This window comes from Hirundo rustica, chromosome 1 (assembly GCF_015227805.2).
Source record: "Hirundo rustica isolate bHirRus1 chromosome 1, bHirRus1.pri.v3, whole genome shotgun sequence".
Taxonomy (NCBI): Eukaryota; Metazoa; Chordata; class Aves; order Passeriformes; family Hirundinidae; genus Hirundo; species Hirundo rustica.
In genome coordinates, this window is record NC_053450.1 from 71865917 (window position 1) to 71989267 (window position 123351).

The window sequence follows — 123351 nt, forward strand, 5'->3', positions numbered from 1 at the left end:
CAAAATCTCTTGTAGTGGGAAAAAAATGTAGGATTCAAAACCTACTATCTTCCCCCAGGTGTTTAAACATTTACATAGTTTATGGTGAATTAATATCTTTGCTGGGTTTGTGTGGCCAGATTTTGGTGAGGGAGGCTACAGGGGTGGCTTCTGTAAGAAGCTGCTAGAAGCTTCCCCCATGCCTGGCAAAACCAATGCCAGCTTGTCCCAGGGCCAACCTGCTCCTGACCAAGGCTGAGCCCATCAGGAAGGATGGTAATGTCTTTGTTTTCCTTCTTAAATATGTTATTACAAAGACATTCTTGGGCAGAGCACCATCTATGCAGACAGGGAGTGGAGAAGTGGGAGGAGGTGCTTTAGGTGCTGGAGCTGAGATTCCCCTGCTGGAGCTGTGCCCATGGAGGACCATGGGGATGCAGAGATCCACCTGCAGCCTGTGGAGGATCCTCATTCCCAAAGAGGTGGCTGTCTGAGATGAGGCTGTGAATCCATAGGAAGCCTGTGCTGGAGCAGGGTTGTGTGTGACAGGGATGTTTGGGGAGAGGAGCCCACGCTAGGGCAGGTTACATGTTGAAGCTTCTGATCCTGTGTGGAACCCAAACTGGAGCAGGCTCTGCCTGAATGCCTGCAGCCTGGGGAAGAGAATCCATGTTGGAGCAGTTCATGGAGAACTGTTGCCCTTGGATGCATTCAGATTGGAGGAGTTCATGGAGAACTGTCACCCATGGGAGGGACTCCATGTTGGAGCAGAGGAAGGCCTCCTTTCCTTGAGCAGCAGGAGAAACCACAGGTGAACTGCCCATAGCCCTCATTTCCTGTCTCACTGCACCTCCCTGGGAGAGGAGGTAGAGCTTGGTAAGAAGAGAAAGGTGGAGGGAAGGTGTTTTTAAGGTGTATTTTACTTTTCATTATCCTGCTCTGATTTTGTTAGTAATAAATTCAGTTAATATCCCCAATTTGATTCTGTTTTGTCTGTGGTAATATTTGATGACTGATCTCTCCTGGTCCTTATCTCAACCCATGAAGCTTAGGCTTTGTTTTCATCCCCCTGTCCAATTGTGGAGAGGAGTGACAGAGTGGCTTTGGTGGACACCGGGCATTCAGCCAGGTCAATCCACCAAAATATACCTTCAGGGATATTTGTTTAAAAATCACTAATGGGACAACATACCAGTTAAAAACATCTTTCTGCAGCACTTTAGACTCTAACACTTTTTTCTTTTTTCTTTCTTTGCCTTTTTTGAAAAGACAAGTATTCTTTTAATACTAAACAGTGGAAGAAAGGTCAGTGTTTATTATATCTCTCTATTCAAGAGCTGTAGCTCTCTGGTCAGTAGTCTTTTATCACAGTTTCCAGAAAATTTGAACAGATGCCTTGATTTTGCTCTGCTACTATGCTAATAAATATTTATCTTGTCTAAAAGTTCAGTTGCTTTGCCCACATAATGTTAATTTATGGTTTGCCTACAGTGGGATGGGATTTGAAGTGCAATGGTCTGACAGCTTACCCCTGTTCTCTCTCTTGTTGTAGAAAAGGAAAAGCTAAGGTCTGTGGGCTGTGAATGTCAGTGTGTTTAGAAATTTTAGTTAATTGGATTAATAATAAAAATCCCAAACCCAAGCCAGAAAGTTTTGTTCTTTGTGTGATAATATTTTATCTTCTCATTATATTTCTAGAGCCTTCCCTGAGTAAAGCACAGATTTTATTCGAGGCAGTTCTTAGACCAAAGGTCTGATGAGAAGCAGCTGAAAGAGCTGGGACTGTTTAGCCTGGAGAAAAGAAGGCCCAGGGGGAATCTTACTAATCTCTTAACTGCCTGAAAGGAGGTTGTAGCCAGGTTGGAGTTCATCTCCTCCTAGGTAACAAGTAATAGAATGAGAGGAAATGGCCTTATGTTGTGCCAGGTGAGGTTCAGATTGGCTATTATGAAAAATTGCTTCACTGAAAGGGTTGTCAAGCCCTGGAACAGGCTGCCTGGGGAAGTGGAGTTACCATCCTTAGAGGTATTAAAAGACATGTAGTTGTAGCACTGAGGGAGGTGGTTTAGTGGTGGACTTGGTAGTGCTGGGTTAAAGGTTTGACTCAATGAACTTTGAGGTCTTTTCCAACCTAAACGACTCTATGATTCTAACATTTCAAGACCCAGGTACATTAGTAAAAGGATATGATCAACTTCGTCAAATGCTAGAATTGCCTTTTGTTTAAACAATATCCTACTTATTTGTCACTCATGATCCTTTCCCTTTTCAGTAGTTCTGGCAGATTTTTCTGTTGGAAAATATCTAATACTGAACCATTTTTCTCAAGAATATGTAATGTGAAAATGAACTCTCTTCTGCCCATTCCAGAGGGAGAAAACATGCATATTTGCTATTGGGTAAAATATCTGTAGCTATTTTTAGTAGAGACACTTCTAGTCAGATTGATACATTTCCCCCCCAAATCCCTTACTAATAAACCATGATTTGTGGTGTCTTGCTTGAATTCCACCCCCAACCCCCGCCCCCGGTTAGTAATCCCCGCTCTAACTTGTGGAGATTGTCCAAGGCTTTCGTACCAGCAATTTCATTATCGCAGCTGAGATCTTGGGGAGTGTGAAAACAAGATTGGATCCGACTGACCTAGATGCATGTGTGAACTTGATGAGATGCACTCAAAGCAGTTATTAAAAGTCACAAGGTAAATTTGTCTAGTGATACATTCTTAGTTACCTAAAACAAAGTATGTAGCTGAGATGATCTACACTCGCAGTTAGAGCAAAGATTAACAGAAGCAGAGGCTGCTCATTTGGGTTCCTGTCCTGCTGCTAGGTCACTTTCCACTTGAAAAAAGCTGTAGCACCTGCTGTTTCAACTATTTTGATTGAGTTTCAGCGCAAATACTATCTTTTGGGGGAGTGAAGATAGTGTACAAATGACTTGGATAAACCTGAATTCTTCCAGCAGGAAATCCTGAGTGCTCACCACAGTTTTTATATCCTGTTTGTGACTGAAAAATATTAATAACTTCAGTATGAGACTGTACCAGTCTGTTCTGTGCTCTTCAGTTTTACCAACAACAGTTGCAGTTGTCAGGGCAGCCTTTCATACACACATCAATTTTGTGAGGAAAGCAGATCTCAGGGTAAAATTGCACCACTTTTTACAGTGATGCAACATATCTATGTGCTCATGTGCCCACACAAAAATATGTGTGAGCAAGCAATTAAATTTCTGTTGCAGGACAACTGAAGGGCAAAGTCTTAACAAAGGTTTGCATCTGAAAGAATTGCACAACCGAAGCTTGCTCTTGAACTTCTTAAAACAACATGTTTTCTTATATCCATTGCTTGATTTACCATTTCTGCATAAAAATCAAAGCCAATACCTGATTCATTGTCGGGTACAAGTGGATAGTGGAAACAGTAGGTTATTTGCTCGCAGAGATGAAAGAAAACCTAACACTTGGTTACACTAACCTTTGGTGTAATGCTTCCCTGGAGATGATGCCTTACCAATGTGCTAGCAGGAGTGTCTCAGTGGTGTTGTTTGCCCCTGCTCCCTCTTGATTTGGAAATATCTGTCCAGTTTCTGGGAGGACATGGGTGGCTGGATCCAAAGAGATAGCACTAGCAAAGCCACATGTTCCAGCTGCTCTGGGAGGGGGCACTCCATATCTCTTGGGCTATTGAAAGGGAAAACCACCGCAAACTTAGCTAAAAACTTTCCCAGAAAAGAAAAAGCAGTATGATCTCTGAATGGTGCCTCAGACATTGAGCAGCACTGTCCGGATCAAAGGCCAGTCCAATGTAAGCAAGGAAAACCTGCTTCAGGTACCTGGTATCTTTGTGTCCTGCTGGCTGCTTCATGGGGCTGGAATTTAATCTTTTTAATCCTTATCAGTGTGTTGGTGAACAGTCCAAGAGGCTTCCAGTTATGCCCCCACTCCACATGTTGGTTTTGCTGCAGAAGACCAAGAGATATATGCTGTGCAGAGCCAGGGTCCTGCTAATGTGCAAGGAATCCCTGTGACAAAGCAGCCCAGACCAATAGTATAGGTTTGTAGGATTTTAATGTTTTGCAAAGGCAAGTATGTTTCCTCTTTCATTCTCTGCCTGTCTCTTTGAAAAAATGGTGATGGTATTGGAACATGAGAACTGCCTTGAAAATCCCAAATAGTACTGTGAAAATGTTCAAGTGTTAAGGGACAGTTATCAGGATATACTAAAATCAGTAACCAAAGATGGAAATAGTCCTTTTTATGCTTCAAATAATCCTTGCAGAATTTACTAGGCCTCAGAAATAAAGAGTATTAAACATAATATTTAGTCTAAAATAGAGCAGTATATGATAATTACTGATAGAATAAAGTAATACTAGGAAGAGTAGTTTAGAAAATATGAGTAGCTATGCAGACAGCATACAGCAGTATAGTCTTATAAATAGAAAGCCAAATGACCAAGGAAAAATGAGCTATTTCCATAAGAAAAAAGAGAACACTACTCTAGTGTGGAGTCCTCCTTGGGCTGCAGGTGGATCTCTGCTCCATTAGGGACTTCCATGGGCTGTAGGGGCACAGCGACCTCACCATGGCCTTCATCACAGACTGCAAGGGAATCTCAGCTCCAGCACCTGGAGCACCTCCTTGCCCCTCCTTCCCCGTGCACCTTGGTGTCTGCATAGCTGCTCCTCTCACATATTCTCACTCCTCTTTCCATTTGCAGTTGCAGGGGTTTTTTGCCCCTTTTAAACTGTTATCCCAGCAATGACACCACCATCACTGCTGGGTTCAGCCTTGGCCAGCAATAGGTCCATATTGGAGCTGGCTGGCATTGGTTCTGTTGGACATGGGAGAAGCTTCTGGAAGCTTCTCACAAAAGCCACCCCTGTAGCCCCCCTATTACCAAAATCTTGCCCTGCACGCCCAATAAAATGTTCGAATTTATAAAAGTTCAAAATAAAACACTTAATATGGCACTTTTAGGAAAAGTCTTTTGTCAATTGTTTTAAGTGGTTTTCCTAAATTGAAATTGCCATGCAATGTAGACATTTCAGACTTCAATGAACAATATGCTATAATTACTACTCTTTAAATGGTTATTATTAAAAGTAAAAAACCCCAAAGTAATTGTACTTTGTTTCCTAATTCTTCATACTGGATGAATTGTCATTGCAACAGCTTTTAATTTCAATTCAAAGCAGACAAAACAATCTCCTTTGCAGATGCAACCCCATCTGCTACTGTGGCTAAACCTCAGAGATCTTCTTGAATATTCTTGTTTCTGCATCATATCAAAAAAAGATAAATTGCAAGTAACACTGCAGATGACAAACCATGCCTTATTTTTCGAGTAATACTGTCACCTTCTGCCACTTTATGTCTTCATTAACACTAGGCTAATTAGAAGCATGAAATGACTATCTAACATTTTCTTACGTATAAAATCCAGTCTAACACTGTTCTCAATCGTCTTATTGTGGCTCTGCACAGATGTGGGCTTACTGGGTACCTATTGCATCATAGTGTCCAGTCCCCTCTAAGCACTGCCAAGAGCAGAAATTGTTACTCACAGCAGCAAATTCAAAGACAGTCCTCTCTTCTAGCTCAGGGACCCTGGAAGCAGACAAGAATGCACCCCCAAACAAGCATGAATAAATTACCAGCAGAGGTCTGCACCAGCCATCTGTGCTTGTGTTGCACAACACGTAGAACAACAAGGAGTGCTAACCTTCCTGCTCATGATCCTCTTCCCTCTCCAGCCCCCAACATGGTAGCCCTCAGTGAGATGCACCATCCTCTACAAAGTGACTGATAGCTAGACCAGTTCTTTGCCAGCACCTATAGACCCTCATTTGGTGTCACAGCACTCAACCAAGCAGGCCAGGAAAGATGGAAACCCACACAGAGAATTTTTTAATTCAGCCTTTCAGAGGCTTACAACTTTTGTTTGGGCTTAGAAGCTTTTTGTCCATTTCTGGGAAATAGGTCAATACAAATGTACAAAGTGGATGCCTCCAGCAGCTGGGCTCAGGCACCCAGAGCTGCCCCTGGATCTCAGTCTCTGCAGTCACTGGCAATTGGATGCACCAGCCCATGCATGCATGGAGACACAGTTTGAATCCACCATTAACTGTGCTCAGACATGGAGGGCATCCAGCAAGAGGCCCTGGGTCCTCCACCTCCACAGCTGACACCACTTGGAAATGCAAAATTTTGAGAGGCCTGCAGCTCCATCCCGGCTGCTGGTATATTTAGTCTGTTCTTGTCTCGGATTTTCACTAAACACCTTCAGTTAAAACAAACAAACAAAAAACAACACACAGGGGAAAAAAAAAATTCAATGATTTATTCATGTAACATTGTTTTACACCCAGTGAATTCACAGACTGTCTCATGAACTGATAATAAGAGGGGTTCCTGGAGACTTTCCTGTGGAGAAAAGATTGCTTGCCCAGAGCAAAGTTTTACTTTGGGGTGGGGTTTTTGTGTTTTGGGATTTTGCTGTTGTTGTTGTTTCGTGGGTGTTTTGTTTTTGTTTTGTTTTTTTTGTTGGTTGGTTGGTTGGGTTTTAGTTTGTGGTTTTTGGTTTTACTTTTAATAATATTGAAACTCTTTACCACAGAATTGTTTGTGTTTGTGGAGGTGAATTTTTGCAAAGCACTGTTTACAGGAGGAGCAGAAAGGGAAATGCTGCTACTGGCCAGTAAAAAAAAAAAAAAAGTTGGGTTCTGCATTTATTAGTTATTTGCAACCGAAATATGTTCTAAAATAGATGACTTATGCAGCATAAGATGTAGGGGGAATGCAAAATGCAAAGCACAGCTCTATTGTTTATAGAGATTGCTTTCCATAACACCATATTTTTCAGCCTAAGAACATACGTCTCAAAAGGCATTTTAGACAACAGTCTTTGAATGGGCTTTTGTTTTAAGTAAATCAGTTTCCTGAAAGGCTCTCCAGTAAGGATTTGGAATGGATAATCGTGAAGACTACAGGTAATTTTAATTTCCAGGGACGAGGCCCCTTATTTTTGTTAGCCTCTGTACAGATTCTTCCAGAGAAACATAGTGCCTTTTCCTACTCTTTGTCCAACAGCAAGGCCAGCTGTTTGGCAGCAGGGCTGGGCATTCAGCCAGAGCTCTACTTGCTCTAGAAAAGGTTTTATCTTTCCTAATGTATACTGTAAATATTTTGTTCTAGCAGATCCAATTCAAAACTTTCCAGGATGATAGATGGGATCTGCCCTGAGATACCACAGATCATTTCTTCTTCCTTGTGGTAACTGCAGATGTAATTCCTTTGAGAGCAAAACATTTTGTCTGTAATTCTTGCTGGCTCCCATGTGGCTCAAATGAGAGAGTTCAAACTGAATGAGAGTTTAAAGCAGACCCAGCAAAGAATTATGCCATGCAGTAAAAATGTCAAGAAATTGTTCTTTGCAGAAAGCTGAGGTAGAGCTGTCTATCCTACAAATGATATAATCAAGGTCAAACCACTTCCACCCTGTCTCCTAGTCCTATGCCAGAGTCATTGCTATTAGTAACAGATGGTTTCCAGGCCAGCACCAGGCAATAGAATCTTTATGGCAAAGCCAAGTAGTGTATGGTTAACTGTAACATGTCCTCAACAAGAAACATACCACACTCAGGGCAGCGAAAGGATTTCACTTGTCACAAAGATACTGAAAGCAGAAAAAAGCAGGAAGAAATACAGGACAAAAGGTGAAAAAGACAGCTTCCACATCTTCAGGACAGATCCTTGTATGTTCCCCTGTCTACCTGTAACAGATCCAGTTCAAGGGAAGACTCCGAAGGGGTCTGCACTTCACAGCCAAGAGTTAACCATAGATTTATATGATGGAACTCCTGAAGCATCTCACTGGGTACTGTGGGGTACAGACTGATACTGTGTATGGCTCTCAAAGGTAAGGTATGGAAAAGAAGGACCAAGAGAGGGTCCCCACTAGAGGGCAGAGGGACTGATCAGTCTACAGAAACAAGGAACTGTAAGGGGATGACTGTATCACACAAGAATTGGCTGAGGCCCTGGCAAAACACCCTATGAGAACACTACTCTCAGAAAGGATCACCTCAGGACAGTATGACATACACCATCAACAAGGGAAGGGATCAACAAATCTTTTTAAAATAGAATGGCAACAAAATTGTCAGAGAAGCATTTTTCAACCACTAAGTGATACAGCATGTAATTGGAAAGGGCAGTAGCATGGCTTTATGCTCAAAATCACTGCTGAGGAGTTGGCCAGTCTGATTAAGTGACGGTATGTGAGCTGAGTAAATAGCACGCAGAAATTGCAGAAGAGATTCATTCAATGAATTTTATTTCTCCCACCATGCAGAACTTGTTGGCAGTAATGATCTTAACTTCCTGCACCTGTAGCCACATGGCTTCACCAGGTTCCGAGATAATCCTAAAAAGACTGGTGTTTACATTGTGTTAATTACTGTCACCTTCTGAGTACATAATCAAGAGATTAATTCCAGCCGTCAAAAATAAGTCTTATGGACCATGTCTGTCACCACCCCATAAGGAACCAGCTGGGATAAACTCCACAGCTATCACCAGGCGACTCTGAATGAGAAAACAGTTACAGCCTGGTGGTGAAAAGAGCCCTTCCAGGTCCCACCAGGCAGGCATGGAGCCATAGCACATCTGTCTTGTGTTCAGATTAACTTATTCCCCACGAGAAGGAGGTCCATGCATCCTTGCTACCATATAGAAAGAAAAAAGCTGATTTTTTTTGTTTCTGTGTGTAGAGTGAATACCTATCTGCTTCATGGCATCATTCAATACCACACCATGAGCTTTGCGGGAGACTCTGCCAGCAAAGCCTATCCCATTGCAAATGTCATCTGTCAGCAACTACGGCAAAGATCTTCAATTTGAGCTGTAGTACTGGATGGAGACTACTCCAAGGCAGGCTCCTGGCTGCAAGACTGTCAGACCTCTCACTCAGATGAGAAGCACTAGAATCATCAATGAACTGCCTGGACAACAGGACTCAGTGGAGTGAATCACCAGCCTGTGAAGCCTCACTGCAGGAACCTGGAGCTGTTTCCAGGCTTCTGGCTGCTTTGAGCCAGTGGTGAATTTTAGGCATGGGTAAAAGCAAAGCTGCCCCATCACAAAGCTGCATGGGAGCTTCAGCTTGACACATGGCAGCAGGAATTCCAGCCTCTCCTTGCTCTGGCCCATGATCTGCCTGAAGGCAGCAACAGATACTCTGCTATCTTAAACTAAGCACGGAAATCTCAGGCAACCAGAAGTCCTAATCTGTTTCAATGCTGATATCTCACTCTTCCTTCCTCATGCCTCTTCTGCTCTCACCACAGTAAATTAATGCCGTTTCTTCAATGTTACCTGCATGTCCACAGAGCTCATGAGCCAAGGAGCTCAGAGGCATAGGTATACTGAGAAGCCCATGTTTGCTGAGATTAGAGACTGGTATGAACAGACTCCTTAACTCAGTTTGCATGGCTGTGGAATGGAAACTGCCATTGCAGGTAACTATCATGTTCTCTATGCTGGGTTCTGCCCTTGGATCACAAAAACTCCCTGCAGCACCAGAGGTTGGGGGAAAAGTGGCTGGAAAGCTGTCCATTGGAAAAGGCCCTGGGGGTGATGGTTATCAGTCAGCTAAACATGAGCCAGCTGGGCCCAGGTGGCCAAGAAGGCCAATGGCATCCTGGCCTGTACCAGCAATAGTGTGGCCAGCAGGACCAGGGCAGTGATCTTCCCCTTCTGCTTGGCACTGGTGAGTACTAAAATCCTGTGCTCAGTTCTGGGCCCCTCACTACAAGAGGGACACTGAGATGCTCGAGCAAGTCCAGAGAAGGGCAATGGACTGGGGAAGGGTCTGAAGCATAGTTTCAATGAGAAGCATCTGAGGGAGCTGGAATTACTTAACCTGGAGAAAAGGAGGCTCAGGGCTGACCTTATCACTCTCTACAGTTGCCTGAAAGGAGGGTGTAGCCAAGTGGGAGTTGGTCTCTCCTCCCAGGTAATAAGTTACAAGACAAAAGGAAATGGCCTTGATCTGCACCAGGGGAAGTTTAGATTGGCTATTAGGAAAAAAATTCACTGAAAGGGTTGTCAAGCATTGGCACAGTCTGCCTGTGGAGCTGGTAGAGTCACCAAGGGTTGACTCCCTGAAGGGATTCTTGAAGTACTTAAAAGATGTGCAGATGTGGGACACACTTAGGGAGACAGTTTAGTGGTGGACCTGGCAGTGCTGGCTTAAAGGTCAGACTCAATGTTCTAGCAGGTCTTTTCCGATCTAAACAGTTCTGTGATTCACTGCTGATACCCACAGACAGGAGATACTGGCACTGCCATCACAAGGGGGGTTTGGAGTGCCTAGGCATATTCTGTTCATCTACAGCCTTCAGGATCCCAAAGGCATGTCTGTTGGACTGCATGTGTGTAGGGTCCCAAGGTGAAATGGTACTGACAAGCTGGAGGAGTCCTGGAGAAGTCCCAGCTGATGTCTGTACACAGTCTGTCCATGCACTGGAAAGAACTAGCTTCTCAAGGAAGGCAGAGAAAGTTGTAAAGTGCTATACGATGCCGGTATTGAATCTTAGGATAGGACCCATAGGAGGATTTGGTGCAAGAAAGTTGGAGCGCTGGTAGAAAGTCTAGAGGAATGGTGCCTGAACACTCTTCTGGTTCCTGGCCTTGATTTTAGGTCCTTCAAAGAGCAAATGGACATGTGTGTGCTGACTAATGAGCCTTCATTCTGACAGTTTTCCCGGTCCCCTGGCCAACACCTGCAACTGCTCACTCCACCTCTTTGGCTCCTCTTATTCCTAGTCCAGATATTTCTCTACATCAGATAAAATTGTCAGATGTTCTCTTACCAATGCATGCTTTTCCTATCTTTGTTTCTATCCTCATTGTAAAGGACCGGCTAAACTATATTATTCTTTCTTATCAGTCCCATCTAATCTATCCTACAGCTGCAGCACATCAACTTCAGCTAAAAACCCTTCCAAAAAAATCTTACTCTCCTTTGATCTTCTGTATTTCTCTGCTAACATATCCATGGCCCAATGAAAATACAGCTAAGGTCAGCACTTTTATATTGGCAAAAAGCTGTTTCTCTTCTAGAAATCTCCTTCCTGAGATGTCCAAGTGATATAGTTGTGGCCCAAGAACAGTTAAAGATAATAGCTTTGAAGGTGGAGATGCAGGACATAGATATATATATTTAAGGAGAGGGAGGTGCATTGCAATAGAGCAGTTTCTATTTAAAGATCAAATGCGTGTAGGTATGTGCCTGTGCTGCCTATAGCTGAGGACCAGCAGGCAGGATGAACCAATGATAAATACTTAGGCAGCTGACCACGCAAGATAAATTGTCCTCTCGAAATCTCTACAAGATCAAATATGGCTTTGATCTAGCGTGGAATCTAATAAAAGTGGGGCTACATCTTTGACAATGATAGTTTTTGCTGACACCTGATGTAACCTTAATTCTAACCACAGTCGTTCCGCTATGCGTAAATGATCCTTCCAGGTTTAGTACAGAAGCAGCTGGTGCCCTGTCTGATTGCCATGTGAACATGGCAGACCAGGGTTCCAGGGCACATCCTCACTAAGCAACTTCTACATCAGCTTTTTCAAACCCTGTCCCCTCGTGCTCCCCAGCAGAAAGCTGACACCCAGCAGATATGAAGAATTTTTATTCTAATGTTTTTCCTAGGAGGAACAATGCATTACTTATAGATTCTTCTCCTAGAAGACAGTCTGGCCAGATCTACTTTTTCTTTACATATTAGTGCACATGCAACAACACTATGACTTGGGATCCCTCACCTTTGCGAGGATTCACACAACACATTCTGCATGCCCTCAGCTGTCCTCCATAGCAGCCTGGAGTGTGACAAAGATGATCCTGGGACCACCTAGATTGCAAACACAAGTAAGGCATGAATCCTGACCAGTTTATTCCTATGAACTTTCATGAGAGTTTCCTTAATTCTCAACCTGTCATTCATTCAAAGGCAAGCAATCCTTTTGACAAAAGCAACTCTTTGCAGGGCTCTGTGTTAACTAGGACAAGAAGACAGAGCATCTGATTTCATACAACTCTTTAGATCCCACTTAGAAAAGTACTTTCAAAATCTTGATAGATACTTAGTATAAACTTTGTTTGTTTATGATCTCTCGTATTTTTTAGAGCTAAATTTTTTCTTAAAACCCTCCTTGTGCTTGTTATTACAATTTAATTTCACATCTAAATAAAGCTTTGAAGAAAGAAAGTCTGTGAGATTTGTCTTCAATTAAGTGTTACTGCTGGTAGAACATCCTCTCTTATAAAAAGTGACAAGTCTCAAAGGCTGAATTCCTAATCCCTGAGTTAAAAAACAAACCTTCCAAATCTTCTTTAAATTATTAAAGGAAACAAATCAGAACACGAGAACAACTTTAGAACTTTCATAGAACATCCTTGATACAGAATAATTAAATACGTCACTGAATACTGTAAAAATACGCCGTGTTAAGTATTTAATTACTGTGTAACAAGCTAACATAAACATTCATAATTATGCAGACTTTTGAAAGTAATCCCTATCAGAGTCCCAAATATAGCAATGGAAATAGACTGTGGGAATGTCAAGGCGGCACCTTTACCTTGCCCCTGTTGTAGTATTGCACATGCATACCGTGCATAGAGTGACGAAAGGTCTCCAAGGCAGAGTTCCCGCCAGAAGCGTTGACACACATCCAGCAGTGTGAGGCAAGAATCACACCCGTCTGTCCGTGCACCCTCTCCCACTGTGATGCCACCCTGAACCAAAGAGAACGGAATGGCTTCTGAACCGCCTCCCACGCTTTCTCCATTTACCACGCAGCTATTTTGTGTAGGCAGCTAGAAAAGGATTTTCATGTGCATGAACATGCCTGGCTGGAAAGCTGCAGCTGTTCAGCTGCTGATTTATGATGTGTTCAGCTTCTGTGGCACAGGGCTGGCAACCCTTGTAAGAGCAAGGAAGAGAGGGTGGGAAGAGGAGATGGCTGGTGGTTGACAGTTGTTTCAGGCTCTATACTTTAATTGGCTCTGAACATACTCCAACAACCTAAATCTGGCTGGTGCTTACTGCTCATCAGAAGAGGACATAGTGCCTTGAAGAGATGAAGGACTGAGCCAAGTAGAAGATTTAAGGGAGAAAATATAACATGATTTAAGCCTGTTCAGGGTTACTCATGCCTGGCCTTCTTTAATGGGAGACACAAGCCAGTTTGAAGAAGGCAAAAGCCCATATTTCCAGACAACAGATGAAAAGAATGCCCCAAATCATACCTTGTAAGAATTAGTAACTGGTGTTCAGGATGTCTACTTGTGTTCCTATTGTGATCAGCTACATTTGAGACATGAAAATTGTATCTCCACTCTTCCATTCAGAAATGTATTTACTGAGAAAAAAAAAAAAAAAGTGATGATAGTGCAGCTAAGGAAACTGTCTCCCTGTTACCTCCTCCCTATCTAACACTATCTCCTGGTGACTAGCACACTCTGAAGGTCACTTGTTAGAGATGCACTTCCTTTGGAGAGGCAGCCTTTCTCTCACACCCTCATCTAGCTTGAGACCTTGACTTGTTCAGTTCTTTCCTCTTCCTGCCTTCATCGGATACAAGTGTGGTCAGATATACTGCTGAGCCGCAGTCTCTGTGCCTTCTCCATCCATCCTACCACACAACGACAGAATATTCTGAGTTGGAAGGGACCCTAAAGGATCATTGAGTCCAGCTCTTAAGTGAATAGCTATGGGCCACAAGGCCACAAAGAAGATCAGAGCCGGTGAGCATGAAGGAGGTGATGCATCAGAGGCTTGCAGTGTGTTGGTGGGTGGCCAGAATCAAGGTCATATGGGCCAAAATCCAAATTTCATGTCCAGTCTTTCCTTATACACCTTTAGGGATGGTGACTTCACCACCGTCCTGGGCAGCCCATTCCAACATCTAATCACCTCTTCTGGGAGGTAAGTTCTCCTAACCTAAACCTCCTCTGACACAGCTTGAGGCTGTGTCCTCTCATTCTGTCACTGGTTGGCTGAGAGAAGAGACCAACCACCACCTGGTTACAAACTCCTTTCAGGCTGTTGTAGAGATTGATAAGGTCCCCTCGAGCGTCTTTTTCTCCAGGCTAAACAACCTCAGCTTCTTCAGCCATTCCTTATGGAATTTGTGCTCCAGAGCCTTCATCAGTTTTGCTGCTCTTTTCTGGACTCACTCCAGCACCTCAATGTCCTTCCTGATTTAAGGGGCTCAGAACTGGACACAGGATTCAAGGTGCAGCCTCACCAGTGCCAAGTATAGAGGGAGACTTTTCATTATCCATACCCAAACAAATTTAACAAGGGGAAGGAAGCTTATTGAAAAGAAAGGATATTTTTCTTATCATCCAACTGTATTTGGCTTTCAAACATTCCGAGAATTTTACCTTCAGTGTGGAGTTTCACTCAGTAAAGGACAGCTGAATTAAATCAACCAGACTTTAAAAAAAAATAATCCTTCCAAAGGAAGTTCTCACTTGCTGATTTTAGAGGGAAATTCTCACTTTAAGGAGACAAGATTAGAAACATGCTTTATTTAGGTTTCTCACAGGAGAGGCTAGAAACAGAGGAGAAAAAAAGCTGATGTTAGAGGATGATAATTTTTCTTGTTGTTGTGCCACAGCAGACCACCTGTTATTATTTCTCCATATTGTACACACTTATGTAGGAAACATGTAATACCTCCTTTTCTGCAGAGGTATTTCAGTGATGTGCCACAAGCTTTGACAAATCATCATGAGATAAATGAATCGGTGTACTGTCAAAACCTTGCTTATTTATTTCTCAGAGATTCCCTTCTTCTCCAAGTACTTAAAATGTGGACCTTCAAGCACATCGTGCCTACCCATCCCTCCCATGTCCTCTATTACACTGACATGTATCTGCTGCCTTGAACCCACACAAAGAACTGACAAAGCACTATTGTAGCTTCAGAAACTCTGTCTAACATGGCTTACGCCAGTGAGAGAGAACTCTCTCTGTGGCTACTTCAGGAAGCAGCCTAGCCTCTTCTAAGACAGTATTTGGATTGGTGAGAGTCTCTCCTCATTTAAAAGCTGTAGTTACTGCCTCTTACAAAGGAGTGGTCTCTACTACTTAGACCTGAAAATGAAGCTGGAGATAATTTTAGCAAAGAGGGAAATCAGGCACTCTTGAAAGTGCCAACTTTTAAAAGATGGCAATGGGGCAAGGAAGGAAATAAAGAAAATATGTCACGAAACTGTTGAGTTTGGAAAGGGCTCCATAAGGTCGGCCATTGCATCTTTTTTGTTCCCCCCTCCACCTCTTTGAGGAACCTGGTCTAGTGGAAGGTGTCCCTTCCTATGGCAGAAGGGTTGGAACTAGATGATCTTTAAGGTTCCTTCCAGTACAAACCACTCTGTGATTCTATGATCCTATGAAAACACCAAACAGTATTTCTTTATTTTAAGTTTTAACTCAGCAGGTTGAAGATGTGATATTTATTGGATGCATGCAAAGTCAAAACACTGAAATAAAAATCCTGAGATGTGGGCTCCGTAGCTGCCTCAGCCTTCTCAGTATTTCTCAGTCTATCTACAAAATAACTCTTCCAACCATTGGCATACCACAGCAGCCACGCTTGCAGAAATACTGTCTATCCTCACCCCTCCTTGCTGTACCCAGGCCATCATAGAGGCAAGAATGCTTAAAGAAGAGACAGTGTAATTCTCTGGTTTATTTTTTACAGCATTTATATAAAAAGAACAAAGTCAGGGGGCCTGTTTATTTGTCTTCTTTCAAGTTCAATTAAAACCAAACCAAAACAATCAAAAATCCTTTGGAAGATGAACCATAAAACCAAGAACTGCTATCAGTAACTCAAGCTGAAATCTCTGCTGAAGATCTGAACACTTCATTGACTATGCAAGAAATTATGGTGAACATACTCCCACGTGAGACATAATTAATAGCTCTTTCATGTGGTTTGGGCTTGGTTAGTTTATTGTGTACTTTTATGTGTACTTTGGCTGTTAGTCCTGAAAACTGGGCTATTCCTTAACAAAAACAAATTAATGACCTGCTTTTTCTAAATGACTTCTGGAAATAGACATTAGGCTGTCACCCTCATATCAGTTTCCCTTGCTCTGAAGTCTAAGGGTATAGTTCAAGAATACAACTGCATCAAGTACAGCTACCCTTTGCTAACAAATCATGTTATTGAAGAACAAATGAGTCTTGTTCTCTCATCCTCTCTCCAACCCCTCCTCAGTGCCAGCTCTGATCACAAAGTAAGCTAATTCAAAATGAACTGCTGAAAACCATTACTTTTCTTCCAAGTGCGGTCTCCTCTGAATTAACAAGTTAAATTGGCTCACTGATCAATATCAGAGATTGTGCAAGGCATCAGGGAAAGGAATTACCAGGATTATGGAGAGCAGGACCTCTCCTTTTCTCACCTTCTGCAGCAGCTTGTTCATTCAAGAAGTACCATGTAACTGCATTGGGGAGCTGTTCTAACTAGGATTCCCTGAGAGTACTCGGCTTTATGCACGTACAACTCTTCTCTCTGCTGTTCTGCAATCACGTTAAGGGCTCTATTGAATGGTCTGGGGAGTCCTAGACTGCTGGAGTTTCTGGGGGTACCTCAGGAGAGGACACTTTATCCATACGCATGCTTAAGCCTCTCAAGGAGATAGGCAAATCACTGGATTAGGAAGAGAACTATTATGGACATCATTCTGGGAGGCTGGCTGCTAAAGCCTGTCTTCAGATCATGGTGCATCTGTGTCCGATCCCATTCCAACAGCAGTATGCATTTTACTTAGTGATCACTGCACACGAAACCCATCCATTAGAGATACCCCTTGGAACAGGCACTGTCTCCCTGTCCTGCCCACAGTTTCTGGACTCGAGCCCAATAAAAACTGAAGTACTCAGTGGAAACGTGGGCACTGCAGTGTTGTCTTGGTGCTACCAATCCAAGGAAAGCCTTCCCTTGATTACGAACTGCATGGTGCTGCCTGGACACATCACTCGGGCCTCTCCTTTCCCCAGTGAGCGGCCCGGCTCAGCCCTGCACTTTCCGCTGCTCAGCCTCCCCAGAGGAGATCTGCCTGCGCTTGCTTCTCCTCTGAAATGGTCCTCAAAATCCACCCTTTTATTTTTGTGGGAACTGGGCTACACTTCTCCACGGGGATGAGGTGTGGCATGGAGGGGTCAGACAACACAGCATTTGTGAGAAACAGAGGCAGGGCTGCGGCTGCACCAGCCGCTCATGGAGATGAAGGGACGACTAGAGAAAGGGAACCTTATGAATGTCTGCAAGTATCTGAAGGAAAGGTGTCAAGAGGATGGAGTCAGGCCCTTCTTGGCGGTAATAAGCAATCTGACAAGAAGCAAAGGGCAACAACTGATGCAAAGGAAGTTCTGCCTAAACATGAAGAAGAACCTCTTTTCTGTGTGAGTGACTACACGCTGAAATAGGTTGCCCGGGGAGGTTATCGAGTGTGCCTCACCGGAGATACTCAAGAAACTGCCTGGATGCAATCGCCTGCCACGTGCTCTGGGATGCGTCTGCTTGAGCAGGGAGGCTGGACCACTTCCAGCGTGACCCATTCCGAGACTCTGGGAATTACGGAGCCGCCGGCCCCGCGCCGCGGCTCTCCCCGCCCGCCGACCGGGCCGAGGCACGGCCGCCCCGGCTGAGGCACGGCCGCCCCGCTCCGCGCCGGCGCGGGCGGGCCAGCGCCGGGCGGGGGAGCATTCCCAGCTCCCGTCTCCCTCCCGCTTCCCGCGCATGTGCGGTTGCCAGGGCGGCCGTCTCCGGTGAAGGTTTAAAATCTGCGGGACATGCGCAGTGCCGGTTCTGGCCCTGGCGAGGGGGACACGCCACATTGGAACGGCGAGCGGAGCGCTCCGGGCAGCGCCGGGTACAGTTTGCGCCGCATTCGCTTCCTCCCGAGCCGCGCTCGCCTCGCCCGGCTCTGCCTCCGGCCGCCCTGCCGCCCCTCCTCGCTCCCTCCTCCCCGCGACACATGCCGCTGCTGTCGGGCCGCTCCTAGCGCCGCTGCCGGGCCGAGCGAGCGAGGGAGCGGGCGGTGAGCGGGCGGCGGCGCGGAGCTCTGGCCGGGCAGTGAGGGACGGCGGCGGGCGGGTGTGGATGGATCCCCGCGTGGCCTGGATCCAGCCCGAGCAGAAAGGACCCGCGAATGCGCTGTGGATGCAGATCTGGGAGACCTCGCAGGGCGTGGGGGGCCGGGGCGGCGCCAGCTTCCCGCACTACCTCTGCCTCAACTCCCCGGCTCTGGACTCTGCCGCCTCTCCGCCCCGCGGGCACGGCTGCGTGCGGCTCGGGGCGCCCGGCGCCTGCTGCTCCTCTTCCTCGCCGCCTTCGCCTTCTCCTTCCCCGCCGGCCTTGCTGACCGGACTGGTCCCCGCTGTCCCCGGCGGCCCCGCGGCGGTGAACGGCGGCGGCGAGGGAGGGCGGCGGCTGCAGAAGTCGCCTTCAGTGTCTTCCTCGTCCTCCTGCTCGTCGGTGGAGTCCGGCACCGAGAGCCCCGGCTTCTCCTCCTCGGGATCGTGCAGCGGCGGCGGAGGCGGCGGCTCCTCCTCTTCCTCCGGCGGCCCCCGGGCGGTGGCGGTGGCTCCTCCCGGGCTGCTGGGCAGCGGGGCCGGACCCGGGGAGTTTTTTAACTTCCACGAGAACAAAGTGAACGCTGTGAATGGGCACCACCAGCCGCCGCCGCACCCGGCGCGCAGCCCGCACCCGCCCCCGGCGTCTCCCCAGCAGCACCAGTACCACCCGGGCCGCAGGAAACGGGAGAATAAAGCCAGCACCTATGGGATGAATTACCTGCTCTCCGGCAGCCGCGGCGTCGCCGTCAACAGCTCCCCCCACCAGCAGCGGCAGCAGCCTCAGCCAGCGCTGCAGAGCCCCGGCACCCCCTGGAAGACCAGGAAATACAGCCCGGGCGTGCAGGGGTGAGCAGCCGGGGCCCCGGGGGCTGCTGCAGCCCCAGAGGGAAGGGGGGCCTCGGCCGCCTCCTGTTGGGACCGCACGGTCTCCCCTGGAGCCGGCCGTGGCAGGGAGGCCGACGGTAGGGGATGGCGAGGCACAAACCCGTGCCCTTTTGTAAATCATCTTGGTCTGTGCCGCTTGGGTGGCTCTTGGCCGAAGCAGCGATCCGCGCAGTGGCAGGGAACCCGTAGATAACGGGGGGTTAGGCCTTACCTTGTAATAGGTTGAGAGGTGAAGTCGTCAGGCCATTATCAGCGGTCACCCACAATAATTAAAGCAAAGATGTGTGCAGGATGTTTGTCAGAGCTACCAGGTGTCAATTCACATTGTAAGGGGGAAGTGGAAGGCTTCCCTTCAGAGGAACTCACCACTCTTATGTTAATTTTTAAATCCTTCTGCTTAGGCTGCAGCACGCTGGTTCGCTTGGTGAGTGTTAAAACATCACTTGAAAGGGAGGTGTCGAGTTCTGTCTGAGGTAGGCATGAAAGTCAGTGTGGTCTTCGAACATTTCTCTCAAGTGTATTTTAGCTCTAGGATAGCCTGAGCCAGCCAATACTCATACAGAAATCTTGTCTTTTTGAAAAGAATGCTTCTATGAAGCTTACGCTATGTTGTAAGCCATACTTTTCTTCTTTAAATGGGTAATTAGAAAGGCTGAGTATTCAGTTTGATGTGATTGGCATGGAGAAGGGATTAAAATTGAGCAACGTGTGTCTGGGATGCTCTATGAGGTTGATGTCAAATTTCATTCACTCAAGGGGAAATGTTACTTTCTAAAGGTTATTTTATTCTTGGAAAAGTGCTAGCTGCATTGACTGACTGTAGCAGATTTCTGATGTCACTTCAAAAATAGTTTGTTGGAATATCCTAACATCAAGACCCTTGGATGCCTGTGGAATAAAGGCACTGCATATTTGCGGAGGGGAAATAGCTAAAGATAACAGGGTATTATGAGCTGGGGATTTTGAAGTGAGAGATTTAACTTAAAGACAGAGTCTTCATTTTCTCTTTTGTGTAGTGCTGTCAGGTGCTGAGTATGTTAAAAGTTATGAAGTATTAAAATATATTTTTAAAGTTCTTTTTTTACAAACCATAAACTCAAGAGGGGAAAGACAAGACTGCAGCTGCTGCTTTTTAATTCCAGACTGACACTGAAAATTCAAATTTCTTACAGGAAGCTAGAATTTGAATCTTCTAAAGGTGTCTTGTGCTAGGAGCTTTGAGTCCTCTACTAAGAAGTTTGTATGTCTCAAGTTCCAATAGTATCTTTAAAATAGTGTGAAGGTTTTCTTTCATTTTTGTAGAGGTGTGGTAGAGCACTGAGTTAACTTCTTAATTTAAGTCAGCTCAGAGTAAGTGAGGCAGATCTCCCGGCAGGTGGAGGAAGGGGCAGGCTGAGTTCACCCAGCAGGTCTATGGCAAATGGCAGACCTGTCAATCAAATCCAAGCGTTCTAAGTTCTGTCCCGTAGTTGTTAGGCAGCACCACCTATGCCATTCACATATCTTTATTTTTCATCCTCTGTCCTTCTGTTTTCTTTTAGCTTCCCTGTAATAGTGGCTATGCCACTTTTCAAGTGTGAGTTTATAGGGAATCCATCTGCAAGAAAATTGTTTAGCTGAGGTACAGTTGGCACTGTTCAGTTCCATAATGTAGGTAGTTCTTTTGCTGATGCGTTAATGACAAATTTTTTGCTAAATATCTTCGAAATTGGAAGCTGTCTTTTTCCTGATCTTCTGTCAAGGATCTCTGTTACAAAAGTGGGACTTGATTCTGGCAGTGGTGTAGCAGTAACTGCAGCATGTGTGAACCTGTAGTTCCAGAGCATTCCTTAAAGTAGCAGGGAACTAACTAGTGCTGAAGGAGAGCATGAGTCTCGACACCATAGACCTAAATATGACAAGCAGTTTCTGCCTTAAAGTTCAAGTTCTGTTACCTGAGGTGAATCTTGGACAAGTGTATATTCCTAAACAATTTTCTGTTTAGTGTTAGTAGTTTCTTATGAAGTGCTTGCATGATTGAAATAAGTATACTGTCACTGATGGAGTGGATTTAGGTATCTCTCTTCTGCACTAATTCCTGTTTTGTGGTGAGCTTAACTTTTTTCCTGGAGCCTGGCTGGTGTGTTATTTGGCAATTCAAATAAAGATGCACTGAAAAGGCTAGGATGGGGACAGATCCCTACGGGAGTTTCTTGTGGTTCCCTTTTGTTCCTTTAGTTGCCTGCTGTTCCCTGGAACTGTCAGCTTGGTCCTGAAGTATCACTTTTATACCTCATCATCTGCTTCCAGAGCATCCTCAGGGTTGCCGTACTGGTATATGCAACTGTTGAAGAACGTGGTCCTGAAAATCTTCAGCTACAGTCTGGTTTGGGCATTGATTATGGGATGTAGGACTTGATCATAGGTGCTCTTATGCTTGCCCTGTACATGAATTGTAAAGCTTACTCTGCTGTGAATATTGTTCGTAAAAGAATGCTTTTCTACAACAGGCTGAAATTTCCAAGTGATACGCAGTGGCTCACAGTGTTACTGTATTACCTTTTGGTAACAGAGTAGGCAGGGTAATCTCTGTTAGTCCTCTCCCTGGCTGCAGTTGCACTTCAGATGAATTGCCTGCATGCTTTGAAGCAGTACTGTGCTCTCCTGCTTTCTCATTCAGAGCTGAGGATGGTCTGTAGCACTGCAAGTCATCGGTGCATTCACACTGCTCGTAGTCAGTGGCTTTGTGATGGTAGGTGTGGTGGTGTTTGGGAATACTGTATAAACACTATGTTTTCCTCTGTTTTATATACAGCATTCGTTTTTTTTCTAGTGGCCTCACGCTTCCACCACTTCGGTAGCACCATGAAAATTTTTGTAAAGGAAATTTTTCCCATAAAACACAAGTGTGAAAAGCTGTGTTTGATTAGATTTCATCCTAAAGCTGTGCTTTTGGATTCCCTAGATTGTCCTGTGTTACGCTTTTACAGAATTTTGGAAGATAAGAAGTGAGGAGATTGAAGCCATATTTATTCCTGTGCTTTAATAGAGTGATTAATATAGCAACAGTGTAAATTCCTATCTGCCTGGGTTTAGTTTAGGACTACAGATGACAAAATGGTTGGTTTCAGATGGAAGGCAGAGAAGTGTCCTTTGGTATTATGAGGTTAATTCAAATAGTTGTGACTGATCTTCAGTGCTACATGTTATTTCTTGGTACTGTAAAGTGTCCTCTTGTGTGGTTTAAAATAACATCTAGCCTCTTAGGGTCTGCATTGTTTGTTCAGCAAATACCTTCAGTTTCTGTAAAGTCAGTATCTTAAATATATCTGAGTAATTTAAGCATCCAGAGAGTTTAAAAGCACTCGAGTATTGCTTCAAAAAAACGCTTCAGGCTATTCTAAACTTTTTGCTAAGGCCTCTACTGCTTTTGTTTGGATGCACAGCTAATAGAGTGCTTTCTCTGAAGATGTAGCTTAATAGCTTGTGAATAGTATAAAATCACATCAGATTTAATTATTTTCCCGTCTTAATATGAATTTAACAAAGTAAGTAAAGAATTAAAGCATTTTTAACAACATGAGTATGTTCTGCTTAATATTTTCAGCTAAGTGTTCAGTCTAATTGTAGATGTTCAATGAGATTAGTGCTAAAATACCTGACATATCTGCTTGGCACATTACAGTGCTGTGCAGAAACAACAGAACTGGCTTGTTGAGGATTAGTTTGGATAACCAGAACTGTTATGATACATTGGAATGGTGCGCTGCCTGGACTAATTAATGTTGCATAGTGTCTGATGACTTCCTGCATTCACTTTTCCCCCTGTATAGCTGCTGTCTTTAACTCTCTCTTGATAATGACACACAAGTTCTGCCATAGAGTACAAGAGAACCAAGACCTCCAGATTTCCTTATGCTGCAGGAGGATTCAGGGCAATGTTCCCTGATGACTACAGCAGGTACTCTGGGAGAGATCTCATAAGCAAGGTAAGCTTATGGCAGTGCTTCCACAGAAGACTTGCTTCGTTGTTCACCAGTTTGCAGCTGAATGATACTGCACAAAAAGTAATGTCCAGAAATATGGTGGTGCACCTGTCTGCTAAGCCTGTATTAGGTTGTCTTTATTTCTTCACCTGTATGCAGTGTTTCTAATTCTAGTCTTACTGGGGTTTTTTTGCATTTTTTATATACTTCAGAACTTTAATTAAGATAAATTTAATTACAGTTTAGTGCAATGCACTATTAGAAATCCATTGCATTCAGGACTGTGCATAGTTCTAGTTGCATGTTTGTCAACTCTTGCTTCTTATTATCCTGCTGTCAGAGCTGTCAGATACAAATTAGCGTGTGGGCATGCCACATTGTCAGCCCCTTCTTCAAATTTTGTTTTCATGTACTTTGAGCTGAAAGAATGTAGACTTTGGAAATGCTCTGAAGGCTGTACTATCTGCAGTGAGATGTCCTGCTCTTGTAAGGGCTTTAGGGGCCTTCTTAACTCCTCCCTGTGCTTAACAGTGCTGTCTTGCTCCAACCCCTTCCAGTGAAGAATCAACGCGGTGGGCTATGCTTTCCCCACACTGCTGTCCAATCCTTGGTGTCTATCTCTGGTGCTAGGTGGACACCTGTAGTGCAGGCAGGTAGGAGGCAGGTCGTGCTGGCGTGGTACACTCAGGTCGTGTTTTGCTTGACTATAGGGTCAGGGTAGAACTAGGCAGTGTGTGCTGGAGTGTATGCAAGCAGAAGTGAGGAAGTAGTTGCCTGTTAGTCATAGTAAATTTCTGGAGAGAGCATCAGAATGTATTTAAATGGATTATATTTTCATGCCTGAAGGTTGGTGTGAAGGAAAGTTCCAGGGTAGCTGCTGGATGAATTGTCAGAACAGAACATCTCTTTCTCTGTGGTCGTGTAAGTTGCATTGGTAAAGCACAGTTTCCATGCGGAGTGGATACCTAGTGTAGAGTTAGAGACTGCTGCTTTGGGGAGTGGAATGAAAGGAATGTTTTGGCAGCAGTAGGCTCGAGAGTCACCAGAGGTACTAGAGTTCAGAAGGGCTGAGCTACAGTAGTAAAACATGAGAAGGCCTTCCATGACAGGTGCTCACATCTGTGTGTAAAGGAGAATGGGACATGTTTGGAGCAGTTTAATCCTGGCATCAGCTTCATGGTGGTTTTGCCAGTTGTTAGGCTTTGGCAGTGGAGACAGCTGGCACTAGGAACATCAACAGCTGTACTGGGCGAGACCCTTAGAGGCCAATACCAAGTATTGGGAAAAGAATATATCAACATAAGCTTGTGGTGATATTTCCTGGAAGTGTCTTCCAGCTTTAAATTATCTGTGGTTCTTGGGCTACTTGGGCTATAGATGGTGCATTGTTACTTTTATTGTAGATTTTGTCTTGCCTTGATCTTTTATGATCTGGGATTAGCAATGACCTGTGGGAAGGTGTTCTTCAGTAAAGCTGTGCATTATGTAATGATTTTTTTTTTAAATTTTATCCCGAGGCTGTCATTAGGGTTGTAGTGGCTGCCAGTTTCAGGTCTGTGTGTTACAGAGGCAGACCATGACTGCTTTTTGCAGAGGACTTGAAAAAGGAGGAGGGGGGAGGTTGAATCACCTGACAGTTACTTGTTTTCTAGTCTGATAAATCATTTCTTGTATTGAAACTGTTTCCTGCCTCTAGGTGTTTATCTCTTCTATATGCTTTGCAGGCTCTGTTTTATCTTTGGGACTCACATGAGCCACACCTGTGTGTGATAGTGTCACAGTATTCCTGTATCTTTGGCTATCTTTTTCTATCTTGTCCTTTGTCTCCTCATTACTAACATGGGACTTGCCTGGTGTTTTTGTGCTTTGAGGCTTCACCTGTGATCTTTCTTTAATACTGAAATTAAGAGTTCCCTCTGCTTGTTTCCTGTTTGAAACAATTCTTTATGTATATGAAGGGTCTTTCCCCTCATCCCATGTCAGCTTAGTTTCTTCATAAGCCTGCATAAGGGTGTATGGGGCCATTGTCAAATGCCACTTGGAAATCCAAGAAAATAATCGATTTTCTTATCTTTTTATTATAATTTTCTTAATAGAGAATCTGTGTGGTTCTCTGATTCTTCCAAGTAGCTGTGAATGTTTTTTTTTTAAGACACTACTTCCATTTATGATAGTCATGTTAGCATCTTGATATAGTCATAGCTATTCATTTATTGCATTGATTATACTTGAGGCTAATCTGGCTATTTTGAATGTCAAAGCTAATCCTTTTAAATTAGAAAAAAGAAAGATAATTGCTTACTGTTCTGGTACAAATGCAGTATCGAGTGAATTTGACTTTTGGTGAATACTGAATTACCAGGGACAGGTTTTGCTGTGAAGTATTTTCCATTAAAAATTTTGGAACAAATTCTCCCTTCATAGTTGTGGATCAGGGAAGTCTCTGAGGAATTAAAAAGAAAACATACTGGCTTCTCTACATATCATGCATTGGGATCACTTAACTTTCTCTGTACTGATCACTTAATTCACTTAACAGAAGCAGGGTTTTGGGCTCTTGAGCTAGTTTAGCCTTTCTCAGTCATAGCTTTGCATCTCGTTAAGTTGTTCCTCATAATCGTTTTTGATATCCTTAATCTTCCAATCCTCTTTCCCTGCTTTGTACATGACTTCAGGTTTTCTGAAGACATCTTCTGGTGGAATCCTATGACAAAGTAGTAAAAGCTCTTTTTTTTCCTCTAAAACCCGATTAGTGATGGACACTAAACAACTAGTGTGATATCTTTACACACAGAATCACTAGGTTGGAAAAGACCTCCAAGACCATCAGATTTAGATGTCTCTGAAACACGTTGTTCTTTTGGTTGTGATTTTAAAGGACCTTCCTCTATTATATGGCAAACTGCAGTAGTACTTAAATCCAGAAAGGACTTTTCTAGCTTTTTTTTTGCCTTGCAGAGATGCTGACTTTGAATGTGAAGTGTTGGTTGCCAGTAGTGCTTTGATGGGTGCCTTTTGAGTTAGAGTCTGCTGGTCAGGATTATGTCAAGAGTTGTTTCTCTTTAATGTCTTGGTGGCTAACCTGATGTAATGAATACCTGGTCTACATGGGCATAATTAGTCTCTCATCACTAATATGTTTCTACTGTTGCAATCTGACTTGTCTGGGACATTAATCTCTTGCTATCTTTGAGCATTTGGAAAAGAATGGAATTAAGACAGGAATTTTGGGGTTTAGTTGTTCTATTTATTAGCATAGCAAGCTTGTCCCAAGGTTTAACATACGGCATTCTCTTTCACAAAATGAAGTGCAACAAAATGGTTGTGATGTTTTCTTGGTGGTGTAGGGAAGTCCATCAGTCCAAGTGAAGAGTAATGCACTTCAGAAGCTTACACAGCGGATCTACATTGCCATGTATTAAATTGGAGGTGTACATCTGCTTATTTTAATTTTATTTTATGATGCAGCCTTTTCAAAGTCCATCCAGCCATTAATAAGGTAATTGGTTGAGTTTTATTGGAGGGACATAGTTTGCAAAAATACATTAGTTTCTGATTTTCTTCAAAATGCAGACAAATTCTGTTTACTTAGGTCTGGAAATTTGCAGGGTAAGTCAGTCCAACAAACGTAGTTCCTTGAGTGCATTGACTCAAGGTGTTTCTAAGAGGTAAAATCTGATTGGCAAGAAACTTGGTCTAAAGTTAGGATGGGCTCTGACTTGCATGACTGTAAGCTTAGAGAGGAAGTAAGAACAATATGATCTTTTGTGGAAAAGGTATAATGTATTTTATAAACTACTCTTTGTTCTGGTACAAATGCAGTATCGAGTGAGTGTGACTTTTGGTGAATACTGAATTACCAGTATTTGTGGATGAGAACAATCTCTCTTTTGTGGCTAACTTGCAAAGTGAACTCAATTCTTATTTGAGTTTGGTACTTAAGGTACCTGTTTGTAAAACATTTCACAGCTCTGATTAGTAAGTTCTATGTAGCTGAGATTTCTTTTCTTTTTTCTTTTAAACTTGGCCAGTCATTGTAGTTTGCTGCCTTCCATACAATTACACTGACAAAGATAATTGCTGTCTGATTAATGTAGTGTGAGACTGATTTGGTGCAGCAGCATGGTCTGTGAACGTAGCACTGTTTTCATAGTTTCTCTCATCTGTGAGCTTAGAACATTACACAGGGCATAGAGTAGTACTGCCTGAGCCTTACTGGTGTTGAGGAGGACTAATATGCAAAGGTAAAGGCATCTGGTGGGTGTTGTGAGTGGGAATGGAAAGAATTGTAGTTCATCTCTTCTTGGTCATAGTTGTGTTTTAGCCCCTTTTACAGAAGTCTTAATCTTAGATCATACTGGGAGAAGTCTCTTTCAGAATGCATTATTGCTTTCACACACTTTCTCTCTCTCTCTCTATGTATATATCGATGTATTTCTGTTCCTTTATTTCACTGAAGTGTGTTCCTTAGTTTTAGACTGTAAGACTGGCTGATTTCAACTGTTGAATGCATTTGATTGTTGTGGTGTGAGATTTCACCTGCATTTCCATGATAATGCAGCTGTGCTTTGCCTTAGTCATAGGTGAAGGTACAGTTCAACAGATTTCCAAAATATGTGCAGTTACTGATGTGCATTTCATCCTTTAGTCTCAAGACAGTGAAATCACACGTTTTGGAATTCGTGCCTCATTGAAGGAATGTATTCTATTATTTTTAACCTTTATTTCAACAGAGATTCTTTAGAGATGCTGCCTATACCTCCCCATTTCTTTACCTCAGTTTTCTATACATCCCTGGTGTTAGAGCCCCACGCTTTAACTCTGTCATCTCTTCTTTCCTTATGTAAGGATCCTTGGATGATGTGTTAGCCTTCACCGAGAAAAATACTTGTTTCTGTTAGTAAAGAATATGTTTCTAAAAAGTGTTACTTGTTCCACATAAAAGATGTAATCATGTGTGTCTCTGTTCCTTTAGAATAAATTAATGTGCTTAGTAACGTAGTCATGTTGAAAAGGAACCAGATGCTTACTTGAGGAAACAGTCTCTGTAGCTTTTGATTTACCTTCTGGCTTGTTGATGATGTTTGAGAATTTTGTTTCACTGCATTGAAGTTAGCCCTTGAAGTAATAAGTCAATCTTATGTATAATAATGTTTGCAGTAAATGAGTAAAATGGATGATCTCCTTTCTTAGACACCTGCCTTTGAGGAAGAACATTGCACAAGTCTGAAAATGTCACCTGAGTGGTATTTTAACCTGGAGACTAGAAGAGTGGCTGCCTTTCCTAGAACAGCAGAAGGGGTGGTTTTTTGATAAACAGATGATGTTAATTCTGTTGCAGTAGTTTAGCCTGTAAGCAGCAGATGCTTGCTGTGCTTAGCAGTAATAACATCAGTAAATGCTAGGTTCCTCCAGGCTGTTAAAATTAGCAACCTGAATCTTGTAGCAAGTTGCAAGTAGCCTCTCTTCTGCATCCCCATATTCTAATTTTTGCCATGTTATAACACTTTGGTGTTACATTACTCTTTGGTAAGAGTACAGTTGCAGCTTACCAACAAGTTTCTTTCCCCACTATTTCTATAGATACAGTAAAAACATCTTGTGAAAAAGTTGGTTAAAAAGCCTATATTTGCTAGTAAAGTAATACAATAGGCATCTTAAAATGTTACAGGAGATTGCTAGGTGCTGTGATGCTGGTGGGAATCCAATGTCTTTAAGAAGCCAGAAGAAAATTGAGAAGACTGACTTGTCTATATGTTGAAGGAAGTTCTATAAAAAAATGAATTAGGATGTTACTTGTATCGACATGTACATCATGTGCTGCAGATGGAAATTGTGTTCCTAATGGTTAAAATACTGTCACAGTCCTGACTTAAGAAGTGCTTATGAAAATCATAGAGGCTATGTGGACAAAATACTTAAGTAAAAACTATCCCTGTATTGGCTGGCTGAATATTCCACTGTTTTCTGGGTTTTTTTCAGACACTAAATTATTCTTCATTTTGTAAGAAGTTATGCTGGGATTAGTCCAGAACAGCATATGGGATCTTGTTTTATATACATGAGAGCTGGGGGTTTTTTTTGTGAAGTGTTCCAGTAACCTTATCTGAGAGAAGATGTTTACAAAAATGCAAACTACTGTAACATTAAATTTTAAAAAAAATTCTCTGTTTTGAAAAGCTTCTTCAGGTGTAAACCAGAAGGTAAAATGCTGCAGTGGTTGTTCTGCCATATGCTGACTGTGAATATAGCATTGGTTCTTATCCAGGAGGACACAGACCAAGAAGATGGTCTCTAAGAAGCAGAGACTTGAATTAAGGAAAACTGGAATAAGCAAACAAAATAGAAGTCTGTGAAGACAGAGGGTTAAGAACTGGTTTCCCAAATGCATTAAGACCTGAAAGTTTTGCACATCGAAAGCAAGAAACCTGCCAGAGTCAGTAAGGCTCAGAGAGAGACAATGAAAAGGCACCGGGGGAACACAGATCATGTAGTAGGAACTAAGTGAACTAGTTGCTTTCTGTCAGAGAAGGACTTAAGAGACTTCTCAGCAGAACTTTCTTTGATTCCAGGCAACTGCAAATTTGAATTTCAGTAAGAGTTTAAATCCAGTGAGCAGAATGATATCTGTTACAAACCCATGTCTTGTGGTATATGCCAAAGAATTTCAGAGGAATTAGCCATAAATATAACTTGAACTCTAAATGAGCTTTTATATCTAGACCTGTGATGTTGTCTGGTGCAGATTGAAGCATTAAACCAAGTTCTGCCTTGCCAATGCAAAGTAGAAAATGTGAACTTGACTTCATATTAAAGGGTAGATCAGAGAAGGAAATGTAGACCAGTGATGAGCGATACTCTTCTGAGTCTTTCATAATGTGTTCAACAATTGTGACAGTGCTGATCATCAGAAGAGAGGCTCAGTGGGGCATCACAGTGAGAGTACTTGTGTGTTGGCTGTTTTTTTGAGCCCACTGGGGCTGCTTTTGAAAAGCTCTGCTGTGTGTGATGGAGGTTGTGATGGGGACAGAGACCCCTTTTATTCTCTTCCCTAATGCAGGATAGCTACTGTAAATGTATTTTTTCCCAAAAATGTCTAGATCTGGAGTGGTTGGATGGGGCTAATACCATAAAAAAACAGAACTTCTTGCATGACCAAACATAAAGGAAGGGTCTAGTGCATATTTAGATAAAGGTAGTTGTGTCTCTCGCAGGTCTCATTTTCTTGAAGTATTCATAGTTAATCCATATTCCTGTGTTCAGTTTGATAACACAACTGCTGATATTTTTCAGAAGAGTGTTTGAGATTCTTTTTGGTAAAAACCAAACAGGTTTGCTGGGTTAGGTGCTTGGAAATAACCAAAGGAAATAATAAATTATTTACTTTAGAATAAGGGAAAGTTGCAAATAGAATTACTCAAAATTGTTGCTCGATACGTTCATAAATACCTGGAGGGAAGAAATGAGTGCAAAAAGGATAGAAAGGATAATAGAAAGCTAGAGCTGACTGCAGACAGACACAGTGGGAGTTCATTGTTCATTAGATTATAAAATTGCTGGTAAAATTAAATTCTAGTAAATATAGAATCATGACTGAAGACAAATAATTCAGGCAGAATGCACCCGGTGAGTGGGCTTTATGTTGGTGATTCTGTTCAGAAAACAGCTAGAAGCTCCTCCATTTCGGTTTCTTTTAAAGAGCAGCTGTGCACTCAGGTACCCTCAAGCATGAACAATATTCCCAAGTGCAGGGACAATAAAACGAAAACAGGTGTATGTTTTGGATTGGACTGAATGGCAGAGTTACGTGTTGACTCTGTGTGTGTTTCTGCCCACCTGGCAGAAAACGTGGTGCAAATTGAAAACAAGCCAAAGAAGGTTAGCAGTGGTCAGACTTTGGATTCGCTCTTGTGGAAGGAGACAGAAACCCATGAGGGTTAGTAGCTTGGAAAACAGCTGGTGGATAGAGATAAATGGATTGAGAGCCTGAGAAGTCTTGTGTTTTGAGATGAACTGCCAGTAACAACTTTTTTTTTTTTTTGCCCCAGGAGGAAACATCAGATAAAATCATTACCAGGCAGCAGTTAAAATAAAGTGCTCTTCATTCTGATGCTTAGTTAAATTCTCATGGAATGCCATGAATAACAAAGGTGAAATGGATTAAAAGACCTGGAGAAATCTATAGAATGGAGTACTTTAGGCTAATATGTATCATGGTTGGGATTCGCCCGAAAGTATGCCAGGTGAAATTTCTGGAGGCTTGGAAGGATAGCTGCCTCTTTGCTTTTCTTGCTTTCACCCTGTATCTGCCTACTGCAGAATATTATAGGCAGAATAGGAAGGCTTTAGGTTGTCCTTATTGCTGTTAAGCATATTCAAGTATTTTATTAATTGGTCTTTTTGTCTTGGAAAGGTAGGAAAAACCCATACTTTCTATAAACAAAACGAGCATTTTAGTTTGTATTTTCTGTCTTGCTCTAAAACTTTGGAATCAAGTGGATTCATCAGCAAATTGAAATGTTAGTTAAATCTGTGTAGTTAAATGTTCAGTTGTGGGTCCAGGCTTAGTTTAAGATAAGAGAAAGGGCAAACAGTAATTCAGAATATTTATGCTTTTTGGAAGTATCTCTGAGCTTTGCTGTGAAAATCTCTTTGTGTATGGAAAGGAATACTGACACTTAAAAAATAGGCATGTGGTCTGTTGGAAGTTATCTGTTAGCAGGGGAGTTACCTAGTAAAATGAATTGCAGAAGTCTCAGATGAAGAGTTGAGTTCTACTAGAGAGGTATTAAATCTTCTTTTTGGAAGGCTAAGTATATAAACTATAGATTGATTTTTGGGTTTAGGAGAGCATTTGGATTTCACTGCGATGCTGACTAGATACATTTGTGAGTTAGACAGAAATCTTAGAAATGTGTCAACATCAAAAAGATGTTTTGGAAAAATGTCACAGCAGTAGTTATTTGCATTTTTGTTTGGCATGGCTTGATGCTTTTCCATTGGAGGCAAACGTGGCATCCACCTGAAAACTCAAATTTGGCAGCAAGAGTTCTGTAGTACTGGTAGATGTGAAATGGAAGGGCTTAATAGGTGTATAAGGTTCCAGTGTTAGGACCCCTCACGTAACATTGGTATAAAAATACTTCACACTTGAGAATATATTTAACATTTCTCACTTAGAGTTCAGTTGGAAGGTCACTTTCTATATGAATGAATGGGTAATGAAGGGCTTGAGTGTCAAAGTGGGTGTTTTTACTTCAAGAAATACTCAAATGTCCTTTTTATTGTCCTCCGTAAAACCTGACTTATGCCAGTGGCCTGTTTGCAGTCTGTATAAACTGCCACATACACAGAAGTAAGAACTGCTGAAAGAATAAACCTGCCTGAAGACTTTGGTTGGTCTTGGTGCTTCTTCACATTTGCATCATTAAGTAGTTTTTAAGATTCAGCTTTGTTTTTTTAAAGAAAATAATCATTAAGGATAAGGATCAGGAATTGAATTTGGCCTTCACTGTTAAGCAGCAAGAAATTCAGTAAATGTCTACTAGAGATGGTGTTCTGAGCTTTTTGGTGTTAAAGGATCATATTAAATAAAGCCTACGGCCTGTTTATTGTAAAATTTATTGTAATAATTAAATAGTTCAGTTGTCACTTTAACTGATCCTACTTTCTCCATTAGACTACATGAAGAAATTATTGACTTCTATGACTTCATGTCCCCTCGTCCTGAAGAAGCAGCTATGAGAAGAGAAGTGGTAAAAAGGATAGAAACAGTCATCAAAGATCTCTGGCCTACTGCTGATGTGAGTGTAGCTTCAGTTGTGATTTGCTTCTCTAGTAGATTGTAGAGCTTGATTCACTTAACCTTGCTGTTACATTTCTTTTAGAAATTAACACATAACTCTTCAAGTTTAAGGCAATTGACTTAATATCGAAGTTCTTGCAGTATTTGGAAATTTATATAAAAAAGCGGGGAAATTTCAAATCTGGATTTTGGGTTAATGAATTCTACTGAATGCTTTTTTCATTTTGAGAACAGGGAATGTGAAGAATTGTCAGCTTTTGATAGTGCATTTCTTAAAGTAAAAGCTTAGGAAATTGATTATCTCTATATAATTTAATTTTGAATATTAAAGTGAGACTATCTATGTATCCATTTGTGCAAGGAGTCCTGAATGTGTAGATATTTTTAAATCAAAATATTTTATGAAAGAGCAATTAAATGCAGGGGTTTTTTTGCTACTCTTCATAAATTTGACATTCAAAGAATTACTTCAGCCCTGTTGTAGTGGGAAAATTGCACTCCCTGAGATACGTTGCAATCTAAGCTGGTGTAATTTCAAACACTTTGTTAGTCAGTGAATAAGTCTGCTTATTCAAAGAGAATGTGTTCTGAACTGTATTTCTCGCATCACCTTTGTGATTGCCAGATTGTAGCATTGTCATTAACAACCAGAAAAATGTTTCAGACCATGGCGATTTCATAGCATTCCATGGCAGACAGTGAGGGCTCTGGCCACAGCACTGAGCCAAAAATACTGTAAAGCTCAGCTGCTTCATCCTCACCCATGTTTTTCCTTCATGGTGAGATTTTTCTACCTTGTGAAAATCTATATAAACACTGAAAAGGGCCTGTGTTGCACAGGAAAAAAAACTAAGTGAACTTGTAAATTAGGCTTTGCTGTATCAGAGAGGAAGAACATCTCAATTCTTTCGATAGGAAGCTTGCTGGAAGTACTTTTGTGGTCTGTGGATATATCTTCATTGTGCCTGCTTTTCCACATACAAACACCTGCTGCTACTTCTTAGTTGTTCTTAATAGTAAAATCTGGAGTATTTATATTTATTTGAATTATATGTTTAGATGTACTTGCTGGTTTTTAAACCTAATCATTTGGAAAAAATTTCCCTTAAACTCTTCCAATTTCAGTAAAGCTGTCCTGTAAGGAAAGGAAGGAGCAGGAGGGACGGAAATAGATAAAAGCTTGTATGTCTGTCAAACTGGAAATAAATAATGAAAAGAACTTGCTTAAATTTATTCTCTGCTAGCTGGGTTGGCAGTTACTTCATGTTAAAGAGGCCAAATTCCATTTAAAGTTGCATCTGCAATAAAAAAATGTGTTTGTACAGAGAGTATATAGTAAAGTAACTTTTTTACTTGGCTTATATCCCTAACAACTGGAGAAAAAGTATGAAGTTTTGTAAAAGTAAAAGGAAGTGAGCATTCATAATTGCGAGATGTTTTCCTGCTGTGTTCTTTTCAGGTCCAGATATTTGGCAGCTTTAGTACAGGGCTTTATCTTCCAACTAGGTAAGTAATAGTTTACTCTTGTCTTCTTTTAGAGAACTGGTAAATTTCAAAGAGGAGTTTAGAATGGAATGTGCAAATGTGTCAAACTTTCAGTGAAACTTTTATTTAATATTTCATGTGACAAAGGGAAGAGCTTTTGAACTTCAAGATTTGTAATAAGTATTTGATACATCATCTTACTGCTCTGTTCTGCTCTGCTTATTGACCCTTTGGTGAATCACCTTTTCTTCCTTGTGTCTGGGGTTAGTCTTTGGGTGTTTTTTTTTTTTGTTAAAGAGACAGTAAAACTGAGTGCTTAGCATTTCCTTTGTAAAGAGTGTGTCTTCTTAAATAAGATGAAATCCTGAGGATGTGTCACTTACCATGTAAAGTCAAAAGAACCATCACAGTACTGTATTCCCATCTTTCTGGAGAGCAAAATGTCTTACTTAATTTGGCATTTTATATTGCTTAATGGTTCAGTTGGATGTGGAAACCTGTGTAGCTCTGCCTTAAAGATGATGTTGTCTTTACGGCAATTGAATTTTCAGAAGGATAGCACTGGAAGTTTTGTTTCTGTGAATACCAGTCACTGATAAAATTATTTGGATTGTTAAAATGCCTGTCAACATGAGTAGATAGATGAGGGATGGAATTGAACTGTGAAAGTCAGAGGGGAGGCAGCATGGAAGGTAAAAGGAAAAGGAACGCAAAAAAGAACTCATGAGAGGAATGGGAACATGAAACTAGAATACTGCTTTGGGTCCTAAAACACCATGGACTCTCTTGCTTAATGTTCTTAGAAGAAGCTTATAGGGAACCTACCTTGCAAATTGCAAAATGATCGCCTTGTACAACTTGTAATCTGTAGAATCCCAATCTCACCATGTTTTTTGTTAGTATATTGTGCTTTAGACTTAATGGATTTCATGCTGTGTTCTTTTGGTCTAGTGATATTGATCTAGTTGTTTTTGGGAAATGGGAACGACCCCCTTTACAGCTGTTGGAGCAAGCACTGAGAAGACACAATGTGGCTGAGCCATATTCCATTAAAGTACTTGACAAAGCTACGGTAAGTAATAGCTTTGGAATACTGAACTGAAAAACTTTTCGATTCCTTCAGATGCTGATGATAAATAGTATTCTGAATTCCTGAAGCAACTTATATTGTCTTAAGCTCTCCTCAAGATTTCAGTTAGGATTTGCAAAATATTGTAAAATAAGTTAACTATTTGCATAATGTTTTTTCACTGACCTTTGAGGGGAATTTGTTAAAGCAGTAACTAGAGCTGTCTAGCTTTCAACACAGTTTTCAGGTTGTCTTGTTTCTGACGGCATAGTGAAGTGTTCCAAACCTAACATTGGGTTTTCCCATCCAAAGCATCCTGTTTCAGAGCTTTATGCCATTTGTGAGACTGATGTGTGTTATCTTCTGCATCTTTCTTGTAAGCCTGAATCATGTTGAATATATTAAAAACTTAATGCTTGAAAATTTTATGTTACTGTGCAAATGATGTTTTCTTCAGGGGACTAAGGTGAGTATTCCAAACTTCTGTTAGCAAGCTTCTGTTTTGTGGTCTCTAGAACAGTCTTCCTCTTTAAGGTTCTTAATATTCCTGTGGCTTTCATTAGAGTAGCAGTACATAACAGTAGCTTTAGTAGTCTTTGGTTTACCTGAGAAGTAATGGGATTTTCAGGATCTTTATTATCAGTTAATGATGGAAAATGGCCCTAGGCTAGGCTTACAATTCTACTATCCCTTCTTAGTTTTTTTCTTCTGATGTTGGTATAAAATGATGCTATGCTTCTGCTCTTTTTTTGTTTTCCATTTCAGATTAAAAATAGGAGGAGTTCAATTTAAAAGAAATGCTATCAGCTGAAATTTAGGTTTTGATTGTAAGATGATTTTGTAGGGCACTGCTTTTCAGGTGGTGGTGTGAAGCTAAACTTACATATTCAGTCATTTTATATTAATTTATTCCTGCCATATTGCTATAGCTGCTTTGCTTTATCTCTTCTGGCTTTCATTTGACTCTGCATTGAACAAATTCATCTTGATAAACCAACAGGCATTACTTTATGTGAGGCTGGTTTTCTTTCAGTTCAGTAAGTGAATGGTGTAATGCTGAGTCAGAGGAATGCAGTTCCCACAGGTTATGAGATTGGAAGATCTCCTATTAACTGGAATGAGTCATTAAATTAAGTAAATTAAGTTGTTATATGAAACACTGCTATTTCAGCTATGAAGGCAGATAACTAATGGCTATGGGAGAGTACCACAGTGATGGTAAGTTAATGTGGTTGTACATTAATCACCTCCCTAGAAAGCATTCACTTTTCAGTCAGGCTGGGATTGTTACCTCCTCTCAGACAGACTTGGAAGTTGCATTTGCTTGGACTCTAGTGTCCATGTGTCTTGAGCAAGCTAGGGAACAGCACCAGTGTTGTATTTCTGGGGATTCACATTCTTGTCTTTATCTTTTCAGGTACCAATAATAAAACTCACTGACCAGGAGACAGAAGTGAAAGTTGACATCAGTTTTAATGTAGAAACTGGTGTGAAGGCAGCTCGATTTATCAAGGAATACATGAAGGTATCAGCCACGTATTGAATGTTTTGCTACTTACCAAGGATGTGCTAGATGCTTAGCTAACCTTTTTTGGTATGGCTTGGCAATTTACTGCTGAAGACTATTCTCATTAATACTAATTAAACACAGATATTTTAATTTATTATCTGTTGGTGTCTATTCAGTGTTCCCTTTGATTTCTAGGTGTTTGAGCAAACTCATATTGTATACTGTGAAAGGACTTTCACAGTCATGTCTAGATGTGCAAATAGCCACTAAACTTTGCTTCTGAAGCAGGTCTCTTCAAGTTTTGCTTACCTTGAATTTAAGTGATTCTTCATTATGAATACTGTCTTGCTAAAAACAATTTTTGTGTAGCTACACACTTAAGTTTCCTTTTATGCTCTGTAGTAAAAGTACTATTTAGAGTGAAAGCTTTAACTGTGGTAAGTGATGTTGTCATTCAGACAAGGATATAAAAAATCTTACTGTTTAGGTGGGAAATAAATTTGATATGTAGGGTCTTCAGTCAAAAAAGAGCTGAAGTCTGTTAATCCATTTCTAGAATAAAAAAGCATATTTCATTCAGTTCTGCCTGTGGAAACACTGTATAGCACAGCACTGGAAATATTTTTCTGTTAGATGAATTGTTGTGTGCTGAGATTGTGCACTTCTTCATCTGTTTTGGAATGTTGACATTGTCATTGATAAGACTTACTTTGTTTTGCAGAAATATTCTTTGCTACCTTACTTGATTTTAGTATTAAAACAGTTCCTCCTTCAGAGGGATTTGAATGAAGTTTTTACTGGTGGAATTAGCTCTTACAGCCTAATTTTAATGGCAATTAGTTTCCTGCAGGTAAGTCTGTTCCTTATTTGTTTCTGTGTCCTTTAAAATGTTTTGGGTTCTGTACCTATGCTCTTTTATTGTACTGTTTTTTCAGATGCCCCTTGCAAAGTGCAGCATTACTGTTATGGCTCTGAGTGTTTGACTCTTGAAAGATCCTGTGGTCTACCTCTTAAACATCCAGGATCTATCCTGTGTGAACTGAGCAGCAGCAGGAGCCTTGTGAAAGGCACAGAGACTGTGCATTGCTACACCAGGGCCTGTACCTGAATCACCTTAATGGTGCTTCATAAATCTGCAGAAAGCATTTTGTCTTTTGCTTTCCAGACTACTGGTACTGAATGTGCAGAGTATTTGATTTCAGTGTTTATTAAAATGATGAAATCCAACAATCAAGTCGGGTTTTTTATTTGTATGTTGGTTAGGTTTTGACATGCTTAAGACTGACAGGTGCTGACTTGACTGATGAAATAGTAAAGTTACAATGTTACAAATGAGTTACAACTTCTCTTAAGACATTTTTGTGACAGTGAGCCTCATACAGATATGATGAGGTATGGGGTTAGCATCTCTCAGCAGCTGTGGTAATGGAAAACTTAGGCATTCTGCTGCTGGTGTTGTTGACTGAAATATTACTATAGATTTTGTATACCAAATATAATAAGTGGAGATACAGACAGAAACTTGTATTTCAGTTGGGGCAACTAGATTGCTCTCCACTTCTGAAAACGTTTGAGAGGTGGATTTGCTGTGGAAAATCAGGTTCTACTTTGTTACTAACTAGTCTATAAATTAGTATGCAAGTGCTTCTTTCTTGCTTTTGATTTAGGGATAAGAATTCCCTAATGCTGAAAAAGCTACGTGAGGAAAGATGAAAGAATCCTTCGGCTTCCAGATACTGCTGAAGTGCTGCCCCCTCTCGCTTATGTGAGAGTGGTTTAAGTACGTGGGGAGTGAATGACTCGGTTAAGACTTACATGGAGAAATACTCAGCTGTTTAAATGAGAGCTTTTTGTTGCCCTGTGTTATGGTCTGAAAAACTCTAATTTTTAATATGCAAAAACTGGTTTGTGTTACAGCTACATCCGAGAATTGATGCCAGAAGAGCTGATGAAAACCTTGGAATGCTTCTAATAGAATTTTTTGAACTCTATGGAAGAAATTTTAACTACTTGAAAACTGGTATTAGAATAAAAAACGGAGGTGCCTATATTGCCAAAGAAGAAATCATGAAAGTCATGACTAATGGATACAGACCATCCATGCTATGTATTGAAGATCCTCTCCTGCCTGGTAAGACTGTACACTTCTTGCAGTATTCCAGAGCTCTGGCTCGGCTTGTGCTCTCAGCTTGCGTTAGTCTGTCGGATGAGTTAAGAAGCTGCACTGGGAAGAGGCTGTTGCTGGCACAGGGGTACAGTCAGGTAGAAGGCCTGAGGAATATGGACCTGAGGTCTCCCAAGATTCTTAGCCTGAGTAAATTGGATTACATGCAAACAGTGCAGTTGCATTATATTTTGGAGATCCAGAACTGTGTTTAGTACATGATAAGATGCTCTGACCGTTCTGAGAGGTAGTGAAAGAAAGAATTCTAGGAAATCCTGGAAGGGGGGTTGTTAGCAGAATAGCTCTCCATTATTTGCTGTGATAATGAGTTTGGAAGCTTTTCCTGCCACAGACTGTGGGGTGCCATACTTCAGATAAATCACATCATATGGGAAAGAAATGCCCCAGATGCAGAAGCTGTCCTGCAGGGTGGTGCCATGGAGACTGTGCAGGAGCAGGGGTAGGTGTCTGTAAAAACCAGCTGCATTGTGGTGGTGTGGAGAGTGCTGTGCATAACTGGCTTCTGTGCTGCACAGGGACCTTTAGGGTATGCCAGTTAGACTTTAAGAGTTGCAGGTTCTTTTGAAAGTACTTAACATAATTTTTTTTTTGTTTTTTTTTTTTTTTTTTTTTTTTTTTTTTTTTTTGTTTTGATTCAGTAACCCTCAAAATAAGTGAGCTTAATTTTGGCTAAGTGGCTCAGGAAAATTTCCAGCTTTATAGTACTCAGTTTGTATTCTATTTAGACCATCACAAGTAGAAATTCCAAACCAGCTTTTTAACCAAGTCAATTTTCAGTTAATTTGGACTTCAACACAAGTACTTCTAGAATGTAATTGGCAGTCAAAGCCCATACTGTCACATCTTGTGTGTAGACTGCTTATTTGCAGCACTTTTAAAGCAAATACCATGGATCAGGAGCTGAAGTCTGGCACCTTTCTACGTACTCAATATGCTGAGTGTTCATCGTTCCATAGAAGAGGTTGCAGGCTGTGATATTCATTTGTCTAATCATGTCTCTGATCTGTTTGTAACTCTTGAGTTTGTGTCCGTCATGACTCTTGTACTTGGCCAGGCATAGGTTAGGGTGTGATTGTGCAAAACTGTCATTGTCAATGAGATTTCCTTCAGGAGCTGTGTACTTATTTGCCCCAAGACCCATTTGAATAGCAGCATGAGCCACAATTGTTTAGAGTCAAAATTCTTTACTGCCCTCCAGTTCTGTTCCTTTCTATCTGCTGGGGACTGAAGGAGAACAAAATATGTGTGCTATGCAATGTTTTAATCACTGCTGATGTACTCTGGAGAAGAAAAAAGAAACCTTTCAAGTCCAATAGGGGCTCTGAACTGTTCCTCCTAGCATTAATCTTGCAGAAACGAAGAACTGTAGAAGAAAGAATAGCTGTATGCTGTCAAAGAGTTGATAAGAATTAAATTCTAGAAGAGTTTGTATGGTGTGAGATAATTTAATTCTTACAGGAGATATTGTTTTGGCAATGAAAATGAAAGCTGGCAATATTTTGAAGTTATCTGACCACTATGTCCCATAAGGACATTTTAGCAGCTACCACAGACCTTCAGAACTTGCCAGATGAAGCTAGGAAGAAAATTACTTTAAACATACAGGATGGCTCTTTGAATCAGATCTGATGAGTACAGCCTTCTTGGATCCAGGCTTAAATCACGTATTCATTCCTACAGTATCTAAAATTGCCTGTCAAGTGTATGTTAGTAATGTCTAGAATTCTGTTAATTAGTTTGGTTCTGTTAGTCCTTCTGTCCCAGTACAAAAATCTTTTCCAAGGGTTCAGGTCCTTGCCCAGTTTGCAAGTCATGTCTGATTAGTCTGTGTTCAGATACAGTGTCTGACTGTGAGGGTTGGTGGTAGTACTGTGAAGGAGATGGGAATAAGTTGACTTAGAGTGGACACAGATATCTTGACAAAGTAGCGTAAGATGCAGAATTTTACCCCTGCAAACCTGTGTTTGCACTGTATGTACAAGTTTTTAATTTTGTTTTTCAATCCCTTTTTTTTTTTTTCCTGATCATGGCTGTCTCTAAAGTTCCTATTAAGCCTTGGAAGAATACTTGAAAAGGTGGTTTCTTAATCCCAAAATGAGACAAAAAATACAGGGAATAAAAAACCCTCTCCCTTTCAATTTCTCAAAGATTATCAAAGTAGTGTAAAAGTTGGTCCTGTGAGTGTATGCACTAGTACAGTAGTGGGATAATGAAGGGTATAACTGAAAAGAATAGCTTTAAAGCGGTCTTGTAGGGAACAGGAATGTGTTTAGTGGGATTAGTTTCTTTAAACTGGAGGAACAGTTTTTTTGTTCAGTGTGAAATGGTGGGTGATGTCTGGCTAAGAGATGAAAGGTGTCATCAAAAGGATGTGATACACCATTCTACCTGTTCATTACCTTCTGTTCCTGGATTTGGGAGGAACAGGCATCAAACTATTGTGCTGTTGTTTTGGTTGTAGTGAGTTTTCTTAGAATATTTTAGGTACTGCAGGGTATTCAGACACTGATCATTGTGTGCCAGAAGATGATAATTTCTGTGATTTAAGAACCAGGATTTCAACAAAGATGTCAGAGGTCTACCCTTCAAGTGGGAAGCTTGTTAAGGTCTGGATTTGAGTTATTAGACTAATATAGCAGGGATGCATTTTGAAGTAAACATTTATACTTGATCTTTATACATAGTCTAAGATCTTTCATCTTGAGTTAGTGTCCTAGGACAGGGTAATGAGATGAAAGTCATTCCCTTAGGATTGTCTAAAGTAGGGAGTTTCCATAAACATCTTGTAGCTGCACTGTTTCAGTTTCTCAAAGCACTTGTCCTTTTTGTAAAATATGTCAAGTAAAAGCATTTATTAAAGAGAACTGCAAAGCCAGGCACTCAGAAGTTTGTTCACTATGTTTGTTCACAGTATGTTGGAGGTGGGTAGAGATGTCATCTTGGAAGAGGTTTGTCTGGAGTTAGTCTGGCAGTGTCCTGTCTTGGAAGACATAACTGCAACTGTTTGCAGTTGACAAATCTTTTAATCTGTGGTTGTAAAACAAACTTGGCACTTATCCAGCGGACTGCTGGAGGGCTTGTTGTTTTATACCTTCGTGAATCAGGTGATTATCAAGGTCCTCCAGTAATTTCTGATCTAGTTTCAGACTGGCAGTGGCTAGAGTAGCAAAATTGCTACTCTTTAACACCAGGTTTAAAACTTGGAGTTCCGCCTGTGCGATTCCATTAATGAGGAAGTTTGTTCTTTCTGAATTGCTGTGGGCAGTAATGAAAGTTATAAACCTTAAATTCAATGTGTTTTCTTTAAAAGGAGAATCTTTACTTGCAGAGTTCATTATGCTTCGTGTTGCTTGCTTCTGCATCTTGACAGGTCACAAGTACAGGAAGTAAATAGATTTTTGAGATTGGCAACAGCTATGAGATTCTCTTCTAGCCTTGGTGCTATATTATGCTGCCCAATATTATTCACTGCAGCTTTTCAGTATCAGCTATTTGTCATTGGAACCTGCAAATATATATGTTTGTGTGTGTGTATAAAACATAAGTGCTTGTAAAAATACACAGGTTCATTGAAGTTAGCATTTGAAAGAACCTCTTTAATGCTGTATGTTACAAAAAGCTGTTTACTAGCTAATAGCTTAACATAAATGGGTCTGCTTCAGTTCTAGCTCATGGTCTTACCTTTACCTTTTCAGGCCGTGTTCTTAAAACTGCTTCAGGTAAAGGAAGGCTACCTGATGGAGTGGTAATACTGATAGCAAGTGATGGAAATTTTGGACATGCTCCTTTAGGGATGAAGGCTTTGTAAGAAAGAATAAGGATTGAATTATACATGAAATCACACACCATTGTTATCTACTAATGTACATCTGAGGATTGAAGTATGTATGATTTTTTTAAAGAGTGACAGCATTTGCGTTGTGTGCTTTAACTGATCAGTCTAGGTTGTGACAAAAGAAGGATGCTCAGTTATGGCAGACATGGCTCTCTAATGCGAGTGATCTCTCGGAAGAAAATCTGTTCAGGGCAGAAGATGCAAATGTGTGATCTTCTGACTTCTTTAATATGCTGCTTTCTGGATTGGCTAGGGTCATCTTTATACAGACTTGGCAGTTCATAGGAGCTCCAGCTGCAGCCCAGGTAGAAAGCTCTGCAGACTGTATAATTAAGACCTGTTAATTCAGACATTTTTATTAACTAGTTACAGGTGCAGAATGAGGCAATCCAGGAATGCATGGTATGGCATGAGCTATTCTGCCTCTGTTCTTAAATCTGCTTCAATCAAAACTCAAACACAACTTCATTGATTAGACTAAACTGCCCAAGTTTACTGTAAGTGGTTTAGGGAAGGCTTATGACTTCTTTTGCTGGCACAGCAGAGAATGTAGTGACAGCTGATGAAAGGAATAGCCAATATTTTGTGGCAGCCCTGTCTTCATTTTGGTGTATAACTTTATGTAGGATACGTGTCAAGTATACCTACCTAGCATTAGGTTAAACTAAACTAACACTGATTCCTTCAGTGTGCATTGAGTGTGTATTCTTAATTCATGTTATGCTAATTTATAGAAACACTTAGGTTGGAAAAGAGCCCTAACATCAAGTCCAACCATAGATGGACTTGAATTTAGCGGTAGGTGTGATTATGTGTGTTGAGCCACTTGTATGTATTCCATTTCTATATTGCTTTTCAATTTAAGTCTCTTATATATCTATGTTTAGAATATCATTATGTGGCTGGATACAAGTGTCTTGCCTCTGAAAAGCCCATACTGAATTAATCATCGCTTTTCTTCTAGAATTAACATTGTGTTTGGATTTTGTGACCACTAAAATATTTTGGTCACTTTTCAGCCACCTTTGGACTAAGTCCTTTGTGAAGTCTTTCTTCACAGTTCTCCGTGAAGAGCATTACTGTGTATTTCCTCCTAGATTTACTGTCTTAGGCCCACACTGATCTCTGCTTTTACTTCAGAATAGAGCCCAATAGTGAAAAACCATTTGGAGAGGCTTCTATAACTTTGAGCCTAGTGGCTGCTGGATACTACAGTGGTGCATTCAGAGCAAGATACTCAGTTACGTCAGTAAACAGGAAGTGTTTCTTGGTCAGTTTTTATTTGACCATGTAATTTACTGCAAAAATTCTGTTTTCCCAAAATGGTTTTATGTTTCAGTTAATTTTCATTGATTACATGTTTCTGCTAGAGTGACATTATGGTTTGAGAATTTTGAAAGCAACCTCTGTTGTTTTCCCCTGGATGGCCGTTCTCAGCATGTTTGTTTATAGTGGCTTGCTGGACAAAACACTCAGGGGAGTGAAGTGTTCCTCTAAATTCCAATTCAGCCTTGTTGGATTCAGTCCTCCAAAGGATGGATTCTGTCCTTTATGCATCAATTTTTCAAAGCAGAATTTTCATCAGTTTCATTGATTTCTTTTATTCATGGGCCCTGAACTGATTTTCATGTTTGGTGGTTCATTGTTTTCTGGTGTTCTCACAGCACTTCACACATCATTCTGAGGGAGGGAACCTTTCACTGTAAGCAGTTTTCTACCCACTCAAGACTTAGTCTGTATTTTATGCAATTTGAAAGCAGTTTTATTTGTTTCTTAAATTGAGTGCTGACAGTGAATTTTGATGTCTGGTGCCAAATACATCTACTGAAAGCCTTCAAATGCTTTCTGCTAGTAACAGCAAGATTTTTCTAGGTATCAGATGGGAGATCTGTTCTTGTACATTGTCACTGATATAGGAGGTGTCAGAAGGTTAGGAATGTTCTTGACTTCTGCAGTTGCTCATATGGCAATAGATTTGGAAAGGTTTCTAGTTAAATTGTCACTCATGCCTAAAGTAGGGCAGTTGAGAGTGCCACAAAATACGGTACTATAAAAGCTTCTGGAATCTTCTATGACAGATTTTTGAAAAACTGGCTTATCCTGTGGACATAAATATCTGTATTTGCTGGTTTATTAATCTGTAGTTTTGGTAAGGTTAAATAGGGTTTGATGGGACTCTCTCTGACCTAATGAAGGTAATGTGGTTACACAAGTGAAATTTTAAACTGAATTTGGCCTGCAGGAACTCTACTGGTAAGTGAGATATGATGCTTTAAGCTTGGTAGATTCCCTCTTTGAAGACAGCTCTAATAGCTTTAAGCTGATGTCTATGCTGTTTCTTTCAAGCACTATATTTGAGTATTTTAAAAGCGGTAAATTGAATGCATAATGTTAAGTATCATTCCTAAGGGCAACTTCTTTTGTTGAAATAGCCACACTTAGATGTTCCTGATGTGGCTAGGATGGGATAACTGGTTTAAACAGAGTTAAGCTGTATTGTTAAAGCTTATGAGCTTTAAGTATGAATAATGTTTTGGTTACTGATATTAAAAAAGATGATCTGATGACTATCACATTATTTCAGGAAACGACGTTGGCAGAAGTTCTTACGGTGCCATGCAAGTGAAACAAGTTTTTGATTATGCCTACATTGTTCTTAGCCATGCAGTATCACCACTTGCAAGATCATATCCAAATAGAGATTCCGAGAGGTAATTAGTTCACTTTTTCAATATCCATTTGTCTGTGTAATCAGTTAGGAATGTCTGGGTCTAGATTCATGAAAGGAATGTTGCTATTTATTGTTTAACTGTGGCTGTATTGAAATCTGCGCAGAAATTTAAGCTGCCCAGGGATATGAGTGCAATACTTCAATGTGCAACGTTGAAATGAAGAAAGTATGATAAAACCCAGGATGAGTCCTGTGTGAGATTCTGATAGTGTGGAAGGGTGCCAGAAGATAATTGGTCTTTCCTCAAACATTCTGCTTGAAGTATTTCAAAGGAGGGTTTGCTGATTTAATGTTTAGTACAATGCATGTGTGTATTGTGGAAGAAAGAAATGTGTGTGATTAAATCACTTGTTTAGACAATTAGAAAACTACATAACAAGGCTAAGATTTTCTCTGGTTCTTTAATACATGCCCCCACAAGCTGTTTTAAAAGACATGATATGTATTTAAGAATTTTAAAAAGAATTAAAAGTACTATATTAAAAAAGCCTAATAGAATCAGTCCTGTTTGATCATAATGCCAGAACTGCCATTAAATGTGGCATACTTCTAGACATGCCATTTTAATGCAGTTCTTAGCCTCTTTCATAGAAACACAGCCAGTACTTTGAGCTCTCACCTTTGCAATTTCTGTTTTTTGAAAGAAAGAGGAGAAAGGCAATGAAGGCATGGCAGCCATGTGGTATTTCCATTCATGTATCTGCTCTAACACCTTTTGTTCTAACCCTCAGTGTGAATTTGGGCTAGATCAGAGGATGTCTCTTCCCTGGGACTTCCCTAAAATCCCAATGGCTTTGAGCTCCCCAGCTAATCACAGGGAAGGATAGCTGTAAGATGTCACATAAACCATCTCAGTACAACTGGAAACTCGAGTCATGATGTAAACTTCCAGCATTAGTGTCACTGGAAGGTGAAATAGTTTCCTCTAGTAAGTTTACATCAAAGTGGATGCAGTCTTTCACTTTGAGTTTAGAACTGACAGTGCTTTGAGTGGCTGTAAATCCTTTAGGTTTCCAGTAGTATTAAATTCACAAAGGCTGAGACTGCATTGTGATAGCGGTACAGAAGAAGTGGAACAGAGTGTTGCACACTGACATTTGAGACTGGTGTTTTAAGATATTAAAGGTCACTGTTAAATGTGTGTTGTCTGACAGTTTTTGGTACTGAATGAAATTTTGTTCTTAGCTAAGTACAGATAGAGTAACTTAGGGATTCCTGAAGTTTTGCTTGTCTTGGGTCCTGGCCTCCATTAACCTCTCTGTTTTTCTTGGAAGGATATAGTCAATCTCTTATGAGGTGTCTCTATTTACTACAGGCGTCAAAACTGATATTTGTGCAGCATCTAATGGGAGCCTCAGGTGTCATCAGTATGTGCACTTTGCATGGACTTGTACTTGTTACTGTATCTGGGAAATGTCTGAATTTTTTTTAACAACTACAAACCTGTGGAGTAGTCCCAGCAGCAGTGTTCAGGCGTCATGTCTGTCCTGTCTGCAAGTTCTGGGCTGTCTGTGCCAGTGGCATCTGAATCTCAGACCCATCATGCCACTGGCTTGCAAGAGGAACAGCATTCAACAAAGTTCTGTATACAAACAGCTCCCCTAGCACCAGTCTTGTCAGTACCAAAGGACTTGTAAGTGGATGATGAGCTCTTTGGTAGCAAGTTTATTGCAGAAATCAACAGTCAGTGTTTGGTCTCAGTTAAACCTGATGTGCTTGGGTAATCCAGGTATGTTTGTGGATTGCTCTTCCTGCTATAAGGCACAGTGGTCCATGCTCTGTATGGAGACCCTTCTGGTGACTTGACCTAAAGCTTGACAATCTGGGAGCCCTTTGTTCTGATCCACTTTTTTCCTCTTTCTAGACTTGCTAGTAGGTAGGTTAAACGATAGCATAACTGTAACTATAAACAATGGGTTCCATTTAAGACCAGGGACTAGCTTGTAGTAGAACATGATGTTCTGCTAGAGGTATCGAGATTAAATGAACAGTACTTGAAAGGACAGGAGGTTGCAGGAAGCTGAACTCCCCAGAGTGAGTTTATTCAGGTTTGTCCTAATTGGGGCTAGCTTTTTCCTAAGTGGGATGGTTCTTGAACTGTCTGATGGGTTTGAATTTGTATTTCCTCTTCCCAGGGAAGGTTTCTTTGTACAGAGTTGTATTCTGTAGATGACAGTAAATTTCACATCTTTCTTGGTGATTGTTGTAGTTCTTTTTCAGGGTCAGTCCAACACAAAAATAGTCTATAATAATTTATGGCTTTCTAGAGGGCTGCTGCTTCTGATAGTCCCAATGGGGAAAAAAAAATAGATTATAGTCCTTTGTCAGCACAGGCCTTTTTCTTCATGTTCTATAGTAGCAAGTCCCACAGGATAGTAATGGATAGATTCACATCACTCTTACCACCATCGTCATTTAGGCTTCCAAATAGAACATCTGAGATATGGTGGGAATTAAAGGCTTATCTGCTGTCATGGAAAAGCTTTCTTCTCAGTGGAAACAGTAATGAGCTGAATCCTGAACGTAATTCTTACATCTACAGAAATTACCTTAACACTATTTTGTCCCCAGTAATCTCACCTATCCCCTTCCAAGAACAGCTTAGGAGAGCTTGATTGACAGTTTGGCTGATTTTATTAGAGCAAACAGCTTCCTGTCATCTTGGAAAAAGGAATTACCTCTTAGGAAAAAAGGAGACTGATCCATTTTGAACTTGCAAGGTGAAGTTTGGTGTTGTGTCTTCAGTCAAGGCGATTGAAAATTGTGATTGATTTCTTAATATTTAGGGCCACAGAGACATGAGTCTAGCTGTGATATACAGGATCTCTCCTGCTTAAGGACTGGTGTCAGTGTGTGCATTGAACAACTTTCATATGATCTTTGCCCCTAGCCTGTCTTTAGGAAAGAATGTGCTATCTCAAATAAGCTCATTTCTTTAGTCTGTGAGGAATGATAGTTTCACGGAATCATGTAGGTTGGAAAACACCCCTAAGATCATTGGGTTCAGCTGTTAACCCAACCACTACTGTGTTCACCACTAAGCCATGTCCCTCAGTGCCACATTTACATGGCTTTTAAGCACACCTAGGGACAGCAACTTCGTCACTTCCCTGGACATGCTCCTCTAGTGCTTGACAATCTGTTTGTTGATGAAATTCTTCCTGATATCTAATCTGAACTTTCTGTGGTGCAACCACAGAGGTCATTTCCTCTTATGCTTTCACTTATCTGGGAGAAGAGACCAATGTCCATCTGGTATAATCTCCTTTCAGATTGTAGAGAATGATAAAGTCCACCCTGAGCTTCCCTTTTTCCCAGGCTAAATATCCAAGATCCTCATAGGACTTGTGCTCCAGACCCTTCACCAGCTTCATTGCCCCTCTCTGGACTCTGTTTTGAGTCAGTGACTGTTGCAGCAGCCCTCTTGTTAGAGAAATGAGCCAAGACACAGACTTCTTGTTTATCACAGCATGAAAGGGGTCCTGGTTTGTTCTTCTTTACAGTTCAGCCATCCTGACTCCGACTCTTCACTGGCTCTGGCTACAGCAAGCTCCTGCTGTAGGTTTCCCTTGCAGCCTCTGACTGCTGGTTATTTCCTGCTAAACTCTGACTGCATGTATCAGTTTGTAAATTCTGACTGCAGGCTTTTACCTAGCTAGACTGTGACTGCATGTTCCAGCAACAGGCGCTAACTGTAGACCCAGACTGACCTCACAGCAGCAATTCTCTCCCCAGAATTCTCCTTCTTCATAATCCCCACTCACCAGCTAACCCACTCCCTTCTATCACACTTATCTTTATTGGATATAGCTGTGACTTATCAGGGGTGGGGCTGTATTGGATAATTAACACAGCTGTTACTTATCAGGGGCAAGGTCACCTGTATGTCCTTCTCCTACAAGTGACCATTTTTCCAGTTCTGTTTCTAGATGAACCACAGGAAACCTTAAGAGATATTTGGCAACAAGCTCTTGCTTATTGATTTGTGTTCATTTTAATAGTGGATTGTCTGTTACCACCCTGTTCCATGGCCATTATATTAAGGTGTAATTTCATATTATTCCTTACCCAGGCTAATTACCTGTGTACTGTCTTCTGTCAGCTGTGCTGTTCCTTCCTTAGTCTAATCTTGCCTTGTATGACATCTAGCATTCCTGCAGTCAGAAGGTGAGTCAAATGGACTTTCTGGTCTGACTGAGAACAAGAATCTCAATGCTTTTGTCACGTCAAGAAGTTGATCCAGCTTGTGGCTGACGACAGGCAGATCAGAAGCAAGAGAAGCAGCAGGAGTTCACATTTGGGGCAAGAGGGAGAGAGTGGTATTCTAGCATTTCACAGCCTTAAGTTATGCTGCTCTGGATGTGACAAAAATGCATCCTTAGGTTAATATTTATGTTTTGCAGATCAGGATGTTGGCTCACATGCTGGTCTGTCATATAGTTCAGCTATGAATGTGTGCTCAGACTGCATCTCTAAGCAGCTCTGTAGCCACATTTGGGAAGCTGAGGAGGTCATATGGAATGAGGAATGGAAGACTTGGTTTTGCTGTCACATGCTCTTCATTATAAATTAGACCTTGGAAATCGGTATTGTGCTAGATGTGATGCAGCTGGATAAGGGAAAGAGACTGTCATGCCAACAGGTCAGAGTTTGAGAAAGCCTAGGCAGTTTCCTACTGCATGTCTGGAGTCGTCATTTACAGGTGACAGTCTTCGAAACAACCATAGCCAGATAGAAAGTGATCTTTCCATGTCTGTGCTTGGAAAGTTGTTGGGTCTCTTCCTAATGTTCATCTCAACTGATCTAACTGCTGACAGGTCTATATGTTAGCTTTGGGTTGCCACTGTTTGCCCAAAATAGTTCTGGGACCTCTAGGAACTGTTAGTAGAATGTGTTCTGTCCCTTAAAAGGTGTCAGTAATACCAGTTTTTCCCACACAGTGTATTTGTTAGGGTAAAGGATTTAGGTTTGTGGTATTTTTAATCCTCATGCCCAAGGAGATCATTCTCAGGTGCACCTTAGTGTGCTTTTAGGTGATACAGCACTTTTAATACTTAGGGGATATTTCCGTTATTTTGACCATTATTTCACAGCCTTGATGTTTTTCAGGCTCTGCTACTCACCATGTGGAGCTTGGCTGGAGCTTTCCATCTTTGATTTTGCTGAACGTGATGTCATCACTCTGATCCTTTTAAGAGTGATCTTAAGATTGATTTGTCCGGTAGTTGTGCTGTAATGAGAGTTAGAAAGTGTCCCTGTGAACCAAGGTCTTGCAGCATGTAAAAGAAGAAGCTTGAGTTCTTACTAAAATAAACTAGATCTGTAAAGACCTTATTCCTGGTCTTGCTATATGATAATATTAAGGGAAAAAACTTAAAGTGGCATCTTTCTCAGGAGACCTGTCTGATTTTTATTAACGGGTTAACAGTATTTTTTCATGTCTCTCAAACAAGCATCTTTGAAGAATTGTTTTTCTCAGACATCTGTAGAAATTCTGGCCTCAGTCAAAATAAAAACCCCAAAAGCATGACATTTTTTCACAGTTAAGGCAGGGTAGATTAATAGGTTTCCTTGTTCCTAGGCGTTTTCAGTGTCGAGAACACATTTAAGCACAATTTTCAAATGCTTATTTTAAAAGATTTTTCTTTGAACCCATGGGTATGCTTGAGTCCATTGGAAATGGTGTTCTTTTGAGATCAATACGTGTTTTGATCACACTTGCTTCCTCTTTTTTTGCTGCTTTATTAAGTATCTGTCAGTATAACCTTAATCACCTTTCAGTTTCTGATGTCCCATAATGAATATTTTTAATTTTGCTGCACAAGTAGTGTAGCATGGATCTGCCTTTGGACTCCTGACCTTATAACTTAGTGAATTTCCTTTTTTCTACCTTTGTACCAAAAAAGAGAGTTTAGCGCTTTGATCTCCGTACTCTTTGAAAGGAACTGGTAAGAGAACATATTCCCCCATTCTGTGCGTGCAACTCTGCCACTGCTTGTGTAGCAGTTGCTTCACCCATTTTGCCTATTTGATAGCACACATTTTTGGTATGTCAGTCACCCAGTCTGATAAAAGTACCAATATCTATTGTTCATTTTGCTTCAGCTATATGAAATCATGACTCTTGATTTTTGTGACTCTTTAATTCCAGGAAAGTACTCCAAGAAGCATCAGGCTTGACAAACTGCTTATTTGTAATAAGCTTGTGTTGCTCAGCCTGTGTTCACTTTCTGGTTCCAAGACCACAGCTGCTGGTAGTTGTGAAATTTATGTGTAATCCTAGAGTAAAAGCTCAACTCGTTCTGAAGGCATTCTCAGCTGCAACTTTTTAACTGCAAGATTTCCTTCGCTGTCCTGTCCTGAAGAGACACAGCTGATGCATATTTGAGTCCTGTGGCACTGCTCTCTTGCAAACTGCAGCTTTAGGTCCACAGTCGAATCTCTGCAGTTTTGGTCATCCCCGTCTTCATTCTGTCCCCTCTTGCTTAACTTACTCTTTGAGACTGTGAAACCAGAACTGCATTGAGTATATAAAATACTGTTACATCGTGGAAGTATACAATAACAAAATACGATCCTCTGATTTATTTGTTCTTTTCTTAGTGTGCTCTGCTTAGCTATTGAAATGTGGTTCCCAAAGTATGATCTGTTATAGCCCAGATCTTTAATTTCTGAGTGGTGACAACCACACCTTTAATTCTGTATCTAAAATTCAAGATTTTATTATCCAGCATGCCTTATTTTATCCATGTTACGTAAATAGAATGGTGAATGACATGCATTCTGTCCTGGTGGCCCATCTGTAGATATTGGACTTGTAATTTAGATGGTATTATTTGGTTCCATGTTTGCTGGACTGACTTTTTCAGTGCTAATAGTGACATGTCTTTAAAGTTGGAAGACTGACATGGAACATAATGGTATTTGGTTTTGCATGAGATAGTAATCACTAGGATTGTAGGAGAACTTTTGCAACCTAAAGTGTTCTTTATGAAACCCAGTAGAGGTAGTTGAAATAGGTTAGAATTTTGTATGTCCTGCCTTCCCATTGCACACCTAAACCAAAACAAAATTCCTGTACCGGTACAAGGTACCTTTATGATGTGAAAAACAAAATAAATATCAACGTAACCATTGAAGATTAAAAGAAATAACATTACCTGCTCCTCAGTGTAACTTTGCACAGCCCATTTTTGTACAATAGTCATTTCTTCATGTATCTTGAGCATGGTTTTTATAGTTAGTGTTTCAGTGACTAGTCTCTGATGAAAAGAAAGCTTGAAAATTTATCTCTCAAGCAAGAAGACAGGTCACTCCTGCTCAAGAAGTACAATTCAAATAGGTGAATGTTGGGAAAATGTGTTGGAAAAACACTACTTTGCTGGTAACTGGTCACTGTTCAGCAGGACCAGGTAAGCTTTTTCTCTGAGCCTCTTGCTGTTATGAATTTATTGGAATTCTACCTTTTTTTGGAGCCAGTCAGTTTCTTATTCCACTACTTCAGGATCCATGGTACTTCCTTTATAATTGTGGGTGCCTTAACACCTTCTAAGTTGTTTTGTAAACTAGAAGCAACGATTAGTTAAGGTCTCTGGCTCCAGTCAGTCAGTTGTGGCGCTGGGATGTTTTTTTGTCTTCTGTGCATCCCATACCTGTTTATAATCCAGATTTTGCGGAAATACTTTCTGTATGGAGAAATTCAAGAACCAGAAATTTGTTTTATCAAACACAATGTTATCAGCATGTGCATTATTTATGGTTAATACGCACTCCATTTAGAAATACAGAGTAGAATTCTTACATATGTGTCAGTGCTTGCATGTTAGTATGGTAGAAGAAAAATAATATGAATATAAGTGGTGCTTCAGTGGATTAAATGGTGTACTGAAAAAAAGAAGGTTCAAAAAGATTCTTTGGTTAGGGATATCTTAAATTGACTTTTAGTATAATTTGGTAGCTTGTTAAAATGCTTGAAAATATGTAACCAACAGTCTTTGTTTAATACTTAATTGAAAAATTTTTTTAGCACATTAGGTAGAATCATCAAAGTGACCCAAGAAGTGATTGACTACAGGGCCTGGATTAAAAAGAAGTGGGGGAGCAAAATTAATTTATCACCTGAACTTGGTAGGTATAGCAGGAAACCAACTTAAATTTTTTTTCTTGAATTTGATGTAATTAAAAATACTCATGCCTTGAAATTAATCATTCAGATATACAGGAAAAAATACAAGGAACTTGTAACTTTCTAACCCAAGATTAGTTTTCTCTGAGCTTGTTTTTCAATTAGCTTGTTAAACTGCAGCTCTTCTTAGACTTCAAGGCCCATGTGTTTGTATTCTGTGCTTTTAAATGATACTTATGTTTTCTGTTAACAGATAATAGGTTGAAAATAAGAGACCAGATAGCGCTCTGCAATGGAGAACAGCAGCAGAACAGAGACTCTGAACCATCTTACAATCAACACTTGGCGTTGTCATTGGCCAGTACACAACAGTTATCCTCTGGTTCATCTGCCTCTTCTGTGTCATCACTCTCCAGCAGTGACATTGTAAGCTTTTTCTTTTCATGGGTTCCACTAGTAAGTAGCAGAGATTATCTTCAAAGCCTCAATTGATACAATAGCAGTTAATGTGATACTATCCTTCAAGTGCTACAGCAAATCAGTAATGTCCTCTGCTCAGAAAAATTACTGAAATCAAGTATTAATTTTTATAAAATTAAGTGGGTCTTACTTCCATCCTAAATCTTTGGTACTCTTTGTGGTAGTAGTTAGATGTAATGAAATGTAACAACCCAGTAAGCTAACAGTAGCTAATTAAGTAGAAGAAGAGAAATGTCTTCATATATCCTTCCATTATGCAGAATCTTCCATTGTCAAATTCTGATCCTTGTGCCCCATACCTGAGGTTGAGCATGAACATTATATTGTGCTGTGAAGGTGAACAATAGTCATTATTTTCAGCCAAGCTGTCAGTTCGTGTTTTAATGTAACAGGGCACTTGCATAAAGTCATGTTGTCAGCTTCCTTATTTTAAAGTAATTGCTGGGCTTTATTATAACCTCCTGGAAGTGGAGGCTGCCGTCTCTTGAGGTATGTTCCCGAAGACTCTTTAAGGTTCTGCCAGGTGGTTTTGTTTTGGTATAAAGTTAAATCAGTGCAGAATTGGTAAATGCAGATTATAAAGCACAGCACTGCAAGGCGTGAGTGGCTCATTGTTAATCTTCTGAAGCATTTTGTCATAGGTAGAGGCATTGATGGACCAAGATGTAATATGCAGTCAGCTATGACAGTAAATAATGGGATGATGCTAAGAGAGGTCCAAATACCTGTTTCTTGACTGCTTTCAAAAACTAGTCAAATATGGAATTAAAAATTGGGAATTGTATTCAATAAAAATTTAGCAACTTTTGAGGGACAAGCCCCACCAATATATGTTCTGGTTACTTTCTGCAATTACTTTAAACTACTGGTTTTTTTGGTGTTGAATTGCCTTTTTATGCCACCTTCAGTAAACAGGACAAATGTTTTAGTTGTACCATCTGGCTAACGAACAAAGAACAGCATGATACTTGCTGGTGATATATTAGCCATGCTCCTGGTTTAAGTATTAGCAGTGGGAAAGATTTTGCTGTAATAACTTTTATGAAGAACGCAAATATTTGCTTATTACATTGGGAGTGCACAATACTGGGTGGTGAGTTGTTATGAACTCCCCTTAGTTCTGTTTAGCCTGATGTTGAAGGTGAAGCTTCATTGCCTGATGCCGGAGAAATTAATGAAAAGTGAAAAGGAAGCTCTCAACAAGATAGAACGGAGATCAACTTGGGCATTCATGTAGTAAACGGAAAAGCTATGTTTTCTAACAAAAGAAACATGTCCATGTCCTTGTGAGAAAGGCCAGGTTTGGCATTATGTCCTTAGCAGACTGATAGCATGTTATCTTAATTTGGAATGGAATGACAGGTTTCTGACAAATGACTGATGAATTAGTTCATCCTACTCTTACTTGGGGGTGTGAGGAGGAGAGAGTTCTGAGCTGCACCTGATTCAGGAGGCGATGCCTATTCTGCCATAGTCAGGTGATCCGTGCCATCATCTGTCGTAGCTCAGGTGGCTGCAGAGGAACGTCTGGCATGTGTGACAACTTGGTATTTGTGCCAGAAATTCTGGTGCATTATTAATAGGCATGATGTGGTGAGCTTTTCTGTCAGCTTCAGATGAAGGTAATTATGAATATGGTGCATCTCATCACTTTAGAGTTAGCTCCAGTGTTACCTTTGATCTTGTGGAAGGATTGTTCTTCAGGAAGGATTCTGTATTTATTTAAAGTTAAAAAGTTTGAAATTTTCTGTTTCTGGAAGACTGAAAGGAAGGTATAGATTATAAAGAAAATGCAGGAGACAAGGAGACCCTAGAGTTACAGCTTGCTGACCTCTTCCCAATAATTCTGGTTTAATTTTAATAGCAAGATAATATTCCCTATGTCACTATTAACCTTAAGCACAAACTCTGCATTAAGACATTGTTTCAGGAGGTGTATTTTTCATGACTGCAGAATATCTTTTGCTGTTTATGAGGTGCAGGATGCTGTCTGTTAAATTGTAGGGACTAGACAGTGTATTTGCTTTTCTATTTACTAAAGATTCACTAGTAATGGTGTTGAACTGCACCTGGTCCTTGTTCTACCTACCAGTATAATAGAAGTCAGGTTACTTGTGTTGAGGAAGAGGAAATAGGCTTGAAAACCTGTGACATTACTTTCCTCACATTGCCCCTCTCCAGCCATCCACTGAAGTAGTTGTATTTTGAAGTCATCACATCACTGTTCCCTGGTGATAAGTCTGGAGGCCTTGCATATATTTGTCAACATGTCCTGGAAACAGTACTGCAGTATTGCTCCCAGGGATCCTAGAATTTTTATTAAACCCTACAGTTTAATAGTTGGTTGCAATGCAGCGTGCTATATGGTTTTAAAAGATTTGCTTCCTTGGAGTTCTGACAGCATTACAGGTTTTGCATTAATAATCTGTAAATATGACTCAGCAGCTGAATAGATAATTGTTCTGGTGTGTTGGACTTAGGGGCCTGTCAGCTAAAGCAATGGTTATAGATTTATTCCAGCAGCAGGAGAAAAGAACAATAACAAGGAGCATGTTTTTCTCGAGATTGGATTGGCATAAACCAGAGCTAATATTTAGAAGCCAGCCACTCAATGTCTGTATATGCTTAGGAAAACAGAAGCAAATAAGAGTTTACAGTTACTGCCCTGAGTTCTCCAAACTGGTGGCAGCCTTTTAAAGATGAGAACTTAAGTACCACTGAGGAGCAAGAGAACTGTCTCCTTAAAGGATAGTCTTCTCTTTCCCCATAGATTTATGTGCTTTTCCTCAGCATACCATCTGACACTCAGGAGGATGTTTACTTTCATCTTTGCACATCTAGGACTGGCTTGCAGGAGAACACACTTCTGGGCCACTGTCTACACAGCCCAAAATTAAGAACTGGACCTAATGAGACCAGATCATAATTTGAGTAAAAGGTACACTTTTATGGATTTCCCGAAGTAGCAAAGCTATTTACAAAATGCCTTAGTCTAGCACTCTCTGGACAATAAAATTCTAGGCATGCTGTCTTTAGTAGGTGTCCTAACCAATTGCAAAATCTTAATCACAAAGGACAGCTTTTCAAAGGGCCAGTAAATTTTGGATTAAAGACCTTGTGCAAGACAAGCCTGTCTTCAAGTATCACTGTAACTATTAGTGGGAGAGCTGTTCAGTTTATGGGATTGTCCTACTGTACATGTCAAAACAGAGCTCTGACTCAATTCAGCAGTACTTCTAATATAATTCTGTGCAAAATATTGAGTCCTAAAATTCCTGCCTTGTTACTTTGGCTCTGTGAAGAATATTTTAGTGATCAGGAGCAAACTAAAGAACACATGATAAAAAAACCTTATGAATACAAGGAATCTGGTTATCAGAACATATTAAACCATTCATACATTTTTCTCAATTATGTTAATTATCAAACTGATCTATGTAGTAAGTCTTCTCTCAGTGAAGCTTTCTGCTGATTTCAAGTACCCTATGCTGCCCTGAAAAAAAAGCAGGCATATTCCTTACTCATGCAAACAGGTAAGTTGTACAGTACCATGCATTCCTACATAATCCAACAAATGTTAAAGTGAATAATGGAAGATGCTTTACAAATGTCTTTGCCATCAAGGACAGTGCAAAATGTGTGAATTTTTACTGTATGTAAGCCAAAGTCAAACTGTTCCACAAGAGAAATCATGCCTCTGGCATTAAAGAATCTCACCTTCATACTGATTTAGGTGATTGCTCTGAGAATCTGAAACCAGTTGGAATGAGCTATGTTCACCCCCAGCTCTCTACTTGTTTTGGGTAGTTGCAGATGTCAGTCTCACAATCTAAGCTGTGACCAAATTCCTCTTGAAAATGCTATTTTGGTTGGTTGTTGGCGTGTGGGGTGTTTTTTTTGTTTTGTTTTGTTTTGTTTTTTCTGGGTGCATTTTTTTTTCAGTCTGGACCAGCACTCTATAAGTAGTGACCAGGATTTCTTGTTGCTTAAGCACTGTGGAAAAATGCTTTGCATTAGCTCAGGAAGTCCTAGAGTAGTGCTAGAGAATATATACTGCCTGATCAACAGTCTCTGCCAAGTAAGAAATAATCCTAGGTATGTTTTTGCAGTCTCATTTTGGTCTGGTTTGATTTCTGGTGCTAAGTATGCTCTGCAGTTCCGATGATGTTATGCCAAATAAAGCTTAACACTGGGTGACAGTGATGCGTGCATATCAGCGGATAAGATGGCTCATAGGAAATTCTTAAATCTCTTTTCTGTTAGCTTGTGGATATATAGTGTCATATCCAGTCCATCACAGAAACTCCAAGTTGTCTGTTAGAAGTTTGATTCTAACGAATTTCATACACCTTACTTGAGTATTTCTGGTGATAATGTTGTGTGGGCCTTTATGATAATGAGATAATTTTGTGAAGACCTTTGAGTTCTCAAGACCGTGCAGTCATGCCAAGGTAGTTGAAGTTTCAATGAACAAGATATTGCTGTAGTCTAGCTTTAGGGATGATGCAGTCCTTGCCTCTTTTTTAACAACTTAACATTTATAGTATCTTCTTTCAGACTGTTCTTGAAATTTTAACTGTAACTCATGCAGGGTTATAAAAACCTTTCATCAGAAGGTGGTCCATGCTTGATCTGCCCATGGTTCAGCCCCATCAGCTAGAGAATATGCTGAGCAGAACCTTCAGTGTTTTGTGAATTTGTCTTTTCACTGTATGGAAGTATATATTCAGTACCTTGAGGGGAGGCTTACTTTCTGAGACTAATATCTAAATATGGCTGGTATGAATAAGACTCATTATTCTTATAGTTCTGCTGAATACACACTAATTTTTGGAGCTGTTACTTGCTTTGCAGTAATTGTGGCTTAGTACTTGAACTCAACATGCTGAATGAAGTTATTAACCATCTCACCTTCCTTCCTAGTAGCCAGACTAAATTTCAGCTTATTAGCAGGAGCTATGGTGCTTCCATATTCACAGCGAGAAGTGATAGAGTATATGACATCTTGTTTGGATAAATGTTGTTCTTTTTTAAAGTGATTGAATTTACAGGCATGAGGCGTGCTTATCTGCAGTAGAAGGACAGACACTTCAGAATATGTAACAGCTCTTCTTGTAAAATCTTTTAAGTCTTGTTAAATTGATCTTAATGGCTGATTAATTTGTAGAGTTGCGGTTGCAATTGTATGTATAAGGAATGGGGGCAAAAGGAGGTTGTCTAATAAAATTCTCAGCCTGAAACCAAGAGCTACACACAGTTTTCTCTCTTCCTTCTATATGCCTGAATATTCTCATGTCCTAGCCGAAGTAACTGTTCAAATATGTGTGAATAGTTGATCAGCTTTGTGTAGAATAATGCAGGTTTTGTCTTAAGCTTCTCCCCTTCTTGAACAAATAGAGGCAAATTCTTTGAAAAGCATCTTGATGTTTAGCCTTCAGAGAGATGTAAATACTGACTTGCAGACAGCTTGTCTCCAAATAAAGCAGTGAGCAACCCTGAGTGCAGAGACAGGGACAACCTGATGTTACTGGGGAAAAGCATTTAATTGACATTTCCTTTGGGGCCTTTAAGAGTTTAAGCTCCCAAATCCTTTTAAACTCCATTCTTTTTTCTTACTTCTTGCTATGCAGGTTACTAACACTTCCTGTGGATTAGAGAAGAACAAATTTTTCCAGTGCTGCTTTGGCCTATTTTCCTTTTTCCACTGTATGGCCTCACATTTGTTTTTGAGTTTTTTAACCTGTATCTCTGACATTACAGTTTTATACTGCCTCATGCTGTTCTTCAGTTCTTCTGTATCAGTTCCATGAGTAGTCTCTTCTCCATATCTGCTTGAAGTAAGAGTAAATTTCTGCAAAGCTGCAGGAAGCACAATTTTGAATACAAAATTCTAAAGTAATTTTATTTAATAAGTTATTCTAAGCAGCAGAGGATACAGAGGGAATCTGTAATTCAGCAAATAAAGTGGGATTTTACTGCTGTGAGGTCAGTGAAGTAAGGAGAGAAGCACATAATTTTTTAAGAGGTGACTTCAGACTAGTTTCTGATGCCAAAGCCTAAGCTGTAATCTTGCCACATCTTAAGATTCCCTCCTATGGAAAAAAAAAAAAAAATCACAGAGGTATCTAAGCCATTTTAAGATGGAAGAAAACCTAAATCCAGTATTTATAGTCTAGTATGGTGCGTGTTCAGCTTTCACAAGGAGTCCTGTAATTTACTGCATAACTTGAAAATCAAAGTGGAGATATTTCTATATTGTTAGCAATACAGACCAGTTGAAATCTGTGAAAAAAAGTATTGGGGCAACAAATGAAGTCTTAAATTCTGCACTTTTGAGACCTTTTTTATTTAAGATTATTTATCTGAAATACAGTGAATATTGATAAAACATGGAATAAGCTTGCAGTCAGGCCTCTCAGGGTATAATGAGGTATGGTTGAAGGTGTACTAGGCTTGTATTTAATCTGGTAGATACTAATTAGATAATGTTTTCAGTTGTTTTTCTGTAAAATGAACATTAATGCTTTTGGAGGATGCATATTTTTTCAGTTTGCTGGTGTATCCTATATTCTTTAATTTCTCCCCTTCTGTAATCATAATGACAGAGATATGTTCTTCTTGCAATGAAAGGCAGAAAAATCAATCAATTTCACCTTAACTCAAAACTTGTATTGTTTATAGGCTGGCCAGTGGAAGTGCAGCAACTATACTGATGCAAGTTATCTTGTGACTTTTCACAGAATAGAAATTTTGTTCATCTCAATGCTACTTTATTTACGCCATAGTTGAAGTTATGGCTCCACCCACCAAGAAAGGAAATGGCACACAGTGTGGAAGAAATGGGATGAGCGCAGGGGGTGATCCTGCCGTCACCTTTGGAAGCATGGCGGTTTATCGAGCACAGTTAAATACGCTGGGGCTAAAGCCATGCAAGTGAGAGCATGCACTGAAGTTCTCCTGTGCATTGCCCCAAACTGTGAAAGGTCTGAGCTCCTCTGGTGTTGCTTTATGTTCAAAGGACTGTGGTTTTGCACTTTACTAAGCCAGTTCAGTAATAGGATGTATTTGCTAGCCAAATTTCCTTTCATTAGCTGCTCCTGCTTTTCTGCACTGGTGTTCACCTGATCCTGTGGTGAACTGATTCAGAAAGTGAAACTAGTAAGAGAGGATTGCTGTTTCTGTGGTTCACCTCTGTGAATTAGCACATAACAATGTCAGATGCTAATACAGGTGTAATGGAGAAGGGCTGGAATGGGAAAAGAGACAGAAGGAATAAGACTGGCAGCAGTTATCTGTTAAATCACTGTGATTGTAAGTAAGAGGAACACTTGAAAATGTATAGTGTTAACTGTAAACAACAATTTTCAGCTCTTTGCTTTCAAAGATGGAACAGAGTTTTTACTGAAATGGTCATTGTTCTCTCACAGTTTCCTGCTCCTGAATGTTGTGGGAAAGAGAAAAAAAAATGTTTAATTAGTGGAAAAAAATTTGAGGGTGGAAACAATAAGGATCTGTTTGCCAAGACTTTTGTAGTTCATTCTTGGAGATGGGGGTGAAAACCCAAATCCATCACATTATCAGGAAACTTGCATTCAGTTGTTTTAAGTTTTTATTTCTGAATACTGACTTTAGGATAGTTAGACTCCTTTAGCATTGAGCCTTAAACACACTGGGGTCATGAATTAATCTTAGGCAATTTCAGCTCTTAAGAAAGCATACTGTCTTGGAAATTGAAAGCTCTGAAATGAGAGCTGTTGTTAATTGAGAAGTTACCAGGTATATTAAGCCTTGAGTTATTAATGGAATTGAAAGAAACTCTTATTGGCAAGACCAAGTTACTAATTTGTCAAGTAAATATTCTCTTGGTGATGGGGTCCTGGGTCTTTTTGTAATGGGAGATGCATTTTGCAGAAGAGTAGATGATTTTACTGTGTCAGGAAGAGAAGTCTTGGATTTCAGTTCTTCATCTTTTATATGACTTCATTGTTTCACTGTTTGTCTCGGCAGAAGTTCATCAGTAACACTTGAGTTTCTAGGTATCTTCCATACTCTCTTTTTCCAGCATGAAAGAGTCCTAGAGTCCTCCATAATCAGAGCTACAAGGAATAGAAATCTTCCTTCTGCATACTAAGTTCTTGGTCAGGAAGTTGAAACTGGTTAAAGAGCATATTTTAATATGGAAATATCTCAGGAGGATAAACCTGGATCTGTTAGTCTTTCTTGGTTTCTAAAAGCATATCTTTAGAAGGTAGTTTCCTTACAGGATGAGGTACTGCTACAAGGTGCAGTCTTGTAGCTTTATCCCTACATTATCTGCTAAAATCAATTGAGGGATCTTGCCCCTTTAGTGAACATTTATCTTTTTTAATGTGACCTCTGTAGCCCTCACCTTAGTAGTAGTGGCCAGAGCTTTTGTCTTCCAGATGTGTACCAAATGTGTCGAAAGTGTTACCTTCATATATTTACTTGTAGATCATCTGAACTTCTGTGGTGCTTCAAGTTTGCATGTTACGCACAAGAATCTGGTCCAGAAGACCAGGAAAGATTTAATCCTTCAGTGTAGGTTGTGCTTATGGAAAATCAGAGTTGGTCACATTGGGCTCAATTTTCTGATCTGACTTTAATGTTTCAGTTTAAGAAAGGTAATGCTATTCTTCACAGAAGGTTTTTGATGCTCTTGAGAATTCACAATATCAACTCCATACAGTACTGCCATTGGCAATGCAGGATTGCCTTAGAAAAAAGATACAATCTGCCTTTATAAGATGTATTTTAGTAAATAACACTTGTGGCAGAAGAAGATACCTATTTCAAAATTAAAATAAAGCAACACAAGCTTTGTTTGTGGTGAAATCTAATCTCAGTTAAATTATGTGATGCTCTTTTCTATCTGCTATCCTTTTTCTTTTGAGCAACTTTTTGTTCTCTGAAGTCCCTTAGAAATCTCATTAATGAGAAGTGTCCCATGTGGGTTAGGTATATGAACCTTCAGGGATATAATTGTATCTAAGCAGAAGAGAAAGGGGAGAGCCTTTGAATGGAGACGCTAAAATTGTTCTTTGGTCAGGTTTGTGAAGGCTGCATTGCAGTAGATTTGCACATTGGTTTGGGTGGACAATAAGCTCCTTTCTTTCATCCCATCTACTAGTTCATGGGTACTTGTGAGCATGCCTTGAACTTGTCTGTTCATTTCCTCCTCTTCTCATTAGCTTTTTAATAATTCCATGACCAGAAGTGTCCAAGGAGACTCATCTTTGTGGAGACCTTAGCCTGTTCCCACTGTGTTGATATTGTTGATTGGGCAAAGGAGAAAAATGCCATCTAATCCAGGCATCAGCTAAGCTTAATTTTTGGTCAGTGCTACAGCATGTAGTTTTCCCTTTATCATGAACATATTTATTAAAGAATAAATACCTGATCTGATAAATAAGAACCTTCTGCACAGATTCTTTTTATGAGTATGAGTCTCTAGTGAATTAATGATGCAGTTACCTGCTTCACAGAGGCTTAGTGTAACTTTTATCACTAGTTGAACTAACGGGAAAGCAGCTCCTTTCTTTCTAGATCTTATTTTTTAGTAAGCACAACTTTATACAGACCAGTAAAAGACTGGTTGTTCTAACAAATCGGTTTTATTGAGGACTCTTTCTACTGTGAGTGTTCAATTCAGCTGGGATGCAAGTTTTGCTTTGTAGTAGCTCATTGCTTAGGCTGCTCAGTATTCACAGTTGTCAGTCTCACTTATATAATCTTCTTCCCCAAGAAAAGCTTTTAAACATTTTCTTGTTTCTGTTCTTGAGCAGCCTATTCTCTAACTGAAGAATCTAATTTAGAAAACAAGGCCATTTGAGGGCAAGTAGTAGTGCTGAGATCTATTTAAAGTTTACGTGATTTAAGTGAAGAGTCTTTTCTTCCAGGCAATTAATCTTTAGAGACAGAGCAATAGAATACTTCAGTAATTACTTCAACAGTAAAGATCCACATTGACCTGAGCCAATAATGTCTTTTAATGTGGTAACTTCTAAATCACTAATTGGCCAACCCCATCTCTTGTTATATTTTGAACCTAACAGCTGGAAGTGGAAAAAACACTAGTGGTTTGGGATAAAGAATAGGTTTTTCCATTGTTTTAACTTCAGAATTCTTTGGTGTTAAGAACATGGTAAAAAACCAGCAGTGAAATGGAGGGGAAGCTACTTCTGCCGTTATGTTATGGCAGAAAAATCAGTTTTGTTTACAAGAGTTTTTGTCTTCAGAGTTGTTTTAAAAGGCTGTAGCTTGCTTTCCACCTTTCTCAACTGACAAAATAATTATCATTTAAGAATGAGGAAGTCGGGTGTTTTCAGACTTCAGTAATTCCTGTAAACCCCTGGATCTGTTCTTGCCTCCCTGCTGTTAGGTGCTCTAGACACACAGTACTTCAGCATCGCCAGTGTATGTCTGCTTAGGACGCATCCGAGATTGCAGGTGATCAGGCTGGAAGGAGGAGGAATAGTAATCAGTGATATCAGTTCCATTGCAGTATCTTTTCTGTTATCCTGCATGCATCTTGCTTTCCCTGAAGAACTATCTGTCAGATTTCAGATGGAAAGTGAGGGGAGCAGAACTCCCTGAGATACTGGTGCGTATATACTGGTGCGTATATACTGCTCCCGACTGGCAGAGCATCAACTTGTTTCTTGGTAGGTGGAGCCCTAACTTTGCTTTGCTGGGTAGAGTGGGAGAAGACTGTAACAATTACAGTGAGTAACTTTGCCATATACATCAGTACACTTCAGAACACTGTTCTGAGAACCAAATCTGTCATGACAACTAAAATTGTAGCCCTTCTATCACCCACAGTGTTGCTGTTCTTGTTCTGGTTTTTTTCTCAGCTTTAGTTTTCATCTTCTAGTTTGAATTTGCTAGGGACATAACTTTGGCTTTAGATTGTGCTGACTGCAACTGACCCGTGATTACCATAGACCTGTTGACATTGTCTTCTTAAAGGCGGTTCAGTTAAAATTTTGCCAGATGTATAAAATAAACATAGTGCCGGCTTTTATTTTATTATTTTTTACTATTGAAAAAAGATCATTATGTTTTACAGTATTCACTTGAGTTGATATTTGGGTGCAATTTCACGTGCATAGTCTGCATATACTGTACTTTCTGTAAAGTTGCTTTTCTTTTCCCCTTTTTCTCTGCCAAAAGGAATCAGATACACCACCTTGCACAGCTCCTAATGTTTACCAGTTCAGTCTTCAAGCACCGACTCAGCTTATGGCCAGTTTAGCACCCGCATTGCCCCTGCCAAGTGGTAAACCCCAATCTGCGCCTCCGAGAACCCTGATAATGGCCACCAGTAATCAGGTATGAGCCAGCAACTCTGTCACGAGCAGCAATCACATCGCAGGTGTAGGTCATGTGTGCTGTGCTGTCAGTCTAAAAGCCTCTGAGGATAACCTTCGTAGAGCATGTGCTAAGCTTCATGTGGTCATAAAAGTACTTACCTGCTGTGTCAGAGGTGCGGGGAGAACAAAGGGTGGGAGAGGGTTTAGAGTGGAAGAGCCCCTCCACAACACGGACACCTAGGAGTAAGTTAGAGAGGAAATGTCAGGTGTCTGACTTCTTAGGTTGTATTTGAGAGTCCTGGTTCCCAACTAATGGGTTATTTGTAGATCTTTAGGCTGTTTAATTTCCACTACCATATAGGTGGTGGAGCTGTAAGATAGCTTTTGAATTTTAAGGAATAGTACTGACCTTTCTAGGCTTATTTAGTTGTCTTGATTTTGAATTACTGAAACAGATTTGGTTACACTTATAATATCAAAATACGTTTTAAAGGTAGACAACAGAAGATTAATTATGGACATGTGCACAAGATTTTTTATCAAAAAAATTAAATAAGTGCATAAATGTGTTGGGGCCTGAATGTATTTTAGCTACTGTATCCATTCTGGTAAAACCTCAGTGCGTCTTTCTGCAGGAAAACACTCCCTCAGACTTAATAATTAAAGCTGTTAGTCAAACATGCCTCACACGAGGCTTAATGCAAATTGTGGGTTGTAGATTGCCTATAGTAACAAAACAGTGAGATGGTTTCCTTGAAACTTATTTTTGGTCAGGTTCTCTTCCCTCTTATCCAAGTCCTTCTATTGGAGTTCTTGGGAATCAAGGTCTAGGAGATTTTCAACTTAATGACTTCGCCTTTTTTTATTTGATTCAGCATTTACTTCATGAATCTTCACTGGACACTCTCCAATTTGTCCATATCTTTGTTCCTGGGGAGCCCAGACCTGGGCCCAGCACTCCATGTGTGACCTCACCTGTTCTGAGTAGAGGGGAAATGATCACTTCCCCTGACGGTTTAAGCTTCTAACTGATTACAGAGATTACTTCCCCTTCTTTCTTTCCCTACTGCCCAGTCCCACTGAGGCAATACCAGTTTACCTGCAGAGGAAATGTATTAGTGAGAAGCTAATCGAATTATGTATTTCTATTAGAGTGTCTGCAATTGAGTATTCGCTGGCTAGCGAATACAGTCCAATCTGAAATTTTATAAGTTTTTTTAAGAATAAAACTGGTGAGTTATTAAGTTAAACTTAATCTAAAATACAAACTCAGTGTAGAATATTCTTTCCTTAACAGCTCTGCTTTTCTGACGAGGTACCCTGGAGCTAGTTAGGAGGCATGCAGTTGTTAGTACAAAACAAGTTGGCATTCAGAGTGTTTGCCACAGTTGTGAAAAGGCAGTGTGTTGTGTGAATTTTGGATCTCTGCTAGAATTTTGAATCTTAGAAAACAACTGCTTTGTAGCAATTTTTCTGGCTTTCTGTTCCTTGGCTGTCCTTTCAAGTGATTGTTAACTGTTCTTTTAGTAGTTTTATAGTATTTATATGTATAAAAGCAGGAATTTTTCTGTGGCTCTGCTTAACAAAGATGTGCCTTTGAGAATCACATGAACTCAGAAGAATTTCATGCTGCCTATAGTTTAGAAATGGGATAATAGGCTATTTGCATTGAATTTACTAAAAGCTTATATTTTGTGAAGTAGAAGCAGGTTTTTCTGATAAAGTTTATGATTGAGTCAGAAGTGGGAAATGAAGTCATTTTACTCAGAATACTGTAAATAGCTCCTTTCCACCTCCAACTTTCTGGAGCATGACTGTGCTAGATTAGGCTGATGGCTTTTGAGTTGATGAGACTCAGCCACCTAATAACTCTTAATAGGCCCATTTTTCTGTCTTAGAGGACTCCTGTCCTGATAGATTTGAACATGTGTAAGACTTTCTTAAAAGCAAGTCTTCTTTCATATTCAAAAATTTTTGAAAGAGACTCATTTGATTGCATGATGTCTTCAGCTTTCTCCCTGGCAACTTTTTCCACCTCAGTTCAGCTTGGAAAGCTGTACCTAGGTGTCAAGTACAGCTCTCAAAAGCAGGAGGAGCCAAGAGCATTTAGCTGTGTTTTGAACAAATCACTGCCTTCTAGGCAAGTTTGCTGCTGGTAAAGCTTCCTGATCTTTTCATTTTTGAAACATGTTTGATGTGATTACCAGTTCTATTTTTTGTATTGCATAATTAATTGGAGAATTTCCAGATAGTTCAGGGACTGATTAAGCTCCTGGCACAGGTCTGTGTGCTTTTCAGGATCATCATCATCCATCATTTTTCCAAGGTAATCATTCTTCTACTCTGCTGACAGCAGTTTGAAAGTTTACTTGGGGGAGCAGAACAGTTTGTGAAGCAGTGCTGCCCAGTAGAAATAAGGAGAAAAATAGATGCTGACACACATGTCCAGATGAGTAGAGGGGGCAGAAATTGCTTGGTAACTTCCCAAGGAGGGGAGGAGATTACATTCCCTGTTGCTACTTTGAAATAAGTTTGTCATGCCGGATTGCTGTTCACTAGGTTGCCAAAATGAAGACAGAAGAAACTTCCTTTTTCTTAGGTCAGAAGAACTCTTTCATTTAACTTTTAAGATGCTTGCTTTTTTTCCCCAAAGGGCTACATTTTGATTCCCAAGTGTCTAAAGCCAGTAAGCAATGGTCCCTCTGCTGTACTGGCTGGCTTCTAGTGTGTCTGAGAGAGTCTCCTGTAAAGTTGAGCAGTGTCTGATTGGGAATATGCTCATTGCTATGGAGACAACTAGGAAATGAAACCTTAATGTCAGTGCTGAAATACCACAGTCCAAACTTGTAAAAGGACTTGCAGGAGTAGATTCTTCTTTTCAGATTCTTTTGAGTTTGGCCAAATAAGGCAGAACATTTAAACTTATAAACCACTTTTTTATCTTGCGTTACAGGCACTTCTGTGGCTAGCATACTTGTTTTAGGGTTTGCTTTTATCCAAAACAATTGTTAATGGTGTTGCTTTGTCTCACCAGTACTGCTGATACTGCTAGTATCTTGAGATTATTGCTGGAAGGTTAGCAGTGTGCAGAACAAAATTGGTCAGGGACTTGAGTAAAAATTTCTTTTAGACGAGTGCAAACAGTTAAATGTAGCTCATTTGGATGAAGTATAGGTTTGGAAAGACACATTTTTAATTCATGTCAGTGCAGAATTGTGCTGAATTCCCTTTGTATATTAAGATACTTCCATGTTTTCAGTACGTCAGCTTCAATTTAGAAATGACCTGATTTGTTCCAATGGCATTTTTAAGCTGTTTAGGTACTGAGGGCTTCTTCACTCAACCAAATGACATTTTTGTAATTTTTTTTAATGCGAATGCTCTCATCTGGGGTGAATAATTTTTTCAGCGTCCATGAGTTTTCACAGGAAGTAGTCTATGGTTATCTACTTTGGAAACAGTTTTGATTCTAAATGTCAGGCTCCCATCTTCTGTGTGTGACACAACATTGCTTGGTTTTTAACACATACAGAACTTTAGAGATGATGATGTTTTATTTCCTTTCCTAAGGAAAGAAGAGAAGGAAAAACTGGACCTGAGTTTCAGAGGTTGTTTAGCTGAAAACAGTACTAGAGATTTTTCATCTAGGTTGCCCTATGCTCATGTGGACAGTCTTTGTGGTGTTAGCCTTCCATGTCTGGAAACTAACTTAGCGTGACCAGACCTGGATAACCTAATCTGACTGCTTACAACAGAATGTTGGATTGAGTGGTCTCCAGAGGTCTCCATATAAACATCAAGTCTAGATGTTTATAGGACTAAGATCCTCTGGCCCCATTGGCGGTTGCTTCCTGAGTTGCTTTTTGAGTTGCAGGAAAGACAAAGTCTAAACAGTAGCTTCTTAGAAACATAAACAAACCCACCATAAATAAAGGACTTACGGAAGTGTAGAATTCATACCTTCCTTCTGTTAACGTAATACTCCTTTATCTTCTAGTGTCACTGTAATCAGATTTTGGTTCACAAACTGAGATTGAATTGAACAATCACACATGTATTTCCTCTGCAGACTTTCACATGTACTGTATTGGTATCACCTCATCATTTGGAAAGGGATTTTCTTACTGTAGTAATAGTTTTTCTATTCCATATCAAAAGTGAGAATGCTCAGTGAGGTAAGATTTCTCTTTAAGGTCTGAAACTGTCAGCTTTGTGCTAAAAAAAGCTATTATCGCTTGTTCTCTGTAGTGACAAGTATGCAGATACACTTCATGGCCTATGTCACAACAGCAGCAAAGCTGCAGTATGAGTTCTGTCTTCTGGTAGCATTGTTTTGACTCTTGCCCCTCCGTTTTGAAACTTGGGTACTGACAAGATCAAAAAGGGTATTTATTTCATGTGTCATTCTGCTTTCTTTACCGTAATATAGTTCAGTATTTGCTGCAGTGCTGACAGTACTGTCTACTGTCAGTCCCTCATTTTGGGGACTAAGCCCTCTGCTGTCTCGAATACTAGTTTATCTTGGAGCTGGTCATAGTAGTATTGCCTAACCTGTTGTGAAAGGTGAAGAGAACCTTGACCTTTGGTAGCTCTACCAGTAGTCTGTAACAAAGTGTAATATTTAAATAATCTGTTCCCTTGCAACTGTAATTTTTCCAGTTCTGTTGTCTGGAAGATAAGAAACTTCTAAAATTTTTCTTGCTTTTGGGCTCTTTTTAGTCCCCATGTTGGTTTTTTGTTTGGTTGGTTTTTTGCTGTTCTTATGGTTGACTCCATAATTTTCCCCTTTTAATAACAGCAGAAAAGAGTGTGGGCTCATTTTATAAAATCTATTCAGCGTTTTGTCAGCTGTATCTGAAAGTGGCCTGTAGGTCCCAAAAAGAGAAGTGTCTTTGTTTGCTGTGCTTTGAGCCTTATTTCCCTAGATTGTCAGTACTAAATAACTTTTGGAAGGACTTCTTTTGGTTTGTCTCTACTTCAGAATTATAAACCATGTAGAAATAGATAGAAATTTTACCAGGTTAAGAGTACACCCAAATATCTTGCAGAATTCTTTAACTACTCTAAAGTAATGAGGCTAAGTTGCCTAAAAATTGGCTTATTGCTTATGCGGTTGTGACTAAAATGTTGGTTAGGTCATGCCAAAAAAAAAAAAAAAAAAATTAATCTATTTCATATAGTGGAAGAAGCAGTTAATTTTTTAAGTGTATTTACAGATGCTGTTATCCTCAGAAAGTCAGCGAGTGCTAACAAGCCCAAAATAGAGAATTTGGAAATATTGCAAACTTTGTGAAATATTTTGGGAATGCATGATAGATTAATTAAGGGATACTTATAATGTTAATGGCACATTAAGGTAGCAGTGAACCCTTCTCTGGTACTTCGCATGAAACGGTTTTAAGGTGTGAATTTGATTACAGGTCTGATCAACTGCAGACTAGATGCAGTCATGGCCTTTAATCCCGTACTCTAAACACCAAAATATGTGATCTTTCCAAACTATCTTATGCCTTTTCTAAGCTTTTCCTTTACCTCTATAAGTACTTACCAATCATTTTGGAGCACTGTATGTATAATTTCATGTATAATTTCTTTTTAAGTTGAGCACAGATACTTTATTACCAACATTTTTCTGCCTCTTTTTTTTTTCTCTCCTTAGTTTAGAAATGCTATTAGGCAAAAAAACCAACAAACTAATGAAAGACCAGAACAATTCAGAAGCCTGTTTATGTTTAGACTTCAGCTCTGTTATTTGTGTTATTTCAAATTGTAGGGGATTGATTTTTGGCTATAAATTTTCATTTTGAATAATGGCAGTCTTTAAATGTCAGCAGTTTTGTACAGTAAATTTGCCAGTATTTAAGAATAGAAATTTGGTTCCCTTAGCAAGTAATTACTTGGTATTTCTATTGCAACCAGATTTCTTTTCTTGGGTTTTTTTCTGGGGCTTTTTCCTTCTTTTTTTTTTCCTCCTGTTTTTTTTTTTCTGTTAAGTTGTGTGGGGGGTTGTTTCTTTGCTTTTCTATTTTCTGCTGGGTTTTTTTTTTTTTTTTGTTTGCTTGTCTTGTTTTGTTTGTTTGGTTTTCCTGGAAACTTTTTTAACCTGGTTTGTGATGCAGAACTTCACCTTACTCCCACCCCCAGCTTTCTCTTAAATGTGAATTTTTTAGTTTACTCTCCAGATCTAGCGGATTATTCAACACAGCTAAAAACCAAACCAATTCTATCATTAAGTTCTTGAATCAGTAGCCTTAAGATGGGAGAGATTGTCCTATCTAGAGAGCTAGATCCAAAGAAGTTGAAACTTCCAAATCAAAGATTTCTCTGTTGTATCACAGATGAAGAGTTTTCTCTTTGGATAATCTGATCTCTCTAGATCATCTGCTTACAGATGCCATCTCTCAGTGAGTCCTGAACACGGGAATGTCCAGAAGTTTGTGCACAGGAGAAAGATGTTTGATAACAGCCTCTTGAGATTTCCAAAAACTTGAAGTAAATTTCTTTTATCAAAGGTCTTGAAAGAAGCTAAGTGAGTGATATGTGTCCCATTTTAAACAATTAACTAATTGGAAAATTAGGAACAAAAATTCAGTTTTTGCAAAAGATGGAGTTCACCAGGAAAGCCCTGCAGGAGGTTTGTGCTGCCTAATGTCTAGAAGGTAGTACATGGAGCCTGGTGGAGTTTGCTGGTGGTGTGAAGCACCTTAAGGGCTACCCCAGAAAGGATGCAGAAGGACCTTTCAAGGTGATGCACCAGGAGGGAGAGAAATAATTTAAACTTTGTAGAGAGTGGTAGGCCCTGAGCAGCAGCAAACACCAACATAATTTGAGTATAATTTTTCCATTTCTTTCCTCATCAGAGGAAAGTCAAAACACAAGTTGAAGCAGAATAGGGAAGGATGTTAATAGTGATGAAACACATGGAATTGCTTCTGTGTGAAGAAAGAATGATTGTTTAACCTCGACAAGATGAGGTAAAATATCTAGGTCTGTGTCATCTTCAGCAGTATATGCAGAAGTAAGAGAACAGAATGACAAGAAATTATTTACTCCAAGAACTGATAGATCATCCTGTAGTAGGCTCAAATGAAATGTGATGGTCATTTCAGCTGTGAAATGCCATAGCATAGGATGCAGGATGCTAAAAACGGATGGTTTCGAAAAAATGAACTAACTATAGTGAACAAGATGTAGTTGAGAACTGGTGAATATAAAGGTATCACCTCTGACTGAAGGGGTCCCTGAGTCAACTTCCTAAAGCACCTCTCTCAGGTCATGACTTACAAGACTTGATGGATTCAGATCCTGCTCCAGTAGATTGACAGTGTTTATCTTGATGGCCTAAAAACAATGCAGAATGCTTCATCACAAGCTCGACTTCTGGCTAGGCTATTAATCATTCTTTGAAAGTTTGTTTACCTTTAGGGCAAAGAAGGGCTATGACATCTTTTAGGATACAGGTAGATGAACTTGTCATACTTGCTATGCTGCTTGTCTGATCTTGGGGGCATCCTGCTCCCAGTAGTTTAGTTTCGTGGGGTTTGCTTATTTTGTTGTTGTGGTTTGTGGTGGTGTGGTGTGTTGGTTTTTTGTTTTGTTTTGGTTTTTTTTTTTTTTTTTTTTTTTTTTTTTTTTTTTTTTTTTTTTGTGAATCCTCATTCATATTGAGGAAGAAATTCCCAGATTTTTCACATTTTCAACGGAAGTGGATGGGTTGGCTTCCTGGAAGTTCGTATGCTCCTTGTTCAGTTTTGTTCTGGTTGTTCAGTAGCAATACTGAAGTTTCCCTCTGTCTTTCTTCAGCACATAGTTGAGGGTTGCTATGATGACTGGCTACTTTTAGTGTTTTACTATTATAGGGTGATTTTTAGTATTTTGATGTAATTTCAAGTAAATGCTTATATATAATTGAGTCAGAGATGTACTTACTGAACTAGAAAACTTTGCTTGAGAATGTGACATGGTGTGTTTGCTTGAAGGACCACTTGCCAAAAATATAAAACATTCTAATTTTTTTTTAGTTTCATGTTGTTTACTTGCTAAAACATCTACTAGAAGCTATTTTTGAAACATATATCAATAAATTATGTTTGGGTTGTAGTGCTTCTTTAAGAATGAAAAATTCTCAGCCTGCACTTCCATTTTCTGTTTGTCCTTGAATTATTTTGTCACTGGTAGTTTGAGAATAACACCTGTTGTGTATATCTTGAGAGTTTAGAAGTTGCACATGGAAAGTTGATTAGGTTGCTGTAGGACACTGTATAAGTCAAAAATAATTTAAAGGTTTTTTTGTCACCTTGCAGTTAACTGTGGTTGTTCTTCAACACTGGTCTTCACCACTTTGTCTTTCTGGATGCTCAGTGTCTCTTCTAGTAACACTTTGACAGTAAAATGTTGCTTATGGAATTGTGCTTTCAATAACTATTTTTGGTTTGTGCACATAATTGTAGTGGTGGCTTGGTGTTCTCATTTCTACTTCACACTTGTTTGGAAATACAGAGTATGAAATACCTGCAGCTACTTCAGTGTTCTAAGCAGTTGTCCGAAATGTTAGGTCTGTGTTCCTGTTCAACCACTTAAGGTTAGAATTATTTCTTGTTACAGGAAATCGTCTGTTGAGCTGTTGCTGTCAGACATCAGGAAAGGTTGCTTGCATTGGTGTTGCCAGTATTTAGGAAGTCTTTCATCTTCTGAAACTCTTGCACCTAATTTAGGTGCATACACATTAAGCCAACTTACTGTAAGCTGTTCAGTGATAGAGATGCCTGTAGTACCTTATGGTGGTGTAGGTTTACTCAGGCTGCTACTAAACTTTCTGGGCAGTTTTTATTTCAAGTTGTTGGAAATCCCCCAAAGAAACTGTTATGCTTTACTTCTGATTACTTAATTGTTTTGCCTTGGTTTGCATGTGAGGTACAGTCTAGGAGCTGTGTAACCTGATGATCATACTAGTAGGATTTACAAGCTCCTCACAAGCCATACTTGGTTTGCCTGTCACCGACTTGAGATTATGGGGAAAGCAGACTTGTACTCCCCATGGATCTGCTCATGCCCGTACATTTCTCCATAATGTTTCTGAAAGACTGAAATATCTCACTTGGTCATGCTCTTGCTGAGATATTCCAAAATGGACACATCTGTCACAATTAGTATTTAGTGTGGAAGTTCTCTGGTTTTATAAGGGAGTTGTACTGTGAGTATATTTCATACTGAGATCCAAGGGTTTTAAGGATACTTTGAAATCTACACTATTTCATGTGCAGGACATTATCTTCAGAAAACACTTAGTAAGCTGTTAGGCACAGCTACAAATAAACAAGCATGAAAAGACCGGTTGCTTCAAGCAGTGTTTTGTGGAAGTGATTTATATGTTGAGGAAGTACAGCTGGTAATATATGTTTTGTTTGCTGTTTTTATGCCTAAATGAATGCTTTTTTTTTTTTTTTTTTTTTTTTTTAGCAGCACAGTGGAATGAAGTTTTCCATGAAAGGAACTCACAACCAAGGCAACAGCTACAGCCCCGTCAGCAGTGGAGGCATGAGGCAACCAGTTGGTAACCGGGGACACCACCAGTACAATCGTAATATATGGAGAAGGAAAAAACACAGAGACAGCTTGCCTATTAGTCTGAGCAGATAATGGCAGATGCCAAAATGACCTTCCCTGTTCAGACAAACTGAGTGAGTGACACTCGACTTGAGGGATGGAGACCAGCGTCCAGCACATCGTTTTATTGGTGTTGCCAAATATCTGCAGCTGACTTCTTTGCATGTTTCTTTGTGTGGTGGTTCAGTCCATCTTCAAGAAGTAGTTGTGCTTATCTGTGAAGCCTTATTAAATGTGGAAGTTTGTTTTCTGCCTTCCCACAATGGTTCATTCAGTGCCGAAGCAGCTCTGACAATAGAACTGCGAGGACATTTACAAATGCTGTAGCTTTTTTGCTGTGGCTATATCTGTTCCTTTTCTTTTATTTTAGAAGTGAAGGAAACTTCAGCCCCTTGGAATTTTTTTTTTTCCTTTGCAGCAAATCAAGTTGGGAATTCATAAAATTAAATTTGCTGCTCTCCTGGTTTGTTTTTTTTCAAAGCTCAATTTTTTTTTCTCTGTAAATATTGGAAGTATGATTTGTGCAATAACTTGGAATTTTTAATTTAATTTCATATTATCACATAAGTTATATTTAAGGGGAAGAGGTTTTTTTAATTTACAGATCCTTTCCCAGGTTGCATTATCTAAGTTGGGGTCATAGTTTTGGCAGGTTGTCTGAGCAGTGTTATAAACATGACATTTGGTAATATTTGAGGCTTCTTGATTCACAATGAAAGTGCGATTTGGCTTACAGTTTTAAGAATTTACTAAGCTCCAAAGCATTTTGACCCTGTTGTTTTTTAGCTCATTGTCTGGCCTCTATCAGTTGTCTTGCTCTGACCAATGAGTTTTAATTTTCTTTAACTAGACAACAAATCAAACATTTGTAGTACCAGAAGTAAAACTTTTGAGAGGAATGGGAAAAAGGTTGATTCAAGTCCTGATATGAAATTAAAAAGCTGTGAACTACGTGCTTTGATGCATTTTAGTAATGTAACCTGTTAATGTTTGGGTTGAAACAACACTACTAAACAGAGGTACCCGGCTTAAGGAATGTGGAGAAAGGAAATATGTTGATTCCATTAAGGAATCTGTATAGTAGTATGCATTAGTTCTGTTAAGAGCAAATATATAAAAAGTACTTCAGCTGCTCTAAGCATTACAAGAAGTATCTTTTAATGTGTTGCAGGAGAGCACAGCCCAGTGTTGTACACAGTATGAGTGGCTGGCACTTAATTTACAGATGCATACAGGTATACTATGCAAGTGTGTATTGCCATGACAAACACTGTCTTTAACTTTTTGAAAAATGTACATCCTGCCTAACCCTGAGTTTTTAAAGCACCACAATTGTCCTGGGAGTAGGTCACATCTCATGCCCTCTGACTTCCCTTTTTTAAGTGAGAGTTCTTAAGCTATCCAGAAAACTACAGGTGAGTTATCTAAGTCCACTAGCAGAGAAAGCTGAAGAATCCTGTTAACAGGGCATCTATACTGTGTACAGATATAGAAGGTTTTAAAACTGGTATCTGAATATTTGAAATGAGGTGTCAAGCATGAAGTTTTTTAATATGCTCTATGCCTTTGAAGCAGAAGTAGTTCATGTTATTACCGAATCTGTCAAACACAAACATGTCCTTGAGGGGAGAGAGGGCAACATTCCAAACTAGAGTAGTGCATATCTGTTTGCAAAAAGTTTGTCTTAATGCTCCAAACTCATCACAATAAAAAAAGTTCTAAAAATTGTGAGCTGATTCATAAATAATATCTAAGGGCTGTTACATGAGCCTGTACTGCTTAGTCTTCACACACTAGCAATATTGAGCATAACTACATTAAAGAGCCTTCAGGGGCTTTAATTGGTGTCTTATACTAGCGTCCATTTTAAAGCAAAACTCATTTGAAAAGTGGTATCATGTAACACTTCAGTCATGGTGAACCAAATGAATTGGCCTGGCTATCACTGTGGTTATGTGCTACAGGTTTAAAAAAATGTTTAAATTTTTTGTGTGGACAACTATGTGGAAGCTAAAATTGACATATTTTTATGTAAAGTTTTCTATTCTTTGATTTTTAATAAACTTTGGAGACCAGTCACTCTTCTGTACTTTTTTTATGGGAAACTTAATGGATGAAGTGATACTTGACCTTATCCCATTCTTTGATGTACACTTTGAACATCTGCTTTAAATTGTTCATGCTGAGCACCTTCAGAATGAGTTTGGAAGGTGAGTGGGTGCCCTCAAATGATGGTGATGTTTTTCTTAAGGGAGTAATGAGCATGGATGTTGCTTTTGTAGTTGTGGATTTGATCCCTCGATAATGAGAACGCAGAGAAGCTGAAGGTAGTGTCCACAGTATTATCAAGAGGAGATCAACTGACTAATTCTTTGGGATCTCTTAACTTTTAATTAATTTTTTTTTTCCTAGTCCCTCCCTATAGTTTTTAAATTCCTTTCAAGATCTTCATCTAGGTTTCAGCCTCCTCAAACACTGGATGTGTCTTGTCTTTTTTTGTTGTGTTCTATTAACCCTCTGCAAGGACTCTGAAGTGTCAGCAGCTGACTCTAAAAATTTTTTTAAAATGAGCCTTTGGAAGGAACTAGTGTGTGTGTATATATATCCATGAATGCCGAGAAAGGGAACTGAATTATTTTTAATAGACAGCAATGTAGGGCTAGGGATTGACAATCAGAGAGGTCTGTGATACTTAGTCAGTCTTAATGAGTATCTGCTGGAGAAAAGCAGGGAAGTAGTGGGAAGAGAAAATAATAACCACTCAGTAGTAGCTGGGATAATAACAATTTTTTCTGTTAAGTCAGCCAGTGGGACATGGCTGACAGAGGGGTATATAACATGGCTGACAGAGGGTTTAGTTGAGGTATTAGAGATGGGTTGGACTCGATGATCTTGGAGGTCTCTTCCAACATAAAAATTCTGTGATTCTGTGATAATCTTTGCAGATGCAAAGATGAAGTGCAGCACTGTTGGTTTTGCAACTTCTGTTGTCTTAGACTCCACCTTTTCCCTCTTTCTGTCCCAGATGACGATTTTGCTTTATTCTTCTCACAGATTCTGCTCAACTTCCTATCCTTGTTAGTAGTCTGCATTTAATGCCTTTGGATCTCCCTTGAACCCTTGTTCTCCGATGAAAATCTGAGATATCCCCTTGATCCCAGCTCTGGTGACTATTTTGTACACTATTAATAGGCAAAATGAGTCATGGACTTTAGAAGTGGAAGGGAAAGGCTGCAAACTGAATGGAGGGATGCAACCCCCAGAGTCCACCACAGAAAGAGCTCAGATCTGTTCCTGTACAAGAGATGTCAATGCTGGTGTTGCATTGGACTTTCTCTGTAACTCCATCCCTGTGAACTGAGCAGGGTAAGAAGAGAGAAATGTGACTGCTGGTACTGTGCTCCAGGATCAGCACTGTTTCTTTCCATGGGAATAGACTCTTGAGAATGGGCACAGCAATAGGGCAGCATTGGAATACAACACGCCTTCAAGCAATGTGAGCTCTTCATAATTCGTGGGTAAAAAAAGAAGCCTAAATTGTCAGCTAACAGGCGACTGATCACTCAGTGAATACATGTGGGGAAGTAAATGTGTCAACTTCTGTGCTCTCAAGAAGTTGCCTGCTTGCTGACTGCTGCCAGTATAGTCTGGTTAAAAATTTAGTAATACCTGGACTAAACCAAAGTTATGACCTTAATTCTTCAATTGTAAGGCATGACAGAGCCATTGATTAGATGCTGCTCTTGTGCACTTACACTGTTTTGATTGGGGCTTGAAGTGTTGTGGAAAACAGATGTGCCAGAAAAGGAGGATTTTGGAAGAAGCCTTAGAAGAGAAGTTTGAAAAGAAGCATCTTGGATATCAGGAAAATGTGTGAAGAAAAACACCAGAGGATGCCTCAGAACCTTAACTGATAGCACTGTCTAAACTCTGCTTATTCTAAGTGTTTTGCTACTGAAAAAGTTTTGGCCAAGAGCTGCCTATGGCACAGTAGCCTTTTGGTTTCAAATCAGTTAAGCATTCTCCAAGCATTTGCTTTTTTTATAATCCTTTTCTACTGACAGATTGTTGCCTGAGTATAAAAATGAATGGCCCATGTGTAGCACATACTGATGATAGATGCATGTCTGTGTGTGAGGTCAGGAAAGAAAAAGGGCATCTCATCCAACACCAGCTATTTTCCCCTTAGCCACCAAGACAAAACGTTCTGATATGAGCTCTTAGGAAGTAGCAAGCTGCTTCTTGCTTCAGTAATTTAGGAGAGTTCAACAGTAGGTTTATGGATTTACTAAAACATGGCTTCCAAATAAATGCTTCCCTGACTCATTTTCAAATTTGAACCAAAACAGGATTTAGGAGCTCCCGTTACAGGATTTGCTGTGTGAGAGGATGAAAGCAATATTTAAGACTGGAAGTCCATAACCTCTGTGCTAAAATTGCCAGTTATTATTAGTGAAAACTTTGGCACTGATCCTCAACGGATGTCCTGTTGGGAAAATCTTTATAAGAAAATTCCTTGCTTCATGCTCCTGCTTTCCAGTGAAGAAAAGCTGAATCTTCAGATGGACTACATCCACTCCTTCAGGATTGCCATTGGACGCATCTAGCTAATTGCAGGAGCCAAAATGACTAGATGCAATCTCGCCCTTGTTAAGGCTTGCCATGTCCAGGTCGTAGGAGTCACTTGGGTATCACTTTCTGTGTAATTGTGGGTGAGATCAACAAATCATCTCTGTTCCCTTGGGAAAATTTCTTAAGAGACTTAGGAACAGAAAATAAGATCATTCTATCAGTTCATTCATACATGTGTGTGCAGTCTTCTGTAGATGAGCAGAGCAGTGCTGATGTTCCCAGCTGCAAGTACAGGATTTGTTCTGTCCTCACAAGGGCCCTGGAGGGAAGCAAGGCAGCCCAGCAGCTGTTTGCCCCTTGGATTAGGGGTTAACAGAGCACATCTGTGCAACAGTTTTGTGACCTGTTCCTGATAGAGTGGTTGAACAAAATGATTTGCTGTTTTCCCCTGTTCCTCTGTTAAAAAGGAATCATCAGGGAATGGAAGGTTATGGAAAATGTGCTGTGTGAGTGTAAGCATTAGGAATTATGAGTGGTTAAGCTCTGGGATGCAGGTGCTCTAGTCTAGTAGTAAGACTTCCATCCTTTAAAGTAGTAAAAACCTGGCTGGATAAAGCCCCAGGTAGCCCATTCTAATTTCAGTCAGTCCTGCTGGACCACTTCACCTCTGTAGGGCTTTGCCTCGTTAAATTTTTCTATGTTACCACAAAAAAAAAACCCATAACTTTTTAAAAAAATTTAAATTTTACTTTATCTCTTTTGGGTTTATGAAGTTTTTTTAATGGGTACATAAGTCAGGTAGCTATTTGGTTTTTTGCTTTGTCCTGCACTTGAGAAAACATATCTGCAGATTCTAGAACTAGTAAACTGAAACAGGTAAAAACCTAGTGATTTCTGAAGTTGATAATCCCTGGAAATGCATAGTCCCCAGTCATAAATGACTGATCAAGAAATACAATTTTTGTATCCTCCCTGTATGATGATGATTACTATTGGTAACATTTTTTTTTTTTCTATTCCGAGTTCAGTCAACTTGCATTTGCAATGGTGACAAAATGAAGGTGTGTGGGAGTAGTGGTTTGTGTAGGACATCAGCAAAATACTCCAAATTGCCAAGTCCTTCATCTTTTTTTTTCCAGTGAGTTGCATAGATTCATCATAGAAACTTTTGATAATTAAAATTTGCTTGTTTGTCTTTATTCTGCAATTCAGGAGTAGGTAGATTATTTACACTCCCTGAAAAATTGTAAAATAGTACTGTTGGAGCTGAAAGCATCATGAAAAGGCTTTTTTAGAGGTAAGATTTGGAAGCTGCTATTAGCCTAAGTTTACCTAAATAACTAAAGGTTATATCTGTCTAGATCAGAGTTGGTCCTTAAAATGCATCAGAGAAGTCTGAGCCTGCACGATATTTATCAAGAGTGGATATGTAGAAAAGAAAATCACCAAGAAAAAGGAAGCAGAATCCAAGACCTTAATGATAACTTGATATACAAAATAACCGTTCCAGCAGAATGGGAATTGTGACGTGCCAAGCTGCATATCTATTAATAAGGACTTAATCACCCCCTGCTACTAGTAGTATGATGTATGGAGCACAGCTCCAGGATGCCTAAGATACTAACAAAGGCCAGGACATGCCGAAAGTCCTTATCTGGAAAACTCATACCAGTATTTCACTTCTGTTTCTGTCACGTAATAAAATAGGGCTAATTAGAAACCGAGGCAAGTTTTAACCCTAATTTATCAAGTGTTTTTAATGCCTAACCCACTATTGCTGCTGTTAATACCTATATATTTAAATGTTTCAGTTAATCCTGTGGTGTGGTTCAGTGCTAGGTGATTGAGCCAGGGTGTTCTGAACCGAAATAACATCAATAGATGGCGCTGAGTGCAAATTTTTGGGCCAAAGGGGAGCAGTCAGTTGAAGATTAACTTTGGAAACAGATTATTTTATCTGTGTTTGCTAATGATTGTGACACAAGAACTGCCATGCGTGGGCTGAGAGTCCTAATGTGACAAATATGGGAAACGTGGCCTGTACACAGTGTTGGAGTTTTGTAGTACTGAGTAAATAGATATGGGATGAAATACAAAGCACAGGGAAGGAAAATGAGAATTTATAGCTACTTCTAAACAGTGAAAGCTGATGGGTTAGAAATTATGAAGAGGGGAGACACCTGGGCATATTTGTTAGCAGTGTGATTAAATTCACCAACTTGTCTCACAGAGTTGATAAGTGAACTGAACAGATGAAATGTTTCCATTAGCACTAGTGATTTCCTTTTATTGCAAGTCCAGAGTTTTGCTGGTTAGATTACCTGTGGTTTTCCTCATTTCAGGGAGGAAAAAAGAAATGGACGAAAATGGAAAGAAGCATAATCCTCTTGTTTTCTTTATTCAGTCACGGCAGCAGCTTCAGACACAGAATTTTCTGACGCCTGAGAATCTACTTCAGCTGGAGATTCATCAAAGCACAAGCTAACTTTTATGATGCCATGTCAAAATGCTGTGAAGTACTAGGGATGACAGATACCATCACCCAGCTTTTTGCACCCATTTTCACTGTTCTTGTATTGACAAGCTTTTGATCTTGGGCTTTGATGTAGGAGTGACTTACCTCCTGGGGACGCTGAACGTGCTCGCTGGCTGTCACTTCAGATCTCTGCGTGACAAGCACAAGGTCAGACTGGATGTAATCTGTCTAGGAATTGTGGAATGACTGAGGTGGTCAATTTTGGTGGAGAAACACATGTGATTTTATTCTGGGCATCCTGTTAGATGCTTTTGTGGTATCTGGAATATAAAGCAATGCAACATTTCAGACTGCTCCAATAGCCGTGACCACTTATAAAATTGGATGTGAATTTCACGACACAATTTGACCTAGATTGGTATCCTAGCTTGCTTCCCTGATCATTGGCCTACTGGCACAGATAGGCCCAAACACAAAGGAGAGGAGGGGTGAGGAGCATCTGACATTTTGAGGAATGTAATCCTGTAGGCATGAAAACTATTTAAATTCTCATTGTGTAGCACCTGGCTGTCTGCAATGGCTTGAAAATGGCTAATTCTTCATCACTAAGAAGGATTTTCCCCCAGGGAGGAAGAGGTCTACTCTAGGACTGCTGTGTCTAAATGGAATAAATGTTGCTGTCACTCCCATCTACTTGTATAGTCTGGTCTTCAGGACATGAAAGAATTTTTGTCTCCACTGTTTTAGTGTGTTTGCTTTCACTTGGAATCCATAGTCCTAAAATAGTCTGTGCTGTCCCAAAGGGGACAATAACTCTATTTGGCTGACTTTACTTGTTCCTTAGTCTTCAGCATTCACAGATTTATGCAGGATATGGTTGAGGGGGGTTTTTTTGTTGTTTTTTTTTTTCCCCTCTGTACACTCCCTGCAGTTCTAAATTTGATGCTTAAAAGAAAAAGAAAAATCTGTCATCAATGTGGCCTTAGATTATAGTATGGTCTTACAGCTTTATGAAGCAGAATTTTTGGTGGTTCTTACCACCTAATGTCTCTACCTCCAGTAGGCTCAGAACAGCCAGATGGGGTGTCCATGTGTGTCTTCATCAAACATTATGGAAAAGCTGAGACATCCAAGTGTACAGCAGCATTCTGCAGGACAGTGCTAAGATAGCTGTTCAATTGGAAGACTTGGAAATGCCTGGGAAGACCCCAAGATCCAGGATGCTGCCTGGAGTATCCAAGGCTGTAAAAAGTCAGGGCAGCCAAACTTCAAGGACAGAAAAGGTTTATAAACACTTCTCAAAATGACTCACCTGTTCATCACACAGCTCACCTCACAGCTTCCTTCTCCTTTTTCCTACAGCCTTTATGTTCTGTAGGAACTAAAAACCTGTGCTTTCTGGCTCTGGTGAACTCCTGAGAGGAGAGAGGACTGTGGGGGAGGAGAGGCAGGGAGGCATCTGATTGTGAGGACTGTAATACTCTGAGCAGGAATCCTATTTAAATTAACAAGGCAAAATGTGCTATTCATTCATTATGCATTTAAATTTCAGGGGCCCTTTTGATACAGGAGGTAAAAAGAGGCTCAGCAGGATCTTTCTGAAGATGTTTTATGAAAAGGATTCATGGTAAACATGAATTAATTTTCCAGAATTATTTGAGCAGATTGTTGTTGGTCATTACTTCACAGTTAGTTTGTCCTTGTGTCTTTCTAGGTGAGTATTGAATCTGTAGGGAAAAAAAAAAACCCAAACTTTAATTCCTCTGCATTTTGCAGAGAGGCTTTTTTTTTTTTTTTTTTTTTTTTTTTTTTTTTTTTTTTTTTTTTTTAATGTTTAGGTAAAAGTCCCTGTGGAGTCCTGGAACTGAATGTTGCCCATCTAGAAATAACACTTTAAATTGGCTCAAGTATAGGATTTTTTTTTTTTTAAATTTATCTCCTTACAGAGTATTACAAGATTTTGCGGCTGTTAATCAGGAAAATGGGATTTCCTAAATTCAATTTGCTCCAGCGACAGGGAGGGTGCGCTCTTGCATCATTCTTATTTCCCAATGCAAAAGCAACAGCTCGACAGTCTCTGGTTTGGATGTGGTGATACCGTGATGGGAAAACCTTTCCTGAGGCACAGGGTAGCTTTAAAGGTAATTTTGTTTTGTTTCATACGGATAAGACTCAGAACATTTTACTTATAATCAATAATGGATGTCTGGGCAAGGTAGTTGTTTTTCTGATTATCAAAATTGTACTTGGGAAGCCCACATTTTACTTGTGCTGTGCAACTGTGCCAGTAGAAAAATGTTTAATCCTTCTAGAGTTTAAACTGTTGTTTTCTTCTTAGGGTTCTCTTGGTCCCTTAACTATGCATATCCAGCTCAGGTGCATGAGCTACTGTTTTCTAATTGTTTTAGCATGCAGAAGAGGTTTATTTCCTAAGCACTCTTGGAAATGGAACTGGGACACTGACAGGGTTTCTCCAGTTAGCCTGAAATGGCTGTTTCAACTTTAAGGTGTCAGCTGAAAATAGAATATACTCAGCAGGCATATAAAAGACACTCTTGAAAATAGCTCCAGGCATCATCCAGTTTGGGGATTTTTTGATTTGTGCAAATCGGTACTTGTGCTCGGATAACACAGTTCCTTGCGTTATCCAGCTTTAGTTCAGTGGTCAATTTACCGTTAATAACGTTTTCTAAAGGCTAGAGCTGGTAGAGCGAAGTCTCTATTCAGTAACATAATATTAGCAATCACCATGGCAAACAAGTTCACAGTTCACTAACTGTGCATGGAAAAAAATAAATAGGAATAAGACTTCTAATACAGAGCAAAGACATGCAACTCAGAACTTTATTCAGCTCTGTGCAGTTCAGGCTGAATGGAGGGGGTCTGTGTTACCATCAGTTTAACAGCGAAATTCCTGCTTTTAAAGAAGAACTGGAATTGCAAGTGAAACAGGCTGCATCAGTAGGCATTGTGTTTAAATAGACTCTTATGTTTAGTTAAAGAACTTCTAAACACAACTGTGTTTGTTCACAAGGTTTTCCACTCTTGCAGATTAGAATCAGAATTATTTCAGTCAAGGTTTGGGTGTTGGCTTTATGTTTTGTTCCTCCCCCCCCCCACTCCTTCTCCCTGGAAGTTACTAGAGATAAGAGTACTGATATCTGTTTCCCTCCTGTACCATTTGCTGGGGTTTTGCCTTCACTTAGACTCACATTCAGAATAAGCATCTAGGACTTTCATTTTCTTGTGTTTATATTAACTGTGAATAATGGGAGGGGGGGTTGCAGACCTTCGCTTTCACTGTCAGAAGTAAACATTTGCTTTGCCATAGCAGAAGGACTTGATCTTTCCTAGAGCCTGTTTCTCTCCAGCTACTTAATATACTGTATAATGAGTAGTCTTTTTTCTAAAAGTCATTGTTTGTCAGTCCTGTGTATCAAACCTTCTGTGTTTCACCAGACTTTTGTATGTTGAATGTTCATAAAATATTTTAGATTTCTAGTTTGGTTACTGCATGTCTTAATTTGAATTCAACATACATTTTAAAAAAGCTTACAGCAGTGCAGCCTAGACCAGATGTCTCTTTTTTTTTTTTTTTTTTTTTTCTCACACAATTTTACATAGTTCTCAGTCATTATATGCATGCTTCAATTCAGATGACTTTAAGAATCTAACCCATCTATTCAAATATGGTGAGATTTGGAGATGTCAAAAGTAATACCCTGTTTAGTCTCTGTGTAAACTGTATCGTTTCCACATTAGATTACATAGGATACACAGATAGGACTTTTCACCTATGACAAAAGATAAATGAAGATGGATTTGACAAAGATCAGGTGAGGAAATAGTTGCCAGTCTCTTCTGACAGCAGTTGAACATCATCTAATAAATCACGCAGGTGCAGTTTGAAAGAGAGCAAAAGGAACAATATTTGTAACTCCTGGTTTAGTTACAGAACGTTTTTCTGCAAGATTTTTGTATGTGAAATCTTGATTTTGAAGATCAGTTGGACAAATCCCAAGAAAAGACACCCATTCAGGGTTATTAAATGTGCGATAACACCTCTGGATGCAGCAACCAGAGCTGCAAAGGAGTTGGTTTGGAAAAGGAGCTGTGTGGTGCAGATGGAAGCATCTCTTTTCATCCCCCTTCAGAGACAGGCAACAGTTTTCAGCTGGCTTCGGGTGGGGGTAAACTGTCTCCAGATAAACTTATACTGAAAGTAGTTTGTGTGGAGAAGGAAAGGGACAGAAGAGAAAAGCAGTTTCTACAATGAAAAGGATCCAGGAAAAAGCATAATAAGATTAAAGAAAATTGCATTAAAAGAGTCTGGTGATACTGTCTTTTTCGACTGTATGGGAGAGCGGGGAACAGTAAAGGGCTTTAGAGAGATGAGAAAAATGAAGAATAAGCTAATTGCACAGAGGTGCTGGAGGGGGAAGTGGAAGGGTCAGGGAGATAAGTGGAACTTGTGAAGAAAAAGTGGAAGAATAAAAAGAGAGATAATTGGCAGCTGTCTATGGGCCTCAAATGCTTGGTTTATTCAGTGTGCCACAATTGCCCACCTAGCTTGAAAGCCTTGTGGTTCCACAGCCTCCAGCTGCTGTTTTCTCTGCCATCTGTCTCTTCTCTGGCTTGTCTCTGTTGCCACCACTCTGCTGGGTGGCTGAGGCCTCTTTTAGCTCTGCTCCTGGCCACCTGTGGGATTCATGGCAGCAGTCTAGGGTGAATATAAGTAAGGCTAATGCACTTCTATATATGAAAACAAGCTCTCTCTCTAGTGTGTAGAAGCCTCTTCAGTATGCATCTGTACCTTATTTTTTCAACGTGTCACTGATTATTTTAACTGTACCAAATTCTGGAGTGGTTTAGGTTAATGTCTGTTTTGATTTGGTACAAGTTCAGGCAGAGCTAAGGGCTGCTGTAACCTCTGTGGTAACCCCTTGGTCATGCTTTTAAAGAGTTTTTTTGATTTTAAGACTAAATACGTCTCCTCTTTCCATGTATTTAGTTAATAATGCACAATGTTTACCAGAGGTATGCAGCAATCCTCCCAATCCTTGTGCTCATCAATGTCTGACACAGTTTCCTTCCAATGATTTCACATGCAGGGAATGACTCCATTTTTACTCTGTGAGTACTCTATACATGGACTCCCAGGGGTGAAATCTAGATAACTTATTACTTCATTATAAAAATATTTAGTGTACCTCTGTATAGAAAGAAGAATTATATCAGGTAGACTATTTAATGCATCAGGGTAATTATTTTCTCTTCAGCTGCAGTATTTATTTTTTGTGGGAATTCTTCCTCTGTTGGTGCATATCAAATGCCACTGTTGAATTAGATGATTTACAGCAGCTAAGAAAGGGTTCTCAAACATTTGAATGCAGGATATAATGTTTGTAAAATGTCTTGAGAAGCATAAAATACTGAAATAATTAGTAAGTCCTTATAAAAATCTGAAAGGGTGGTAGGATTTAAACGTCAGCATCTTGTCAGTGGTTGATAAATGGAGTGTGTTGGAAGCTGAATTCTGCACTTTCCCTTCCCAAGTAGGCCGCTGTGATCAGGTGTGGCTGCTCACACTCCTGTGGATTGGAGTAACATGATCAATTTCTTGATATTCACCCCTTTTGAGCCCGTCTGAAGTTGGCCAAGAGAATCACATCTTCCAATAGAAGGTATGTAGATGTGGCAACTACAAAGTGGAATTGCATAAGCTTTGTTTTCTTAGGAAACTCCCCTAAAATATGGCCTTTCAGATTTTTTTAATGGCTCTTACATCCCACTGAACTGCAGTTTTTCTTGTGTGACAGATACCAAGATTTGGAAGCAGAGAACAACTCGATTAAATTTGTCTCCTTTGTTGCCTCAGGTACATTCTGTGTATTCTTAGAATATAAATCCTGCTGCTAATTAAGTTGTTCTCTATTTGATATTATATTCTTAAAAATATATATAGCTCACCTCAGGGAGTCTCAGAAAGTAAAATGTCCATACACAGGATTGTAATTTACCAGGAATAACTACTGTGTATTCTTTCATTGGAAACAATTGGAGCTACTTTCATTTTCTTATAAATTCTTTTCAGTTTGTAGAAGTTACTTTTATTCTCAAAAGCTGGAAAACAATCATAATTCTGAGAAACTCACATATTGATTATTTGAATTGAACAATGGAGAGTAAAATTGTTCAAGCTGATCTCTGCTCCATGCTCCACTTTAACTGTAGAGAGGTGAACGGTGATTAAATATAACATTTATGCAGTAGCAACATCTTCAAAGGGTCACAGCAAATACAAATCTTACATAATGAGTTTGAATTAATTTTGTACCTGAAGAAAACAAAACCCGATAGAAGCAGGTTGTTTTATGAGCAGCAGAACTAATCCATTCCAGTCTGTCTGTATTGTTTCTGTTCTAAACACCAGGCTGGAGAATACCTTGGGGATTGTTTTGCTGATCCTGTGATGATCAGAGGTTGTACAGGATGACCTTCAGGGGTCCCTCCCAGTCTGTGTTATTCTATGACCCTATTTTTCTGTCCAATTTGTGAGATAGCTGCATGGATATATAGGGGATTGCATAAACAGGAGAGTGTTTTTCCTCTTAAAAAGACCCCTTCATTTTGCTTGTGCTAAAAATAGGTATAAATTTTGTTTTCCTTGTTCACATCCAGCCCATAATATTTGGAGGGGAAGCCCTTCCTTCAACACATCCTACACCCTCAGCAGGTCATGAGAAGTGAGGAAAAGTTTCCTGTTAAAATAGGATTGTGCAGGGTGAACTGAAGAAAGCTGTTTTCTATGCCGTGATATTTCAGTTTCTCTGCCAAGGAATTTCAATGGATGTAAGCATCTCTGTTCCCACCTACCTAGCAGTTCAAATATTTATTTATATGAATTGTCTTTAAACCAATAGCTATTTTATCCATTGCAGGAATACGAAACTAAAGTTCAATCTTAAAATGATTCTTTCTCTTAGTAGGAGTGTTTACTGCTTTCTAGACTGACACCTTACAGAGCCTTTTTACTTCTGCAGCCACTCTTGCAAGTGTGTCCCTAATCACAAAACAAAGGAGCCACCTTAGCTAATGAGGAATATTCCCCATATTTCTTATCTATTTGCTTCATTTAAATATGGAAAAAGCCTCTGAGGCTGACTGTGGCTTTCTTTTTGAGGTTATCTTTAGCTGTAGGCTTATCTTTATCTGAGGTTAACTGTGGCAGGAACCTGCTACACCTGTCTTGAGCATTCCAGTGGTGTGATGAGTGCTGTTCTTTTTCATATTCTTTTTTATACACCCATTCCCTGCTCCTCTGGATCCTGCCGTCTGTGTTTTTATCCTGGTGTATATGCTGGGTGCTACCATGAGTTGTCAGCGCCTGATGTTCTTTGCCAGCAGGAATATGAGGTTCATATGGATAATTTTGTCTTCCTCCTTCTAGGAACTACTTGGGTCATTTCTGTTTGCTCTCTAGCAGCACACTTTTACACCTTTGCTCTTTCTTAATTTTTTCTCCAGCTCAAGTGTTACATCAACATTTGCTGCATCTTGTGCCTTTTATGTATTGCTCTTAATAGATGTATTATTGTTATGAGGTGTATATTTCTCTATGCTTCATCATCATGTTACAGCCATAAATATCACATTCTGCTTAGAATAATTTACTACTACTGCTAGCTACATAAAGCTGTGGTTGTGCAATACAAACATTAATGAAAGTAAAACAAATTAGCCACGGACACGTGGTAACTAAGTAAACTAATTTAGAATAACCAGATAAAGAAAATTGACAGGCAGATCAGGAAAACTGAGCCAGAACACATCTGAGAAACTTCAGGTCTAATGCCTTCTAAACTCATTATAAAGGCTGTGGCCTGTCAACGACCATAGCAAAAGTGTGCAACAAGTTATATGGTCAAACTATCAATAACTTTATTCCAGATTTTCTAGCTTTGTATCAGTAAGTTGAGATTTGGTTGAGTGTCTTCAGATCTGTTGTTCCTCCCACATGAATTATGCACAAGAAACAAGTGTTCCTAAGTATAGTAACTCGCTTCTAACATCATCACATTTGGATGCTGCACTACTTCTGTCATAATGAACTAGCCTGTTTGGTTTAATGGCCATGATGTCAGGCTCCAGGAAAAGCCTATTATATAGTATTAGTTCTTTAAGATGCAAATTATGTCAGAGTCATTTGTTCTCATGCATAATAGTTCTTGAGTTGTAGCAGTACTTTCTGTACTTGGACTGTATAAACACCCTGAAGTGCTTTTCATTCAGCCTCTTCTTTACTATATGCTGGAGAACTTCTCACCTCTATATATCAAGAGAAGCTTCTTGCATTTCTACTTTTGAGGTCAAGGTTCATAGTGCTCTTAGTGTCAGAATTAAAATTGTCTGTGTTTTATCTCTTTTGTCTTTTTGCCCTTGTTAAACACCAGGTTAAGAGGAGTGCAGGTGTGCTACTTAGTGCTTTCATTTTCAGATTATCTGTACATTCTAGTCACTGTATATTTACTCCTTGTCTTGTCTAGGGGAAGAACCATTCCCACAGGTATTCTCTGGTAGGCTTTGAGTGTTTTAATATCTTGTCAGTCAATTAACATTCATTAAAGACATTGCCTTCGGGAGAGTCTGCTGGGAAAGGTCTGGTACTGCTTGCCGCGTCTAGTTGTGGACCTGAATAGAAATCTGTCACTTAAGAGCAAGGATGAAGCTGGATAGGAATAGAAAATTATCTCTAGGTGTTGTTTAAGATGCAGTTTTAATCTGAATTTAGATGCAGATATCTATAAATAGAATAAAACTTTAAAGGCAGTTAAACTGATTTTAAAATGCAAATGGAAGACTCAATTTTCTGAGAGTTTTCTTTAGCTTGGCTCTTTCATTTCCTGCTTCACAAAGTCCATTCTCACGAATTTAAATTTATTTAGTTTTCAGTTTCAAAGTAATTTACAGACAGGGAAACATTCATGAAATGTGCTTATCGTCATACCCAAAGTGAGACTGCCCCTGTCCAATGGAGCTTTGTGAGCAACCCCTGAGTGGCCATATCAGTCTAGATGTATTGCAAGCGTGAACTTAACTCAGAACAATTTTTAAACTGTTTGAGGTTTTTGATCCTGCTCTTGTAAGAATCTGTTTTCAGAAGATGATTGCATCAATAGTGTAGTGTGCTGGGGTGACTGTGTATCCCCAATTGTCTGTTGGGTGCAGGGGGGAGGGCAAGCGCGGTTTGTTTTTCCCCAGGAAAACTCTGCTCTTCGGAGTGACCTTGAAGTGGGGGAGCTGGAACACGGCAAGACGAAAGAAGCTCTGTTGTTTTTTCCCCAGCAGTTAGTTAGTTTAGTGCTAGCGTAGTTAGACGCTGTAGAATAGCTGAAGCTTTTTGCTTTTTTTTCTTTTTCTTTTTTTGTCCTTTTTTCCTTCCTTTTTGCTTTTTTTGTCCTCTCCTCGGAACTGTTCCAACCTCTCTGGACTAAGGACCTGGGGAAGCACCGGGGGCCTCCACAGGGGACCCACCCCACCAAGACCAGCCCTGCACATCTCCTTTTCTCCCAGCGTCAGCAGAGACGGAGCGGTGGAGCACAGTGACGACCCTCAAGGAGACTTTCTTTAAGTTTGTTATCCCTCCGTAAGCGGCACGAAGCTCTTGTCATCGGGTATTGTGCTGGGAGTGCTTTGCCTGTTTAATAAACAGGTTTTTTCCACTTCTCTCTGAGGAAATCTTTTTTCCCGAACCAGTTGGAGGAGGGGAGGGGAGCCCCGGGGGAGGGTTTCTCCCAAAATCTGCCTGAAACCACCACATGTAGGCATCCTACCCTTATTACAGATGGGATTTTATTCACAGCTCATTAAGAGTTATTTGTTATCATGCATAATAGTTCATTTCCTTCCCTGATGTTAACTGAAATATCTGCCATTGTGTGTATGGATATAAATGCTAGAATACCTTTTTGCCTTTCAGAGAAGGATTGCTTGGAATCCAACAGCTGATATTTTTCCACAGTTTCTCGTAAAACAATACCTCACACCTTTCATCTCTCAGGCAAGCCCTTCTCCACACGCCTTTTAAGATTTGTCTTTCTTGAGTATAGGTCATCAGTCCTGGATCCACAATTGAGAGCAATTTTCCGTCTACTGGGGATACCTCTGCTGACAGACTTTAAGGTTTTATTCTTGGTTGTTTTGAGGTTTTGTAAGTGCTGTATTATACCAGCCACTTATGTGGGCATACCTAAGCAATGTGTCCCAGTACCACGCATAGAAAGAAAAGGCAGTGTGAGGCTGGCTCTCTGCTTACAAAACCAGAGCAGCTGTGCCTGTTCTGTGGTATGCACCAACCGTGTTCAAAGCAAAGCTTTGCACTCATCATCTTCAAAGCAAGGCTTTATCTACTGCTTCTTCACAGTGTTGGTACTGACAACAAAGTTCTTCCAAAATCATCTGTCTTTCATAAAAGTGAGAGGAAGTGAAATGAAAAGTCTTACATAAAGCATTTTGCCAGCAAAAGCTCTTCTCTCTTGCAACAATATGTTGCAACAATATGTTGCAAGAGTGGAGATTCTGCATCTGTCGCAGTGTGCCTCACACCTAGCAGGCGTTGACCACAGGCTAGCTCAGTTCTGCACTGCCAGAGCGAGGATCGGTCGGGGTTACAGGCAGGATGAGTAACCTCCTCCCGGTGGGTTTTTGGTTCCCCACACCAGCGAGTGGACCTGATGGAGTTACGACTGCGGTGATGGAAAAAGAGTCGTCTCTCTTTAGGCAGAGTAGAAGGTAGTTTATTAAGGGGAGTCCGTCAAGGAGCTCCGCCTCAGACCACTGCTGCCCAGAGAGAGCAGAGATCAAAGCCTTGTGGCCACTTATAAACGGGGGAGGATCCAGGGGTGGTGACAACGGGTCAGCCAACCAGGGAACACAGGGGTGTCAATTTCTGAACTATTAACAAATCACAAGAGAGGAGGAGGGGATTCCCCGGGCACCAGCCTATCACTTGACGCCTCTCCTGGATCTTTCCAGAATCCAGGGAAGGGTCTCGAAGTGACAGACAGGGCGACCAAGAGGAGAGAGGGGGGATTGACAGGGACAGGTGCAGGGAAGGAATGATTGCCATAAAACATCTGGTTATATAACTAACTCATAAGGGGGAAACTATTACAGAACACAGCGGGGCACAGTGGACTGAATCATTACAAAAATAACTTATAATTCGTACAAAAACAATAACTCAGTAAAACAACTCTCGCACCACTACATGCATCTGAGAGGATTCTTTATGATTGGTTGATACTATTTCCTTGTTCATATATTCAGGGTTCTATTTTGAATCTTGCTTGAGAAGTTTCTGTACAGTTTGCCAGTTTTATGGACTTATTTGTGCCAATATGCATTGCTATACTCTAGGATAGCAGATCTGAAATGTCGTTTGCAAAATTCTAGTTAGGGGAAAATTTGCCTCTAAATTCTTATGTAGGAGAAAATAATCATCTGACTTGAATGTCAGTTTCATCTGTTAAACCAGTTTCTTTCAAGTCATTGCTTTTTTCCAACAAATATGATTTTATCATAAAATATGTAAGGATCTGGGTAACGTCCCTGACCAAATGTCTCTTTTCTGGGTGTTTTATCATATCCATCGCAGTAGTACCTATGGCTGCCTGGAATTTAAAAATTCATGACCTTTGGAAACACATGGATTTCAAGGGGTAACAACAGAAATGAATCTCTCAGGTCATATCTGAAAAGCAACTGTCTGGTTCTAGATTTTCTTTCTGCGTTGTCACCTGTAAAAATCATGTGATATTTGGATTCTTGACAGTGCCTGTAAGGGATGGTAGTTAGGCATGAAAGAGTATGGAAGTTTCAGACAGAGAATTCAAAAGTTATTTTTAAAAATGAATAATTTAAAAGAGATATGTAAATAGTTAACAGTAATTTCTTATTAATCAATAACTACTGATTCAGTTAATAAGGAACAATTTAATATTATTCAATACTAGAATATTAAATTCTTAGAATGCACATCATGTTTATTGACATACTGTTATAATATTACATACATGCATGTAAACATACATAATTGTATGCATACTTATTGTCATATCACGTTGTAGTGATCCTTTGTCAGAGGCTGGCTTCTGTCAAAATTATTTGGATCTACCCCCGATGTATCTCCCCCTGTGAATGACTGGTCTTGTTCATGTAGGGTGGCATTTAGACTCATGGCTCAGAGAGTGCCCTGCAGATTTTGCACGATGTTTTCACTGGTCTGCAGTGCTTGTTGTGCTCAGCATTCCTGTGCCTCACTTTGCAGCAGCTGGCAGCTCATTACTGTGTTTGTTGTTGACATCAGCTGCTGCTGCTGCTGGTGTTCCTTAACTGCTGTGTTTGCTCCTGTGCTTGAGCAGGCTTCTCCCTACATGACACGAGCAGGATCATCCATCCTGGGGCACATGCTCCATCAAGGCTTCAATGTTTGGGCAAATAAGTGGAACAGATCAGTGTCTTTGGACGAAGTCCCTTGCCAAGTCCCAGAGCTTTAGAGGACACTAGGTAGCTGTGGCATAGGACAGTGGGTCCAGTCACCAGTCCATGGCTGGTTCTAGAGGTAACAGAGAGTGCTTGAGAGGTCTGGCTAAAGAGAGATCACCAACCTGACTGCAAGTGCTGCTCACCTGGGAAAGACATGCACAATGGGTTAAGAAAATTGCAAATAGCGCACAGTTACTCATAGCAGTAAGGATTAGAACAGGCTGTGAGGAATTGAAGGACACTTCCAAACCACTCACTCTTGTGATAAGCTTACCCAGATGTAATTTAACAGAGGAAGGTGCAAAGCAATGGGCTTCGGGAGAAGATAGATGTCGTGTCAATTGTGAACTGGCAGGCTCAGAGCTGATCTGCACAACTCAGGGGCAAGATGGTGGGGTTGTGCTAAATTATTTCATGAAGACATTGGCTCAGAACTCACTAATGGTCCAAACAGAAACCAAACGGGAAATTTTAGGAAAAAAATCATGGCATTCTTCCATTGTATAATTCTATTCACTTACCATGTAACTTTAACAGCCTAACAAAGATGGCGGGATAAAATAGGGGGCTACAAGTCAGTTCACTGCTCTACAATACAAAACCTAGAGGCTTAAACTTCCAACACTAGAAGAAAACCAGCTTAAGAGCAACAAGAGCCTTTTGAAAGTGTGTTGGCAAAGGCCATTCCTACCATTCTCTGCCCTGCCTGTGCAGAGCAGACCATTGGGTTGGACCTTTTCTCCACTTAAATTGTGCCCAGGCACTGGAACAGGCTGCCCAGGGAGGTGGTGGAATCACCATCCCTGGGAGTTTTTAATGGATGAATGTACCTGGCACGTGTTTTAGAGATGGGCTTGGCAACGCTGGGTTAATGGTTGGATATGATGATGTTAGAGGTCTTTTCCATCCATAATTATTCTGTATTCCTGTGACTTTGAAGCAGAGGATTTACTCTCCCATGTCTCTGCTGTGTCCTGCTTAACCCATCCCTGGTGTCACACGGAGACTCGCAGTGATGCGCTGTGGGTCACAAACACCATGCAAGAATGCAAACTCCAACAGCAGGGAGGCTTCAGCAATGGCTTGGGGTGCATTGGCGGTTTTGGAAATCGGTTTATGGAATAAGCTATTACCAACAGTTTGTCTATTTAGAAAAGATCAGTTTGAAAAATGGTGGTTATAAAATGAAGGCTCTTAAATTGCTGACCTCAGGAAGCCCAAGGAGGAGGTGGCTTTAGAAGCTATGAAGACTGCAGACATCTTAAAATAGACACAAATCATATTTGCCATCAAGAAGGTTATCCATCAAAAAACAGAATAAAAATCAACTTTTTTCCTTTTGAAATTCAATGCATATGGATAATTTACAGTTATGTTTAGGAAAATAAAAAAGGAAATTAAAACATCATGAATATATCTCTATGGATTTTATGTCAAATGACTGCAAATGCGGTAAAAATACCTCTACTGAATTGGAACCAGACCTCAGACTAAGCTTGAAGTTTTATATGAATGCAAAATAGACATGAACTTCTTGTGCATTTTTCACTGTTCAGGAGAAACCACAATTGAGGAGTTTGTATTTAGAATATGTTTCCATTTACTGTTCAATTTACTGTTTTGTGTATCTCCAAAGTAATTTACCACAGCTGGTGTGATTTTATTAAACCATGACTTTATCAATTGGTGTGGTCCAACTGTTCACCTCACAAACAAAAAATGCTCAGAAGTTGACTTTGCCCATCTTTCTTTATTATTGATCCACAAGGGACAAATTATTCCTTAGGTCTGATGAAGGAGCTGTGGTTAATTTTGAGGACAATGTTTAACAGTGTCTACTCTGACACTCTCTGTAAATTTCCTGAGGGAGTCCAAATGTATGCTATTAGTTATGAAGATGACATAAATGGCAGAGATTATATATAATAAGCTGGCAGTAAAGTAAGATTTTAATGGACAGCTGGGAGATTGTACATTTAAAGTCAGATGGAGATGAAAAATTGTATAGTAATAAACATTTAAAATTGCAGGGGAATGAAAAACTATACTATTCAATCTTAAAATGAAACATTCTGCTTCTTATTAAGGACCACAACAACCTTTTGGTTTTGCTCTGCAGTGAGAAAAGATGGGAGAAATAACAAAAAGTAACTACTGATTTACTTCAGTCACTCTCCAGTGTACATGCCAGGAACTCATGTATCCACAAATAATTTTTGAACTTCCATAACTGCAGGTGCCATTTGTCATGACAAACTACAGATTAATAATAACCAGAGCTTGTCTAATTTCATGCTGTATTTTGTTCCCTGTATATATTCTGACATAAAGCTTTGAACAAACTGAGAATATACTGAACCAGCATCCTATAAAACCTCACTAGTTATACATCCTGAAGTACATCTATGCCAAGAAACCAGAACTCAGTAATGAGGCATTTTTGTGTGTTCCATTGTGTCCTACTGCTAAATTCCACATTTATTGTACATAAGAAAAGTTAAGTGTTGCCGAAATCAGTGACAAATGTACTTCCTAAGAAGGTTTTTGCCCTCAAGAAACAGCTACAGTGATCACATCCTTTTCCTTACAGGATGGGGGGGAAGGAAAACCTGCAAATGATCTCTACTGAGCTTACGAGGGGTAAATATCTAGTGGTCTTTCCAGTTGGTACAAGTAGAAAGAAAATCTGAGTTCAATTGTTGAGGACTTATTCTCCTTAAAAATAAATAGCAAGAAAAATTGTAAACCAGAGGATTTGAATTCCATCGTGACAATCCCATCGTGACTAACATCTCTTGTAGAGTTTCACAGGTGCTGTGCAGAACCAATTCTTGGATCAGGATTGCATCTGCTGTGGGTTACAGTGGATAGCCATTAAAATGGATCACTGGTCCTGTATACAGTGGACCCAGAAAGGAGGGAGAAATTTCTTCTCTTTTAAGGGGGAAATAAGGGAGCCATAATGGTTCCCAAAATCCAGCCAAACACTTGTGAATTTGAAGATATAGGACTCTGAATCTCAAGTCTCTAGTTGCCTAAGTAACATTCAGAGCTTTGCATGGAAAAAACTCATCATCAGTTACAGGAAGGCTTAAAATTGAAGAAAAATTTATTATGTGTTTTGTAATTTGATGTGTAGTATCAAATTTGTAATTTGGCATTCATTTTGCATGAATGTCTTGGTTTTCAAGCCTTATACTGCAGTTCCTTGCTCTTCCTCTGGATGTCTGAGTGGTATCACCTGGAAAACTTCCCCTGTTTGTAAAAAGAGTGCAGCAGGTCTAAGGCTTAAGCATCAAGGCAGGCCCATAGGATTCGGGATTGTGGAGTCTGGTATTAGAGGGCAGAGGTAACATAGGTGGAAAAAGAAACAAAAGGGATGAAACACCACAAACCAGTGGTATGTCCAAGCTCAGGTTGCTCTTTGCATCCAGTTTCCCTAGTGAAAGTCTAGATAGCATTGCATGCAGTCTTACTGCTTGTGGCCTTTGATGCTGCTTAAAGCATCTGTGCATCGCTGAATTGAATGGGAGCAGCCTTTGGGACAAGAATTAATTTTGCAGGTCCAGATTCTCGGGTGCCTTTGCTTCTCTGTCATCACCTTCTCATGGAAAAAGATTGGAAAGAGGGTTTATTTGATCAACACGTCAGCTAGAGTGTGCTAGAAAAGGAAAAATAGATTTTTAAAAGGATAAAAATCACTAAATTTACTGGGCAGGGAGAGTGTATTCTAAAGGCAAACATATTTTGATGATTTTGGACATAGGAAAATAGGAAAGTTGAACAACCAAATAAGCCATAAAAAATATTTCTTGCAAACATCACCCAGGACTTGTGAATTTTTCGAAGTACACATCTATATAAGAAAGGAATTAGGATAATAAAGATGAAAAATGTGAACAGACATGATATACCTAAAGGTAGAACTCACAGTATATTGGCAGTGAAGCACTAGTAAAGACATCATTCAGTGCAGTTCAGTGTTCTGGGTTTGAAAAAGTAATAATTTTTTTGGTTAAAATTGGGATTGCTCAACAGAACGGAATTAATTGAAAATGTAGATTATAATAATTAGGACAAAAACCTTTTTCTTTGCTGATTTTTGTATAGTTCACTCTGAAAAACTTTCCATGAAATAAAGGAAAATATACTTGGATTTTTAAACTGTACTGAATAACAAATTACCTCTACATCATTTAGTCAATTTTGACAGACCATTTGTATTGTTCACCCATTGGTGTATTGCTCCTGTACTTGTTAGTACCTCTTGAATGGATATTCCCTATCTATTTCATTTAATTTGTCAGTAGTAATAAATCACAGTGGGTTTGTTTGTATGTCCCTGAAGTAAGACAAATAACTTTGCCTTACTGCACTTAGCCCCAGGCTTCCTTGTGGGTGATATGTATGCCTGGAAATTTAAGTCAGAAGCAATACTTGTTTTTTCATTATCCAGTCGCTGTCTGTACAGCCCTAGAGAATGGAAAATTAATACTTTAATTTTCAAATATTTGGGACTGAGCTGCAAAAAACTGCTTCCAACTTCCAATCTGGAACCCCATTGAAAAGATTCCACAAATGAGTAGATAAGACCTCTTCTAAAAAGAAACAAGCTTGAAGTATCAGGGAAGTAGAGCCACACTCTAACAGCTCTCAGCATCTAAAGAGCCACTGTCAAAATTCATTGAATTTAAACAAGCTAATTTTGTGGTAACCCTATCATCATCCAAGCCGTCTGTCTGTATTTAGGGCAGAACTGAGTATTTTTGAAGATGATTTTAAATAGCTCACTTGCTAAAATATGCGTGTTTAAGAGACCTCAGCATAGCCAAAAATTTGTGTAGAATAGTTTTGTCTGAAAATGTTACCTAAACCTCAAGAGGAAACAGTGCTCTCTTTGCCACAGGAGGATCTATTGATATTTTGGATGTTCAAATGGCTTTATTAATGGCCTCTGCCAGCCTCACCCAAGGGACTCCACTCACCTCTTTGACCAGGGCACCCAGACTCTCATTTAAGCTGAAGCTAGGGCTTCAGTTCTTGCCTGAGCCACGTCAGGGACATATGGTCTCCAGCTCCTCCTCAGAACGGACCTTGGACATATGCAGCAGGTGACATTATTTCCATTCCTGCCTGTGGCCCTGACATTCCTAAGTGGACGCCCCAACCTGACCGATGGCTGTCCTTTTCCTGGGGCTGCTGATAGAGCCCGTTACCAGCATCCTGCCCTGTCCACTGTGTGCAGGTCCAGTGGGACTGTGCCCTGTTGGTGAGGACACTGCCTGGGCTGTGGTTGCCCTCACTTTCTGTCCCGTTTCTAGTTTGTCTCTCTGAGCACTCCCACTCATGCTGCTCCCGGGCACTGCTTTGGGATGACCAAAGTGCAAATCATTCTTTGCCTGTTTCAGAGATGGACCTTCACAAAGCCCTTTTGTTTTCCAGGATAAGCTCCTGTCTCACAGACTCATGGCACGATATCAAGAGGAGGATGGTACAGGATGCTCTGGGATGCAGTGTTTTGAGCATTTTCTCTAAAAGACATTTAATTGTCTTGACTCTAATGTGGTCACAGGTGTAAAGAGCAGTCAATCCTGCTGTACCTCATTGAGTGTTTATTTAATTGTCAATTCATGTGGAACTCTGTTGTCTGTTCCTCACTGACAGCAACCTACGACATTTAAATGCCATTTGGAACAGAGCAGAGTGCTGCTCCTTACATGCACTACATCCATGAGATTTCAGAGACCTGCTCACTGCCTTCTTCACAGAGCCAGAACTAGCAGAGCACGCTGTGACATGCCACCTTTCGGTTTGCATCTTTGGCGAAGCAAGCACTTGGGACTGGGTGCTCTATCACTGATGGTGACTGCTCTGGCTCTGGAGGAGCACTCCATCCTCACTGTCTCTCTGAATGCTACCTAAAACCTAACACTGCTCTGATGGTTTGCTTTAAGATTGTTTCTTTGTGACTCTGTAGGGGACAAATGGAGTATGAGATAGCCATAAAGATAGAGATGATGATGCTTTGCCAAGAAGATCCTCTTATGGTTTGAAACCTCTTCTAAAGAATAAGAAAGATAAAGGCAGAGTTGATGGTCATTTTCCAGGATATAAAAGTATCAACAGAGCATCCCAGAGGTTGTTACTAGATCAAGATCTGAGATTTGTCCATCATCTTCATCACTTTCATTAGAAATGGGGGTGCATAGTAAAGTTTGGTATTCAAAGACTGTTTAAATTGCAAGGAACTCCAAGACAAATTTATAAAACAGAGTAAGTGAATATCCATGTTGTTTTGACTGGGAAATGTGAAGAGGACATGGACAAACCTCTCTAGGTGATTTGGAATTCCATGAACAGCATCAGCCTGTGGTTGTCCCTGTTGACATTGAATCTGCAGAGGATGAATCTTGGTGCCAAGTCCCTACAGTTGCAGAAGACTGTACCTAGAGATCTTTGGATGAACAGCAGTGAGTACAGGGCTTTGGGATGTGAAGTCCCTGCCCCCACTATCAAGATACAACCATTGGTGGCCATTTTGGGACAGTCACAAACAACTCAAATACCTAGATCAGTCTCTGAACTTCTGAAGAGTTTAGTATTATTCAAAAACTCATAGTGGATTTCTTTCTCTAAATTGGTTATAACCATATTGAATACAATAAGTCCCTCTACTGATTCCTGCTGGGAATAGATGGGAATAGAAATATAATTTTGGGAGGACAGACACCCAGACTGTGACTATACCAGTGAATAAAAATAGACACAGTTTGGGCCAGGAAATGTGCCTAGCTCCCAGGATTAATGACATCATGCCATTTTGGCAAAAATCCCTCTGCTTCAGTCATCCATCTCCTTCCCATTAGGTCTTAAGCTCCCATGTTGATCTTCATGGCATGAAAAAAACACCCTTTGCATTGTGTTGTGAAAACCCTATTCTCAGAGGCTGCTTTTTTAAGTCTTTGACAAGACAAACATCTTAGAGCTATGTGGGATCACAAAGAAGTGAAGATCCTAATTTTGAGGCCCCTGTGTGGGAAGATGGACCAGAAGTGTGTGTATATGGGGAGTGAAGGTTTGTGTAGCATCAAGTGAATCTTCACTTGTTCACAGTTCACATGTGAACTGCCAGTATGAAGTCTAGAAATAATCAGTGATTTTCCACCTGCTATTGCATTCCCAACCTTCATTGGGTTACAGGCTGGAAGAGAGCCCCAGTGAGCATTAAATGGGGTTCCTACACTTGCTTTTGGGGTAGAACATGGAGCCTTTCTAACATCAGATGCTTCGCCACTGTGGACAACCTATGCAGAAACTTGGCACATGCTTTTGTGGGTGGTGGAGAGCTACCATCTCCTCAAATGACAGTCTCCCATGGCAACCACAGCAGTCATAGCAGCAGCTGCTGGGAATTATGGATAAACCAAAACCAGCTGCCTCACAGACCGGAGCACTGCCTCCCAAGAAATGATAATGCAGCATCTGTAAAGATGCTCAGATGCTTGTCTTCCTAACCAGACTGACATGGCCATCTCTGCCCAGGGACTCCAGCTATCTCCTTTCCTGCTGGAGCACTCGGGACACCGCTAAACCACCAACACTGGTGTTTTGTATCTTGGCCACACAGCAAAAGTTCACCTCTGCAATCCTGGAAGCAACTTTTGTGGCTAATCTGTGGAGGTACTTCCACCCTGGGGAGGGACTACCATGGCAAATACCCTCCCCCTCCCTCTTCTCACACCCAGAGAGGACCCAGCTTGCAGATTTGGCATAGTCCCAAGGCAGCCTTGGGCAGCATCCTCAGCTGGTTTTGCCTGCTCTTTCCACATGCAGGTCCTTCAAACCCCTGCTGCCCTCCAGTACCCTTGCTTTACTTTTCAGCCAGCCCTCTCTGGGCTCCAAAGCATCTCTTCTCACGTTCTGTGTGAGGAGGTTTGCATCAGAGGTATGAGATGGACACTTGCAGTTCATCATGCAGGGTAGGGCAAAATAAGGAGTTGCAACATGCTTGTCAGAGGCTTGATTTGATCTACTCCCATAGATGAAGCAGAGAAGGAGCTTTCTCATGCTGACCCTCTAGCAGCACAGATTGTCGCTCTTTCTCAGCTGTTGTTCCACTTAAGGTGTTGTTAGAGGCAAACAAAAGCTCACTTTTATTTGTTACTAATTAAAAATCTAATGAAAACACCACAGGCTGGTTATTATTAGACCAGTTACAATATTGCTTGCAATCAGAATAATGCTTACACTTGAATACAGGAAAGCTACATTAAAATTGTACCCCTGAAAGGGGAGAGCTGGATAGAAGGAGAAGCTTTTTCACCATGAGGACAAAAAAAAATCAGTGGAACAGGTAGCCCTTGGAGGCTCTGCTGCTTGCATCCTTGGAAGCTTATGAAGTCTTGTAGATCAGACCAAACCCTTGGCAACGCAGTCTGGTCTTATGGCTGTTCTTTGAGCAGGAGGTTCAGCTGCATGAGCCTCTCTCTCCTCCTTCAGTCTGGGTTATCCTCTGATGATGAGGCAGATGGCACTCAGAGGAAGCTCCTGGGTGAGAACCCAGCGGGAGCTCAGGTGCTATGCTGCAGGGCAGGCTGCACTGACGCTGGGGGAATGGGTCCACAGGAACCTTATCAAATGCACAGGCAAAGGCTGGTCACTGCCCCAGGAACAGCATTATCCCATGGAACAAGGGAGTTTGGGCTCCCACCAGCTGGGCAGCAGATTTGCAAAACTGGTAACCCAAGTACAACATCAGCCAGTGGTGAGCTGCTGTGGCAAAGAGTCTGTGGCCTCTGGAAGAGGAGAGGAGCTCCTCTGGAGAGGAGCTGGTAGGCTGAAGAAAATAATTCTTCCCCTCTATCTGACAATCATTAGACAACAGCAGAAGGACCAGGCTCACTTGGAGGCTTTAGTGAGCAAAAAGACATCTATAGGCAGAAGAAACAGCTACGGGGTACAAAAGATGGCTTTTGAAATATTGCCCAGGAATGCAGGGATGGTTTAGAAAAGTCAAAGCTCAGCTGCAGTTGAAACTAGCTACCATGAACTTCTAATCCCACTTTAGTAACAAAACATGGCCCACTTGCTTAGTGGGTCAGTGATTTTAATAAAATACATGCAGGCTGAGGTACTCAAAGCTTCACTTTTCACCAGCAAAGTCTACTAGTCTTCTTAGTGAAAATGTTCAAAGAGGACAGAAACTTCCAGCAGTAGGTGAAGATTGAGTCAGGGACTGTACATGAGAGCTCAGCTGCCACAAGTCCAAGGGACCCTAACGGGCTCTATCTGAGGATACCAAGACAATTGGCCAATGTCTTTGCATGAACATGCTCCACGGTTTTTAAGGCTTGGGAGATCAGGGGAGATTCCTGATGTAACTGAAGAAAATATGCACCCAACTTCAAAAAGTCCCAAAAAGTCAACACAGAGAAACAGAACCTCATTTTGGTTCTGTAAAAGTCATGGAGTGAGTCACCTTGGGACTTCTCCAAACATGCAGAAGATCACTGGAAACAGTGAGCATAGAACTAGTTTCCAAGGGTAGGTTATACTTCATCCACAGCTTGCCTGCTGTGATGAAATGACTGCATGTGTGGAACTGGGAAAGGGAAACCAGCAAATGTCATCTCTCACAGCTTCAGGAAAGCTCTCAGCACTCTCCCAATCTTGAAAGGTAAAGAACAGGTTGGAAGTTAGAACCCAGAGGGCAGTAGTTAATGGATTCCCACATCCCACCACATTTCTCTTTTGGATCTAATTTTTCTTATGATCCTGTCACACTCTGGTGGTTACTTAGGGACCCATCAGATACACTCCAGCTTCACTGCTCACATAAAATGCCAGAGAGAAGAAGGAGGGAGTACAGCTCACAGTCGGTATGGAATATATGTGTCAATGGGAATTAGAAGTTCAGAATTCTAGGGAACAATAAGAACAGTTAAAAGAATACAGTTTTGATCAGGCACTGTTTCACTGCTTATAAAGTGTTTGGGGTAGGGGGAATACATCAAATCTTTGAGCCTGGACTCTGTGGTCAGTTCTGAAGTTTTCAGCATACACAGTTTTTTATCATGCCCCCTAATAAATCTAAGCACTATGAATGTGGAGACATTTTTAAAAAGGGTCACTAATCTGCATATTGATAGGGTGTTTTTTTAATCCACTTTGTGTTTGACTTCTACTGTTGTAAAAGCATTCAACATACTGTATGCAGTCTATCCTCAATTCTATGATTATTGACAAGTAACAGGAACACTAAAATCAGTTTTGTTGCCAATCTCACAGCAGTGACAGATCTTACAGCTCCAGAACTCTCTGAGTGGTACAGAAGTTCTACATGACTGGTGGGGTGGTCCATGAACTGCAGAGGCACACAAAGTGGTATTCCCTTGTTGTAGTATCTGCTATGTGTTAATGTATGTTGTCAGCTAGTGTGACAGGAAAAATGGTGGCGGGCTGTCCTCATACCTAATGTTCTCAGACTGATTTCCTCCTTTTACACAGTGATCATTAGGGCTAAGGTGTAAGGAAGAATTTTGTGCCAAGACATTTTTGTGAGGTTTATCATTCATTGTACAAACGTGTCTAAGACTGTCAATATTAGAGCTAGCTCTACCTGCCAAGTGCCTATAAGGATAAGATGGGCACAAGAATAAGGTGTCCTAACCCATGTGCATGCAAGCCCCAGGGCCCATTTCCTAGAATCTTTAGCTATTTTTAATTCATTAAACTAAAGAGCCATTCCCAAGCACTGCCGTCCTAGACCTGCGAGCGTCACTCCTCCTCCCACCCTTCTTTCAACACTGTTCAAAATCAAAATTATACAGTCCATTCCTCAACATGAATAATATTCTGTGTGTCAGGGAACAGTGATGACAGGCTTCTTTCTCAGGGAGGATGAGCTGAGCAAGACAATGGAGTCAGCAGGGCTGGTGCCTCACTGTCCGGATCACAGCCCTGCACTATCTGAGCGAGATGAGCAAGGCAAGCCCCAGAGGTGGAAAACAGGTAGAACTGTGAGTCCAGATCAGAAGGTAAGTTCGGTCCAGGGGTCAAGTCAAATGAGTCAGGTCCAGGTGGGGACAGGAAGCCAATCTTCAGGCCAGTGTCAGGTTTGGTGAGGGTAATCAGGATCAGGTACAGCCCAGTGATTGTTGTCTGATGAGAAGAAGCAGTTCTTGGAACAGTCCATAGCAATGAAGGAGAATCTTTTTGATGTGCAAGGACTGCCTTGTCTCTTACAAAAGGTGAAACTTTTGAGAGGCTACAGGAGTGAGACAATGGTGAGGATCATCTCCCGTGCTGTGAGAGAGATGGTGATGAAAATGTGAGAGTAGAATGCTGGATGGAAAGCAATGCCTAAGACCGTAGTGCTCATAGGAGGCAAAAGTACAAAGGCACATTTCAAACAAAAATTTGAGTAGAAAGATGTTCGGTGAGGTTACGGTGACCTTCCTCATTTCAAGTGGCTCGTGTACATTTTTACCAAAATCTCTGTAAAAAATGAACTTCATCTCACATAGTCCTTGAGCACTATATTGGCTCTGTTTGTCCCCAACATCCATTATACCTTATCAGTTATTAGGTTCCCATATTACCAAGATTTTCCTAAATCATTACACCAAATACATTTAATGCAAATTATGACAGCCTTTAAGGCTGGTGTTTATAGGGCCTCAGTCATTTCACTGTGGATGGCCAGTATGAAATAGCATCTTGTTTTGATTTTAATGAAAATCCCCTGCAAGCACAATGTTCCAACATCCATAAACTGCATTTGCACCACAAACTGTTTCATTGCAGAGCAGCTAAAAATACTGGTGCACTCTCCTGCACTTTGTGCCTGCTGTCTCCAAACAACTCCACCTCCAAACAACCACCATATGTAGATACTGAAATAAACAGAGCTGAGTTTTGGTTGGTAATTGGACTTAACATATTTTTATATTTCTTTTGTGGTTTGTATGCAGTTTGGGGTGACTGCAGCAGACCTTATCAGAAGACTACTGTCCATCAAGAAAGTGGTGATCCACAGAACAAACGACCTGAGCAGGCACAAGCCTGTGTTCTGAGCAACAGGCAGAGGCAAGGTTAACAAGACAGGGCCAAGGTCAAGCCAGGAAAGACAAACTGCACTCCAGAAATAGGGCTAGGGACAGGCACACAATACATAGCTAAGGAAGGGGCTGAGAGCCCAGAACTGAGCTTAAAGGGAGCCCCTGGGCTATGGACATGAGTGGAGGCTGTGGATATGCTTGGAGGAATTAGGGACTACTAGTGCCTTCACAAATTAGTGCTTGAAAAATTCTTGGCATGTCACATAGCTGGTAAGGAGGAGATATGTGACCTTCAAAATGAGCCGAGGTGTCACTGCTGCTGATCCCTGGAGTGTGCTTCTGGGCAGAGGGACCTGTGCCTTCTCTCTGTATGGTGGAGCAGACAGGTGAGAAGATACATTATTTAGATTTTACTAATCATCATCACTTCATCAACAGATCAATACTGTTTTGGGCATCCCAAAGTTATTTCTGAGAGTTCTAATACCTTGATGGCCTTTTGGACTGGCGAAAGCAAACATTATTGCTGCCAGTGGGGAAAGAACCAGATGAGTTGTTATGGCTTAGGGATGGTACTCTACAACTTAGTATTCCTACTGAAAGCACTCTAAACCTTGTACTGCTCCTACATCCCTCCCCCCCTTCCTTTCCTCCCCTCTCTCCCCTGCAGTGGGCTGGAAAGGAGAACTGGATGCACAAAAGGTGAAGATCATGGGTTGAGATAAGAACAATTTACTGGAAACAACAATGAGATAAGAAAATAAACAGTAACAGCCCTGGACTCCAACAGATGTGAATGACAGAGGGTACAAGAAAGAGATGAAAAATTCTCACAAAAACAATACCTGACCATTCCCTCTGCCACCCCGCACCAACCCAGAAGAGATCCCTTCTCCCCACCCAGGAAATGATATGAGGAAGTACAGAATAACTTCTGTGTCTGTGCCACGGACCCTCCTGACTACTGCAAAAATCAATCCTGTCCTGTCTGGAATCAAGAAAATGGTATGACTGCCACTTTTCTCTCACTTTCACTGTGTTCACTTGTGGTTTTGTTAATGAGGATGTGCATGGCAAAGTGTCAAAAGAGGTGTGACCCTAGAACACAGCACTAACATCTTGTTTCATTCTGGCACACATAGGCTTAGAGCTTTATGACATCTTAGGTGCCCTCCAATGGCACCAATTTCATCATGACACAGCCTCTGAAGATTTTCATGAAGACTTTAAGGGACCAAACACCCTGAACTTGGTGACTGATTAGGCGACCTGATGAGTGAGCTGCTGATAAACAAGCACTTTACTGTAGAGTTTGCAGCATCAGTACTCAAATCCTATGGCTCTCTGTGATGTGTGTGAAAGTTAAAGGCTCTAAACGGAACAAAGAGAAAAAACTAATTTTGAATTGCTGAGGGCTTCCATCTTGGACTATGGCACAAATACAGACAGTGATGCACCCCAAAAGATCATGAGAACAGTGCTGTGTGTGTTGTCAGGAACAAGAAGTGTATCATAGGAGCAAAGCACCTTCAGAAGATGCAGAGACGATCTATATTACGAAGGTAGTCTTTGATTAAAAATATTGACAGCCTTCCCAACTGTTTGGGATCACTTGTCATTTGGTCACCGTTAGGAACATCCTTTTACTGCTATTCTGACAAGGCACAGCACCTGTGGAAAAAATTGCTTTGTAAAAAGTCCTGGAGAATGCCAGCTGTTTGCTTTTTGATCTGCCTGACAGCCTCATGTTTAGTTAAAGTTGCTGGCAGCTGTTGTATCAGAACTGCAAAATGAAAACAAAAAAGAGAAGGAGAAACAGAGAAAGAAGAAAAAGAAAAAGAAAAAGAAAGAGAAAAAGAAAAAGAAAAAGAAAAAGAAAAAGAAAAAGAAAAAGAAAAGAAAAAGAAAAAGAAAAAGAGAAAGAAGAAAAAGAGAAAAAGAAAAAAGAGAAGAAAAAGAACCCCAGAACAGCTCTGCAAATATTTTTGTAATGAAATTTGTGGGTGATTTAGCTGAAGATGTTAGTGACTCTTGGTATGGGGAGAGTTGGGATTGCTCAGACAGGAGAGGATTAGGCTTAAAAGTACTAAGTGTGTATAACCCCACTATGGGAGAATCTAAAGAAAATGAGGCCAGACTCTTCTTGGTGTCATGGATAAACAAGAGACAAGAGTCACATATAGAAATAAGAGGCTGGGGTTTTTTTTTTTTTTTTTTTTTTTTTTTTTGTTTGTTTTTTCCCATCAGTGCATCTCTTTACATACCATAAAAAGCACTGGCATTCAGTACTAAAGAGGAAGGACCAAGGCCAGCATCCTGCCTTTCTGTCAGGACAGGCTTAGGAGCATTTTATCCTACCATCTGATGAGTGACCTGTACCTTCCAGAGCAATGATCTGTTAGTGCGCTCAGGGATGTACCATCTTGGGTGCATGCCTAGAAAGGATTCTCTGGCATAGGAGGCTGTTGAAAAAAATAATAGCGAGAGCTCTTTAATGTCTGTCTTCAAATTTAGTCAAAAGGTTTGCATCTCCTCTGGTTTATCTCTATCACATTGCCAAATATTGCTATACACGATCATATTAATAGTAATGGTCAAAACCCTTGCAAAGCATATTTCTGCTCTAATTTTTTCACTTTTATTCAAGGAATAAGGATCAACACAACACTGATCTGAAGAAAGGCTGAAGGTAAACCGGTTATAGCCAGGGGTGAACTATTCCCTGTTGTCTGAGAATATATGTGGTCTTTTCTATGGCTGCCAATCCTCTGTATGAACTGTAGGTATTTTCTCACACCACAGCCATTTCTAAAGTCAAGCTGCAGTGGTTTCACTTGGGTTTGTTCATCATCTGCATATAGAACCACAAAATTTACGTCTTACCATTTGAAGTTGAAAGAGTTTTAAGCATAATTACTGCCAAAAGCCTTGTTATCTGTCACCATGATTACAAGAAACCCAAGCAGCTGTCTCAGAAACAAAATTTCCTGTTTGCTGACATGGCTGCCTGCCTGTTTTGTTGAATCCTATCATGTCCACGTGGTCAACCAGGTATTTGATGCTGGCTCTGTGTAAAGACTCGGCATGTCCCAAACGCACCCTGTGTGCCACCCACGCTCTCTTCACACACAGCAGGCCATGGATAATAACTGGCTTGGAGGTTCCTGTTGCCAAAGAACACATCAAGCAAATGCTGTCTTTGCTGCACAAACCTAATTTTCACACGTGCTCAGATCTCTGTAAACTTCCCTAGTCCTGGTTACGGAGAAGCCCAGAGATGCAAACTGCCATGGTGGAAAGTGGAGTCACCTCCATAGTCTTCTAAATACTTCAAAGAAATCCAGCTGTGATTTGCTGTATTACTGTTCCTGAGAAGACTTAAATGTAACTAATTCATTTTTAAATTATCTATCTCCTTTACTAGTCACAGAACAGATTTTTTTTTTTTCCCCTTTCAATTTAGTTTGTATCATTTGGCCTGGGTTGTTCTTTTTCTTCTTCACAGCCAGATAGCTGCCTGATGCCTCCTGTCGTCATCTTTTTAAAGGACAGACACAGCCTGCCCCGTGCCAGAAGGAATGACAAGTCTCTCTTACTATTTAAGTTTTCCTGAGTATGTGAACAAGTTGTGAGCCCTCCTTGATTTTCTGCTGCTTCCAACTTCCCCAATGCAGGCTCAGAAATTCATCCAGACATATTTTCTGCAGTACCTTGAGTGAGACTTTCAACGTGTGACTTTATAATTCCCAAAACCTCTTAAAATGTCTGGCCTTTCTCCAACTGAAGTGTATGGAATTCCACATGGTATATGGAATATACCTCCTTCGTACACAGAATACACAGCAGGCTGCAGAGCATACCACCCACACTTGTGACATACATAGCGGGAATGCTTGGAATACCAAGAACACCATGGTTAGTCTGGCCAATATAATTCATTTACAAGGCTGGATCCCTGTAGCAATTTCCTTCTATAATGTTGGTGTGGTTTATTAAAATATCAGAGACTTACAGGGCTGCAGATTCTACTCTACAATTGACTTCCTAAAACAAAATGCATTTGTTGTGGTCAGTCTTTATTTTAACCCTGACTGTGTCAACACAAAGCAGCAGACAGCTGGCAGACAGTGCAGCTACGGTTATAGGTGCTTATATAGCCTGATAATGTATTTTGTAGCAAAAAGTATTGCACACTGTTTGCTTTAGAGTGCTTAGTTAAAGTGCTTTATGGCTTTTACTTCACTAATAGTAACAAGTGTTAAAGGTTATACAGCTTTAAAAGCCTTCTTTGAAGAGCAACTTAAAACATCTTTCCCACTCAGTCTGTAGCTTCTGAGGTGGTGTGCCTGCAGTAAAAATGGTTCTAAATTGTTGTCCCTGGCTATTATGCAGTGGCCTGCACAATGTACCTGTCACCTTGAAGATGAGCTTAATACCACCCTGGTATTTGGAAAATTGTTGCAACATTCGCCAGGGCAACCATTGTACCTCCAGGTCTGCCACGATTACCTTGTTTACTTTGAAGTTCTTACTTGCTACCTTACTGTCGTTGTGTCCTCTTGGAGCAGCGCTCCTTCCACTCAGGCTAGCTCTGACACTGTGATCAGTCAGGGAACACTCCTCTGGATTTTGGGATCCAGCAGAGTGGCAAAGGGGGTTTTCCCCTTATCACGGGAGAGACCTCGCCAAAGACGGAGGAAGGAGTCGGACTCAGTGGGAGGGAAAAGTCCAAGGTGTTTATTCAGTCCCACATGAGAACGCCTGACCTTAGGGAATCTCTCCCACTGAACTGCCCGGGGCGGCGATCTCTGGGATTAAATGCAGGGGAGGGACAAAGGGAGGAGACAAAACAACATCCAGTGAGGGAAAAGGTGGGAGTGGAACAGGGCTGGAGGAACATTCAAATAAACCAATGAGAACCTAAAGGGAGGAACTTCCTCGGCTCCTGCCCTATCACTCGATGTCCTTACCCGAACTCTCTAGAAGCCAGGAGGAACAATCGAATGACCAGCAGGGCATGAAGGAGGGGACTGGGAGGAATATGGGAGGATTGACAGGGAAGAGTCAACATAACATTTTGCAGGAGAACAGGGGAGTACTGAACAAACCATTATAATGAAAATAAATAACATAAAATACAATATGAAAACAAAAAATACAGAGCACAACGCATCACCTTACCAAAGCTTTAAACTTTTTGTTTTGCAAGACACGTGGTGCTTTAGCTACTCCAATCAGGTGATTTATTCCCCCCCCCACCAAGATTCCCATTTTCCCAGGATCATAGTGTCTTCTAACAAGAGTTGTGGCATAGACATGTCTTTCAACACACCATTACTACACACGTTAAGAAATGAAACACTGGGCAATCTCATATGCAGAGGAATATTATTAACTGGGTATGAGGAGTAATGGCTGCTGCTCAGGCTTCTCCGGCTCCAGTACTGATGAAGTCTTTCCTGTGTGTTTGTCATCATCTTTTCCTGTTATGATTTACATCACAGTTTATAATGGGTATGACTAGAAGACACCAGTGTCTTCCCATTACTTGAAGCTGAATTACAAAGAAGCAGCTGTAGTAAGATGGGCTTTTCTTCTCTCCCTTTTTTTGATTGGGATGAGTATTTTTCCTTCTGTATCTAACAAGCTACCTTCAACAGGGTCTGTGGAGTCTGTATTCACCATTTTGGCAGCTACACTGATTCACAGGAAAATTAGTTGTTAATTTTGAGCGAAGCATAAAGTGTTCCCAACTTACAAACAGTAGCGGTGGTCCCTAAATGACGTGCTCAGAAAGGAAGTTGAACATGTGACTGGAAGTTTAATACCTTGTTTGTTTTCAGATTTCAATGCAGACAAACAACCTGAAGGCTTCACCACTGATGTTGCAGATGAGTGCATACTATGCTGCACTGAAATGTTCTGTTGTTCTCTTTTGATGCTGTGTTATTTGATAAGCTGTAATCATACTTATGTTATCCCATTTGTTCTCCCATGCTAGCATCCTAACGACTTGGATAATGAAATATGTAAATCCTATATTTGGCTCAGCATATGTTTTAAAGCAGGAAAACACAAAGAAATGGAGCCAAGCAAAAGCTTGAATTCTGTGTTTTGATGTATTAATTTCAATATCAATTTCATGCTAATTTTTAATATGGATTTTTTTTCTTTTAAAAATGATAATTTAGCAGATTATGAATGACTGTGATTTTAGTTTAGATCCCTAGCAGATATCCAGACCATGTTTATTTTATCAAGACAATTTAAAAAATAGTTTAGAAACTTTGCAATCAGCAAGGCAAAAGAATTTCTATCACTTAGTACTAATGTCACATTACTGTGACATTGAGAAAGAGCTTTTTAGCCAAGCAAAGTGTTTCATTCCTTTTTCTTAGATTTTTCATCTCACACAATCTCATTCACTACAGAATGGTGAAAACAGCCTTTCAAACCTGACTGTTCAAATGAAAACTGAGACTGATTTTTTTCACCTCCCAGCTGCCATATTAACCTCAGTTAATGTCAAGAATGAGAGAACATTGCTACAGCTCTGTATCTGCTTTTTAGTGACCACACTTCAGTCTACTGCACAGCCAAAAGGCTCAATATATATATATATAAATGGGATGTTACTTACCTTCACTTTCTTGCCTTGAATGGCTTGTCTAAACCTGTAGTGAAAGAACGTGAATGTGCATGTGATTCTCAGCAACATACTTTGTCCACAATGGGAATAAATACAAAGGTCCAGTCTATGAGTTTGTAATTTCATGGTCTTCCATGAGTATTCAATTGACATGGATTTCACAGTGCAGTCACACCACTAGAAGAACTACAATGACAGTGTTTATTTTTTTTGAAATTCATTTAAAATTGACATTCACTTTATTACGCCCAGCCTGTACTGCTGCAGGGGTGAGCTAACTGACATCTTTAGAAAGCTTTTTTTATTTGATCACCACACTTCATTAGGTGAAGATGAGGGTCTACTAGAAGATGGTATCCACCTAATAATGAGAAGCTCCCTGTGAACAGACTTAATAATGCAATAAGACATTCTTGAAATACGCTCGAGAACAGAGACATGGGGTCAAGTAAGGAAGCATGTGGAGGAGGTGTCATAAGAGAAGGCTACAAGGGAAGACTTTTCACTTCACTTCACTATTCAAAATAAAGGACATATCTCAAATGTGTGGATATTGGTGCTCAGAGTTCGAGCCACAAGCAAGAAGCAGTGAAGGTGCATGTGCTGAGTCAATGAGCTTCTTCAGCATCAGAGCAGTGAATATCCACGTAGCTGACGACAAGACTTTTTAATTTATACTCCTCATACTCTTCCTCTGCTCTACCATGTGGCCCTTCCCATGGGATACAATCCTCTGTGAACTTTTCCAGCATGAGTTCTTCCCATGGGCTCCAGTTTTTCCTGAACTACTCCAGCATTGGTCCCTTCCATGCCAGAAGCATCTTATTCCCTTCCTTCCCCACCTTTCTCACTGACTTTGGTGTCTACAGGGCTGTTTCTCTCACATATTCTCACTCCTCTCCTCCCTGGCAGCATTTGCTCTTGTAAAACTTTTTTACCCTTGAGTACATTATCCCAGAGGTGCCAGCACCATCACTGCTGGGCTCACTCTGGGCCAGCAGTGGGTCCATCCTGGAACCATCTGACATTGTCTCTGTTGGACATGGGGGGAGCTTCTGGCAGCTTCTCACAGAAGCCACTACTGTAGCTCCCCCACCAAAATCTTGCCATCCAAGCACAACACATGCACAGATTTATCCTGAGACCTAAATACAATTGTTGGTTATTTTTAATGACTTGGACAAATTCTAGAGAAATAAGGATTGAAACCAAGTTTTAATGGAAGAAATCTGAACGACTAAAATAGAATGCAATTTTTTTTTTTTTTTTTTTCTCTTCACTGAATCTGCTCCTCTTCTATAGCTTATATATCCAGAATGAAATAAAATTGTGGTGTACTTGAATGCCAGCTAATGAATTTTTAACAGGGTATTAAGCTTTTTAAAACTAAATAATATGAGTCGGTGGAGTACATTTAATCATGGACCAGATCAATCATCTTCAATAGTCAGTCTTGCTTGATTAAGGTTTTTAGGATGTGGTTGTTTAGGTGGCGTGTGGTGGTTGTCTATGTAGAGTTTCATGTTGCTATGCACTAACATAATGTTGACTAGTTACTTACACATTTCACCTCCTATTCACAGCAATTATAACTTCATGCCTTTTCCTACCCTAGATGATGAGACTTTATCATGGCAGAAACAAGACTGATTAAGATCCATCTTGGGTGAAGTGGAAATGTTTTTTACTTTGAAATATCAGTAGTAAATCAAAGCGAGCAGGGATTATTCCACACAAACATCATCTCAATTTTTTTTTTTTTTTTCTTTTAATTCTTTAAACTGCATGAGTAGCTACGGCACAAAAGGCTTCCAGGGGTCCCTTAGCCCTGTCTATGAGGATATTCAGGATATCCAGGATATTCAATGCATCTGGAATTTTCTAATACTAAAATGACTAGGCATGGGTCAAAGATATTTTGACTGAAATGTAAATGTACTTTAGATCAGCAAGCATTTCAAGTCCACAAAGAGTATCAGTTACTTGACTGCAGCTTTTATGTGCTTCTTTCCATTGCTAGCTTCCTCTTCGATAAAATCCATCAAAAGAAGTGGCTCTATGCAGGAGTTTCTAGTTTTAGTACTGTCTCTTGAAAATGTAAACACCAAAGTTTTGCACAACGTCATTGGTAATACAAAACACTTCCTGGAACATTTTGTCATGGGAATTCTACTAGGAATGAGTTGCATGGATACCCTTTAACAGTTAAATTTAAACCCAGCCTTGCAGCTGATGGACCTGGGGAGATGGAGGTGCAGCAGTGTCACCTCTTTAGGTAATTTGGTTCCTCATTCTAAATTTGAAGACTGTTTCTAGATTAACACTTGGATCTCTTGATTTAATGAACTTATCTAAGACAGGTCAGTGAACAACATATTTGCCTGAGGTGAAGAAACCATGGTTTAGTACATCTAAATTTAGTACATCTAAATTTTCACATAAATAGAACATGCTTAGCATCTGAGCCAGTCAACAACTGAGCATATTTCTTTTCCTGGCTATAATAAGGACATACTGGTATGAATGATGGTTTTAAGTCCTAATGTTGCCCAGTTCAACTATTTAACAGTAAAGAATTTCATAAGATTTTGATGTGAATTTTCTAGCTAAATCCTTCAGCTGTTTCTGCCTTCTTCATCAATATTGCTGTAAATGAATCTCTATTTGCTGTGATATTTTGGTAATTTAGTGACTCAACTGATTTCATCTTTTTCCTCTGAGGCAATATATTTACTACAACTTTTTTTTAACCTTCTCCTCATTCTTCAGTATTATCTTCATTTAAATGAACAAGATTAGGAAATCAGCACATGGAGGACTGAAAGGGCAGCTGTTTATGGTACCTTCTATCTACATGAATGGAGTATCTTCTTCTTATCGTGATGAAGATTGCTCCAAGGATGCAGTTGCAGCTGTTCGATCCCACTAGAGACATAAAGACTGTAAAGCAAGAAGACCTGATGGTTCATCAAAAATGGGCAATATTTTAGAGGTTTCAAGAGAAAATCATATTTTCAAGAGAAAGAGTCCCTCCTTAAAAGGATACGAAGGAGCTTTGTGTCAGAAACCATATTGGACAGTAATTGTCTCAATGTTAGTAAAAAATCCATTCATTTTCAGAAATATGTTGGGAGTTTCCTCTCCATTCCCCTCAAAAAAGGAGAGTTCATCTCTATTTTTCTAGCTGCTCTAGTTGCAGCAGCAGTGGTTTTTTGTTTACATAAGCTCATGTGTGCAGCTGTGTATTGGTGGTGTTCTGCTGATCTGTATGCTTTAAGACGTGTTTATGACAACAGGGCTTTTTCTTTAAAAAATATGTCATTATTTCTGAAATATTCAGCTGTTCTCTGGCTATATTTGGAGTTCATCTGTTTGTGAAGTTATTTGTGAACGGAATTAATACTATTTTATGTTTAGAAGTGTTAATCGAAGTCTTCTATTAATAGAATGATTATTTTTAGGGTGAAACTTTTAATATATTCCCTTTATTGTCCTTTAATGCTTTTCCCAAATTTGTTATTAGCCAAAGGAGCATATTGGTACAGCTACAAGGCAGCCTATGCACAATTCAAAAATAGATAAGTTCAAGTGAGCGAACCAGTGTGAGTTCATGAAAAAGTGATGTTATTTTACTTACTCTATTAATGGTTGTTCTCTTGACTATCGTTCTATTTGCTGGTCTGAAAACAGATACAAATCTGTAAACCTGGTTTCAAACCTGTCCCTACACTTATGCTTATGAGTAGCAGTCCATCTATCCAGCCACAACATATTCACACTGATAACACCAGTGAAAGCAGAAGCTATCCCAGTGAAAGGTGCCCTGTTTGTTACAGCACTCTCCCACCAAAGGAGGCATTTTCTCTCTGAGAAATGACTCCTTCTGAAGGACCATTTCTATCCACCATCTCCATGTGGTTGCAGTTGACAGAGGGCAATAGAAAGCATAATCTTATTTTAGTGGATACAGTGAGCCAACACCAGGCATTTTAGCTATTAGTTGAACACAATACATGTGTACAGAATCCTTTTACATGTCTTCATGGGTTGTGTTGCATCTTAATATATGTGGAGTTGCCATGGACATTTTTCCTCCATTGAAATGCTAACTGATTAAAAAGAGACATTTGAGGAGATTTTTTTTTTTTTTTAATTACAAGGTTTAAGACACTTCTTTAAAGTACTGTTACCAATGATTCAGAAATTTGCTGCACACGAAAACAGTGGATAAATCTATGGCACCCTTCTGTTTCTGCAGTGTTCCATTGTCAGTGAAGTCAACATGCAGGGGAAACCTGCGTAGCAACTGAAAATATGAGGAGGCATACCCACACAATTTCTCACCTAATGCCAGAAGTGAGAGTAGTGAAGACATGATCAGTCCTAGCTTGAACGCTGGAGTGCAGACACAGTTTTATGAGTAGTCTAAGCTGATACTCGATATCTGCAATACTGCATATTCTGTTCAGCTAATGGGTAGGGAGTAGATAAATCGAGCTAAAGTCAGATACAAAGTTAGGGCAATAATCTCTTGAACTACTTCAGTAAGGTCTCATCTGCCACAATGATGTTTCTGTCACTATGTATTACTCTTACTCAAGCTAGAAAGAATGATTCTTCTTTGGGTGCATCTGTCCACACCACCAATGTTAATTTCTTGATAGTGTTGTCACTTGTACCAGTTACATACTGGGATTAAAATTGAACTGTTAAAGGTACCAGTAGAAAAAATAAGCTTCCTACCAAGTCACTAGGTATTCTTTTAATAAGTTATTCTGAGTAGAAGTTGATGGAGTCACAGCAGTCTCTGGGTACATTTAATATACTATCTCCCTTGCTATCCTAAAAAAAAAAGTTTTTGTGTTAAGCAATTTACAGTTCACTTGGCAAAAATGTAAAGGAAAGCCAAAATTGAGAAAAAAGCACTAGAAAAGTCCATGTTAGGTAAAGTACGCTTGTCCTATGTTTGTATTTCCTTTAGAAATGTCATTGTTAACTTAAAACTCAAGTCCCTTCTGGAAGCTTTTATATCAAAATTTTCTTGTATCCAGGTTTCTTCATAGTATAATGTGAGGTTAAGAAAACACCACTTTCCAGCATCAGTTGATGTTGTGTGTTATTCATGTCTGAAACACAGACTGGAAGGGAGCTTTTATGTTATACTGAAGGAGTATACATCCTTAGAGATGATGGGGACACAAAGGTTATGTCATAAGTACATTAAACCATTCTGGAAAAAAAGTCACATCTTAAACAGTGCTATTGAAGACACAAGAAAGTGAGTCAGGGAAAAAACCCCGTCCTTCTCATTTTCAGATTTCAGACATGTTTTAGGAACTTACAGCAGCAGATATATTGAAAAACACTTAGGTAATGTTTTCTATGAGGAACAATGCTTTGTTGACTTGCATAAGCATATAGATTTTTTTCACTGAACCATGGATAACTGTTCCTTCAGATGTTTTTATCACTTCTGAGCCCCAAATCTTTATTTTGTGAAAACCAGAGGACACTTTTAATGAATATTACTAGTTTTGATCACTAATGGTCACTAGTTTTGAATTATGTGAAATTGGTGTACTGATAGAGGCACCATTGACCTCTATTCTCTGTTTTGAAGAGCTGGACCTCCCAATGTTACTAGAAGTAAGCATATGAAGTGTATGAAGGATTTGATCCTTTCAGCCCTCTCCTAACTTCTGTGTCTCTATATCCACGCCTGGGACTCAACTTCACCCTATAAATGAGGCAAACAGTGGTTACAGTGTGCCTCTGCAATCTCCCTGCAGGGAATCTGGCACATGGGTTCTGGGGACTGTGGCTGAACCCAGAGGAGGATGCTGCAGAGAATTTGGGATAATCCAGTCACACTCCAGGGTTGCCCTGGATGAGCACCATCAGTGTATCCCTGAAGTGCAGAAGGGCTTGTCTCAGTGTAAGTCCTGCTGCTAGGCTTGTCTCCAGGCTGGATCTGACCCTAGCTTTGCTCTGGACCTGCCCATAACCCCAGTGAAGGGCTGTGCAGGGCTGTGCAGGGAGCACATGCTCAGCCCTGCTGCTGCTGGACATGGAGGCCTGGAGCTGTGTCTGCCATGCCCATGTACTGCTCCTGCCATAGCTCCTCTGGGACTCACCAGAATTCTCCCATGCTCCCAGTGCCACTGTGATGTCAGTTTGTCTGCACAGGGTGGTCCAGAGATCTGGTCTTCCCCTTATCCTTGCCATGTACAAATTAGTTCATCCTCCTCATCCAATCCAGAGCAAACCAGTGAATGGGGGAAGAAAGGCAAGCACAAAACCTAATTTACTTAAGTCTTTATAGAGAAGTGTAGACATGAATTTCCATTATCCAACTAATTGCTGTATGGGAAGACCTCTTACAGGCTAAGAAACCCTTGTAAGAAATCCCAGCACACGTACCACGTTCCAGAGCTACCTTGAGCTGCAGAGAGAACCTCTTGCTGTTCTGCCTTCTGTCCTATTGGCTGCAGAATAATGAGTCAGCAGGATCAGAGAGGATTAACCTGGGGACCTGAGGAGACCTGGTCTCCAGCTGTGACAATCTTGATGACTGGAAGTTTAAACCGGAGCTCAATTGCGCAGGTGACAGCAAAGAGTGTGGTAGTAGGAAGAGAGGCAGCTGGAAGGTAAGGATGTAGTAGCAGGATTGGCAGCTCCTTTAAGGGCTGTTCAGACCCATCTGAACCTGAGATTCGCGCTGCAGCCATCTGGGGAACTGGCTGAGGGCCCAGGGCTCCCTTCTGTGTGCAAATCAGGAGAATAGGTATCTCCTTCTGTTTGTGAGTACCCAGAGAATAAGCATCGAGACCAAGTTCTTGATACCTACAGGCCATGTCTTCTCCTGCAGTTAGGAAAGACATGCAGGCTGTCGTTTTCTGCGTGATACTGTCAACAGAAGGCTCAGAGAGATAGCTGAGGGCTGACTTACTGCAGCTGAATGTTCGCTTCAGAGTTTTAGAGAAAAGTTGCAGTGGATCCCACCCTAGAAAGCTAAGCAGAAGTTTCTAGAAGCAGTCCTGACATTCCCACCTGTAAGCAATAAGGGTAGAAACTGTTTTGGTCTCTAAATCGTAATCTAAAGGAGATCAGATGCAGCCATGATGCTTCTTTTTTCAGTTCCCTGCTGTGAAATTACATTAAAAGAAACTAAAAATACACTTTATATTACTACTTTTTATGCAAACAGGTGTTGTACTTACTACAGGGATGTTATTTACCTGTCAGGCTAAAGACAAGGTTGGTAATAGGAAGTCCTGAAGACATTACTTCTACTTTTAGGGGCTCTAAACTTCAGTGCGACAATTAGCAAAATTAGGATTTACAAGCTGAAAACTAAAATTGTGATTCTTTGTTTAAAAGGCTTTCTAAAAAAGACATCTAATTACTACATAATAAAATGAAAGTACTGGCAATCTCACTGGTTATTTGTATTTGGAACTAGAATAGAAAGCATACTAAAAAGGAATACTGGGAGAAACTGTCCTGTCCTTTCATAGTTTCTTCAGATATTGGCAGTCTAAAAAAAGCCTATTTTTCCCCAGTTAGATAATTAGAGCAATTCAGACATTTGCATTCAGGAAAGCAGTCACTTTCAAATGTGTTCTATAAAGCTATTTTCTGAAAAGAGCCATTTCCAAATCATGCTGTTCTTCTAAGTGCGCTAAAGCATAAAGTGTAATTAGACTTATTGCCTTAGAATTTAGTGGGAAATGTTTTAAAAAAATTTAGCCCTCCTTAAAACATGACTCATCGGCTGGCTGGGGACTTGAAGAGCCATGGCACAGTCCTCTATTGCTTTGTTAGAAGGGATGCTGGTACAAGAGCTTGCCCTTAAAAAACAAAACAAAACAAAAACCCCACATTTTACTGGTGGTATTCCTGTCTGTCTGCAGAGAGATTGTCTGCAGAGAGATGCTGAGAATTTTTCCTGTCTCTGCTTCTAGGATCCCATTCCCATTACAAAAAGGACTACCAGGAGAAAAATCTGTCTTTCCTCATGTTCTTTGCCACAGGAGGGAGTGCTGGGAAACTCAAAGAAGGCCTTTCTGTTTTGTCTGCTGTGGGGAGGATGAGCAGGCAATGTCCTTTCAGCCCAGCACTGAAGGGAGATACCTAAGGATCTGCTTGGTGGCTCATGGAGCAATTGACATTTTCTTGACATGTAAAAGAGCAAGTGGATGGACAATCCTCAATCAAAGCCACATCTTTAGACAATTTGGCAGCCCTTGAATATATGTGAACTTCTGATTTCTCATTTCCAAAGGATTATCATTTTGATGTAATTAGGCAACCTCAAGAACAAAAACCCCCCTCTTGTTACGTATGTAGTGACTATAGCAACTCCTTCATTTGCAAAAGTACTAAAACTTCTAAAAGAAAATTGTAAAAAAGGGATTTTTCTTCAGGACCTTTTTTCCCCTCTTGTTATTTTCAGATTGGGGGAAAATGTGTTTTGGCATAATTTATCTTGGAAACACCTGTATTACATGAGCTAAACCCCAAAAAGGTAACAGCCAATTACAGCAAACACATAAATGAGGGAATTCAAGCCCATACAGCTTAAGACTCACAAAATTGTAATTAGCAGAGACCAAGTTTTACAACAAAAAAGCGTTAGGCAATTTTAACTGTATGCTAAATATCCAATTTTTTGCTACTTATGAGCATGAAAATTCTAAAACACAGCCTGCCCCCACTTCCAATAAAGTGTTAGTGGATGCATAGTGTGCAATGTGGTAGTCACGACTTCAGCAAGAACTCTAATTTTCATTTGTGCCATTCACCGTAGTCTCCAGAGAATCTCTCACACTCAGCTCTTATCAGAGCCAAAGCAGTCTCTGCCAGCCAGTGTAAACTCACATGGAACATCATTGTGTTATGTATTGGAGGATGAGCTGTTTAATACCAGCCTTCTCTCACCTGCCTCCTAGATTCATGGCAATGTGACAAATTAAAATACTGAAGAAGGCAAAAACCTGTTCTATAACAGTTCCAACCTGTTCCAGTCGAGAATGACCGGACACAGACTCCACTTCTCTTTGAGGCATTTTCTAACCTTGGTGCAACTTTCAGTTCAGGTTCAATTCACTGGAGTGCTGCAATATTTTGAGCAAGAAGGAGAACCACAGAAGCATCACACAGAGGTAAAACAAAATGGTGAGCTAGAGAGGAGTTACAAGCAAAATTTAAAAGTTTGGAGGTTTAGGTAAGGTGTGCATGTACAGCCCCAAGAACTGGGGCTGTTTTATTTATAGGAGAAATAATGTGCGCTCAGAGTGCATAAAGATGGCTTACACTTAACTAATGAAGGAGAATATTTTGTAATGACATCTTCATTTTCTCAAAAGAGGGATGTTGTTTAACATTTTCAAGAGATTGAACACTCCCTAACCAACTGGCAGGTTAAACTTTTCATCAAAGATAGACAGTCCTCATGTTGGTCTTTAGCTCTGACAAAATGCTTCTTGCACCATAAAGTTAAGTTCTGCTGAATGCTTATTTATTTAAAACAATCTGTGAGCATTTTCTGTAGCTGGCTAAGTGTGGTTTTAATAGTGTTTTACCAGACAGTATAAATGAAGGCTGCAGGATATATAGGAGGGAAGCATGCTGAGGAAAGATAATGGAGTCTAGATGTGCATTCAGTATCTCCATTCTATTCAGCTGTTGGCTTTATTATCTGTACTATCAGAGCCCGTATTTGGTGTTATTTCTCATCCAAAACATTATCCATTTTTTAAAGTGTTCTGCTGTTCAGTGAATAATTTGGATTGACTCTACAGCATAAGACAAGTTACCAGCTGCTGCTGGCAACTAATTGTATTCTTATTTATTATGGTCATAATGCATGCAATATGC

The 123351-nt window shown here is 40.2% G+C and overlaps 1 protein-coding gene across 4 annotated transcripts; it reads left to right on the forward strand.

Moving 5' to 3' along the window:
* Positions 1–18120: 18120 nt before the first annotated feature.
* TENT4A (terminal nucleotidyltransferase 4A) lies at positions 18121–77249 on the forward strand. Of its 4 annotated transcripts, none has more exons than XM_040075638.1 (12): positions 18121–19002; positions 32686–32809; positions 34271–34317; positions 35248–35368; positions 36783–36890; positions 37597–37725; positions 38793–39006; positions 45480–45606; positions 53653–53753; positions 54005–54177; positions 65425–65583; positions 75024–77249. In XM_040075638.1, exons 1-12 carry the CDS (start codon positions 18182–18184, stop codon positions 75201–75203), a joined length of 2304 nt encoding a protein of 767 aa, XP_039931572.1. In that variant the 5' UTR covers positions 18121–18181; the 3' UTR covers positions 75204–77249. The 4 variants fall into 4 exon arrangements, with proteins under 4 accessions (XP_039931572.1, XP_039931578.1, XP_039931585.1 ...); XM_040075644.1 differs by having other exon boundaries at positions 75027–77249; XM_040075651.1 differs by lacking the exon at positions 65425–65583.
* Positions 77250–123351: the final 46102 nt, after the last annotated feature.

What these genes read in the sequence shown, in the direction of transcription:
- TENT4A (XM_040075638.1), top strand. Translation starts at nt 18,182, where the DNA reads ATGGATCCCCGCGTGGCCTGGATCCAGCCCGAGCAGAAAGGACCCGCG. An exon ending in GGGCTTTATCTTCCAACTAG is followed by an intron (nt 34,318 to 35,247) that starts GTAAGTAATAGT and finishes CTTTTGGTCTAG; the next exon opens with TGATATTGATCTAGTTGTTT. An exon ending in TAATGGCCACCAGTAATCAG is followed by an intron (nt 65,584 to 75,023) that starts GTATGAGCCAGC and finishes TTTTTTTTTTAG; the next exon opens with CAGCACAGTGGAATGAAGTT.